Consider the following 144179-nt stretch of genomic DNA (forward strand, 5'->3'; position numbering starts at 1 on the left):
ATTGCATCAATGCACCGGCTATAGCAACAAGAGTCCTAAAATAAAGTTAATTTGCCACTTAGCTTTGGCAGCGAAAAGATCTGGCTTTACATGCTCTTCTCCTATGGGTTACCCTGAGGTCTGCTCTGCCATGCTTAACTATTCCCAGGAAACTGCCACATGCTCAGTTGGCTGTTGCTGATGGAGTCACTTAGGAAAACTCTCAGGCTTGCCCTGGGAGCCCATGCTCCAACCTGGGCACTCAGCAAGAGTGCAGCCCATTTGTGCACTAGCACACGTGAGCCTGCCTGCTCAGGAGACACCCTGAGAATGCTCACCCCAGGGGTGTCTATCAACAGGGGTCTCATTCTAGTCAACACTTTCCCATTGTTCACACCTCCCAACCCATCCCCAGGTGCAAGCAACTGGGTGGTAGAGCCTTGAGTCCAGGGAGGTTCTGCCTGCTGAATACACCACAGACCCAAACGCAGCATAAAGATAAAGAAGCAGTAATTCTTCATACACAGCAAGCTTTTGGAACCTTCATGAGGACTGAGTTCTCACCTGTTCACTATAGCCCATGTGGTAATAATGGGCGTCTATAGCAGAGTTGGTCAGCTTCAGAGTGGGTTTGGGGGAAGGAGGGGGCACAGCAATAAATAGTATGCTTACCCCCATTACTGTAGACCAATTTTCAGTCTTTTTCATCTCATGGCACTTAAACGAATTACTAAAACTCTGTGGCGCGCACACACAAAAATGTATTTTTTTGTTGATCTGACAAAATAGGTTATAATTTTGATTCATACCTGACAGCTATTGTATTGGCAGTTGTCATTTTATTTTTTTATTTGACAATCTTAAGGCAGTGGTCAGCAAACTCATTAGTCAACAGAGCCAAATATCAACGGTACAACAATTGAAATTTCTTTTGAGAGCCGAAAACCGACTTATGCCCATGGGCCACGAAGTTTCAATCCCACTGTGCGCGCCCGCACGTGGTATTTTGTGGAAGAGCCACACTCAAGGGGCCAAAGAGCCGCATGTAGCTCGCGAGCCGCAGTTTGCCGACCACTGATGTAAGGGAAGAGGTCAGTGCCCCTGTGGCACACCAATTGAAAATCATCGCTCTTGTAGTCTGTGTGTTTATTTCCCTACCAGAGGGATACAGAAATAAGAGTGTAACAAGCATTGTGTCAGAATACAGGTGTTTTAAATAGTTTCCAAACTGTTTAGGAATATTACACATTGTTCTCTAAGGAGGAATGCGAGCTGACAGAAGGTGGTCCAGTTGGTCCCTAAACTTTCACCTAATGGTCATAACCTCAATGAAGCCCTGGCTGGGCGGCTCAGCTGGTGAGAGCATGGTCCCAAGGTGCCAGGGTTGTGGGCTTGATTCCTGGTTGGGGCACATAATGAGAAACAACCAATGAAAGCATAAGGAAGTGGGACAACAAATGGATGTTGTTTCTTACCCCTCTCTAAAATGGATAAATTAAAAGGGGGAGACGGACGACACATCTGTAATACTTTCAAAATAAAGATTACAAAACAACACAAAACACAAAACCTTACGGAGATGACCTACAGCTACAGTCCTGACCCCAAGTCTAGGCAGCACCTTACCCACAGACTAACTGCTTCACAATTCTTTTCAATCAATATTTTGTAATTTATAAACACATTGCGGACCAGTAGTTTTATTGCTAGCTTTACCCAGCAGCCAGATAAGTTTCTATTGAACAAGTACAAGAAACATTTTACATAAATGTTAAAGGCATGCTTTAAAATTAAATACCCATTGCATTTTGAAGTTATTTATTACAAGAAAGTCTTTGTATCTTACTTGGCTTTCTGGATTGAGCACTTGATAAATCCTGAATGAATTGAATAGTCCACAATTAATCAGGTAAAGCACTACTTTCTTCGTCCATTTTATTGCTTTTCTAAGGATATTAAATATTGAAAGATACTGGTTGGCAAGATCAACACCTTGCATATAGTTATTATACTGCACAATGGAAACTGGCCTCTTTATTTCCTCTCCAATATGCCAATTTGTCATAGTGGACAAGAGGAAGCATCATGGATAGTTGAAATAATTCAAACTTCTCTTTTATCCTTCCAAATCAATAATAAAACGTCACCTTTTCTTCGGAAGTCTATTTCACCTCTTTTAACGTGTAGGTGCTTCATCTTGCAAACATTTTGGCAAGCCTCTATTCGAATTGTTCCACAAACTCGTTTTATTGTAGTAATAAAGTTTCTGCAATTGAAATGCTATTGTAATAGTTACCTTGGTATATATGATGCCCCAATTCCAGATACGGCCAAGTAGTGACAGAGTCATTAAATTTTTTTCCTTCACCTGTGTAAATTTCCATATTGCAAATATACCGTCTTGCTCTCACATACCATTCTTACAAGTAAACCATATTTAATAATTTTAGCTGGGTTGTAAGTTCGAAATAGAAGACGTCCCCTCCAGGGAATCATACCGTCCTCTAATGATAACTCTCGCACAGGTTCATATATTGTTTTAAATTTACTAATAAAGTGGTCCGAATACAGATGAATTTTAAATAGCTTGGATGAAGATTTGTCATTGAAATGCCAATAAGTCCAGATTTGTTCAAAACGATTTTGACTTGTCTGAGGAAATATTGGAACAGCTAGAACTGGATTTGTAGAACAATATTCTTTCCAAGTATCCTTTTGATTATGCCCCATTAGCACTATAAGCCCTAAAATTTTTTTCATATCTGTTGGAGTAACAGGAGACCACTTTATTGCTTTCGAAATTTTGTGCTTTCCCTAATTTTGGTTATAATATATGTTCGATTGGTGACAAAATAGTTCAAACAGATTGTTGTCAATTATCCAGACGGTATAACTCTAACTCCAGAATTACCTTCAGGCTTTTCCAAACTAGGTTGAAAGTCCTCTTTTGACCAATAATTATCTCGGCAACCAAGATGCAAATTACTCAAAATCGTGTGGAATTGTTCAAATTTTTAGGTTCAGAATCACTTGAAATGACAATTTTTTTTTGCCTTTTTGAAGGAATAACTATATCACTGTCAAAGCTTTCATCACTTTCACTTGGAATATCTGATAAATTGTAAGCAAACATATCCAGAATTTTATAAAAATATCAAATTGATATTTTTATTACTAATGACAAGAGACTAATCACTTTTAATTCCTTTTTTGGTTTTTAACTTCAGCAAATGCGTTTTCCATTACACCGTTTCTCTAAATGACAATGAAAAGCCGAGAATTCTTGTGATCGGCCACAAGCCTTAGAACAGAAAACACAAGAATCTTCGTGATCTGTCCGCAATGTGTTAAAATAACAATTGTAATAGTCTACCCAGAAACCGCTGCTTAATTACTTTTCAATATTGTTTGGCTCATTCGGCCTCCAGCCTCCCCTATATCCATTCAGTGACCACAGAATCTTAATCCCACCTGCGCCCAGGTATTTAACAGTTGCCCCCACCCTGCAAAAGTTAAGTTGTATTACATAGATGGGTCATCAAGAAAGGGTCTGATTTTGTGAACTGTTGTGTGTTTAACTCCTCACGAGGATCTTTTCCCCATTGATTTTTAGAGTGGAAGGGAGGAGGAAGGGGGAGGGCATTGATATGAGAGAGAGAGATGGATTGGTTGCCTCCTGTATGAGCCCTAACTAGGTATCGAATCTGCAACCCAGGTACATGGCCTTTGATGGGGAATTGAACCTATGACCCTTTGGTGCATGGGCTGATACTCTAACCACTGAACCATGCTAGCCAGGGCCAAATTCATGAACTTTTCGAGAGAACCTAAGTATTCTGTTGAAAGCTGGGCTCCTGCTGGATTAGCTGAAATACATGCTTGCTATTCCCTCAGCCCCTTGTCAGAAACAACCCCAGTGAGGGTCAGCACATCAAGTATGAACAGTGGTTTAAAACAAATCTCACCTTGACGATTGTCACTTGGTGTCACTGGAGAACGGGAAAGATGAGATCTAGGTGGGTAAAATCAAACCACCATCTACGAAGTTACTGTGATTCCTGGAAGAAAAGAAGTCGTCTTCAGAAGCGGGATTCAGTTCAAACAGGGCAGCACATCCGAGTTTTCACTATGTGGTAAAATCTTGTTTTTCCGAGAAATTAGACACCAATGTTCAGCAAGGAGGTTGGTCATCTTAAAAGTGCTCAGTCAATAAAAATCCTTTAAATTTAGGTGCTTCATTCCTGAATCAACTGTACACTCCCCCTCCACTCCTCACCAGTTACTAAGCCTGTACTCCAGCGAGCCGGCTGCTTCCTCAAGAGGCACTGCCAAGGGATCTGCCAGCGGTTTATGGCTGTGCAGGCGTGTTTGACTACAGCCCAACCCAGGACCTCTGGCCCTTGCAGACCTGCTGTGGAAGGTCCTGCCTTGCCCGGTCTACCCTCTAGGAGAGAGGAGGTGGTGCTCTCGGGCTGCAGGACCCGGGCACAGACAGCCCGGCACCCCTGTAGTCACTGATTCCGTAGGGACTCACCAGAGGGTTTTCAGAACACCTGGGCCTTTGCATGCCAGCAGCTTGAGACTTCCATGTAAGCTGTTAACCTGAAAGCACATGCCTCAGTGTCTTTTTCCATTTAGCAGGTAAGGGAATTCCATTCTCTGGTTTGCCTTTGGAGGCTCCTGACCATCCTTGTTAGGTGAGGATATGGTTTGGGGAATGAAGTGAAAAAAAGTCGTCTCCCCACCCCGCCCCCCCATTTACCTAATGTGAGGGCACAGGTACAGGTATGGAATCCGAGGATGTGGGGTAACACTTCATAACCCATCCCTGTTCCATTGCTTCCTGTTCTTAGCCAAGGTACTCACCCCAGGGTACTCTTGATCCTGGAGGAACTCAAGACACGCCAGCAATGGGATTTAAAGCAGGTTCTGAAAGACTCCTGGGGGTGTCTCCCAGAGGCCAATAAAGTAACTGCAGCTTTGGGCTTGGTTCCCAGGTGGACAGTCGGGCCTGGGTCTTTCGGATGGGGGATAGGAGGAGCATGTCCCCTGGATGGTCCTGGTTCATACTGGGAATCACTTGAAAAAGATACTAAATAAATGTGGAAACCATTATATAAATGCTTTGTCTTATTACTATTACTTTTTATATCCTAACTTTTTTGACCTTTAGCTTTTAAAACTAACCTGAATGTGCTAGATTATTCTAAGAAACTCTTTTAAGAACTTAACTTTTGCATATTCCTTTGGCTATGCCTTCTACGTTTATAACCAACCCCATTACAGGTCTACTTTGGTAAGTATGTTCAAGTCCTCACACCCTTAAGAAAACTGAGGTTTAGGCAAACAAACCTACAAAAGTCGAGCAGCAGAGCCAAACGTGCCCAGGAGGTCTTGCTACCACTTCCCCATTTTTTCTGTCCTCCGGTCAGGAAGTGAATGATGTGATGAGTCAACCGTGGGACTGACTGTGGACAAAGAACGAAGGAGTTAAGTCCTGTGCAGGCTGGAACCAAGGCCCCAATGCTGGGAGCTGATCGCCTCCTGGGGGGGGAGACGGACACAGCTGAGAACATGCCAACTTACCAGCAGGTGCTTGAAAGAGCTACAGCTTGCCAGCTGGTCTCTGGTCCTGCTGTCAGGGGATGCCCCCCCTTGCTGGGATCTTGGGAGTTTTCCCAGGAGCAGCCCGAGTTCATCTGGAACCATGGCTTCTTATATTTTAACAACTGGATCGAACCAGAATGAAGGAGCCACAGGGCTGTAACGCACCTCCAAGTCTGACACTTGCTCGCCGGCCGTACATCACTCCCAGCTCGTCTACTCACTGTGACAAGTTCCCTCTTCTCAGTTTCCCCACCTGTTTCCCAGGTCAGGTGGTCAAAGGATTAACCCTCCATCCTTACAAGTGGCAGATGGAATCAACATGTCATTGAATCTCACAGGCCACATTCATGTCACCGGAAGAAGTCACAGAAATAAAGCATCCATGTTTGAAACAAGTTACAAGAGGGCTTGAGGGCTTAAAATGCTAAGATCTAGAGAATGCAGCCTGTATCACTGGGGATATAAGTTTGCACAATCATCTCTCATTTACATGTAGAAAATAGTAAAACTGAAAACAAAACCAAATGCAACTTGTACAGAAATCCTTTAATTTTCTTTATTTCACACATTAAAAAATGAAACACACTATACAAATGGTTTTCAGAGCAGATTACACGCAGGTCCATTCAGATTCCTCTCAAAGTGTGGCCGACACTCAGTGCTGCCGAGACAGAGGCAGCTGTTAGCACGTAGCCGGTGTATTGATCTAGATGCAGTAGCATGCAGCCCTCAGCATGACGGTTCATTCCCCTCTGTTCTTAAATTAGGTTAAATGGCGTCGGTGTCCATATTTACAGACTTGAAATGTATCGATCCTGAGCAGTTCTGATGTACATCTGAGACCGGCTGATGGGAGTCTTGGTCTCAGTTAAAAAGGGAGGCCAGTGGTGCAGGCGGCTGCTAGGAACTGGTCGTCATCCTGCCCACCAGGAACACTGGCCGCGGTGGCACAGTCAGACCCTCTACAAGGGTTAAGCCAGGTAACTGTAGGTGTCCTTTTCACCATCAACTCGCTCCAAATATTCTTTCTCGATCAGAATGTCAATGCATTTCTGGGTGTTATTTAAAAAAGGAAGAGGTAGTAAAGAAAAATACATTTATTAGCAGAATAGTGACACGCACCCTCACCATGGATCCCCCACCTCTCAGCTCAGTAAGGAGCATAATCACCTCGTATATCCCTCCAGTGTGTAGCCAAGCCCTTGCCTTCCTGAATGGAGTCCCCTCAGCGTCAGCCCGGAAGCCACGCATCCCCATACCTGAACTGCGTCAGGTGCTACAGAAGCCAGTTGGGAACAAGTCATGGGATGCCCTGAACAAACGCTCCTGGGCTGGCTCTGAATGCAACCCCAGGAGCCATCCTGGGCCCCCTGGCTGTCGGGAGTCGCCTGTCAACTGTGCCATCTGCACTGGCTGTCCTTTCTATTTTAAATAACCCAGCCAGAAATGAGCCATATGTTGCTCACACAGGAGTTCCCACACAGCAACAGAGATTAACACACAACTGATGCTACACCAGAGACTGAGTCTCCCGAATGTGATGGGGACACAGGACAGTGGGAACTCCATTCTAGAGAGCTCAGTGCTGGTGTTAGCCGTGTGGATGGTGAGCCTGCGGGGCTCTGGCGGGCCAGTCACTGCCTCACTTGAACTGGTGGTGGTGGTACAACCAGCTAGCTGAGCACTTAACGTCTAACTTCTCTCTCTGCATTCCAATGGAAATGTAAAAATTAAGCCCATTTTCCTTTGTAGAAATCTGCATATGAATAACCAAGTTCCTTCTTCAGGAAACACTCAATGACCTGCTCTTAGTTCCATCTTTTCTAAACCGAATGCCTCTGTTATGCAATTCTTGTACCTTGATGACCGGGACCCGAGGCTTGAACCGTGAGGACAGCTGCGTGAGCACCTCCCCAAGCAGCTGCTGGTGCTTCAGGACCTTCCGCATCTTCATGATCCTCACGATTGCCGCCTGCAGAACAGAGGAGGGAAAACGTCAACTCAGCCTCAGTAATTAAGGACAACGAGCGAGGAAGCAGCCGAAGCTGTGTCTAGGCATGGGATGGACCCGGGCCCAACAGGTAGCACACATACTGCAGGTGAGCTGGCAGAGACGTCTGTCTACCTACCTTTGGTCTTATGAGCAATTATAATAACTTAATCCAACTATAAAATCACTTAAAAATGAGAAAATTCAGTTTTCAAGCCACAGAAGCTGCCTAACCCCTCCATTACATAGTCTCCTTCCCGCCTATTCAAACTCACCACATTTATTTGCTGGTATTTCATTGACCCCACCCAGAACCATTTATCACCCTGAAGCTACCTACAAGCCACAGCCAAGCAGACTGGACGAAGCCCCTCCCCTGGAGAGACACCACCAAGGTGCGTGCTGCCGTCACCTGGATCAGCAGTTTTCGGTCCTCTTCAATATTTTTGTGTGTGGTTTCTTGTTCCTGCTTCTGTTCGGTTTTCATTGGCACATTGATGTTAACCCTTAATTTCTTACTGTCAAGAAAATCAAGGAAACAAGCACTATTATTTGAAAAGGAAGGCAGTCCAGGTTCTTGTCTCTTTCTAACTGCTCCCCAGACAGGGGCTGAGAGGTGACCTGGCAGCTCCCACACTGAGCTCTGCAAACAAGCCCCCTAACCAAACACCGAGCGGCTCTTCTATCGGTCAGGACACCTGTACACCAGGTATTCAGTTCCTTCACCTGTTCTCCCAACTGTGTCAGGAGAAATAAAATCAGGACAACTTGGACACAAAGGTCCAAACTTCAAAATGAGCTATTTAAGGAGACTTATTTGCCAAATGAAAAACAAATCAAAAATTAAAACGAGTTAAATGGAGAAACACCTGGAATCATCAAATGCCATCAAACTCCCACCCCTGCCCATCTAGCCCCACTGAGCTCACCCCTCCCCCCCCCCATTGGTAGTGAGAGCAGTTCATGTGCTGGGGGCCAGGGGACGGCTAGGGTCTAGGACCATCTACTAAGCAGATTTCCTTACTTTTTATAACCAAGATATAATTTTATTAAGGTATCTGGCTTCAATTCCACCTCATCAACATTTGCATTTTCATCTTCTAAGACCTACAAGAAAACAGCTGTTACTACATAATCTTAGAAAAAGGCTTTTTCTAGCTTAACATTAAAAAGTGCAGAAACATACCAATAACTTCGACTTCAATAAAATCTGTAGGACTTGTGCCAAAATGTCCTGCAATTAGAGAGAAAGGGGTAACTTAAAGAGAAAATACATTTTTCTTTGCAATAAAAGCCATACATACACAAGAGTCACCCAAACTGACAAATACGCTCAGAGGGAAAAGAGATGGTGCTTTTGGAGGTTCCCTAAAGCCACTACATCCCCCAGCACCTACGTCTAAAAGTGACATCAACACCTTTTCAGCCTTGATGACCCAATGATGAAAACTGATGATTCCGTTAGACCAGTGGTCGGCCAACTCATTAGTCAAGAGAGCCAAATATCAACAGTACAACGACTGAAATTTCTTTTGAGAGCCGAAAACCGACTTCTGCGCATGGGCCACGAAGTTTCAATCGCACTGTATGTGCGTGCCCACACGTGGTATTTTGTGGAAGAGCCACACACAAGGGGCCAAAGAGCCGCATGTGGCTCGAGAGCCGCGGTTTGCCGACCACTGTGTTATACTTAACTACCAGAGACCACACACAACTGATTCCTTAATTAACCCAACAGGAACCTGTCCACTTGAATAACGGCAGCTCCTCTTGGACACTGCTGCCTGGAAGAAACACCAGAGCATTCCAGCAGGGCAGGAAGGACACTCTGTCCACGGACACAGGGCACAACCTGCTGTCCACCAGCCTCTAAGCACGTGTGGCCCCGGGGCCGTCTCCTCGACCATGAACAGTGGTTGGTTGGTCACTTCATCCTCAGCTTCATGCTTCCCTGAAACAAGATGCAGGCCAGCCGACCTGCACTGTGACTCAGACTCCTACACACCTACCCCTTCCACCAGGCATGGACAGAAAGGCCTGCCCTCGCCTCGTCTTCCTGGGCACCATCTGGTCAGAGGGCATGGGGCTAAGCTGTCAAAGTGACAGGCCTCTAAGGCTAGTCACCTGCCTGGAATCCCAGAGCAGCACCGGAACATGGCCGCTGTCGAGCAGGCGTAACAGGTTCACATCATGAGCCAAATCTGACTGAGCAACAAGTGTCCACCGTGGACAGGAGGAGAGCAGGCCCCCGCCCCCACCGCCCCGCCAGAGAGGCAGCTCCACCACTAAGCATTAGCCAAGACCCTGGCAGAGTCACCCGAAGGATGTGTCAGCCTGAAAGCAGGTACCAGGGCGCAGGTCCTCCCAAGTCTGGGGGCAACCTACCTTCCACCCTGGCTTCAGTCTCCTTCTGACGTAAGGAGAAATGAGAAAAGACTCTCACGTGCAAAGGAGCAAACCCATTTTGTCATTAGAATTTCAAGATGATTTGGACCATTCCCATTGTATGAGGCCAGACAAAAATGTAGCAAGAAAACGACAAACAAAAAACGACAAACAAGCATACCTTATGAATACAGATGCCAAAAATCTGCAAGAAAATTCCCGCACACCAAACCCAGCAGACTATAAAAGGTACTATATGCCATCACCATGCAGCATTAATCCCAAGAATGAACAGTGGTTCAACATAAGACAGTTATCTCAACAGAGCAGGAAAAGTATTTTAACAAAATCCAACCCTCTTTCATGATAAAAACACTGAACAAACTAAGAACAGAAGGGAACTCCTGCAATCTAATGAAGGGCATATAGAAAATCCCACAACGAATACTGCACTTAACAATGAAACTAACACTTTCCAGCAAAATCAGGAACAAGACAAGGATGCCATTTCTATCCAACAAGGTACTAGAAATTCTACACAGCAGTCAGGGAAGAGAAAGGGGGGAAAGGGCATCCAAATACAAAAAGGGAGAAGCACAACTACTTGCTGTTGTGGATGATGACTGTGTATTATATATATTTATTTATTTAAAAAGTATATATGTTTTTATTTATGTCATGTATTTATGTGCATGTCTGTCATGTTACACTGAGTTTAAAAGAGGTTCTATGGAAAGTAACCTCACAAGGTGGTCTGATCATAAATTCCTAACTGATCAGGTCATGGTGGGCAGTCACACTCTGGGCCGATAACTTTAGTGCAAGGTTTTGAGCCAGCCCTGTCCACTGTTCTTGTGCATCTAGGTTAACACACTTTTGAGATGCCAGAGTGATATCCTTGGAAGGGGGTATTAACCCTCAAGAGAGCACATAATCTTGACTATCCTGTAATTCAATTTTCACCTCGCTTTCTCCAATCTGGTCCTTTCCTTAATTTCGAATGCATAAAAGAAGCTGCAAAACGATTATTCTCCCAAGCATTTGAGATCTTGCTCCCCAGCTTATTATTTTTTGAGTCAATTTGGCTTGAGTCAAAATAAACATAAAAATTAAAAAAATTAGCCCTGACCGGTTTGGCTCAGTGGATAGAGCATCGGCCTGCGGACTGAAGGGTCCCAGGTTCAATTCCAGTCAAGGGCATGTACCTTGGTTGTGGGCACATCCCCACTAGGGGATGTGCAAGAGGCGGTTGATGTTCCTCTCTCATCAATGTTTCTAACTCTCTATCCCTCTCCCTTCCTCTCTGTAAAAAATCAATAAACTATATTAAAAAAGAAAACTTTTTAATTCAACTTTTAAAAAATGTGTATTAAAACCCTGGAATAAGAGCATATTTGTAGGCAAATATCTATTTCAAATTGAAGCCCGCCATGCATACCTTCCCCACAATATCTACAAGACTAAGGAGGGGAGAAAGGTAAGAATACCATTTTGATTTGAGTGCTGTCCGTCAGCTGCTGCACCGCGTAAGCGTCTTCCGTGTTGTACTGAAGCAGGATCGCCATCTGGAATGTAGATGCCTTTGAGGTCCCCCACATAAAAGAAAGAGAGGCAAATTTAAATACATGGAAAACACCCCACAAACACATCGCCTATATCTGAAGCACTTAAGAGAGTGTGTGCAATTCCACTATAATGTAATGTGTTCCTGAAAGACATCATTTTCTACCTTTTCAAACATTAAAGTGATTTTGAATTTTCTCCTAAAATGTTTTGTCCATGTAAATACACACAAATGTCCACACTCAATTATACAGATAAACACATATTCACCCATCTGGTATATACAGAAACATCAATCTTCAAATTTGTTTTTGCACAAACGCCAAGAAAAATTATCTTTTGGTACATTATTGACACAGAACATATTAAATTATATTTGATTTTTTTATCCTAAGTACTTTGCTGTGTAAAGTCTGACGTGGTTTAAAGCAAACCACGCACTCAAAGGTAGCTTTCTGGTAACCACGATAGGTTCCGCTGCCTGAAGCACTGCACTGAATGGCCGCCTGCCGCTGCTCTTCTCCCGCCAGAGCCCCAGCATTTCCCCTACATTTCCCACGGGATCCCGTCACCCTTCTCTCTCATCAGCCATAGCAACACATGGAAATCCAGGAGCAGCAAGCTTTGTCACTGAGTGCAGGCTGGGTCAGAGCCTCGGGAAGACAGCGATGCTTCGGGAGACTGACGGCTGCCAACCAGAGAGTGAGCCATGGGAGGGGTTTGGTGGTGGTTCCGCTGATGCATACATCTGTCATACCTCAAACTGTACACTTACAATGGGTGCCCTTTTTAAAAAATTGATAGTAGAGAGAATGGAACATTGATTAGCTGCCTCCTGCACACCCCGTCCTGGGGATGGAGCCCATAACCCAAGCATGTGCCTTGACTGGGAATTGAACTGGAGACCTTCTGGTGCATGGGACGACGCTCAAACAACAGTCACACCGGCCCGGGCACAATGGGTTCCTTTTATTGTATGTAAATTATCTCAACAAAGACGATATAAAAACTGTTTAAAGAATCCAAGAATAAAGAAAAATGGTGTCTTAAATAAAAATACAAGGGCAAGGAAGAACAGGGCTATTGCCATGACCTCAAGCTGCCCTGGGCCAGTGTCATGGCCAACATCATGTCCCTTGTTGAGCATCCACCTCGTCAAAGAAAGGGCATTGACACTTTAGGGACTAAAGTATGAACTCACGAGTTCTTCTATGTGTATTTGGCGATAAAGAAAACAAAATTTCAATTGTATAGTACATTACATTCAGGTTGATCGAGACCTCTGGACCTAGTGTATAGCAGATGACATACATTTTAGCTATTTTATCAGAGTGGATTACTGAGAGTTTACTGAGCAGAGTGTGGGCCTGCAATAAGCATTCTTAAGTTTCTTAACACCTAAAAACTGACCTATGAGGGTGACACACTCTCAGAGGGTAAACAAAGTTCTTAGTTGTGAGGCCCACCCTGCACTAAAGTTCAAGTAGAAAGAACCTGGACTCTTTGAGGGAAAAGACCAAAACTGGAGGTTATTATTACTCAGTGCTCAGTGCTGTCATAAGCACCGACAGTTATTATTGATGTGAAACCCCTTTGTCAAAGGAAACAAACTGCCCAGCCAGTGTGGCTCAGTGGTTGAGCGTTGACCCACAAACCAGGAGACCACAGTTTGATTCTGGTCAGAGCACATGCCTGGGTTGTGGGCTTGATCCCCAGTAGGGGATGTGCAGAATTACTTATTACTATTATAAGTAATTCTCTCTCATCACTGATGTTTCTCTCTCTCTGAAATCAATAAAAACATATTTTTTAAAAAAGGAAACAAACTATTATCACAATTAAATACAGAAAACTCCAGCTTATTGAGCTACCACCTAAACACTTGATGTGTGGCAGGCAGGAGCTGTACCAAACAATTATTAACCTTTTGCACTCGGATGTCGAGTGTGACTCGACACGGTTAGCATCGGTAGCAGCTCTTTTTATACTCTTTGAATGTATCAATAATTTGAAATATAAAAAAATCCAAATAAATGAGTTTGTATGAAAAGAAACTCCAGTTTTTTATTTTACTGCCGCGCTTTGTAAAATCTGGGGTATTTAAAAACTTAAATCCTGAGTAGAATAAAGGAATCGAGAAAAGAGCAAGTGAGTGCAGCAAAGGGTTCATACATATTTCATTTAATGTTCACACCACTTCCGAAGCAGAAGCACTTACATCCTCATTTTATGGAACGGAAAGCTGGTGAGACTCGGCATCATCAGTAACTTGTCCCTTAGCCAGAAAGAGAATCCAGCTCAGCTGACTTCTAAGACCAGGATGTTTCATTAACCTCAATTCTATTTTCCCAGAAGCTTAACTCTAGATTCTGGTGCATAAATCACTGGATTCTGATTTCTACAATTTGTCTTATCTTCATTTAGACTTAAAAACATTTCAAAATAAGAAGGTGACCTACCTGCAAAGTGTATCTGTTCTTGAAGCAGTTTGTGACCAGCTCTCCTTTGGAGAGTTGGTACAACCACGTCAGCTTCCTGCCGCTATGACGACTAGCGTAGAAAGCGGTGAATCGCTGGTAGCTACGTTCCAGCTGGAGGAAGGGACAGCATTATGTGAATACACATCTCATCATGTTTTTCAGATAAACACACTACTCAGAGTTTACAAAGTCAGTGCTTACATCAAAGTAAAATACAAATGCCATGCGTTGGACTCTTGCAAAGCACAGGAAACTAAACATTTGAAGGTACAATCAAAAGAGGTCTCTACTTTAGACAGGTGGGAATGGTCATGACGTTCGTCAGAGCCCTCACTAGGTCCCATGTGCAGAAGGGAAGGCAGGCACTCTGCTGAGTGGAACAGAGGCAGCCACAGGACTGCGTGGCACATGGCCCAGCAGGAAGGCCTTCACAGACCCACCTGCCTCAGGAAGGCTGCCCCTCCTCCTCCTCTCAGCAGTGAATGGAAGAGAGGCACTTACCTCCGACGGCAAGGCGAATGTGCAGGACTGCTGGAAGGGCCACGAGCCGGAGCTTAGCACCTGAATACTGAAGTCCACTGGGGCGGGTGGGAAACAGGAGACAACTCATTAGTCTTAGAAAATGGAAAACCCTCTTTATTAAAACAGTCAATCAAAGTCCTGCTTCAATATAAAACTCAGAATGTAATTTAAATTAAATTACTTTTTCAATTAAAATCAGTAAAAGGTGGGAAAGCCAGAAATTCTTTTCCCCTAAAGAGTGAGTTTTTTGTTTCACGCCTAACGCAGAATCAGGACATCAGAGGCCGGCTTCCTTCATCTACTTTAGTCGAGGCACAGATGGACACCCGAACGCACACAGCCACGCAGCACACAAGTAGCTGCCATCAGGCCACTGCTCAGCTAAGTCAGCAATGGAACAGCTCCTTCCCTTTGGGAGAAACCCCCATTTTTTAGAAAGACAAAACAACTCTGATGACATCAATCTAAGCTGCCACCCGCGGCTGCAGAAGACTTTATGACAGGAGCGCAGCCTGACCCAGTTCCCAACGCCCACCTGAAGCCACATGCTCTATATTAGCTTGACTTGTTAACTATATGGCCAAATCAGTTTCTTATACGAAGAAAAAAATGTTTAGAATGGATCTGAACTAAGATTAGAAAAATAATGAGCCCTGTGGCTGGTGTGGGTCAGGTGGTCGGAGCATTGTCCCAAACACCAAAGGTCACAGGTTTGTTCTCAGTCGGGGCACATGCCCAGGATGCAGGGTCAATCCCTGGTTGGGATGTGCATGGATGGCAATTGATTGGTGTTTCTCTCTCTTTCTCTCAAATCAATAAAAACATGTCCTTGGGTGAGGATTAAAAATCATCACTGTAATAATAATAACCATAAAAAATTAAACTTTGCATGGAGCCTGAGCTGGCAGGTGCCCATGGTAGAGGGGCCATGCCAGCAAGTCGAAGAGTTCTCAGCTCAGGACCTGGATGCAGCCACCAGCTCAGCTGCCCAAATTCCCTGCAAGCAATGCTCAGTACAGGCCCCTGCGAGAGGCCAGCACGCTTCCATGGCTGTTCTCTCTAATGTCGCGCAGGAGTCAGGAGTAGTACAGAGCATCTGGGAGGAACTCCTTGTTTGTCTATCCTTGAATCTTTGATAAAGGATCCACCACCCTTACTTGACAACTGCCATCCCTCTCATTTGCTATAAAGGGCACGACTTCACTCAGAGCACTGCCTGTAAAAGGAGCTTGTGAACATGCAGATACTCACAGTCCAGTGGCTCTGAATTTGTCAGGTGCTTTTTGAACTGTTCGTTTAAATCTTTGCTTACGCCAATGTCCTGAAACATCCGCTGAAGTTTAGAGGTATACTCAAACCCACATGCTTGCTGAAATAGACCCAAATAATCGTCTTGTTAATTTCTAAAGAAATAACAACGCACATAAGGGAATCTGAGAGCAATCACAGTACATGACACATGTTTCATTGTTAAACTACTACTAAAGCTTGTGCCAGTTAACTACATTTAACAGTATAAATATGCACTGGTTTGAATTAATATACCATTAAATAACAGCTATAAGCGGAACAGTTAAGTCATCATACACACGAGTATTTAAGGTCAAGAATTTGTGACTCCTTGGTAGAAGACAGAGGTGACAAGATTTGTCTATGTCGCTTAACTGCTGCTATGGAATGAACTATATCCCCCAAACTCCTATGTTGAAGCCCAACTCCTAACGTGACTGTGTCTGGAGGTGGGCCACAGGGAGACCGTGAAGGTTAGATGTGGCCACATGGGTGAACTTCCACGAGGGAAGAGCCATTCTAGGAAGACACTAGCAAGTTTACTCTCTGCCATGTGAGGACATGGTAAGAAGATGACCATCAACAAGACATGAAGAGAGCTCTTACCAGAAACAACCTTAGCCGGCCCCAACTTCCCAGCTTCCATCACTGTGAGAAATAAATCCCTGTTGTTTAAGCTACGCAGTTATGGTATTTTGTTATGAGGCCTGAGCTAAGAGAGACACCCACATAATTATAATGGCAGGTCAAAGTGAAAGAGCTCGAAGACATAACAACACTTGACAGGCCAGCAAGCCTGGAAACAAACGCAGGCTACGAGCAGAGGCTGGGAACAAAGAAAAACTTCTCAATAGCGAAGTAAAATGACGCTTGCTGTCCTGCAGATACAACCAAACCCAGAGCAAAGCCAAATACCCCATCACCCAAAGCCAACAGCAGTGTGTGCGGGCACGCCGTGCTATGCAGTCCTGATGGGCTGGTGCTTGGGCTCAGGCGGTGGGCAGAGCAGTCAAGCCAGGCAGGAACAGAAGGCCCCAAGAGCCCAGCCGGCACGGCTCAGTGTTGAGCGTCAACCTGTGAACCAGGAGGTCATGGCTCGATTCCTGTCAGGACACATGCCCGGGTTGTGTCATACACACAACATCTCTCTCATCATTGATGTTTCTCTCTCTCTCTCTCCCTTTCACCTTCCTCTCTCTGAAATCAATAAAAATATATTATTAAAAAAAAAAAAAAAAAAAGACCCAAGAGTGGGGAGGTCTGAGGAAGGACCCCCCAGACTTGTCACAACGCTGGCAGGTTCCCAGCAGTGGAGCAGCAGAACTCATCCTGTACAAATTCCTCGTTATACACTGACGAATGGCTTTGCCCAACTAATAATATTTCTGGGGAAATGACAAACTTTAGTACAGTAATGGCTTAAGAAAGAGATTGTTTCAGGAAAAGATGAAATTTACCTTTAATTTGGAGATCATGCTTGCTTCGGCATCATCACTCGCACTGTTCTGGTGCACGAGTCTTTTGGCCAGCATCTTCGCATAGAACTTCTGGAACACGTCCTTGTCCTCTATGTACTTGAAGACAACCATCTGGCAAAGCCATAGAAAGAGCATACTGAGGGCCTCCCAGCCTGATGCGTGTCAGGGCCAACACGTATACTTTATCTGGCTTGGTATCACAGCAAAATAATGATGCCCCATAGTCTTTAAATATACTCGTAGACTGAAAATACTTAAATAACATTGGTTTGGTCTGGACTTAGTACTATGTGGAATTTATAAATGTTACAATTAATGCCGCAGCCCTGGCTGGTTTGGCTCAGTGGATAGAGCATCAGCCTGTGGACTGAAGGGTCCCAGGTTCTATTCCAGTCAAGGACACATGCCCAAGTTGTGGGCTCGATCCCCAGTAGGGGGTGTGCAGGAGGCAGCCTATCGATGAGTCTCTCTCATCACTGATGTTTCTCTCAGAATTTCTCTCTCCTTTCCTCTCTGAAATCAATAAAAATATAAAATAAAATTTAAAAAGGATTAATGACACAAATTTAGGGAGCAAACCATAGATTCAAAATAAAGTAAATGATTCCCTTATTTTTCATATTTCAAATGCCCTTATATAAATAACCTTAAATCAACTGTCAGATGAATGGCCACTGAAAACGGGTATGACTATTAAGCACCTTACCACTTGATTGAGCGTATCTTCTAGTTCTGCTTCTTCTGGGTTCTTGGAACTGAAATTTATGGAAAAGGCAATGTTTTAAAACAATTCAGCAAACATTTCATCAACAAGCACCACTTAGCCAAACTATCAAACCAGAAAGTGGTTTGAACACTGAAACAATCAGCTCCCTTCAGACTGGTCCATTAAGAGGGAGGTCAACATTTCCTACTGTGGCCATTTGGTAACCTTACAGTGCAGCTCTATCATGGGAAGACAGATTGTGAAACAACCATGTAGAATATCCAGGATGAAAATCAACAGAAGAAATTTATTAAAAAGTTAATAAAACCTTCTGAATCAAGTTTTCCTGTAATATAATCTATTTAAATATAAGGAAATATTTATTTTTCTAATTGCCTCTACAACATGCTTTAACAACAACAAAAAAAGACAAAAGACATGGTTTCCTTGTAATGACCTAATAATGAAAGATAATGAAAGAGTTTAAACTACTATTAAAGTGTTATCTTCCGTTTGTAGCTATGCCTACAAAACAGATGGCTGTCCTTTAATAACTGATTTATTCATTGTATTCTACCAAGAAATATTCATCTCAAGGTGATTTCCGAGTAAATGAAAATTTTAAGGTTTTAGTACAAGAGACCTTTCTAAATAACACCCCCACAAATCATATAAGATGGTCCCTGCCACCAACAAGAGGTGCTGAAGAGCTGTTTCCAGAGAGCAGCCGGCTCAGAAACCCCACCTACTCTCTATACCGGTGATGGGCAACCTTTTGAGGTTGGTGTGTCAAACTTCGCCAAAAAACTGAGCATAACTCGGGTAGTGTGTCACTTTGAGGAAAAAACTAACTCCAAGACTCTAGTCGCAAATGTTTCATCCTCAGGAGCAGCAAATGTTTCATCCTCGGCATGCGGCCGCGTGTCATAGGTTCGCCATCACTGCCCTATACCAATGGGTCAGGGCTGCTTCTCTGTCCTGTAGCTGCTTAACTTAGCACCTACTCGACTCCATGCAACAGCACATGCTTATTAATGGAACCCTCTGCCATTCTCCTGCTTTAGTGGCCTTAATGCAGAAATCAAGAGACTTGATAAGAGCTATCATCAAAAGACAACAGATTTAAAAGACAGTATACTCTGCCCAATAAACAAAATGAGGTCCTATCAGGGTACCTCCATATTAAAAATATTGAAAATTTTAATATATCTAAAATATGAAGTCAAGCCGGAAAAGGCATTCTAATATAAAGTCCATTTTCAGTCCTGAAATGAATACACCAGAGGATCTGACTAGAGTTTGTAAGTTATACATGAGCTGTGCAATGATTAGGAGGAAACACCACCTACTCAATCTCACTGGCCATGGCATGTGTCTTTCTGATGAAGTCAGAGATCGTGATCGACCTTATCAAAGGCTTCCCATGCCCATCGGAAGACACAGTTGTTCATACAGTGAATTACGCGATTTGCTACTGCTGAGCCATCCTTACATTCCAAGAAAGATACACTATGTCCTAGAGAATTGTTCTTCAGTTCACGGATAAATTTAGTTTGCTAACATTTAACTCCAGATTCCACAACTCTAAGTGAGTTTGGTTTGCTGTCTTTTTCTTGGTATGTGGAGGTATTCTCGGTCTTTTTCATAATGGGGTTATGCAAGCTATGCAACGTTTGTTGCTGTGATGACTGGAACAGTAAAACAAGAAAGCCATTCAAGTGAAAGAAGCTGAGGAAAACTACACCAGAAACATGAAGATAGTGAGAACTTCAAAAATACAACCTAGGAGAGAACCACAGTAGATTATGTTGTCTCTGGCTCTTAATACACATACTTCAATAGCAAAAGTACTGGTTGAGAACTAAGATGGTTAAAATATAAAGAATATGGAAACACTATGGGAAAACTCACTACGTGAAGATAAAAGTTCACAGGAACCAAAGTACCACAGAACATGGAGCACCTTCTGCTTTGAAAGCAGCTGGGGGTGGGGGAGTAGGGGAAAGGGGCTACAGCCACAGGTCTCAACTGGAAATAACTTGACCAGCAGAAAAGAACAACCAGCAGATGGAAGAGAAATGGCTATTTTCTGCTGTCACTGCCCCCCTTGCCACAGTCAGTGTGACCAACCAAATGGGCCATGCAGCCTGCAAGTCTTCAAGACATTAGTTATATAAGAAAAAAAAATGACCTGGGCATGTAGCACACAGCATGGAGTATCTTTTAAGAAGACAAAGATTATTAGCTTTCAAGTATTTTCTCAAGAGGTACAAAAATTACAATTTCCTGTATGCCAAATGTGATACAAATTTTATTCCTCAGTGAAAGCTAAGACGTTAATAGGTTTGCTAAGAAAAACAGGAGTCACTGTACCTCTTCTTCAACAAGGAGTCACAGTATCGAGCCAGCAACTCGGGGGACTTACTGGACGACTGAGCCATCTTGGTGACAGCGTTGTTGTTTATGAAGCGCCCACAAGCCTGCGATCACACAAAACCCAGTTAGAGGGCACACGTTGTTGCCTCCTCCATGGAAAGCCACGTGCTGACACACCCACCTTGTCCAGGGCGGCCACGAAGCCCGCGTCATTATTGAATGCCGACATGACCAGGGCGTTGTACTTTTTATGAACATCCAGCACTGTCTGCACGTACATTTTGGGATCCTTGTGTAGGGAAACAAACAAAAGATGGTCACTGAGGATTCAATTGATATACTTCTTCAATGTTAACAAGTTAGATCAAGAAATAGTTTTGGTTCCCTTATCAAAACACATAGGGCATTTCCTTTATGGATACAGTAAAATATATTCCCCACATCTGAAATTAAATACTAATTTCAAGCTTGTATGAAAAACAGTGATTTTAAAAATTATTTGAAAAGTCAAAGGGATCAGAGAAAACATTATCAAAGGGATGGCTTTGCTTGCCACTTTTTGTTGTTAACAATTCACATTCTGGACTCTGGGCTGGGGAGAGCAATCGGTCTGTTACTGAGAAGTCAGCTGGCAGGTGGTGCTGAGGAATGCAGGCCTGGTTCAGGGCTAACGAGCCCTGGGCAAGGGGTGGGGGCCGGACATGGCAGTGAGGGCTGACTTGCTCACCAACCAAACAGAAGACTCCATGGACAAATAAAGGCAACTAGGAGGGGAAAGACCAGAGCCTGGGAGACAGGCAGGCAGCTGGGGGTCTATAGAGAAACATTACACTGGGAACAGAATGGAAAGGTCAGACACAAGATTCTGGAGCGATGCAGACAGACCCAAGTGATGATAAGAACTGAGTAGCTAATGCTGAGGGCTCGCTGCACACCAGCCAGTGCTAAACCTGCACAGTGATGGTCACAGTCACCCCGTGAGGTTGGTCCTATCTGTATTCCTGGATTAATTCAATTTACATTATTTGTAATGGGAAAAAGTGATTCGGCTTTCGAACAGCCATGTGGAACGAAGTAAGTTCAAGAAACGAGGTTCCACTGTAAAATATTCCCCCATTTTCTTATGGGCCTTTCTACTCCATCATCCAACCTCTTTCTATCTGCAAAAAAGAGCCGTTTTTCTGACTGAGAGTGATTTAAAGTTTAAAATACCAAGACAAAAACCTAACAATTTTCCCACCTCTTTCTATTCTCATCCTTTTATCCTCTGTCCATGAGCTACTTTTTACTTCAATAATTTATATTCATCTTGTGATCACAGCTTAGTCTCAGACTATAATTAATAAATCTTTAAATTGATCTCTACTTGTGCATTCTGATAAACTTCTACAAATTCCTGGTCTCAGTCATGTAACTTTGGGCTTTTATTTCTGCCCTTGCCCCATCCCACCTTGGTTATCCCCCGCGTTCTGGCTCAGACAGACGTCACCCTTTGGTATTACTCTATACGTGCTGAGCTCTAAGTTGACCACACACTGAGTGATCAGAGGTGAAAACACTAAACTTTTTTTTAAAATTGATTTCAGAGAGGAAGAGAGAAGGAAGGAGAGATAGAAACATCCATGATGATTGAGAATCATTGATTCGCTGCCTCCTGCACCCCCCCTACTTACTGGGGATCGAGCCTGCAAGCCGTGCATGTGCCCCTGACCAGAACTGAATCCAGGACGCTTCAGTCCACAGGCTAACGCTCTATCCACTGAACCAAACCAGCTAGGGCTGAAAAGTGGAACTAAGTTAGACTTGCCAGGAAAAACTGTGACTTCTCTAAGAGGAAGAATGATGTCTCAGAAGTGTGCTCAGGAAGAGGAGCACTGCACACAGGAGGTAAGAGGGTGGCTGCTGCCCTAGCTGGCTTGGCTCAGTGGATAGAGCGTTGGCCTGCGGACTGAAGGGTCCCAGGTTCTATTCTGGCCAAGAGCACATGCCTGGGTTGCGGGCTCGATCCCCAGTAGGGGGTGTGCAGGAGGCAGCCAATCAACGATTCTCTCTCATCATTGATGTTTCTCTCTCTCTCCTCCCTTCCTCTCTAAAATAAATATATATTTTAAAAAAAAAAAAAAAAAAAGGGCGGCTGCTTATCTCAACAGGGGCCGATGGTGAGACACCAGGTCAGGGGGAGTCTCTGGTCTTGAGCCAAGCAGGGGCCAGCTCAGGACTTAAAAATATATGGCAAAGATTAACCCCAAATTTAGTCTGATGTGGGTGTAAAGTCAGATTTGGACAGGCAGCGGCTCCCATAATGGGCTTGCTTGTGAAAGGGTTAAAGCAGTGGTTCTCAACCTTTCTAATGCCGCGACCCTTTAATACAGTTCCTCATGTTGTGGTGACCCCCCCCCCAACCATAAAATTATTTTCGTTGCTACTTCATAACTGTAATTTTGCTACTGTTATGAATCATAATGTAAATATCTGTGTTTTCCAATGGTCTTAGGCTCTACAGCAGCGGTTCGCCTAAGACCATCGGAAAACACAGATATTTACATGACGATTCATAACAGTAGCAAAATTACAGTTATGAAGTAGCAACGAAAGTAATTTTATGGTTGGGGGGTTGGGGGTCACCACCACATGAGGAACTGTATTAAAGGGTTGCGGCATTAGAAAGGTTGAGAACCACTGGGTTAAAGTCTTCCCCACAGATGAAAGAAAAAAGGGTTTATCCTGACTATAAATATGAAACAATGAACCTTTTCATAGCCTGATCATCCTAGACTAAAAATGAACACCTGTGTGCTTTTTCTTCTCGAGAAAATGATCATTCTCTCCACTCCATGGCAAGACAGAAAATAAACTCACCAGTTTAGCTCTATGCCTTCTGAACCGGTTACACATTAGCTTCCACTCGTTCTTTGTGTAGTAATTAGTCTGAGTTGCGTACAAAATGGCTTCTTTTACCCTCAAGCAGCTCCTTCCCTTTCTGCCTCTTCCCCTTTTCTACATCCACTGCATCCAAACTGGCAACTTCTTTAAAATCAACCCCACACAGTCTAGGGTTTTCTCACCCCAGCCTCTTCATACAAGTTAAGATTTTATGGGTGTATTTCATCTCCTGTCACCAAGGCCAAGTTAATGCCAACGTGAGGTTCCCTTGCTGATTTTAGCACTGCAGCACAGCATGAATAATCTCCCTTATTACCATCCACAGAATGGTTAAAATCAGGACTAAGTTATTTACACGGTTTACTCCGAAAGAGAAAGGGAACCTTGGATGTACAAATCTGCCAGAAGCACCCAGTCCTGCTGTTACTCTGTTATTGTAAGTTCACATAAAATCCAGCTATTTTTTAAAAATATATTTTTATTGATTTCAGAGAGGAAGGGAGAGGAAGAGATAGAAATATCGATGAGAGAGAATCATTGATCAGCTGCCTCCTGCATGCCCCCTACTGGGGATTGAGCCTGCAACCCAGGCACATGCCCTGGACCAGAATCAAACCCCGGACCCTTCAGTCGGTAGGCCAATGCTCTATCCACTGAGCCAAACCGGCCAGGACACAATTGAGCTTTTACAATGATTTCTAACTCAACTTCTCAATCCAAACCACAGAACTTTTCCCTAATGCTGATAATGGCCTAGATTCACCGCTTAGTCTTCTACTAGAAACTACGTTGGTCAGAGCTACCCAATTTTACTTTTGCCTGTGAAACTCTCCTTTTCAGGTGCTTCCTTTTATAAGCACCAGCATTCCCAAGTTCTGAAAGCAACAGCCCCAGTAGCTCCTGAGATGCCCCTCCCAAGTTGGCACCCAATTTCTCTCAAAGCTGCAAATAAACTCCTTTGTTCCCTGTCTCTGAAGCCTAGCACCCCCACTGTTAGACCAACAGCCTCCTGGACATCCAAGCGTCCACAAGCCCACATCTGCTGATGCTGGCTTACATCTCAGTCCCCAGTAAACCTGGGACACTAAATCAAGATGCGGTTTCATGTTCCCATGAAGACAGAGAGTGATGGAAACCTGTAACCTGATTTATGTTTATTCATGCAGCTCTCTGTAGGGAAGTATGACAACCCCATTGCTGTGGAATTGTGTGTTAATTAAAAATTCAATATGGAATCAAGTGTGTCACCGAGCACTCATTAGCAAGTACTTACAAGTCTGCATTATTGGGCTGTTCCTGAGCTTTATTTTGGCATTTTGCTATAAGGGATGTCATGGAAATTATAAAGCCATCCCATGATCCGATGCCATATTTACTTGTACGTGTGGCGCTGGTGACTGTCCACATTACTGGGGAAAATATCCTGTTCTGAATCCAGGAATCCATTCTTGAGCTCCAGGCCACTCTTTGTGACCACTGTGAGTCGCAGAGCTGACTGTCCTCCAGTGGCAAGGTCTTTTACTAACTGGTTTCTGGAGGTGCATCTGTGACCCGCCACTAATGAGCACCAGACTCCCCCCAAGCATTTCAAACACTACTTCACACTTAGCTTTGCTTATTTCCTATCACTTTTGCTACTCTCTAATTTATTTCACCTTTCCCGCTATCTTTTATATATTGTATACGCCGCCCTCATTCCTGCTGGGAACAATGAGGAGTATAATTAAAACCTAAGTATACTGAGACACTACTAGTATTCTGTACATGGCATTGTGTGGGGTCCTGAGGACACAAAGATGGATGAAGCCATCCCTATAGAGGACTCTTACACAGACATCAGACATATAGTGTGAATGTCACACAAATAGTCTAACATGCTATTATTTCAAAGGGGTGATAGAGAAAGGTTATATGGAAGAAATGGCAGTTAAGCTGGATTCTGAAAGATAAATAGGTATGTAACAGTTAGAAAAAAGGACGGTGTCTAAGCAGAGAGAAAAAATGGTAGGCACAGAGATTTTTTTGTTGTTTTTTTTTAAATATATTTTTTATTGATTTTTTACAGAGAGGAGAGGGATAGAGAGTTAGAAACATCGACCAGCTGCCTCCTGCACACTCCCTACTAGGGATGTGCCCGCAACCAAGGTACATGCCCTTGACCGGAATCGAACCTGGGACCCATCAGTCTGCAGGCCGACGCTCTATCCACTGAGCCAAACCAGTTAGGGCCAGAGGTTTATTTTTAAAACAGTGAGGATCCATCCGTTTAGGTGAGGGAGATGATGTGGGTAAAGAGTAATGGAGCCCTGGCCGGATGGCCTGGTTGGTTGGCGCATTGTCTCGTATACCAAAAGGATGCAGGTTCGATTCCCAGTCAGGGCACATACCTAGGCTGCAGGTTTGATCCCCAGTCACGGCATTTATGGGAGGTAACTTATTGATGCTTCTCTCTCTCTGCCTCCCTCCCTCCCTCAAATCAATAAACATATCCTCAGATGAAGAGTAAATACGTAAATAAATGAGGGTCTGAGGACAAAACTGGAGAGGAGGTGGTGGCCACATGGCAGCTGTCTCCCCTTCACCACCACCATCATCATCAATGCACACTTGTGTGGGACGCTGCAAGAGGCAGGAGCACCGTGCAGGCCACATGACAACAGGTGGTGCTAGGGGCACCGGGAGCTAACAGTTCTACTGGAACAAGAAGCTGATCAGAATGAGGCAGCTTAGAGGACAGTTTTGTTTAATATTGTAGATCTAATAGGTCATCGTAGGGAAGAGGTTGTATTTTACCTAATTTAAAACAAATGAATATGGAATAAAATTGTTAATGCATTAAGTAGCATTTTTGAAAGATTAAACTGCTCAGTGTTATGAGGAATAAACAGGAACGGGAGAGATGAAAGACCATTAGCGAGATGAAGCAATGGGCCCAGCCTGAGGTGGCAGCTTTGGGACTGGAAAGAAAATGCTCAGAGAGCAAGGAAATGCCATGTCTACACTCTGACTCCTCAGAAAGGACAGATTTGAGACAAGTCGCTACTGCGGCAGGCGATAGGCAGGCTGCCTCCTAGTTTGAGAGAATTCTGACTGGTATCCAGACTCAGTAGGAAATTATCCCATATTAGATTATTAATGTTGCCACAGGCCAAGGAGAAAGCGGGGGGGAGGGAGGAACATCCTATCCAGTTGCCACCTTTGTGCTGACAATCAGAGGAAGGAAGACTTGTATTTAAAATGAATCAGTCACCTAAATACAGCCAACTGGAAATGAGGTCATGGGGATTCGATGAGAGGCATTTCAATGGAGAATTCTTCACATGAAGGAATGCTATAAGTGCTTGTTGAATGAATGAAAGTAATGATTTCAATTTTATCTGTAACATTTGTTGGCCCTCTTAGTTGCAACACTAGCCGGCATCATGCATCTAGTTATTTTGGGAGATTATACACACACACACACACACACACACACACACACACACACACCCTCCTATATAATAAAGAGGTAATATGCAAATTGACTGTCACTCCAACACACAAGATGGCCACCCCCATGTGGTCAACGATGGCTACCACAAGATGGCCGGCAGAGCAGGGCAGTTGGGGGTGACCAGGCCGGCAGGGGAGGGCAGTTAGGGGCAATCAGGCCGGCAGGGGAGCAGTTAGGAGTTGATCAGGTTGGCAGGGGAGTGGTTAGGGGGTGATCAGGCTCGCAGGCAAAAGCAATAAGGGGCATTCAGGTGGGCAGGCAGGCGAGCAGTTGGGAGCCAGCAATCCTGGATTGTGAGAGGGGTCCCAGATTGGAGAGGGTGCAGGCTGGGTTGAGGGACACACAAACCCTCCCCCCATACATGAATTTCATGCACTGGGCTCTGTGTGTGTGTGTGTGTGTGTGTGTGTGTGTGTGTAGAGAGAGAGAGAGAGAGAGAGAGAGAGAGAGAGAGAGAGAGAGAGAGAGAGAGAGAGAGAAAGAATATATGCAAATTAGGCCGGGACACTGTAACAGGTCACGACTGGACAGGAGGAGGTTGCGCACACAGGTGAGGTCTGGAGTGGAGATGGAGACGGAGACAGAAACGGGGGGCCGGCCCCGCAGCTTCTGTGGCTGAGCACAGGCCTGGAGAGAAGACGGCGGGCCCACCTCTCGCAGCAGCAGTGCTGGTCCCTCCCGGCTCCCACAGAAGCGGCGCAGCTCCCTTGCGGCTCCTGTGGGCGCCGGCGGCTCGCTTCCGGCTCCTGTGGAAGCAGTGCGGGTCCCTCCCGCGGCTCCCGTGGAAGCAGTGGGTGGCCTACTGCGCGCAATGGGCTACTAGTATATATATAAAGAGCCCTGCCTAGGGCCAGCCATACTGGTGCTTCAATTTTTTAAAGTGAGCACCTGAAAGTGTGGGCTGTACTTTCAAGATGCCCCTAAGAGTCTGAAGAGGTGCACCCTCCTCCTCCATTTCAATGACGATTATTTTCCCACTATTGCCAAGGACTGAACACATCTATAGTGCTCTGGCCCATCTGTGCAAGCTCATACCTTCACAATCTGACTTCCAAAAGAGTTTCAATGAAGAGTAAAATGTGCTGATCTACCATGCTGCCCATTCTCTCTGTTCAGTCCAGAAGTCACACACAGGGTAACTTGCCTATGAAACAAACTCACCCACTAAAAAGTTATTTAACTGCTCCTTTGTTCAGCTCTCACCCAGTTCTAAATCGCACCTGTGACTCTCTCTCTGTGTACAAGGTTTCCAATGTAATATACCGACTTGTCCTGTAGCACCTCAGTGAGGCAGGAATAACTGCTACTAGGAGGGTCTGTAAAGCTGAGGGAACTCTTCCAAACACCTGGCACCCTGCACAATGGTGGGCGGGAGGGACCCCACTGACCTGTGTCAGCGTCATTCAGCCTAGAAACCTCTGAACCCAAAGAGGAGCCCTGATCCCAACCCAAATTCCTGGAGCCCTGAGTGGCCTGGGTGTCAGGACAGGTCCAAGAAAGAGCAGATGTTCCAGCTCCTTGAGTGACACCTCACTGAGGAGGGCGACCACGAGTTAAGTGGAGACTCCACCAAGGATTCCCCTGGGTCAGGTATTCAGGGACAGCCTTTAAGTTGTTTTAACTATGAAAAAAAAAAAAAAGCCTTAAGAATATTCTTAAGCAGATACTGAAGTTTCTAACATAAAATATTACTTGAATCACATTACCAATTTGAAACCTGTAATAATTTCAGTCTAGGCCAGTCTAACTAACAGCAAAACTGCTTTCTAAGCAAACTGATGGTGTAAATGGAATCACAGGTCTAGATCACAAACTGTTTAGCCCTTAAAAAATCATTTAAGCAGTGTATTGTATGGCATTTAATATGCTAACTAGAAATGATTCTCATATACTATTACCCAATTAGGCAAAAATTTTCAAACTTTAAAAATTATGTTCTCAAAGTCAGTCCCCACTAAAATTATCCTATATAATAAAGAGGTAATATGCAAATTGACCATCACTCCAACACACAAGATGGCCACCACCATGTGGACACAAGATGGCCGCCACAAGATGGCCAGCAGGGGAGGGCAGTTGTGGGCGATCAGGCCTGCAGGGGAGGGCAGCTGGGGATGACCAGGCCTGCAGGGGAGGGCAGTTAGGGGCAACCAGGCTGGCAGGGGAGGGCAGTTAGGGGCAATCGGGCCAGCAGGGGAGCAGTTAGGAGTCGATCAGGCTACCAGGGGAGTGTTTAGGGGGTGATCAGGCTGGCAGGCAGGCAAGTGGTTGGCAGCCAGCAGTCCTGGATTGTGAGAGGGCAGTCGGACATCCCTTGAGGGGTCCCAGATTGGAGAGGGTGCAAGCTTGGCTGAGGGACACCCCCCCCCCCCCCCCGCCGCACGAATTTCATACACCAGGCCTCTAGTGTACAATAATTATAATGATTTTTACTAATTCAAACAATCTACTGGGCTTTTTTTCAGCATCAGTGGGTTATGGGAAAAAATCATGGCTTGTGCCACAACGTATCTTCTACATTTTACCACAGATGTGATGAAAATTAATGCCTATTGAAAATTATAATTTAGCAGCTGTATTAATTCTTTCTTACAAGTATTTAAACACCTACTATGTGCCAGGCTAAGCACTGGGTACACATGCTCTTTCTTGAGATTCTTCAAGTTTGGAGCACTTTCCCATCATGTGAATGAAGGCAGCAGCATAACTCAGACCTGGAGATTGTGCCAGCACCCATGCACCAGTCAGATGGCCCTGCAAACTCATGAGTCCACTGAGATTTCAGAAATAAGAGAATAAAACAAAAATTCAGGGAGAAAAAACTTCCTTTGAAGAAAATAGAGGTACTTGCTTTCATAAAGAAAAATGTTTCTTTACTAGGGAAAAAACAACAACAACAACAACAACAACAAAACAGTTTCATGAGTCCAACAGAAAAGGTTCATAGCCCTGGCTGGTGTGGCTCAGTGGTAGAGCATCAGCACTCACACCAAAGGGTCTCGGGTTCAATTCCTGGTCAAGGATGGGGCATATGCAGGAGGCAACCAATTGATGTATCTTATATTAATGTTTCTACACCCCTCCCCATACACACACTTTCTCTAAGAAAAAAAAAAAAAATCAATGGAAAAATATCATTGGATGAGGAATAACAACAAAAAGTTCTCCTGGAAATAATACCTACAATCAATAATGTATTAAAAAAGAAATCTGACTTTTGAAAGTTAAGGCAGATGCAATACATGTTCACAATTACTTTTCACACAATTACTCTTCATGGGGAAAACCTTGTTTAGATTTTTCAATTCATGTTAATTAATGAATGACTTTTAAGTAATAAAAGTACTATTTAAAAGCTTAATTTCTAGTAAAATATAACTGCTGGTTTCTTTGTGCCGTTTCCTGCTGGCAGATGAAGTTTCCACAAATAGAAAAACAATTTTACCCAGAACCTGGACTTTTGCTTTAACTGGCTATGAAAAACTAAACATCCGATTCAAGACTCACTGACCATGTCAGCTAACTGCATCCAAATGAAAAAGAAAATAATAGTATTTGAGAATTACCAATGATTATTTCTCCTATCTAGGCCCTTACTCTGGTTTGGAAAAGACAGACATTAGAAATAATATCCCATTATTTTATGAAAACAAAAAAGCAATTTATTTTTAACCTAATTATATTCACTTAGAAAACAAGTGCCCTGAGGCCAGCCTCACATCTAATATACAACAGTTTACATGAAAAAGCACACTTGCTTCATTTATCTGAACTACTCTAATCCACATCCGAAGAAACAGACTCAGCACTGAACTCATTTCAAGGACAGTTGGCTTTTAACTTGTCTCTGTGCCCATACAACTAAGTTGAGCTTTGATTTAGTAACTGTGAAAACACCTTACATTATTGAAACAGTATGTTCATCAAGTTAGCCCCTTCTGGATCACATGTATGTATGTGCACACGTGTGTGTATATCAAGCCCTTTAACAAGGAACACTTAGTTTGCAATAAGGAATGTCAAGATGCAAGAAAAGTTTATAAAATTAAAATTGTATACAATGGTAAAAACTATAATCATCACTGCTGGGCACATGGAATTAATAACCACTTTACAACTATTTTATTCATAAAACCCCTTACATAGTCACTATCATTATTCCATTTCTTTTTAAACTGACAGGAAGATCCCCAAGATCCCAGTTAGTGCCGAGGGTGGGGGGGAACGGGACAGGACTGGGGTGTGTGTGTGTATGTTGGCATTTGCACCCGGACAGGCTGTCCTGGTCTGCACTCAATGGCCCCACTGCCACACCATTCATGTCCCAGGGCTAGGACTTCATTCTTAAACTTATACTAAAACCTGGAGATCTTTTTCACAAAACCCACTACTAAGCCAGTTCCTTCCCATTTTGTAAGTGTAAAATTAATTATTTCATAAACCTAGAAGAAGCGGTTTACATTCATTCCCCCTAGTAAGACACAGATATGACAAAGAGTGAGGCAGCAACCCCCATAATTAAAAATGGAAAAGGAAGCCCAGTTGGTGTGGCTCAGTGGTTGAGCTGTTTCCCATACACTAAGAGGTCACTGATTCAATTACTGGGCACGGCAAATCCCTAGTAGAGGGTGTGTGTGGGGCAGCCGACAGCTCAGTGATGTTTCTATCTCTCTCTTGCTTCTTCTCTCTCTAAAAAAAAAAATCAATAAAAACATACTTTTTAAAAAAAGTGGAAAAGGAGTCTTCCAAAGACAGCAGGGACATAGAAAAATTTAAAAACATATTAAAAAAAAAGCAGTATGGTAAAAAATAAACACAATAAAATCAGAGAGATGAAAAGTTATCTGATACAGACATAGCACTCTGTTCTAGAAACTTTTCTCCATTAGTTCTCCCAAACACTATTAAAGTTCACAATAGGGACAAAACTGAAGACAACATACCTGTCTCAGAAATAGACACTTCCTATGTAACATTATTACTTGAATTATAAGGTAATCTAGAAGGAATACTCTATGCACCTCCTGCGGCGGGGTAAGTGGAGGAGAAATGCTATACATTTCTGGGCCTTTCCAGGACAAACAGCCCTGTGACCCTCAACTGGAGAGCAGTTCTCAGGTCAAAGTTCCTGAAAGGCACAGCCTGTGGCCTGTGAGTGACAGAGCCTGTTCTTTCTATGAAAGAATCTTCTGTGTATAGAATGTAATAGTGAGAAGACATAAAGGGAAAAAATACATAAAGAAATGACATCCTTAATGCCTAAAAAGCGCCAGAGAAGAGTTTCTGGAGGCGTTTACTACATACGTGTTGTGAACAGTCTTTAAAAAGCCACACGAGGTTCTCTCTGGGAGTCTAGTGAACGAAGACACTGCACACACCTGCAGTTCACACGTGGAGACGCTTAGGCCCAACTGCAGTTCCGTTAAATAGTACTTACATTTAAAGCAGCTTCTCCACACTTTTCAATTGCTGCAAGACCCTGATTATGAATATGTGTCTCCAAAAGTTTTTTCAATTCTCCTAGGCCGTCCTGGATTCGAGATACAAGATTATACATGCGACCCAAATCTGAAAGAAGAAGGCACCACCTTTATGCACCGAGGCAAACTCTGCATATCCACCCCACTAAGTATGTGTTTATACTGAGATGTACAATACCCTGAAATAAGATAACCATATTTTAGACTTAATTACAATAAAATATTTTGTATTTAACATATGCATATTTAGCTAGCAGTAACAATGAAGTCATGCTTTTATAAGAGTTTTATTTCCCCCTTACCATAAGAATCCACTAACATAATAGAAAAAAAATCTTTTTGTCAGGAAACATCTGATGCTTCCTAAGCACTGAAATAAAATTTATGCCTAGCACATAATAGGCACTCACACATTTGTTGTACAAAATGAATAATTTAAGGAGATACAAATATCCATCTCAACTATATAAACAAATGAGTCACAAAAGGGCCCCAAAATTCCTCATTTATTGTATGTATGGTATATGGTTAGTTTATGACAGCCAAAGAAGAAAAATCCCAAATCCCCAAATCAATCTTTTACTGAGCTCCTAACACATCCCAGTAAAATATGGGAGGGATAAGAAAAAGGCAGAACAATCAATCACCTTTTCATCTTGAAGAATTTTCAAAAGAAAAATATTCAAGAAGAAAGTGGGGGTGATATCATTTAATGCTAAAGTTGTAGAATAAGCTATATTTCAAATTAAACATGAAAAGATGCTCTTCCCCAAGTCATACCCAAAACACTCTCCAGAGGTCCAAAGTCAATACACAAAAAGGTAGACACTCATACATTAATCTTTTAAAAACTGACTGATAGTTGTAACGCTTTAACTCTGAGTCAAGAATTCCACTTTCAAAACCACAGATCGTAATAAGCATGTACAGGTTTGGAGTTGCAGAGGCTCACCTTCATTTTTGTCGGCATCCAGCAAGTTCTGAAACTCTGTGTGGAAAATCTCCAGGTGCTTCTCGATGAGCACCTGCTCGCACTTCCTTGCTAGCTCGTCTTGAGTGCTTTCGTGAAGGTAGACCTGCACTCTCCGTTGCTCCTCGAGCAGACGGGCCTCTGCCTGGAGGAGTTAATTCAAGTGATAGGTCTGATTTCTTTTTTATTTTAAACTATTACATGGAAAACAGCAAATTAAAACTCATAAACATACTCTAATAAAATACTATCTAAAAAAAGGGGGGAGAGGTATTTTGATTTTAGGATGAATCCCAGCCATATTTAAGGGGTCACTGATATTTTCAATTTTCTCTGCAATATAACATTTCCCCTTCAAACTCCTCTTTTAATGACTTAATGAGGTTATAATGATTCATTTTCTTCCTTTTATGTGTGGCATTTCACTTTTGGGGGTAAAACCTCTATTTGACACTGAGAAACCTATAGATGCTTCCTATATGTAGAACACCAAGAACCACTACTTTTGACTGGAAGCTACTTGGAGTAGAAATGACCACATGGAAATAATTATTAGTAATAACATATATTTTTTTAAATTTTAAGAAAAACATTATGGCCAATCTCTGGCCAATCATTAAATTTATGCACCTCTGAAATCTACTGGATTATTTATGAGTCTCAATTTCTCACATTGCCCTTCAAAAAGAAAAACACACACAAAGATACAATTTAATAGAATAGCAAAATTAATCAAAGTAATAAATTTTACAATATATCATACCAAAAATATGTGTGGTGTAAGGTTTCACAGAAGAACTACTAAATTACCAAAGCAAAAAAGATATTTTAATGATAATCTGAAATTATTCAGGTGATCTGAAATAAGAGACAAAAACTATATTTTGTACTATAAGAATGTCAATACTCCCCAAATGATTTTTAAATTTGGCATAATTTTGGAGAACTCTGGAAAAATTCAACACCCAAGAGCCAAGAATACATAAAATAAAAAACAAACAAACAATTAGAACTTGCAACTGTCAAGACTTAATAACAATGAGACAACTGTTTAAACTACAGAAGTTAGATCCATGTACATTCTAAATAGTTAATTGGGAACAATAAACTTGAAAAGTATCTGTAGTATGTATCAAAGGTCAATATCCTTAATATATCCTTAATATATAATGATCTCTGAAAAAGATCATTATATCTAAATGCTCCCTATCTAAAAAATCAATGAGTATAGCCAAATAAAAACATGGGAAAGGAAAAGGAAGAAACAATTTACAAATGAAGAAATAAAAAAACTTCAAGTTTCTAATAAGAGCTAATTAGTTAAATTATAGCATATTTGGTTAATGAAATACTATTTTTCAGTAAAATAAACATAAAAATAATGCTAATATAACAGATCATTATTGAAAAAAAGAGGTTATAAAAAACCTGACAGCATTATCCCAATTTGATTTAGTATTCATATTTAGTAATAGCGTCCCAGGCTTATACGTTTGTTTTACTTATACAGTATTTCCCAAAAAGTCTATAGTTAACGTGTATTTTTTTCTGATTACAAAGTTCTTTTAAAAAACAGTAAGAGATCTTTATGTGCTTGAACTCAGAAGTTCTACATTAAGAACCTGCTGCTTCCCATCTAATGTTTCATTAAGCCGGATACATGAAGAGCTAAAGCTGATGAAATACAGGACATGTAAACCCCAAAGTGCCACTTTTTCTGTTTTAAGTTAAATCATTTCCTGGAAAAACAATCACTTTGGGCAGCAAAAATTCATCTCTTTAAAACTTTGCCTTCTCCGGCAGCAACCTTTTATCCCTTCCCAAACAGGGCTGATTTATTCTGGGGGCATAGGCTCCCCACCTCTTGGTCTACAAAGTGGAAGGATTCTATAGAGCCTTCCTGCAGCAGCCCAGAGGGAAGGGAACCGTAACTGGTACCTAAGGGGCCTCAGCAATCACTTCTTTTATACACAACTAAAGAAACCAAGGGCCTAGGTGTTATATTGTTGTAGTATTAGGTTTCAGGCAGGACATTCTTTGTTGATTTTAAGTCAAGCTCTTGATTGTCACTGTACTTGGAGGAAAATATATTAGAATACCAAGATCAAATTCAAAATGACTAAATATAACTATCCTGTCCCTAATAATTCTATTAGAATCAGTTTGCAGTAAAAACAACAACAACAAAAAGGTAAGGCAGCAATTTTCAATCCATGTGCTGTAAAATTTTAAAAACATGCAATACTTGCCCGCCGGCATAGCTCATTGGTTTGAGCGTCAACCTATGAACCAGGAGGCCACAGTTCAATTACCAGTCAGGGAACATGCCTAGGTTGCAGGCTCGACCCCAGTGGGTGTGTATGCAGGAAGCAGCCTATCAGTGATTCTTATCATTGATGTTTTTATCTCTCTCTCCCTATTCCTTCCTCTCTGAAATCAATAAAAATATATTTAAACAAACAAACCTACCAACAAACAAAAAACAACATGCAATACTTGACTATTTAGTCAAGGAGACCAACCTCTTTTCCCTTTGATTGTCAAATTTTAAAAAATGACAACAACCAACACAAAGATAACTGCCTGGTGTGAATGAGTCAAAATTATAGCTATTTTATTGTGTCAGATCAGCAAAAAATGTATTTTTTTTTTTGGCGTCCTGCAGAATCTTAATAATTAGTATACGTGTGCCATGAGATGAAAAAGGTTGAAAATCGCTGAAGATGTAATTTATTTTTAAAGTTTTTAAAAATGACATTAGAAACCTAGTCAGAGATATTTTTGTAGCTCAGATTAGTCTCAGTGACAAGACTGCAAGATACATTAAAATACTGATGTGGCGCCCTAGCCGGTTTGGCTCAGTGGATAGAAGGGTCCCAGATTCAATTCTGGTCAAGGGCACATGCCTGGGTTGCGGGCTCGATCCCCAAGAGGGGGCATGCAGGAGAAAGCCGATCAATGATTCTTTCTTATCATCACTGATGTTTCTCTCTTGCTCCCTCTCCCTTCCTCTCTGAAATAATATATATGTGTATTACACACACACACACACACACACACACACACACACACACACACACACACACACTGATGTGGCTCAGGGTTGCTCCTTCATTGAAGCCTCCTTAGAAAGAGAAGCCAAAGATCCTCCAGACCTTCCACTCATAACACAGAAAAGGGGACAGAGACCCCCAGAGTATGTGGACATGCAGTCCAATTTGGCTGCTGAAAGCAGAATACGAATTTCTCGATATTCATGCTTTATCTCAGTATTGTTCATTAGTTTTATATTCTATTTCCTGATAGCACGTTGTAATATAAACATAATTCCACCTTAAGTCACTGAATAAAATGGGCCATCTTTATCCTGTGGTATTGCACACACCCAGACATATGGAGATTTTGATCAATGCACAGGTATAGTAACAAACACATCATGCTTTGCTGTTTGCCAAATATAACGTGTATATCTGCAATAGCTTATTATTCCCATTTTACAGATGAAGAATCTGAGAAACAGAAGATTAAGGTCAATTCCCTAGTAAATGGTGGAGTGGGGATTTAAAACTAGACTTATAGCCCAGTTTTGAGATGCAAGGATATGTGTGGGTAAGAGCAGGACTGTTTGCATGGTTAATTCCAACTTTACACTCATAGATTCTATGCGTAAGGACTTCCTGAATGTGATGGAAATCATGTTTGATAAGATCCAATCGATTTGGACCAAACCTTTAACCCTCTAGAAAGAAATCCACTCTAAGAAAACCTGGAAGGCAGGCCCATACTGGGTTGAAACACCCAGGCCATTACAAATCTTTGCTCTTCACGTTGCCATTGGTTCCATGCCTAATTTTATTTTTTTAATTATATTTTTAAAATATATTTCTTTATTGATTTCAGAGAGGAAGGGAGGGAGAGATAGAAACATCAATGATGAGAGAGAATCACTGATTGGCTGCCTCCTGCACACCCCAACCGGGGATCAAGCCTGCAACCCAGGCATGTGCCCTTGGCTGGAATCGAACCTGGGACCATTCAGTCCACAGGATGATGCTCTATCCACTGAGCCAAGATGGCTAGGGCCCATGCCTAATTTTAAAAACGAACTGCCTCCCTAGCCAGTCCGGCTCAGTGGATAGCGCGTTGGCCTGCGAACTGAAGGGTCCCGGGTTCGATTCTGGTCAAGGCATGTACCTTGGTTGCAAGCCTGCTCCCTGGCCCTGGTCGGGATGTGTGTGGGAGGCAACCAGTCAATGTGCCTCTCTCACATCGATATTTCTCTCTCCGTGTCTATTACTCTCCCTCCCACTCTCTCAAAAAAAAAAATCAATGAAAGAATACCCTTGGGTAAGGATTAACAAAGGCCCTGCTTGGGGCGTGCTTATGGTCTTAAAAGCTGATTTCCTTGCACCAGGATACTACACTTCTCCTCAGGGCGGGTGCTGGTAGGACCTCAGTCCACGTCAAAGTTCATGGAAAGAACAGGGCTCACCCACTGTTGTGGATGTGCACCTTGAGTAATAAATAAATGGCCCCATTTTTAAAACATGCACCATTTTAAAAGACTCACCATAAATAGTGGAGTTCCATAAAAGATGTATTTATAAAAAATACACTGCCAAACTAAAATGAAATAACAGGCAATGCTAAGATTCAAAACAGCTTATGTTTCAAAAGTCTATTTGCAGGCAGCTGTTTGAAACTCTGGACAAGCTGGATAGGTTCCAGGTCAGCATACAAAATCTGACTTAACCCACAAATATAAACAAAGAACTATTACAATTCCAAGTACAATACTTTTGAAGAGTTCTGTTTTTGTTAGGTTGTGAGATATCAGAAATTTGTTAAGGACTTTCAATGTCAGACTTCTCAGGCCCACTTATAATCACAACCCTATAGGAAATACACTGAGAACATCACAAACTAGTGGGCAGGGCTTCATGAGGGAGCTTCTGGTCTTATTAAGGTGCCTTACTAGCTTTCTATCTCAGTTTGCAGAAAAATTGCTTCTGTAGTCCACGTGCTCTCCCAGGAAAAGAGCACCAGGGGCAAAGCACACAGCAGACACTATTGGCCTCTGATTCCCTGGAAATCTCCTTGTACATCTCGTACATATCGGTGGAGCCAACCCCTGCCCTTAAGTCAAGTCTGACTGGAACACAGCCACACCCATCTGTGTAGAAGTTGCCATGGCTGCTTTCCCACCACAGTATCAGAGCTGAACAGCTGCATGGAGACCACAAGTTGCACAAAGTCTAAAACATTTACTACGTGGCCCTTTGCAGAAAGTTCGCTAACTCTGGACCTGGGTCACTCCTCACAATGTCAATCTAAGATACCTGGATCACCCAGAAAGAGAACAAGGAACAATCACACTAGAACTTCATCAAAACCTCACTTGGTACAGAAATGGCTCATGATGCAGGCCCATTCTGACCTGCACAAGAATTGGGTTCCATGGTGTTAGGAGAGTCTCTCCTCTAACACAGATTGGAAGCCTGTGTCGCAGATTATTAGGGGATCTTTAAAAAAAATTTTTTTTATTGATTTCAGAGGGGAAGAGAGAGAAAGATAGAGATAGAAACATCAATGATGAGAGAATCATTGATCGGCTGCCTCCTGCACACCCCCTACTGGGGATTGAGTCCGCAACCCGAGCATGTGCCCTTGACTGGAATTGAACCCGGGACCCTCCCGTCCGCAGGCTGAGGCTCTATCCACTGAGCCAAACAAGCTAGGGCTAGGGGATATTTTATAAACAAAAAAGCAAAGCTTAAAGTCTGCAAATTTGAGACTATTTGTTTAAAACTTATTTTCTCTCAACCTGGTGAGACTGTGGTTCCCACTAATGTCGAGATACATTCTAGGAGAGACAGTGCAAAACATACAAGTCATATAGCTATTATGCTTCTCTCTTTAGAACAGTGAAGACAGCACTGAGTTGTGATTATTAAACTAATTTACAATAACTCCTAGACCAATCAGAAGCATTTGCACCTGCTATAGACACACAGTCACACTGCCCAGGAATTGCACATAACATATACTAAAGAGAAGAATTCCTCTGACAGCAGTAATTTTCATTGAAGGACACTTAAGGTATGGTATTGAAGCTCACCTTTTTCATGTATTCAGTAACTGGGTTCTGCTGCAAGAATTCAGTACTCTCTCTGGTATAAAATCTCTCTGTATCAGCCAAAAACTGAGACTCAAAGGATTCTTTATACACTGTTAACGTAGGGCCCTTCGCAAATGCATCATCTTCATTCAGCCCCAATTCCACTAGAAAGAAATATGAAGTATATTTCAATTACCCTATTTTTTATATTTTACAGAATATACTTAGGTGTAACATCCAGTTTAAGTTATGCTTAAAAGGTAAGTGTGAAATGGCAGGACATAAAGTCTGTTATTCACTAGTATTAAAGTACACTGTTTCCATAAAATAAAAAATGAAAAACAATACAAGACATACAAAAGGAAGTAATTCTGACCAATGGCCAGGCATGCTTCAAAGTTATCATGAAGCTTCTTTGGAAAACTTTTATATTTCCTGACAGTGTAGAAATAATAAAAATGACTAATTTTAAATTTTAAAAAATATAATGCTACCCACATTTTAAAAACAGTGTATTACTTTGCTGGTTTTTCCATCTAAATTTTCCAAGCTGATATAAATTTCTGGTTATAATTGAGCTCCATTAATGACACTGTCATATAATATATCCAGTAATTCAGCATGAGACCAGAAAAGAAAATAATTCAAATGTCTATTACATCAAATTTTCCTTAAGGTACAAGGACCAAACAATTTTATGATGGGTAATATCAAATAGAATCACACTGACTTCAAGAGAATTATAAGTACCCTTGTAAATGCTACCCATATTCTTGATAATGAAATATTTTAAAATGAATCTGTTGGAGTACTGTTATAACTGACATTTGATATGACAACATTGAATAAATTAAAGGAAAACTGTTTACCATAAGACTGTACAACTCCACTAATCAGTCTTGTATTGATGGTTTCACCATTTCTTTCCTTTTCAATCAGTTTTAAAACAGCATTGGTTACCTTCAGAAAGGACATAGGAAAAAGATGTGTAGATTACAGGCTACAGTATGTATTGTATTATTACATATCTTTTAAACATTTAAATCCATTAAACAATGTGAGATGAGAGATAATCATGAGACGTTCCAAAAGAGAGAGGAAGACAATAGTTGAGAAATGAAATCTGTAGGGGTTTCAGAAGGAAAGCAGCACACACTCAGACAAACAGTACCTGTTTGTTCAAGGGCCTGAATAGACAATCTCTCCAAGTCACCAATGCGAGCTGGATGAAAAGAAAAAGGGAAAGTGTAAAATGTCTGTACTTTCACTGTGTTTTTCTAAGACTGAAGTCACAGGAACCAGCTGGAACCCCAGGTCATACTGATCAATAGTTCTAGATTATAACTCAGTAACTCTGTCATCACGATGAAATCAGAGCCACTCTGAGTTAGCACCTCCAAGAGGCATCACAACACAGCTCTTTATTAGCACACACTTTAGAAAAAAATTGAGATTAAGGAGAACATACATATCAGTTTAAAGGGCACCTGTGGATGCAATCTATAACATTCCCTGGGCCAAATTTAAGTTTCGACCTGACAACACACTTAATGAAGATAATTTTTAAAACTTGTAAAAATGTCCACAGATGTTGTATCAGAAAGTTACTATAAAAAGGCTCCTCCCCCCAAAAAAGTTATAATTCATGCATGAATTTTAAACTGTTTGTTGAGAGAGGTATTATTCAGCTAAAATAATATTCACATTTAAAACATTGTAACGCTCATTTACACTGTTAAGAAACTCACTTAAACATATATGTTATCAGTCTTATTTTCCCCAAATACAACGAAAGATAAAACTGGGTTTATGTAAGACATCTTTCTGAATTATATAAAAATTTAATTTGTATACTGAACTTTCACTGAGTGGTACTTACACACACACACACACACACACACACACACACACACACCTGAAAGTGATATTTAAGATAAAAGTATCCTATATAATAAAGACGTAATATGCAAATGGCCATTACACCGTGAAGCGTAACGACCGACTGCGTAACAACTGGATCACGAATCAACAGGAGGGTGGGGTAGCAAGCTACAAACGGTCGGCGGAGAACTACAGGAGGGGGTAGGGCAGCAAGCTATGGGGGGGGGCGGGGGGCAGAGGGAGCTACTGGAGGGCGGGGCAGCGGGCGGAGAGCTACAGGAGGGCAGCAGCAAGCTACTGGCTACAAGCAGGTGGAGGAGAGCTACAGGAGGGGGTAGGGCAGCAAGCTATGGAGGGGCGGGGGGCAGAGGGAGCTACAGGAGGGCAGGGCAGCGGGTGGAGAGCTACAGGAGGGCAGCAGCAAGCTACTGGCTACAAGCAGGTGGCGGAGAGCTACAGGAGGGGGCAAGGCAGCAAGCTATAAGGGGGGTAGGGGGGCCAGGGGAGCTACAGGAGGGCGGGGCAGCAGCGGAGAGCTAATGGAGGGCAGCAGCAAGCTACTGGCGCACGGATTCGTGCGCAGGGCTACTAGTCCTGTCTACTAAAAAAGCAATATGCAAATTGCACCTCCACTATGCCCATAAGCCACGCCCACCAGCCAATTAGGAGCGAGTATGCAAATTAACCCCACCAAGATGGCTACGAACATGGAGCGAGCAGGAGGCTTGGGTTTCGCCGGCAATGGAGGAAGCCAAGCTTCCTGCACACCCTGGCCGGCCGTGGACTCCACTCAAGGCTACAAAGTTTCAATTACAGAAGATAAATAAATCCCAACAAAAATGGCTGCGGCCACAGAGCGAGCAGGAGGCTTGGGTTTCCCCGGTGATGGAGGAAGCCAAACTTCCTGGCCTGCCCTAGCCTCCACTCAAGGCTACAAAGTTTCAATTATAGAAGATAAATAAACCCCAGATACCAGGGCCTCCCTTTGGGTCACCGGGGGGCGTGGCTGGCCTGCAAACCACCACAGACCCCTCGCCCAGGCCGCCCCACACCCCAAGGGAACCCCTACCCTGATCCTGGACACCCTTCATGGCAAACCAGCCGGCTCCCACCCATGCACCAGGCCTCTATCCTATATAATCCTATTTAATAAAAGAGTAATATGCAAATTGACTGTCACTCCAACACACGAGATGGCTGCCCCCATGTAGTCAAAGATGGCTGCCACAAGATGGCCAGCAGGGGAGGGCAGTTGGGAGAGACCAGGCCTGCAAGGGAGGGCAGTTGTGGGCGATCAAGCCTGCAGGGGAGGGCAGTTAGGGGTGACCAGGCCGGCAGAGGAGGGAAGTTGGGGGCGACCAGGCCTACAGGGAAGGGTAGTTGGGGGGGGGACCCAGGCCTGCAGGGGAGGGCAGTTGGGGGTGATCAGGCCTGCAGGGAAGGGCAGTTGGGGGGGGACCCAGGCCTGCAGGGGAGGGCAGTTAGGGGCAATCAGGCTGGCAGGGGAGCAGTTAGGCATCAATCAGGCTGGCAGGGGAGTGGTTAGGGGGTGATCAGGCTGGCAGGCAGAAGCGGTTAGGGGCAATCAGGAAGGCAGGCAGGCGAGCAGTTGGGAGCCAGCAATCCTGGATTGTGAGAGGGATGTCCGACTGCCTGTTTAGGCCTGACCCTATTAGGATCGGGCAGTCGGACATCCCTCGAGGGGTCCCAGATTGGAGAGGTTGCAGGCTGGACTGAGGGACACACATCCCCGTGCACGAATTTCGTGCACCGGGCCTCTAGTTTTTAATAAAGCATGAACAACATGTAGTCTAGTGTTCCTCTCTGATCAGAGTAAGGCCACCAGTGGGCAGTGGGGAAAATGCAATGTGGTGGCTGAGAATTTATAGGAAAGACATACTACACCTTTAAAAATAACTTTTTCCAAGCATTTTTTCTAAATTATTAGTAAGACAGCCTTAGAGAGTAGGGAGAAAGGAAGAAGGACCAGGCAGCTAAGAAAGTAGGACCAGCATAAACCAGAGGAGACTCAGAGGAACCGACTTGGGGGAAATGCTTGCTGGATCACTTCAATATGTCAGTAACAAAATTTAATTTATTTCCGTGGTTGACTTAAAAGGAAGCCAACAACTTTTCCCCCCCCCCCATATACAGTTTATGAAACCAACAACTTCTTATAATTAAAAAGGATAAAAAGAATTATTAAGAAAAGAGTGAAACTTTTAAAACAGACTGCTGGGCCCATCTCCAGAGTTTCTAATTAAGTCTAGGCTGAGGCCTAATAATTAGCACTCCTAACAAGCTCCCAGGTAAAGTGATGCTGCAGGCTTGGGGACCACACTGTGTAAACCAGTGAGGCTAGCAAAAACTTCCTTGACTGAAGAAACATATTAATGAAGATGATTTAACAATTAAATTAGCTTCAAAATTTATTTTCACGCAGTCTTAAAAAAACAACAACCCTCAATTGTAAACTCTACAATGATCATTCCGGTATCATGCTACTGTATAAAGTGAGGGGAGAGGGATTTCACAGTCCTCTCTGGGAAGCAGTTTCCCAAACCCTGGCTGGAGTGTCAGGGAAGGTCCCTGACGGGCCTGACTCTGCCAGGACTCAGGCTTTCAGTGAAACCTGATGGCTGGTCACACAAAAGAAGGAGGAACTTTTAATGAGAAATCGCAGAAGTGTGCAGGTTGAATTTTAGAACTCTGATTTACTCACCCTTCTCCCTACTTGCCACAAACTAAGGGTCATTTATTGATAAATTAAAATAAGAGAAATTAGCCTACTATTCTGAAAATAGGTTAACATTTGCCTAGATCCCCCAACTGAAAAGATGACACATCACTAAGAAAACAGACATTTAAAAGGTGTTCTAAGCCGGTTTGGCTCAGTGGATAGAGCGTCGGCCTGCGGACTGGAAGGTCCCGGGTTCGATTCCGGTCAAGGGCATGTACATTGGTTGCGGGCACATCCCCCAGTGGGGGGTGTGCAGGAGGCAGCTGGTCGATGTCTCTCTCTCATCGATGTTTCTAGCTATCTATCCCTCTCCCTTCCTCTCTTTGAAAAATCAATAAAATATTTAAAAAAAAAAAAAAAAGGTGTTCTAAGAAGTCTTACAGAATAGATTTCATATATTCCTTTTCGTCCTTCATCACATTCACGGCGAACCCAATGTCTATTGAGGTAGGCACAAATTCCATTCAGAACTTTGCTGGAAAACCGGTAATCTTCCCACTGCTGAGTGTAGAACTTCAGTACACTCTCATCCATCAAGTCTTCTCCATCCTGAAAACAAGGGAACTACAGCTTTAAAAGTGACTACTGTGTCTCACATGATAAAAGCTAACTAAAACAAACCATTGTTTTAAAACACATTGATGGATATGGTTCTAGATGGGTTCTTTAAATTATTCTGTTTACAAAAACATGCTCATTAATTTGAATTCTCACAAGGATATGGCTCATGAGGACTAGACTAAAGAGAGGATTTTATTAGAAATTATTTCATTTCAAACTGGCCCTTTTTTCATTGTGTTAAATATATATACACACATAAAAAGAACCCTCAATTTTAGAGTATGAGAGTAATTCCTTTTTGTTAACAAACAAGAATTCACCTCAAAATCATTCTTTTGATATCTTTTGTCTGTTAGAAAATTAACATGTCCTGTTCACAATTTAGATCATGGGCCAATACCATTTATTTTTTAATTCATCTTCCTTCTTCATTAGGTTTATTTAAAAATTATAAATATTTAAAGCTTTTTGCGGTAATCTATTACATTTTTATAGTAAGTATAATTTGTTAACAAGACTTCATGAGGAAACTGTACATTAACCAAAATTATTTTTACTGAGTTATAACTTAAATCACAAATTTTTATTTGAAGAAAACTTCAGAATTTTTTCTTAGGTATTAATAACATCTACAGAGTGCTATCCCTTAACACTGAGCACGAAATGGCAGAATCACAGAGAAGTGCTGTACAGGAGAACACAAGAGGTGGAGCCAGAGGGAGGGCGCTCCTGCGTGAATGTGCACAGGAACGAAGGGCTGGGTGAGCCCAGTAACTGCTCTCAAGACTCAGGGTCCTCATGTAAAACAGCCCCACACTATATGTTCCACAGCAGTCCAACAGCCCTATGAAAACCTGATCATACTGTCATACAACCACACTTTTGTTCATTTAAATTTACATAATAAGAAATCAAATGTAAAGTTAAGCTATTCTGGATTATACTATATGACCTTTTAAAAAAGACAAAAATCCCACTGATAGCATGGCTATAAATACTTTATACAACACAAAATACGTCCTTTACTTTAATATTAAAGAATAATTCCAGTGTTCACTTTACAGCCTCGTTAATAAAAACGAGGACACAGTAGCTTCAGTAAGACATTAGAAACACAGTTTAGGAAACATGAAAAGGACACTATCTAAGTCATAACCTGTGGTCAATCGACTACAGTCTGTTAGGATGTTTAAAGTTTCCAATTAGCTTGTAAAATATATTTTAAAAAAATTTTGGAGTATGCTGAAATTTTTGCCTATTATCTGTGTAAATAAAAAAATCTTTAAAAATATATACACAGAACGCCAATTCCCAGGGTAAAGAGTAGAGATGTCTTCACTCACTCTATGTAATACGTGTAGCACCAGATGCAGGAGCCACTGGCCCATCCTGTGGCTGGATGGAAGGCATCACACTGCCTTTGCTACAGAGGATGGAGACTGGGAAAGAAAAAGGCAGAAGATGAAGGGGAAAAACTCCATCGCTGCCCAAGCGAGAGGCTCAGAGCAAGAGGAACCCACACTTGAAGGCAATGGTGTTCTAGTGAAACCCATCCTAGCCAAGGGCATAATTTCATTGTAGCTCAGAGATATACCACGTGATCGTGTGTAAAAGGCAAGATTCACATTGGAAAAATGTGGTTACTAAAGGTTGGAAAACCTCACGATCACACGTACATTCTGATTCAGAACAGCACGTTAGGTTGCAAGTACAATATAGGTCATTTGAATTCATAATTATATGCTTTAAATTAAACAGTTCATCAATTTCTAACAACCAAATCACAAAATGGTTAGCAATTTAAGGAGAGTATTACTAAGGTGTAAGGGTATCAAAAACCTAATTTAACAAATTAACAAAACACCCTCACGCAAACTCAATGATGAAAACAATGAACAAATGACAGTGAAAGATTTAGCACTGAAATTAGATTTATTATTTCACTATCTTTTTAATGTTCTATTAGAAATGCTCAGTATATATGTCAAACGTCTTACCTTAAGAAGATTTGTCAAGTAATTCTTCAAAAATTCTTTAAGTCGTTTGTATAATTCCAAGCCAACAAATTGCGCTCCCCCAGGTGTTTGCCCCTTTTTCGATTTAGAAGGAGGGACGCCAGCCCCTCGCGTTTGGTTTGACTGGTGAACACTCGTGCAGTAGTTATAAACGTGACTTGGACAAAAGTTAAGGAAATCAACATGCACCCTGGATATGAACAGTGTTCAATATGAATGTATTTTCTTATTAAATATCTCAGTGTCAGTACATTTCCAATGTAGCAACAAAGCCTATTTATTGAAAACTAGAGTGAAGAGATCCCATTATTCACATCCCAATAAAGGTAAAAGTGAACCAGCTCCATTCATAAGTTTGTCTGCAAGCCTTGCAAGCAGCCAGCCCAGAAGGAGGAGGAGGAGGGATAGTCCAGGAGGAAGGGCATCAAGAAAACACTGGACCTTCTAGATCATTTAATGAGTCTCTCTAGGAAAACTGTCACAAGTGTATGAAAAGGCAACAAGTACAAAGGAAAGGTCGCAATTATCTACTTTAATAAAAACAAAAAGGTAATGATCACAGTCTATTATAATGCTTAGCTGTATTTCCAGAAGCATACATTAAAAATATAGAAATAACCAAAACTTTATTTTAAAATTATTTATCTGTAGACTTAAACAAAGCTACATTTTGAGGGTGAAGGACAAAAAGCAGAAGAAAAGGCAGGCAAGAGACCAAATCCTCTTATTCCAACAGAAAAGTTGCAGGTGTCTGAAATAATGAACCACAACAGCAGTGGACATGCACTATTGAGAATTATGGAGATGTGTAAAAGCAACAACAAACGGAAGAAACAGCCAAAGTCTAAAACAGCTGCCTTTGGGGAGAGGCAGTGGAGAGACTGAGAATGAGGATTGGTGAGGCAGAGAAGCACTATCCTATATAATAAAAGGCTAATATGCAAATAGACCGAACTGCAGAACAACTGAACCGGTCACTATGACGTGCGCTGACCACCAGGGGGCACATGCGGTACATGGCAGGCGTCAACAGCAGGCGGCAGAGCACAGAACATGGAGGGCTTCGGCTCCGGTGGAGCAGGTGAGCGTGGGTGCCAGACCAAGGCGGAGTGCCGGTCACTGTCATTGGGCGAGCCTCTGGTGGTTACTGAAAATTCTTTGCTCCCGTGTGCCGCGGTCCCACCGGGTGCTTGCACCTGCTGCTGACGCTGGCCCCACTCATAACCGCTGCCAGCGCCTGGTGGCCGCAGGAGTGAAACTGCAAGCAAACAGGGAACTGGGGGCTGTGGCGGGAGGGCCTGGATGGGGGTGTGGAGGATGGGCTGGGACCCGCCCCTGTGCCCACCGCAGCCTCACGGCCCACAGTTCCTTTCAAGATGCACGAATTCATGCACTGGGCTCCTAGTCTATATATATAAAACCCTAAGCGACTGGTAGACTGACCAGTCGCTATGACATGTACTGACCACCAGGGGGCAGACGCTCAACGCAGGAGCTGCCCCCTCCTGGTCGTCAGTGCACTCCCACAGCAGGAGCGTTGCTCAGCTGACCGACAGGCGCCAGACGCAGAGCTCAGGCACGGCACCGGCCAGGGCTCAGGGTCCTCCCCAGCTGCCTACCTGCTGCTTCATGCACTACTACCTCCTCAGGGGCTGAAACTGGCAGTCCGACATCCCCCCGAGGGGTCCCAGACTGCGAGAGGGCTCAGGCCAGGCTGAGGTGCACCAGGCCTCTAGTTTTGTTATAACTTTTAATACTATTTTAATGTATCAGCATGTATTTTACTTGGAAAAAATTAATAGACACTGATTCAGGTAGAAAAATATCAATAAAACAGAATATTCTGATATATATATATATTTTAAATCTTTACTGGTATATTTTACGAACTTAGTATATAGAGACATTTCAAGCCAGTGGGTAAAGATAGATTATTCAGTAACATTATGGCAAGAGGAAATTTAAAAAATAAGCCATATTAAAAATACTAGTATATTATAAATAGACTAAAAAATATATACAGACTGGAACCATAAAACAAAGAAAATACACAAGAATATTTTTTTGATCTCAGTTTGGAGAAGGCCAAAGTCGTAAATCTGATAATTTGAAAGTATTTTAGTAAAAAATATCTTAAACAAAGAGTTACTATCTTTAATAAATTAAGGTAATTTAAAGCAATATAAAAAGTTAATCTCTATGGAAACATGGGCAAAATATTCCAACAGAAAATCCAAAAGCTAAAAGAAATATGTATTAGTGGCCTTCTCCCCAAATTCCTCAATCTTAGTAATAATAATAATAAAAAAAACTATGCCTTAAAACAATGAATCATTTTATTAAATGTTTCCAATGCAAAGAGAATCACAGATTATAATACACAATGAAGTTCATGACCCAATTTGGAAAAAAATCTTACTATTTCCCACTCATCTCATTCCATCCGAAACCCCCCTAATGCTTCAGGAAATGAGGTGGTACAGATTATAACTGATTATTACTATGTACTGCTCCATAATCCACTCCTCCCTCCACTGTTCCTAGGGGCAAAGATACCCATGATTTGGTGCCTATCATTCCTATGGAAGTTTTTCTATTTTACTGTGTAACTATATATGAAATTATTTTGTTTTCAAACTTTAGATTACACAAGTTGTAACATGCACATTTGCTCCTGTCATTTGCTTCTGTTAAGATGTGACAGCTCCATCTGTATGCAATATATCACAAAGTACAGATTTACAACAATTTATCCACTCTCTTGTTGTTAATGATCATTTGGTGGGTTCAATTTTTGGCATGATCCTACTTTCTTTTAAATTTGATTTGCACACTGAGGTTTCTAATCTACCTTGAGTACAACTGTACATGATAATGAGCAATGGGTCACACACAGTGTATTATATGGTCTATCCTTTCACTATTATGTATTGCTATTTTTAGACTGTCCATTTCATGAAGTTTTCAAGTAGACTGCCCAATTGTTTAGTCTTAAAAAAAAAAAAGGCTGTATTTTAAATATTTTTATAATTAATTTTGCCAGAGGCTTGTCTATTAGTCTTTTTAAAGAAGCTTGTGTGCGATTTATTAATTTTAATCACTGTATATTTCTGTTCTTTTTAATTTATTTCTTTACATTTGTTTTTTTTCTCTCTCTCTCTATAAATCCTTGCTTTGGTTGCTTAGCTTTGCAATTTCTCCACTTTGCTCTTTTTAATATAAGCTTTAAAAACTACAGATTTTTCTCCTCCATAACACTTTGGCTGCATCACCAGGGTCTGATATGTGTTTTCCTTATTATATATTATTTTTCCATTAGTTCTCTTAAGTGATTTAGAATTTTTTAGATTCAAAGGTGTACTTTTTTTTTTACCTTAAAAACCCTTAATTTCATTTTTAAATTAATCAGAGGATGCTATCTTTTTGATAGCTTCTTTGAAATGTGATGAGACTTAGAGCTAAATATGATTTTCTTTGCATGTGCTTGAAGGCAATATCCATTCTCTGACTGCTGGGACCCATCAGAGCAAGCTGGTCAGTCTGTTTTTCAAATCTTTTATACTGGCCCAGCCGGTGTGGCTCAGTGATTGGGCATTGACCTATGGTCATGGTTTGATTCCCAGTCAGGGCATATGCCTGGGGTTGCGGACTCAATCCCCAGTAGTGGGCATACAGTAGGCAGCTGATACATGATGATTCTGTCTCATTGATGTTTCTCTCTATTCCTCTCCCTTCCTCTCTCCCTCTCTCTCTCTCTCTCTCTCTCTCTCTCTCTCTCTAAAAATCAATAAAAACATATTTTTAAAAAATCTTTTATACTGATGGTAATGTCTGTTTATTAGGTACTGCATATTTTTCATTGAAATATCCCTATCTAATTATGGACTTGTCAATTTCTCTTATAATTCTCTACCACGTGTCATTTAAATTTGGAGGCCTTATTAGCAAGTACACAAATGTGAAATTACATTCCTAGTGACTTGTTCTTTTTATTAGACGTGTGTTTACTCCTAACAATAGTGCCTTAGAAAACTATCATATTTGATAGAATTCTCTTCAAATATCTATATCTTACCTCCTTACTTTCAATTTTCATGTCTTAATGTTTTGCTGTGTCTATGCTCACCACCACTGAAAAATTCACTTTAAAAAAACTGAGTCTAATAATCTCTGATAGAGAAGTTTGGTTTTAAGGTTTTATTGTTTTATATTGCTAATTGGGTTAACTTCTACCATATTTTGTGTTTTCTATTTTAATTATTTTTCTTTATGCTTGTTTTCTCCCCTTGCCCTTTCTAATGGGTCAATATTCCGTTACACTATAGTTATTTTATTATGTTGGCATTACACACTTTATTTGTATTCATGTAATGATTACATTAAAATCTGGTGTGCCTATTTTGCTTTTCATCAATTCTGATAAATTCTTGGGTTATCTTCTCTGAAGCCCCCCCGTTCCATTTTCTCTTATCTTTTCTACTACATGTATGTCGGGTATATTCAAGTCACCTTCCTTCCCTATCTCATTTTATTTCTTCAGTTATTCGCCATCACTTTCTCTCTTTGTTCAAATTTCCTAATTTTCCTGGATCTACCGTCTGATTAAGTGATTCTCTCTCAGCTGTGTCACATTTGCTGGTTACTGTTAATGATTTTATTTTACATCTGTACAATTTCCTGGTCCTTTTAAAAATCTTATTCTCCATAGTGTTTTGTTCTTGTACATTTCTGATCCTGCACATCACTAATTGTCTTTAACATACTTAGAGGCGCTTACTCTCTAAAGATCCTATTGTTGCAGTTCCTGAGGTTCCAATTCTGTTCATTCTATGTGCTGACTTGTTCCTGTGAACTCTCTCCTCTGCTTTGTAACTTTATATACTTTTAAAACTCACTTTCAGTGGTTTTCACATTAATTTCGAGCTTGAAGAAACCCTGTAACAACCTGGTAGACAAACTCAAACCCCAAACATACCTGAAGTGACCAATTCTCAAGATAGATTTTTCATACTACCCTCACATCCAGAACTCAGCTCTAACTGGTTTCCTAGTTGCCTTCCTGGAACAGTGGGTCAATAATTTTGTTTTCCAGTTCATTTCCTCACTAAAGATTTCCAAGGACACAGGGGCATTACCCCCACCAAGACTTGCCTGGGCACAAGGCTTCATCTCCTTTTCTGTGTGGCCACCATCTTCCAACCCACCTCTCATCAAAATCCTTAAAAGCTCACAAATCCACAGAGGCTCATAATTCTTACCTAGCACCCAGCTCTAGTTTGCATCCAGGGAATTTTTTTTGCTTATTTGGTCCAGCCTGACTTCTGTTTCTTGGCAACATATTAATCTGAAGCTACTAAATTAACAAAGGTTTAAAGAAAACAACAACAAACCCAATGGTAGCCCAAATGCAGGAAAATGGGAGCTTCTATCCAATGGGGGTCAGAGTGCACACAGTTACAATTTCTCTGGAATAAAATTAGAAAATATTCAAAGCCTTCCATTACATCCTTTTTGATATGGTAATTATACCTATAAGCATTCATCATAGAGAAATCTTCACTGAAGCATATACTTACCTTTGACACTATCAGAGCACTGAGCAGTTCTGCAGGCTATTAGTCCAAGACCAAGGTGCCATCAGGGTTGGTTTCTGGTGACGACTCCCTTCCTGGCTTATAGACAGCTGCCTTCTCCCTGTGTTCTCGGAGAGAAAGTTCTCTGGTGCCGCTTCCTCTTCTTATAAAGACACCAAACCTATAGGACTAGGGCCCTATCTTATGACCTCATTTAAATCTTACTTCTCTCCCCCCGCCAAAGGCCACATTTCCAAGTACTATAAAATTGGGTTTAGAGCTTCAACTTATAAATTTTGGGGGCACACAATTCAGTCCTTAACACCACATTATGATTATATTTATAAAAAATGTTCTGAACAGACTTATCTATAGACAGAAAGTAAATTAGTAGGAGGTGGGGAGAGTAAGCGTATGGCAGTTAAAAGGGTACAAAGTTTTTTTTTTTAGATATGATGAAAAATGTTCTAAAACTGAATGTAGTAATAGCGGATCAGGTCTGTGAATATAGTAAAAAACACTGAAATGTACACTTTAAATGGATAATTTTGTCGCATGTGAGTTATATCTCAATAAAACTTACTTTTAAAAAAATTAAATACAATCCCAATGATAATCCCAGTAGTTTTTAGGCTAGAAATTTACAAGCTGAAAATAAAATGTAGTAAAATGCAAAGAACCTAGAATAGTCAAAATAATCTTGGGGGGCAGGAGAGGAGAGAACAAAGCTGGAAGACTTAATAGTATCTGACTTCAAGGGTTTTCATAATGCTACAGTAATTAAGAAATGACAGCAAAAGATTCCTATGGACATGTGGGCACCCCCTACCTCCACTTGCAAAAATACTTTACAAATTAGTAATCATTCCTTTTGGATGAATAAATAATTCAATGAAACAATTCTAGAAACAGAACCACTTATATTACCAGTTATTTTAACAAAGGCACCAAAGCAACTGATTGGGGAAGTCTTTTCAACTAATGACACTGGAATAATAGGATAGCCACAGAGGGGAAAAATGAACCTTGAACCCTACCTCACACCATACACAAAATTAACTTAAGATGGATCCTAGATCTAAATGTAAAAGTGCGAACCATGAAGCTTTAGGAGGGAAACAGTGTATTTTTGTGATCTAGGCAAAGGTTTCTTATAGGTCACCTAACTACAAAAGAAAAATAAAACAAAGTAAGCTTTCTCAAAATAAAAAAAATACCTGCTCACCCAAGAACTCCAGTAAGAAAAGGAATAACAAGCCTCAGAGTGAGAGAAAATATTAGCAAGACATACCTGACAAAACTGGTATCCTAAATAAACTCCTACAACCCAATAATAAAAAGTATAGTAACCTAAAAATGGAAAAAAAAACCACACAGCAAGACTAGAATACTTTATTTAAAAAAAAAGACATACAAATAACCAACTAGCATGTAAAAAGGGACTCGACACCATTAATCACTAGGGAAACCCAAGTTAAAGATACTATCATGCGTCCACAACAACAGCTAAAACCACAGGACTGACACATCAAGTGCTGGTGAAGCTATCACACAACTCCAAATGTCACAGTAGTTTTGTTTATTATACCTAAAAATGGAAATAGCAAGTATCTATCATTAAAGAATGAATTAAAAACCTGCCACATTAATACAACAGAATATTACTCAGCAATAAAAAGGAAGACATAGTGATTTTTACAGTAGCATGGGTAAACCTCAAGAACATCCTGAATTGAAGCAGCCTTACATGAAAGGGACATACTAATATGCTACACTCTCCTTTCCATGAAGCTGCTGTGGGGAAGGCAGACTAAGCATGCAGAAACTTCTGATACCCTACACATTTCTGTTGGTAACTTAAGGCTGAGTTTCACTTATCACACCCATGGACTTAATTTTGGCAACTATTTCCAGAGCTCCCCAGTCTTGTGGCTACAATGTGGAATGGCTGCTCTCCAGGCCTACTAGATAATACTAATCCCAAAACTAATCTGCTCTCTTTACTTCAATCCATAGGTTCTGGGATCTTTCTTTATCCTTTCTACACAGAAATGTCATTACTTTGTTCCTGGTATTGTGCTTTTTTTCTTAATTATCTTGTCAATAGAAATTTAGCATGTTCAGTTATAGGAAATTATTTTATATTCTCTATAATATTATACATTTTAAGCATCTCCTCCATTTTTCTCTAGAATTCCTTCCTAACAGTCATATATTGGGTCTCTGGGTTACTTCTCCATCTTTTACTACTTTTCTTTTTAGAGTCTGAGTTACCATTTCAGATGTGAGTTTTCTTATCGTCCTGTTCCTCCTAATTTACTGCTGTATAAGGAGCTTCTCATATCTGACAATAATTTTTAAAACATTTCTTCTGTGCCCTGTTTTATCAGTGTCTTCATTTTCCCTTTTTTTCTTTTTATTCTGTCCTTCCATACATTTATTAATCCTTAGTGATAAGGTGCTAAAAACCCACTGGAAATGCCACTGGCCTGAGTGGGGATGGTGGGCCACAGTTTTGAGTGACTCTTCCATCTGGGAGCTGGCCATTGACGGCCGTATCTTCCCATGTTAATAAATGGGTTCATTTTTCAGGGTCTTCAGTTTTTCCCGAACTGTTCTGTCACCAGCATCACCACCGGTATTTTGCTATGAACTGGAGACCCATCAACTGTGAACTTTCTATCATAAGCACTGTTGATAGTTCCTATTTATGCCAATCTCTGCCAGGCCTCCTTCCCAAATTTCTAAAATTGGTCCCTAAATACAAGCAACAACTCTGCCTGGGATGTAGGCTCTTGCTGCCATGTGTTCTGTGTTTGGGAGTAGACAGAGATGATTTTGAATTTAACACTCACCTCCCAGGCACTGCCCAGTCTCACACCTCAATCTCCAGTCCAACCAGAGCCTGCAGATCCCAGCTTCTCTGGTCCTGCAGGCCCAGTAGCTGTCTTGCTAGCATCCTCCTCTTAGTACCTTCTAAACTGAGGCTTCCTATGCCCCAGTAATGAGTACCCTGCCTCCATCAGCTTTTCAACTTCCAAAAAATTGTTGCATTCTTATCTATTTATAATGTCTGTTCTCTCATTCTTTTTAAAAAAATATATTTGTATTGATTTCAGAGAGGAAGGGAGTAGGAGAGTGAGATAGAAACATCAGTGATGAGAGAATTGATCGGTTGCCTCCTGCATGCTCCACAATGGGGATCAGGCCCACAACCCAGGCATGTGCCCTGACTGGAATTGAATCATGACCTCCTGGTTCATAGGTCTACACTCCACCACTGAGCCACACTGGCCAGGCTAAAAATTATTTTACTATCATTTTAGTAATGGCACAGATGAGAAAGTCAAAACACAAATTTCAGCAGAAATTACATGAAGCCCAGTAATTTGCTCCTTTTGTGTTCCATTTCTATGGCCATTATCTTAGCTCACTTTACACATCACACTTGGATTACTCCTCCTAAAAACAAGTTACTTTCTTCCTGCCTTTGATCTCTTTCCCATTTCAATCCCATCTGGTTTCCAGATTAAGGCTCCTAAAATTTGTTTATAGGAAGTCATTAATTCTCAAGTCATATTCCATCTCTATGGACCCACGACTTAAAGTACAAATTCACCTGATTTTAAAGATTCACAACATGGTACCATCCTTTATCCAAGCCAGTTAAACTGCCCAAGTCATCTAGTTCTTACAGAGCTACTCGAGCTACCGAAGCATGTCCTCTGAAAGCGCTGCTTCTCACCTTCACCTTCCTCCCTCCAGGAAAACTCTGCGAGACTTTCCTTCTTTTATTCTTACCTATAGTCACCCTTTGAGGTCCACAAACTCTACTAGTTCATGAAACTTTCTAACCCCTGTAGCATTGAAACCTTTCTCTTTCCTCTTAGCATCTCTGCAATGTCAGCTGTCACGCTACCCATCAGATACTTCCTAACAATGAAACGAGACCATCAACATTCCTCATCACAGATATTCCATCTTGCACACGTACACTCCCTCATCTTCACTTAGCAGGTGTCTGAGATAGCTTTTAAGAATACCTAAAACGTAATAGAAAATAGAAAATATAAGCCAGAATAAATATCTACAGAACAGGGAAGTAAAATAGGATGGGAAATTCCAATATACAATTCAGAATCCTAAAATTTATGGACAAAACAAAAACAAAACACACACAAACAAAACAAACAAATAATTGACCTAACTTTGAATTATTAGAAATAAACGTATTACACATTTGGAGTGCTTTCTGCCAAAAGTAATTTTGGTTTCCACATTTCTAACAGCATGCAGGTAAGAGGACCAACCATTAAGGCAATTCCTATTTCCGACTAGAGTACAAATATTATAAATGAGCTTTTCTATTGGCTCTAGCAGAAATGCTTGTTTCTGGACCACACAACCACAGTTACAAGTGATTAGATATAAGCTGAAAATGGCATGAGGTCAGGAGACTGTTTCTGTTCACTCACAGGGATGTTTCAGACCTAGTTCTCTATCAGAATCAATGACGAGGGAACCATTTCTACAAAAAAACAAAAACCCTATAGATATATGTTTATTTATAGATACTTACAATTAGGAAGTTGTTTGGGTTAAAGATAAATTTAAACTGCATATAGCACTCATTTTTTGTACCCAAGCGAGCAGCCATAGGACGCCTGCTGCTCAGATGTAAGTAAAACATGGATGGAAAGGACATGGACCTGCACTGTGTGCCTTTTTGGATTTCCAATACAGTATTTTAAACAGGACAACTTACATAAAACCCAAAAGTTATGTTATAAAGCTCCCCAATGGATCTACTCTTCAGTTCATGCAGTTTTTTCCAGTAAACAGTTTCAACCCACAAAAGTGGTAGCTGTGTCCAACTGTGGGAGACTTCAGCCTAAGCCTGCTCCTCGTGTGAAATGCTGGCTGGGAGAAAGATACTTGCGGTTTTCTTGAAGAGGAAGTAGACACAGTTTATATACAAACTGGAGGGGAATATTTCTGAGGGAGCAGAGAACCACCTTTTACAAAAGAATGGCACTGAAGGAAGAAGCACAGCCCTCCCCCCCCCCCCCCCCCCCCCCGACAGACAGGGCTGTGCCAACACACCAGCTTCCCTTCAGTTTTGCATCAACCACACTATGTGGGGGAACGATATCAGAAAAGAAAAAGCAGATCTCAGTGAGCTGCCAGAGAAAGCACCATGACTGTTGAGTGCACGGTCTTGCAGGGAGTAATCCATGTCTAAAGGACTCTGAAATGGGCACACTCCTGAATTCCTGGTGCCCTTTCTCCAAGCTAAGAAATTCCCGGCCTCTGGCATCCAGGTACTCTGTCTGTAGGAATCGGGGCTCCTCTGTCCCTTCACAGACCATACCACCCACCATTCCAACACATGCCCAATTATGTGTTAAGTAATCATTTTTTTACTCTCTATGATGAGTATAAAAACAAAATAAACATGACCAATCATTGGGAGAAAAATAATCAATCTAAAATTACTTTTAAAGTAAAAACAAAATAGATTCGGAGGAAAGGTTAAATATAGAAGTTAGGAGGAAATAAGAAAATGAAAATCCACAAGGAGGTAAAAATAAACTAAAAATCTAAAAGGCAATAAAATAAAGGCTTCATTCAGCAGTCAATGGGTTAGTTGTTTTGTACTAGGGCAGCCAGAGTCTGGCAAACCCATGTACTTGGCTTTTAAAACTTGAGGTTATTTCAGAAGGTTCCTGGAAGCCTCTTTGGAAGCAGACACTTGGCCCTCTTGGGATCTGCCCAGGTCCCCCCACAGGCAGGCAGGAGGGTTCAGTAGGTGGCAGTCTGTGGTGAAGAGCCAAGTCTGCTCCTGCTTTGGAGATAGGCCGCACACCTCGTCACCCTGGAACTGTTCAATCACTTGCCAAGGCACACCTTTTGCATGACTGGTAGGGACAAGTCACCGTAAATAGGGTCACATCAGATGCAAAGAGGTCTCAGGCAAAGCCACACAAGCTCATCTTTCTGCAGACGTTTCCCAAACGCCTCCCCCTGCCTCGGATGCTAGGAAAAGAGAGGCCATTCCTGCTGTGGGTGTGGCCGCATACCTGACTGTGACACACAGTGGCTACTGTAATGCTGCGAAGGTCTGGATGTCTCTGTGACTCTACAGGAAGTCATTAATTCTCAAGTCATATTCCATCTCTATGGACCTACGACTTTAAAAAAAAGTACAAATTCACCTGATTTTAAAGATTCACAACAACCTGGCACCATCCTTGAGAACCTGGTGCTCATCTAAAGGGGAAAAGCGGAACCAATTTTCGACTTTTGGTTACTACCAAACTCAAACCATTTTCACTTTCTAAACGTCAATTCAATTAAGCAAAACTAAAAAGAATAGAACCATCTTCTACTGCTACTTCTTACCCAACAGAACCAAGAGTTGAAATTCCAACAATGAACTTGTAATAAGATCATTTGCAAAGACTTGCACTAGAAAGTGGCCAGAGCAGCAGGCCTATCACCAGCCAGTACAGTCTGTCGGCAAAATTATGAAAGAACTAAGTCCTCTCCAGGCTGTGGTTAGACAGAATTCGAAGGGGAATATCCTAGACAAAGCAAATCAGTTTGCATCTAACAGCATATTCCAAAAGCAAAGACTGCTTGTAACTAACTATTCAAAGTGCTCTGAATATATACACCATGAATCACACAAAAAAAAGCTGAAAGTACCATATTCATACTAATCAAAAACAAAAACTCAATTCTAGAGGCAACAATCTATACTAATAAAAGGGTAATATGCTAATTAGACCAGATGTCTTCCGGATGACCATCCACACATCCTTCCTGACAAAGCCGGGCCTGGGTGAAGCCGCCTGCTGGCGGTCCCGGTACCAGCGCCTGCAGCTGGTTGTGGCCTGGTAGACAGAAAACCTGCCTGCCCCATCGTCCTGGGCCACAGATAGCCGGAGAAGCCACCCGCCCCGTGGCCCCGTGCACCAGTACTTGCAACCCGGCTGAAGCCACCTGCCCACCGTCCCCTGCAACTGCAGCTGGCCCGGGTGAAGCCGGCCCAGGTCCCGGGTACCTGTGGCCAGCCAGAGGGAGGGAGCCTGGGTCCTGGGTGCCTGCGGCCGGCTGGAGGAGTGAATCCTGGGTCCTGGGTCCTGGGTCCTGGGTGCGGGGCCAAGGGAGAGTGGTTAGGGGCAATCAAGCCAGCAGGGGAGCAGTTAGGGGCGATCAGGCTGGCAGGCAGAAGTGGTTAGGGGCAGGTAGGCGAGCAGTTAGGAGCCAGCGGTCCTAGATTGAAGAAGATGCAGGCCGGACTGAGGACCGCCCCCCTGACCGTGCATGAATTTCGTGCACCGGGCCACTAGTCCTATATAATAAAAGGCTAATATGCAAATAGAACGAACAGCAGAACAAGCGAAAAACCAGTTGCTATGATGTGTGCTGACCACCAGGAGGCGCACGTGGCACATGGCAGGTGTCAACAGCAGGTGGCAGAGCACGAAACATGGAGGGTGTTGGCTGTGGTGGGATGGTGGAGCAGGTGAGCAGGGGTGCCAGACCAAGGCAGGGTGCCAGTCATTGTCATGGGGGCGAGCCTCTGGTGGTTACTGAAAATTCTTTGCTCCCACGCACCGTGGTCCCATGGGAGCTTGCACCTGCTGCCGGCACCTGGCGGTGGCAGAAGTGGGGTTACAGGCAGACAGGGGACCGGGGGCCATGGCAGGAGGGGCCAGGTGGGGGCATGGAGAATAGGCTGAGACCTGCCCCTGTGCCCACCACAGCCTCACGGCCCACAGTTCCTTTCAAGGTGCACGAATTTGTGCACTGGGCTCCTAGTCCTATATAATAAAAGGCTAATATGCAAATCGACCAAAATGCAGAACGACCGGTCACTATGACATGCACTCACCACTAGGGGGCAGACGCTCAATGCAGGAGCTGGCCCCTGGTAGTCAGCACGCTCCCACAGGGGGAGTGCTGCTCAGGCAGAAGTCGGGCTCACAGCTGGCAAGTGCAGCGGCGGTGGCGGGAGCCTCTTCTGCTTCTGCAGCAGCACTAAGGATATACGACTGATGGCTTAGGCCCTAAGCTGTAAGTTGGACATCCCCCAAGGGCTCCCAGACTGCGAGAGGGCGCAGGCCAGGCTGAGGTACCCCCCCAACCCCGAGTGCACAAATCTCGTGCACCAGGTCTCTAGTGCAATATAATTATGAATTTTGTGGGTTCTCAAGGATAGATACAATTTCTCAATCCTAAAAACTACTTTAAGGTAGAAACAATTTTCATTTGCTTAAGGAAAACTAACAAAAACTAATCAAGTGTTTTTTTAAATGCATGCTATATACTGAAAATCTAGAAAGCACAGATCATTTTTTAAAAAATCATAAGCCCAATACTACAAATAGCCATGTTCAATAAGGGTGGTAGATAAATTTTTTTCCCCCAAAATAGAGGGTGTGCCAGGGGTTCACAGTACACATACCACTTTATATCCTGCTTTCTCTCTTACTGCAAACATTACGTGTCAATGAATACGCAATATATTTTTAATGGTTATGTATGGTCAGTAAACACCAAATTCTTACTATTAAAGACAGAGGTGGTTCCAACTGTTTCCTATTATTATTCTGAATAGCTTGCACATACAATTTGAATACAACTATTTTTTTGGGATAAAGTTTAAAAAAAAATCACTGGACCAGGGTACATTTTTACGTCTTTACATTTCTAAATTTCTCTCCAAAAAGATACTAGCAAACTAACATTCGTACCTATCAATGGAGGTGCTTCGGCTCCCCCACTCCTGCCAATACTCCCTATAATAATTTCTTTAAAACTTTTCAACCTGACTGGTTAAAACTTTTAATTCTTCATTTCCTTAATAATTATGAGGTTGACCATTTCCCCATATGCCTACTGACAATTTGCACTTCTTTTTGTGAACCAGTTACAACCCTTATTGCCTCTTTCTGAGTATAAATACAAGCTATATGGTTATTTCCAAATGGACATAGATCATCTCTAATCTACCGTGAGAACAAAATATTCCTCTTTCTATTTGATCTGTTTTTCTGAGATTTTGAGTTTCTATAAAGGGAGGAGAATTCTGTAGCTGGAATCTTCCCTTTGGACCCCAGCTCCTTCAGAAGAACCAAGGAGTGTAAAACATGTCGACCTTAGAGTGGCAGCAGCAGCTGCAACATGAGCACACAGCTGGCAGGTGCCGAGCAGCAGTGGGACCAGCATGTCCTGGCATGTCATTCCTGTAGAGCACCTGCTGCGGCTGCCAAGGCTCAGCAGGTCGACTCTGGGTGAAGCAAGCCCCGCTCCAGGGACCACGAGTTGTGTCACAGAACAGAGGTTAAATGTGAACTGTGAATATGCTGGTATCATAACTTACTGGGAACACTGAACGTGATCCTTAGTGTACTGGGTGGGGAAAATATTTTTAAAAGAATCTTTATGGTTGAAAGTACCGCAGCTGTCCCTTTTTTTCTCCTCACTGACCTCCTCTTCCCCCGTCCCACCCCTCCTTCACCAAACTGGGGGGAAAGATTTTGAAAAAACAGGCCATTTTGAAGAAAATGGAATGAACTAATTCAGCTCACAGAACTTCAGGGAGAAAAACAGAAACTCTAAAATTTATGAGAACTTATGCAGACAGAAAGAAAAAGACTTCAACATGGAAGTTTAAATTGATTCCCAGGGAAGTTAAAATGACAGTTTGATGTGTATAATGACAGCAAAAAAAAAAAAAAGAAAGAAAGAAAAGATTTTGACCTGGAAGTGAGGGAAGGTAGACCTGGGGCCTCACAAAAAACAAAGAGAAACTTCAATCAGACAGCCTAGTGCCTAGACTAGATGAGACTGGATCTGTCGGCTATGCCATAGGGACCCCTCACCTTGCATAACATTCCCTTCCTAAGTGCCTGTTTCACTAGCAGGACCTTGGCCTGTCCTCTGAGCCAGGCACAACACAGGAAACATAATGGTGCCCACAAATTGATAAGAATTTTTTTCTATTTCAAGTTTAAAAGAAATGAAACTTAGTACTATCTAGGAGTACTGGATAGGAGAGCTCCTATACTTTACTGCAAAAAGAAAAACCCTTGTTGCATTGTAACTATATATATGCATGTGGGACATCCCAGGAAACTGGAACCACATGGAAGTGCTCAACAAGACACAGAGTTGGGAGCAAGGGCTCAAGGCTGAAACTTCAGTAAAAAGTGAAGCCTCTGTGAAGTGGCTGGAAACAAAGGAAACTGAACTAGATCCTTCTGACTGCAGATGCTTTGAGATCTTCTTTTCTTTCTCTGAATTCCCTTCTCTTTCCTTGGCCATCCTGAGTTGGAAAAAAAGAAAAACTTTTATGCTGCTTAACAGCCCATCGTCCTATTACAGCAACCATATACTCCACAGGTTCCTAAGGGCTCTAAGAATATCACTTCACATCTACAAGTAGGTTCCTTTCTCTAGAAAACATGGCAGGCCTGTCTCCAGGATAAATAAAAGTGAACGAATTAGCTTTATTAGATTGTTCTAATCTAATCTACCAGTTAGACATACGGGAAGAAAAGGGTTCCTCCATTCTTTCTCTCAACCAGTTTTCCAATCCTCTCTTGCTCAATAAGGTTCTTCACCCTTTGAAGAGTAACCCCAGAACAGTGAGGTGCAGTCTGCTCCTTCTTCCCAGGACCAAAAGTGCCTCCTAACCTGAAACATAACCTCACAATCCCATGTGTCAGATGTCACTGTAAACCAGCCTATTGGGAAGTATTTTAAAGAGCGCCACAGTTAAGTGGGTCCGTGGGAGATTGAATATACACCTAGAAGAAAATAACTTAAACAAAAACAAAACTGTTATGCAAACGGAGCTGGGATAAAACTGAAGTCATAGCAACACATAATTTCAGGAAGTACTATATATTAAAATGACTTAAATGGAAGTTAAGATGTGCTCTAGAAAAATGTGTCAGATGACTCAAAGTTCTACTTATGACAATAATACTAATACTAAAAATGCAGGTGAAAGGAGTTCAATTCTAGGATTTCAATAATCAAATTAATAAATACAAGTAGACATTCTACTGTTTCATCTGTATCCTAAAAGTTAATATATTAAGAGTTGATCAGCCTGGCTCAGTGGTTGAATGTTGACCTATGAACCAGGAGGTCACGGTTCAATTCAAGTCAGGGCACATGCCCCGGTTGCAGGCTCTATCCCCAGTGTGGGGCATGCAGGAGGCAGGAGGCAGCCGATCAACGATTTTGTATCATCATTGATGTTTTTATCTCTCTCTTCCTCTCCCTTCCTCTCTGAAATCAATAAAAAACTTTTACAAAAATAGAGTTGATCAAAACACCCTTCTTTGGAACTTCATAAGGAAAATACAGAAAACGCTTTCAGAAATGTAATTCATCCAAATGCAAATCCTGAGGCATGTAGGAGATAAAAGGCAGTTTCTATATTTAAACTACTAAGAATTTTAGTTCTGGCATCATCATTTATCAGTAGTTGTTACAACAATTAGGTGAGTTACTTGAGGTTTTGGAGACCAGGTTTCTGACACCAAGGGTTACTACATCAACCTTCCTGGGTGATTTAAGCCTTAAATAAGATGTAGGTGGTCCCTAGCACAATGCCTGACACACAGGACTCAAACTGTGGCTATGATTTCATAAATAATATCTTAAGATTTAAAGTTAGATTCTCTACTCTTAATTTATGTAACTGTTATTGTCTTAGACCAAACTGGAAGAAGGCAAAAAAAAAAAAAAAAATAGCACTCAATTTAAGAGCATTATTCCTAAAATATTTAAAATTATAGTTATCAGAACAACTACAAATTATAATTACTTGTAGAATAAAAGAATTAAATAATTGCTGCAAGCAGACGAAGTCTCTACTTTCTTAAAGAGAATTCTAAGAGCAAAACATCCTATTGGGTAAAAGACCAATCTGATCTGGTAAAAAATTACACATTAAGAAATTCCCCAGAGACAATAAAAATTCCTTGATCTCCACATTAATGCTCCCATTTTTGTTTGTTTGTTGTTGTTTTTTTTTTACAAGCCAGAAATCCCACCAAGTGCCTTGTCTCATCTCTGGAATCACATCTTCAGCTCTACTACAAAAAAACAACAACCAAACACCACACACACCAAAAACTGTCATACCCAGAAGGCCACAACCCTCTTGAGTGGAATAATATCCTCTCATTTGCAAAGATTCTATCCTGCTTAAAAGTGTTCTCTGTATTATATGATCTAGCAATCCCACTCCTACGTTATGTACCCAAGAAAAATGAAAACACAGGTGCACACAAAAACTCACACAATATTCATAACAGCCGCATTGTTCCTGACAGCCCAGAGTGGACACGACCAGATATCCCTCACTGATGAATGGAAAACAATATGCGTCATGTTCACACAATTTAGCCATTAGAACAAATGAAGCACCAACCCTGCTACAAAAAGGATGAGCCTGGAAATGTTATTATCCTGAGTGAATGAAGCCAGTCATGAAAAGCCACATCCTGTGTGATTCCATTTACATGAAGCGTCCAGAACAGGCAAATTCTTAGAGACAGAAAGTAGATCAGTAGAGGCTGGGGGAGGAAAGAATGGAGATGACTGCTAATGGGTACACAGTTTCTTTTAGGGATGATAAAATGTTCAAAATTAGAAAATGTTTATGGTAGCACAACTATGAATATACTAAACACCGCTGCATTGTACACTTTTTTAAAAGGGTGAATTTTATAGTATGTAAATGATATTCAATAAAGCTGTTATATTTTAAAAAATACTCTACAGAAGTGTATGCATATACACATAATGAGTATGTGTACACACCTATAATAAAATTTAAATTTAGAGAGAAACATATAGTTTTGTATCTATTTAAATTAATGTAAAAAATTTTAAGATTCTAAAATATTAGCAGAGTTGTGGGTATACTGGAATATCATGTAACCAAGTTTGATAATCATTGATACATATTAATGGCAAACTTAAATATCCATTACACTAGAAACTTTAAACTCCTAGAACCAGCAAATCAGTAGCAATCTGCTCTCTAGAAAGTTAGCTTATATTTCAATTTCTTTTACTTTAACAGCATCAAGAAACGACAAGTTGCCGAAACCGGTTTGGCTCAGTGGATAGAGCGTCGGCCTGCGGACTCAAGGGTCCCAGGTTCGATTCCGGTCAAGGGCATGTACCTTGGTTGCAGGCACATCCCCAGTGGGGGGTGTGCAGGAGGCAGCTGATCGATGTTTCTAACTCTATCCCTCTCTCTTCCTCTCTGAAAAAATCAATAAAATAAAAAAATAATAATAATAAATAAAGAAAATAAAAGTCCTGACATATGTACTATTATTACTAAATAATAAAAAAAAAAGAAACGACAAGTTAAATAATCTATCCCTGAATATATAATGGAGAATGGGAGCTACATCTTTTAACCCCCACCCCACATAATCTCCATAGCACACGGCACAGTCCCTTGCACACATCATGCTCTACGAAATGAATGAGTGAAATACTTTTTAAAAATACCATGTTAGTAAAAACAGAGCATAAAGTAGAACTTTTGCTCTGTGTGGTAACCCTTTAGATGGGGGTCAGCAAACTTTTCCCATACAGGGCCAGAGAGTAAATGTTGTCAGCTTTGTGGACCAGACCATTTCTGATGCAACTATCCAACACTGCTCCATCTATAGCATGAAGGCAGCCACAAGTAACATGAACCCCCCCCCCCCCCCCTCCCCGGCAGCGCTGTCCAACAAAACTTTCTGCCATGAGGGAAGTAGTCTACTATCTATCTACAGAGCACTTGAAATACAGCTACTGCACCCGGCCAGTTGAACATGAGCATCAACCCATGAACCAAGAGGTCACTGGTTTCTTTCCTGGTCACGGCACATGCCCAGGTTGTAGGCTTGATTCCCCATGGGGGGTTGTGCAGGAAGTAGCATCTCTCTCACTGATGCTTCTATTTCTCTATCCCTCTCTCTAAAATCAATAAGAACATTTTAAAAAATGCCGCTACTGCTACATAAAAACTAAATTTAAAAATATATATATTATTGATTTTTTATTATTTTTATTTTAATATATTTTATTGATTTTTTACAGAGAGGAAGGGAGAGGGATAGAGAGTCAGAAACATCAATGAGAGAGAAACATCGATCAACTGCCTCCTGCACACCCCCTATACTGGGGATGCGCCCGCAACCAAGGTACATGCCCTTGACTGGAATCGAACCTGGGACCCTTCAGTTCGCAGGCCGACGCTCTATCCACTGAGCCAAACTGGTTAGGGCAAAACTAAATTTTTAATTACATAATTTAAATGACTTGAAATATAGTATGTAAATGATATTCAATAAAGCTGTTATAGCTGTTAAAGCTGTAAAGCTTGTAGCCACTGTACTGAACAGCACAGCTTTAGACTACCAACCAGCCAATTTCACCTCTGTTCAAAAGACTTAAGAGTGAGTTAATTTTTAAAGCTAAAAATGAACTCATGATTATATCATAGGTTGAACTGGAAGAGAAAACATGTCAAATTTCTAATAATTCTCAGATCATATTAGTAAACAGGCTTCTAAGCAATGCAGGCAGCAGGATACGTGTAGAGCTCCATGTATCTGGATTTTGCCATACTCTGTCTGGTATACACCTGCTGGATTCCGGCTCTGAGGTCGTCCCAGATCTGGTCAAGGCCAATCTGCTTCAGTCCATGGGGATTCTGACTCCTGTTCGATGACATTGTGAGTAATATTCTGAAGTTGTCCAGTACAGCAATCCTTATTCAAAGTACAGCTAATCCTCCATTAGATGAAAATATACAGTATCATTCCAAATTTATTCACAGAGCTCAGAAAGGATGTCCTTTAACTGTAGAGAATGAAATCTCATCGCAGGCAAACCTGAAGAAGAAATAAAAAGAATTAATTAATTCTTTTTCAATACCCGGGGAGGTATTGAAATACTCACACACTGACAGAAATAGTCTGTAGGCATTAGCAGGCACCATGGTAATCCAGAGATTATTTATCTTTGTATGTGGAAGCACTTCTATTATATATGTGCATAGAAATATGCTTATTCTTACCAACATTCACATCATGGGGTGGCCAGAAGGAGAAGAGAGGAAACAAGAAATTGAAAACCTATTTGAAAAAATGACAAAACTTCCCCTACCTGGTGAAAGAAACAGACTTCAAAGTCCAGGAAGCGCTGAGAGTCCCAAACAATATGAACCCAAAGAGGCCCACACCAAGACACATCATAATTAAAATAAGGATTAAAACCTTTTGCACTCGGATGTCGAGTGTGACTCGACACGGTTAGCATTAGAATAAAGGAATCGAGAAAAAAGCAAGCGAGTGCAAAGGGTTAAAGACAAAGTGAGAATCTTAAAAGCAGCAAGAGAAAAGCAAGGGAGTGCCCAAAGGACTGTCAGCTAATTTCTCCAAAGAAACTATGCAGGCCAGACGGGAGTGGCAAGAAATATTCAAAGTGATGAATAGCAAGGACCTACAACTAAGATTACTCTACCCAGCAAAGCTATCATTTAGAATTGAAGGTCAGATAAAGAGCTTCACAGAGAAGAAAAAGCTAAAGAAGTTCATCACCACCAAACCAATAGTACATGAAATGTTGAAGGGTATTCTTTAGGAGGAGGAGGAGGGAGAAGAAAAAAGACAAAAAATATGAACAATAAAATGGCAATAAATATGTATCTATCAACAATTAAATCTAAAAATCAAAATAAATGAACAAGGAATCTAATTAACAAAATAAACTGATTAACAAAATAGAACCAGAGGCATGGAAACATGGAACAGATTGATGAATCTCAGAGGGAAGGGGGAGGGGAGATGAACCAAAGGCCTTATGTGCATATATGCATTACCAATGGACATAGACAATAGGGTGGTGAAAGCCTAGGGTGGGCTGAGACCCGGGCAGAGTGGGACAATGGGGGGACGAGGGGGGGGGAAGAGGGGACATCTGTAATATTCTCAACAACAAACATTTAAAAAAGAAAAGAAATATGCCCACAGAAAAAGCTGAGTAAAACTTGCATAGGGACAACTAGCATGTTGCCTTTTTTTTTGTCTTCTAAAAGTACCAAACTTCAACTATATTTCTTGACCTGTAAAACAACTAGAAAGAGAAACTCAAAGGAAAAAACAACAAAGGAAACTCCCAAAAAAGAGAAACACAAATAGCTTATAAATAGGAAAAAAAAATCACTCTCACAAGTTAGTAGAAGACAATTTGGCAAGGCTGAGCAAAATTTAAAATGTACTCTGAATTCAGAGACCTGGATTTGAAGCTCAGCCCCACACCTGCTAGGTATGAGGTCTTGGGTAACTTACTTAACTTCTCACTTCTCCAAGTCGCCATTTCCTAGTCTGCAAAGTGGGGCAAATCATTTTCCTAAATAGTTTGTGAAGTTTAAGTTAATACACATAAAACATTTATCAAACGGTAATTGCTATTATCTCTAAGTGTCCAAAGCTACTGCAAAATACACTTTATAATGTTCCAGGATCTTGGATCCACAGATAAAGGGACTTTGCTATTCAATATTATATTAAGACAGTACTTCTCAATAGTGTCTATAATATGGCACATTATAGTCATACTTTAAGGATCATCTATGTACATCACATCACAATATGGAGGTTTTTAAACCACACCGAATTATTGTAATGTCACCAGAAAATGATGTCATTGGGAGATAAATGGTATCTGGTACATTAAGAACAGGTTGTCAAACTGCCAGGGCAAGTTTGAGTTAGCCCAGCATGTAACTCAGTGCATCCCGCATTTTCAGTGGCATTACAGCTCTTCGTAAACCTGGGCATATTAGGTCATGTTTATGGATTAAGTCCGAACTACTGAAACCTAAATCATCTCTACTATTTGTCCTCTAAGCTAATGAACTTAACATTTTATGAAGGCACAATACTATTCCTGATCCTGAATATTTTTTATGTCATATATTCAAATAGGTATGTTCGAATGTGGGACAGAAAAATGCCCAACAAGAATTCCCTCAAGTTTTAAGGAAACTAACAACTCAACAAATGTTTCCTAAATATAATTTCAATCTGAGTTTCCTTTCATCTATCTTGGGAAGATCATACCAACACCCCACCTAATAGTCATTGGGGTGTTTTGGATGGGTGCTACTACCACCTGATAGCATCACATATTTAAACCTATACTCTCTTCTCTGGCACTTAATTGTCCCCTAACTGGAAATTACCACTTAAATTCTCCAGCCCAGATTTCTCTGAACTCCAGGCCTGTCTCTATCCAACTGCCTCAGTAACATCTGATGTCTCAAACCCAACAGGTCTACAGTTGAACTCAGGCTCTGGCCCCAGGATCCATTCTCCACAAAGTTGCATCTTATTAAGTGGCAACTCCATGTATCCACAAATCAGAAACCTTCACTTCCCCATGTATTCCTCACATAGCAGCTGAGTCTAAGACTGCAGATCTGATGAGATTGTTATCCTGAGAGCAATGAGGGGCAGGAGGGGGCAAAGTAGTTGGAAGCAGAGAAATCCTTACTGCAGCACCATCAGATCTTTTCTACCTCTTCACTTACCTCTTACCAAACTCCCCTCATCCCCTCGGTACAGCACAGACTCCTCCCTTTCTTGGGCACTCTGGTCTCCGCTCTCCCGCCCCGAGGATCTTTGCATTTGCTGCTGTTTCTGCCTAGAAAGTTCTTCTCCCTCTTCATCAAGTTGTTTTCCAGCTACACTTCCAGCAAGGTCAGACTCACTAGGGAGCTCCCAGCAGGTCAGATTTGCCCACTTCACAGGACTTTCCCTTCTTAACTATTATTCAAGGTCATGATTCTATGTGTCGGTCTCACTTCACTGGTAAGAAGGGTCCCAGGCATAGATGCCGTTCTCTTCCGTTTACCACAGTAACTTGAGAAACTAGTTCAGAGGCCAGTACTAAGCTCAATCAATGGTTCGCATAAATAAATGAAAGAATATGTTTTGTTTTTACAGTTGTAAAGCCATGTATTTCAAAAGAATTTACAGGTCAATTATTAAATTAGTAAGAAGAATAAGGTCCTGATACAATATAAATACACAAAAATCAATTGTATTTTCTATATAACTCACAACAGTTAGAATATATAATTAACAATAAATGTCATCTACTGTAATAACAATATAAAGTGCTCAAAGACATCTATCAAAGTATTATATAGAAGGACAGACATACCATGCTCATGAACAGGGACTAATTAATGTAGAGGTCAATTCTCTCAAAATTGATTTAACACATTTACAATTAACATGTATTGTTCTTCGTTTGTTAACTTTGAGAAACTGTGCAAACTAAGTCTAAAATGCACATTTAAGAACAAAGGCTTAAGAAAATCTAAGACATAATAAGGAAAAAGAAAATAAAAAGACTCGCCTTGCCAGATTTCAAGACTATCAAAATGACTATAGTAATTAAGGTAGTGTAGTATTGTCAGTGGCATTGTTAAATTTGCCAGCAGAATGGAGAGCAGAAATAGACTCATACAAAATAGAAGACCTGACATGTTCTAGCAATAGCATGGAAAGGTAGGGGGGGAAGAAAGGAGTTTCAATCTTTTCAGTCTAGGATAACAGGTTTACTCATACAGAAAAGAAAAAAAAAAAGCCAGAATCAACACAACAATTAATATAAAGCAGATTAAATCCTGAAATATTAAAAGACAAAAATCTATGGCAGATAGACTCTAAAATGACCCCCACTATTACACCTGGTATTCGTGATCTCATGTAATCCCTTAGGTGTAAGGACCTGTGACTTGCTTCTAACCGAAGCTGATTAGGTGTCACTTCCAATTGAGCTACTGTTAGTAGTTTCTCTACTGATTCGCTCCCATCCTGGCTTTCATGAAGTAAACTGCCATATGGAGAGGTCCATGTGGTCATGACTGAGGGTGGTCTTCAGCCAAAAGAACGAAGGCTTTTAGTCCAAGAACCCACAAAGAACTGAATCTTGCCAATAACCACAGAGCTGGGAAGCAGATGCTTCTCTAGGTGAGTGTCAGATGAGATCCTAGTGCCAGCCAGCAACCTGATGGCAGCCTTGTGAAAGACTCTGTGCACAGGACCCAGTTAACACATGGATTCATATCCATAGGAACTCTGAGATGATCAATGTGTGTTGTTTTAAGCCATTAAGTTTGTGGAGATTTTGTTATACAGCAATAGACATCTGATAAAAGTATTAAAAGGCTTAGAGGAAAATTAGAAAGGATAGTTTTAGTGCCAAGACTGGAAAAGATTCTTTAATAATATAAATAACAAAAGAAAATATAAATAACAAAAGAAAACACTGACATATTTGCTTACATTCAAATTAAGGATACCTGAGTAGCAAAATAGATTACACAAACTGTAATACAAAGATCATGAAAATAGAAGGAATGTTTTTAAAGGACTTTGAAATAATGAAATATCAGTGCCACTGAGCATCTGAACTTGCCCCAAATTCCCCTTAAGAATCTCTACAAAATTCTATCTTGTTTCTTCTACACTTTTTCCTTCACATACCAAATTTTAGACTATAAATTTATTTCTTGGTTTCAATTAGTGTTTTATGTTATCCTGGTCATCACAAATGTATACATATTTTAACACAATGTTTAAGCACACTTATGAGAGTTACAGAAATTTAGTGACCAATATTACTTACTTGGTAAATATTTAGTAGGGAACTGTAAGTACCAGGCGCTGTGGTGGGCCCTGGTCAAGTACAATCCTATATAATAAAAGCCTAATATGCTGTCTGGTCATCCATTCAACCAAAGGGTAATATGCTAATGATATGCTAAGCCTTCCAACCGCTCGCTATGATGTGCACTGACCACCAGGGGGAAGACACTCCAACTGGTAGGTTAGCTTGCTGCTGGGGTCCAGCCGATGGGGACTGAGTGAGACAAGCCGGATATGCCCTGGAGCCCTCCCACGGTCTCTCCCCGGCTGGCCAACCTCCCGCATCCCTCCCAGGCCCCGATAGTGTACTGGTGGGGTCCTTCGGCCTGGCCTGCGCCCTCTCACAATCTGGAACCCCTCGGGGGATGTCAGAGAGCCGGTTTCAGCCTGACCCCACAGGGCAGACCAAGGTACCCCACAGGCCTCTAGTAGTTTAATATTTAAGGAAGCTAATTTTTTTAAAGCCTGACATCTTTTAAAAACTAAGAACGCTGCAAATATCTGACTGTAAACTGATTGGAGTAATAAAATATAATGTAGGTGTGCCCCCAAAAGACTAGCTTATCAGTCAATGTTGAATTTTCAGAAATACACTTTACAAGCTATAAATCCTTCATCTCATAACTGGGACACCACAAAACTGTCAAGAATCTTATGCAGACTTCATGACAAGTCACAGAGGTTCTTTCTAATGTTTTTTTTTAGGAAAGGGGTAAAAATATTTTCCTAAGAAATCACATCTCATAGCCAAAAGATTTAGGCGAGCCAAAAAGCCAATAGATGTTAAAAACAAAAACTAAACAAAATATATACCCAGGAAATTAGGCAGTTTTCAAAAGTATATAGACCCTGGCATTCCAGGGTGCACGTACTGTGGTCCCAGGCACCCAATAAGGAACACTGAAGTTTTCTGACACAGAATCTGCATTATTTGCTACTTGGAAGCACAGGAAACTGAAGCACAAAATGCAACTAACCAAGTACAGGAACCAGGGGCAGATCCAGCAGTACCTTTTTACACTAGCCACTGGCCATCATTAAGCCTGAATAAATTACCTCACATGCATGCGCGCACACGCACACACAATTACACTTCACCTTCACCTCTCCCTAAGAAAGTAAGATAATGGACCAGCATACAAAAGTCAAAGTAAGCAGGTTTAATGGAGAAGAAAAGTTGTATGTTTAAGAACTTGTCTCCAAGAAAAATCTTGTTTCAAAGGGTCATGAAAGCCAACATAATCAATACTAAACAGCTTTCAAACAATTCAAACTGTGCACTAATCAAACAGTCTGTTTCTCAAGATTAACAGTATAAACTTCCTTCATCGAGTAGAAGCATGAACTACTAAGAATTCTGAAAAATATATCCTTTCTGATATCAGTAATTCAGAGTTTCATTAGCAATGAAAGGACTGTTTTAAAAGAGCATTGTTAATCTTGTACTAAACACTAATTGGACATAATCTAAACAGAACATAAAGGGAGTCTGGAAAATGCTAGCTTTAATGAAGTTAAATATTTTATTTTGTTTGCTACAAGACTTCAGAGGACTTAATCAGTGAACATATTTTATAAATTTCTGTCAAAAAACCAGTATAAAGCATCTCCCTCTTAAATTGACTTGACTGTATTTTTTCCTAAACATATCTCAGGACTGGTTTTTTAAGAAAACCCTGTTTCCAAGAAAAAACATATTAAAAGAAAAAGAAAAGATAAATCTGTACTGATCCCTAGCTCTTGGGATCAACCACACACTGTTCTGCAACTTTTGTCACTTTGTAACGAGATACTCCTCACTTCACTTAATGAAATACACCTTACTGTTTTAGTGAGCTATGTAATATCCTATTGTTCATCAAAGAGCTAAAGAGCTTCTGGGTGTTTACTTTTTAACAGCTGGAAGTCACACTGCAACAAGCAGCCACAGAAGCATTTCTTTCTTGCTGACTTGAGTGGGATGAGGAACACTTACATAAAGCTAAGATAGGAAGGACAGATTGGTAGGAGGTCTACCTCTGCACATGAGATTCTGTGGTGTTTGTAACCATTCTAGGAAGCTGGGCTGTGCAAGTTCATCTCTGACAGGCACTATTTGAATCTGGAACCAGAGTGAATCAGAGAAAATATAGAAAGATGGGCCCAAAATGAGTCCCAAGGAACACTTAGAAACTGACTTGATGAGGGGAACCCATAAAGTTTGTATTTGCAAAGTTAAAGCCCAAAACAGTGAGAGCCTTCCCCACACCTATCCTGGAGACTTGGGGAAGAAAAGGCCATGGTTGGATGGACCTAACAATGGTCACTGCCATTACTTCTTGTATGATCTTGGGTAAATCGCTTAATTCCTCTGCGAGTCAGGATTACATAAGGCAGCATAGGATTTCATAAATGCTAGGTATTACTTTCATTATCATGACGATTTCTGAAACGTAGCTTTTGGCTTTCGTTTCATGTGAGTCACTGATGACCTCAGCAAGGACAATTTCACTGTGGTTTTAAGGGTAGAAATGAAACTGAAACTGGCTGGAAGGGACCAAAATGCCTCAAGACTTATCTTTAAGAGCCTTGGCCATGAAGAAGTGAAGAAATTAGAGGGGGATCTCTGTCTCAAGAAAGAGCAAGGAATAAAGGAGAGGTGGCTGTGGTTAGAAGTGTGATTGTTGACTCGAAGTGGTGCAGGCTGGGTCAGGTCTAGGGACAGAATGGAGTTCAAGGAGCAAGAGGTCAAGGCCCTGGGAGGACTGTCCACGCTAAAGCCAAGTCCACTCAGATAATGGGTGTTGAAGTGGAGATGAAGACTCTGAGCTGGGTGTCAGAGTGTCCACTTAATTTCTGAAATATGGTGGTGAGCAGACCACAGGGAGGGAAATGAGCAGAGCCTCCAATGAGACTGTCCATGGCTGCAAACATCAGAGTGCACAGGCCCACCTTCAACCTGGAGGCTTGTGGGATATGGGAGAATATAAAGAGCCACACCTTGGCTTTAAGGAGTCTTTGAGGAAGAGCCTGGAAGTTGAAAGAATAGGACTTAAGAAAGCTCTCTAAACAACTAAGGTGGGGAAAGAAGGGATGGGGTAGGGGTTTTGATCAGAGGATGATAAGCAACTATAGGGTGCTGGTTTAGAAAATAGAGAGATGAGCCGAAACCAGTTTGGCTCAGTGGATTGAGCGTCGGTCTGCAGACTGAAAGGTCCCAGGTTCGATTCCGGTCAAGGGCATGTACCTTGGTTGCGGGCACATCCCCGGTAGGGGGTGTGCAGGAGGCAGCTGGTCGATGTTTCTCTCTCATCGATATTTCTAGCTCTCTATCCCTTTCCCTTCCTCTCTGTAAAAAATCAATAAAATATATTTTAAAAAAAGAAAAGAAAATAGAGAGATGACCATGGGATGAGACAAGGAGATTTAAGCCTCTAATGCCAGGAGGAGGATGGCCTCGGCTTTACAAGACTGGGCCGGGGATCCTTGGATAGGACTATGGGGCAAAGCATTTCTTACCACATGCCTAACCAAGTAAACTTTGTGTATCCTCCTCATGTATTACTCCCCTGACACAAAACAGAAATATAAATTCCTAAGACCTTAATGAACTTAACTACATTTCTACTGCAGGGGAGGAACACATAAATTTAAGTAATAAGAGAATTGTACCCCCTCTCCTCAATTTCACTTTAAATACTAAAAAAATCCACATACCATTTCTGCCTATTAATGCAGTCCTGATATTTATTCCCATCTCTATAAATTAAGACCAAACACGCCGAGCAAATGCTATTGCAGAAGCCAAAGCTGAGGAGTGTTAAGACCATTCAAATCAGAATTGTAACAGGCATGCAAGAAACAAGGTTTCTCAAAAAACACTATAGCTGCTTGAGTTAGGTTGATTGCTTTAAAAATATGTAAAAAAAAAAAAAAAAAGAAAAAAGATAAAAGTGTTACAATATCTTCTAAAAATAAAGTCTATATTCGAGTTAATGAAAATACAGTTAAACTTCACTGTTAAAAAATAAAACACCCTGGCCAGTGTGGCTCAGTTGGTTGGAGCATTGTCCTGTGCACGAGAAGGTGGTGGGTTCAATTCCCAATCAGGGAACATACCTAGGTTTCCAGTTAGATCCTGGTCAGGGAGCATGAGGGAGGCAGCCAATAGATGTTTCTTGCCCTCCTTCCCTCCCCCACTTCCCTTCCCCATAACAAATTTTTAAAAATTATGAAATAAACACATAAAACAAAACTAGGTTTAGCCTTTCTAGTTTAGTGACATTTTAAATCTGGTTATAATAGAAATGATCCTGGGTATCACTCAATAAAGCCATTAATTGCTTTCTGAGACTAGGTTAGAAGTATGCACACCACCAGCAAAACAAATGATTTAGACCCACACACTTTGCATATGTATGCCAGGAAACAGGCAGATACATGAATTTGTGTTACTGTTTATGAGAACGACAACAAAAATTCCAAACCTGGAAACAACTCCACGTTCCACTAGCAGAATTGACCAATAAATTGTGGGAGTGTCACAATGAACCACACACACAGAGCTTCAACTTCAGATCCATACTTCAACATGAATTGTAGATAGAGTTCTTAAGTGAAAAATGTGACAGAGGAATCAGAGTATGATACCACTTTTATACGTAAGATTTAAAAGGCAAAAAAAGTTCTTCTATGAGGGGGAAGAAGGCTAGCAATCCCCTAGATAAGATGGGAAGACATTGTAAATGACCATATAATACAGATTTGGTTAAGGCACTGGCCACCATCGTTTTCCTGTACTTATGCTTAGAAAATTCAAAACACAAAACACCGCCCTGACCAGTTTGGTTCAGTGGATGGAGCGTCGGCCTGCGGACTCAAGGGTCCCAGGTTCGATTCTGGTCGAGGGTATGTGCCTTGGTTGTGGGCACATCCCCAGTAGGGAGTGTGCAGGAGGCAGCTGATCAATGTTTCTCTCTCATTGATGTTTCTAACTCTCTATCCCTCTTCCTCTCTGTAAAAAAAAAATCAATAAACTATATTTAAAAAGCACACACACACAAAAACAAAACAAAACAACATACTTATTAGATACTAGAGGCCTGGTGCACGAAATTTGTGCAGGGGGGTGGGGTGGGGTGCGGGAGGGTGTCTCTCAGCCCAGCCTGCACCCTCTTCAATCTGGGATCCCTCTCACAATCCAGGACTGATGGCTCCCAACCACTAACCTGCCTGTCTGCCTGATTGCCCCTAACTACTTCTTCCTGCCAGCCTGATCACCCCCTAACCACTCCCCTGCCGGCCCAATTGACCCCCAACTGCCCTCCCCTGCTGGCCTGGTCGCCCCCAACTGCCCTCCCCTGCTGGCCCAGCCATCCCTAACTTCCCTCTCTTGCCAGCCTGGTCACCCCTAATTGCCCTCCCCTGCTGGCCTGGTTGCCCCCAACTGCCCTCCCCTGCAGGCCTGGTTGCCCTAACTGCCCTCCCCTGCTGGCCTGGTCACCCCAACTGCCCTCGCCTGCAGGCCTGGATGCCCCCAACTGCCCTCCCCTGCAGGCCTGGTTGCCCCTAACTGCCCTCCTCTGCCGGCCCGGTCACCCCCAACTGCCCTCCCTTGCAGATGGCTGGGATCTCTCACCTGGGTCACTAACAAGTCTCTTTACTGGTCTGTCACCAGTCTCACCCCCTCCAACCCATCCCCCACATACTGCCCAGGTTAATTTCTAAAACACAAATAGCTATTCATTCTATTAAATGAACAGACTCCATAACCACCTTATATACTCCCCCACACCCATGCCCTCCCCTAGGCAGTGTCCATCAAGTAGAACTGCTTGCTCCATGCCAGTTTACTAACTCTGTAAGGAAAGGGTATAATATTTAGTGGAGGTTAGAATGCTAGACTCTGTGACAATAGGGGCTTTAATACTTTGTCTCACTGAACACTTACTGGTACAATAACCATATTATCTGTATGGTACTATCTACTTCTTACAAATGAGGAAACTCTGGCTCAAAGATATTAAATAATTGCCCAACAACACTCTACTAATACCTGGTAGGGATTCAGACCCAGACCCAAGTATTTGGGTTCTAAAGCTGTGTTCTTTCCATCAACCACTCCCCACCACAAGCTGTTTCCACAGAAGGTGAAGGTGCGCTACCTTAAAAGGCGCTAGCTACCAAGACTTCCTCTTGAACTTGCAATTACAACAAAGACATTCCAAAGATTCAGGACATGACTATTTAATGACAGTCCAAATGACTGCAAATCAACAGGTCAATGAAGAGCCAGCAAATTGATGAACTGGAAGTTTATTTATACTTACATTCCCAAACTATTTAAAGCTTTCTACTTCATTTGAATATTCATTAATTAGTATTTGAATAATACTTATTTTTACATTTCACTTAAAAATATTTTTATTGATTTCAGAGAAGGGAGAGGAGAGAGGGAGACAGAAATATAAATGATGAGAAAGAATCATTGATTGGCTGCCTCCTGTTCACCCCCCCAGTGGGGATCAAGCCCACAACCTGGGCGTGTGCCCTGACTAGGAATCAAACCGTGACCTCCTGGTTCACAGATCAACACTCAATCACTGAGCCACATGAGTTGGGCAAATTTCATTCTTTTAATCAAGAAGGAATCTAAACTTAAAAAACCTTATATATGGAGCCCACTTGGTTGTGCTTCAATAATGAGGGTTCGTTCTATTGCACATCTACCAGGAGGATATCTGCTACCTTTGATAAACCAATAGCACTTCATTACGAAAATTCAAGGCTTGCAGAACTTATACTTACTTGTAACATTTAAATATATCATTCCATCCCTATACAAAAGAGATTATAATGAAGTTCAAACAATTACAGATGGCAAGTATAAAAAATTCCAATTAATATCTTAACAGATGGCTTTCCAGAGATAAGAGCTGAGTTTGTCTCTACTTAAAATCATTCAAAATCTTTAAATCCATGTCTATAAAGTAAGATGAGCAACAGAAACACGTGCTCAAATTGGAAATGGGTTCTGCTATTTCTCAAAGAACCAAGGCAGATTCCAAAGACCTGAATGTATCAAAATTCTTCAAAATGCTTTGTTTATACCTTTTCTCAAAGTTAATAATTTGGGATATTAAAAGACCTCCTTCAGTTAACATAAATTTATCACATGACCCATCAATTCCATTATGACATGTCTACCCTTCCAAACAAAACATATGTCCACCCAAAGACCTGTATGTGCACAGCACCATATTTATAATAGCCCAAAGTGGAACCCAAATGTCCATTAGTGGGTGAATAGATTAAAAATGTCACAAAGTCCTACAAAAGAATACTATTTGGCCCTGGCTGGTTTGGCTCAGTGGATAGAGCGTCAGCCTACGAACTGAAGGGTCCCAAGTTCGATTCCGGTCAGGGACACGTGCCCAGGTTGTGGGCTTGATCCCCAGTGGGGGTTGTGCAGGAGGCAATCGATCAATGATTCTCTCTCATCATTGATGTTTCTCTCTCTCCCTTTCTCTCTGAAATCAGTAAAAATATATTTTTTTAAAAAAATACTATTTAACAATGAAAAATAAAGTATTGCCCTGGCTGGTGGGGCTTAGTTGGTTGGTTGCAGGTTCAATTCTCAGTCTGGGCACATACCCAGGTTGCGGGTTTGATCCCTGATCGGGGCACGTACAGAAGGCAACCAATCAATGTTCTCTCTCACATGGATCTCTCTCTCTCTCTCTCTCTCCTACCCCTCTCTCTAAGAATCAATAAGCATGGCCTCGGATGAGAATTAAAAGAAAAAGAAAAATGAAGTCCACAGAGCAGGCAAACTACAGAGACAGGAAGTAGATTAGTGCTTGGCTGGAATGGAAATGCAGAGTGACTACAAACAGGCACAAGGATCTTCTGTGAGTGATGGAAATGTTCTGAAACTGAACTTTGATGGCTACAGAACTCTAACTTTACTAAAAATCACTAAATTATACATTTAATAAAACTAGCTAATTTTATTGTATGTGAATTATATATCAATAAAGCTGTTAAGAAAAAAAACAGCTTTAAAGCATGCTAGTTATAAACCTTTATGGGTCAAATTCAGGTCATTCACAGAGAGACATGTATCTCTACAAAATAACTAGGTTCTGCATACTGAGGGGGCCTTAGCACGAAAGGCTATTGTATCAAGTATTCTGCTGGCCAGAAACTTTAAAAGCTGCTATTTAAGATGTTACTGATAGAGGTGGGCTCATACTCTCCTGCAACATATATAAGCAAGTGACAATGTAATTTAGAAGATTTAGCTGAAGCTACCAGAGCTGTCAGGTGGCATATAGGATTTACTGCCATATTAAAGGTACAGACAAAAACTGCAATACAAGCTCAGAAGGTCTGAGAGAAATCATTCCAGGCCACAAAGATCAAGAAGGCTTTAGGAACATTTGTCTGAGAGCTCTGTGGAGTTGGGATGACTGGGGACTTGAGGGCAGGGAAATTAACTGGGAGGTTATTAGGGTTGAGATACAGGCTCAACTTAAATGCCCAACAATGGAAAAGAAAGGCCAGATGCTTAAAACCAAACCCAGTAGGAATTATGGTGAGTGGATGGGATATGAGTGGCATGAGTAAGAAACAAATTAAGGATGACAAGGGCTCTCTCTCAAACTTATACTTTCAAACCTCCAAGAATTTATCTCTGGGTTCCAGAATTTTAGACAGTACATTAAAAATTCAAAACAACTTAACAATTGCTGGTGGGAATGCTCAATGACACAGCAGTAATTGAGTTGTATCTAAGGACATTACAACTATCATGCTTCAACTTCCAAAATAAACCTTATTCAAGAATAATGTGCCACCGATAATTACTTACAGCAGCAATCTCATAGGAAACTTTTGTGCATGTCTCACAATTGAATGGGTGTAATCCTGAATTCAGAGTCTGCTATAAAGTTGACCTGCTATAAAGTATTCTGCCTGTGTTCATGCTTCCCACTGTCCTCAACAGGGGGATCTCATCAAGATAACATCTAACTCAGATCTTCCCAAGACGGGAGCTAAAAAAGACTATGCCCGCCCTTCCAGAGAAGAGACCACAACCAGGGAGCACTGCATGTTGGTCCACTCAGGAGGCAACACTTGGCTCCTCTACGATGCTTGGCTCCTCTAATTGTTAACTCATTTTAAATGAGAGACCTAAATACCAACTTCTCAGAGTTGTTGTAAAGATTTAAATAAGATATCACAAGTAAAAAGGCCTGGTTCTATGCTTGGTACATAACAGGAATTCTCCAAATGATAGCTCTCTTTATTCCTCTAACAAAAAATGGGGTAGTAGGAGATAATCCTTAAAGACCCATCCAATTCACCTAATTTTAGTCAGAAAATGATTAAAATCCATTAAGGCAAAGAAAATTTTCATATGTTGAACATTATTCACATAACATTTGCAAAACCTTCCTTAAAAATAAAAGTGGAGCAAACCTATACAACTCCTATAAGACAACACAAGAGAAAACCTAGATGACCTCAAGGATGACGAGGGCTTTTTAGATAAAACATGCAGGATCCATGAAAGAAATCATTGATAAAGTGGACTTCATTACAATTAGAAACTTTTGTTCTATGAAAGACAATGTGAAGAAAATAGTAAGACAAGCCACAGAGTTGGGAGAAAATATTTACAAAAGACACATTTGATAAAGGACTATTAGCCAAAATATATAAAGAACTCTTAAAACTCTGTAAGAAAACCACTCATTAAAAAAAAGGGGGGGGGGGCAAGAGGGCATAGAGGGGATAAATGGTGATGGGAAAAAAAAATATATATACATACATACATACATATATATATATATATATATATATGTATATATATATATGTATGTGTATATATATATATATTTAAAAAATGGCCGCCCTGGCCTGTGTGGTTCACAACTTAGAGCGTCAGCCCACACACCAAAGGGTCTTGGGTTCGATTCCCATCAAGGGCACCTACCTGGGTTGCAGGTTCTATCCCCAGGCCAGGCAGGGCGAGTGCAGGAGGCAACTAATTGATGTCTCTCTCACACATCAATGTTTCTCTCTCTCTCTCCCCCTCCCTTCCACTCTCTCTAAAATGGGGGGATGGGGGGAGGGGAATCCCCAGGAAAGGATTAACAACAACAACAAAATGGGCCAAAGACTTTACCAAAGAAACATTGACGGCAAATAAGCACACTGACAACACCAAATGCTGGTGAAGATGTGGAGCAATAATACCAGGTGTACCGGTTAATAATGCGGATTTTGTGATCAAAGAAAACATGGTAATTTCAAGAGAAACATCAAAAGTGCTTTATTCAGCCCTAGCTGGTTTGGCTCCGTGGATAGAGCTCTGGCCTTCGGACTGAAGGGTCCTGGGTTCAATTCTGGTCAAGGGCACATGCTTAGGTTGTGGGCTCGATCCCCATCAAGGAGCATGCAGGAGGCAGCAGATCAATGATTCTCATCATTGATGTTTCTCTTTTCTTTCTCTCTCTCTCCTTTTCCCTCTGAAATCAATAAAAATATATTATTTTTAAAAAGTGCTTTATTCAAAGTAATGTCCATCGCTAGCTACACATTTCTCCCATCTTTCAGGTAATTTGTGGATACTGTCCCCATAGAAATTTTCTTGTTTTGAGGCAAACCATTCAGAGACCAAATTTTCCACTTCTTTGTACATTTTGAAGTGCTGCTCAGAAAGTGTATGTGCCATCGATCGGAACAAGTGGTAATCTGAAGGAGCAAGGTCTGGTGAATATGGTGGGTGGGTTAATACTTCCTAGGCAAGATCTTTTAATGTGTCTTTAATTGGTTTTGAAGCGTGTGATGATGCGTTATCATGAAGCAAAATTACTTTGCCATGTCTTCTGGAACATTCTGGTCATTTCACAATAAAAGCATGGTTCAAATTGATTATTTACTGTCAGTAGCAATCAGTATTAACGGTTTCACCTGGTTTTAGCAGCTCATAATATACCACACCTTCCTGATCCCACCAAAAGCAGAGCATTGTCTTCTTTCATAAGCGATTTGGCCTTGCAGTCGATGTTGATGGTTGACCTGGATCAACCCATGAATTAGTGTCTTTGGGATTCCCAAAATTAATCCACTTTTCATCGCCAGTCACAATTCAATGCAAAAAAGACTTTCTTTCGTGCCCTTGAAGCGACATTTTACTGATGACTTTTCGGTTTTCCATTTGTCTTTCGTTCAGTTGATTCTTCCTTTAAAATCTTTCCCATTGCTTGTAAACAATCGGAAATTGTTTGCTGAGCAACGTTTAATCTTTCTGCAAGTTGTTTTTGAGTTTGACACACATCTTCATCCAATAGTGCTTGTAATTGTTGGTCATCAAACTTTTTCGGTTGACCTGGACATTCTTTGTCTTTCACATCGAAATTATCATTTTTAAAGCGTTTAAACCAGCGTTCACAAGTATCTTGAGATGGAGCATGTTCACCATAAGCTTCCCAAAGTATTCAGCAGGACTTTTCTTCAAAATAAAATAATTAAAACTTCCCGCAAATGCTCTTTTTTTGGCATGAAATTTGACATTTTTAAGCGTAAAAATATCTATGATGTTAACACCTTCAGAAAATTTGACATATGAAGTTTTGAAGCTTGCTGTCAATACAACAAAATAGCATACATATCAAATCGCATATATATCAACATAGTGTAACTCCATCTATTGAAAAAAATCCGCATTAGTAACCGTACACCTGGTAATTCTCTTCTCCTTCATTGCCGGTGGGTATGCAAAATGGTACAGCCACTTTAGAAGGCAGTTTGGCAGCTTCCTACAAAACTAAACATACTCTTACCATAAGATCCTGCAATAATTTTTTTTTTAAATTCAATTTTAATTTTGGTTAAACATTTTCTGTAAAAAATGTATTTTATTATCATTCACACAATTCAGCAATTACACTCCTTGGCATTTACCCAAATGAACTGAAAATTTATGTCCACACAAAACTGTGCACATAGCGTTTATAGCAGCTCTATTCATAACTGCTAACACTTAGAAGAAATCAAGATGTCCCTCAGTAGGTGAGTGGATAAACTGTGGTACACCCAGACCACAGAATATCACTCAGCATTAAAAATAAATGAACCTTCCATAGAGTAAACTTAAAGGCATATTACTAAGTCAAAGAAATCAATCTAAAAAGGCTACGTACTATATGATGCCAACTGTATGACATTCTGGAAAGGTCAAAACTATGGAGACAGTAAAAAGATCAATGGTTGCCAGGGGCTTAGGGGAGGGACAGATAAATATAGAGCACAGAGAATTTTCAGGGCAATGAAACTATTTCTGTAAGATAACATAATAATACCATAAATCAAAACAATTGAAAGTAGAGGCTTATTTTCTGATTTTTATATTTTGCACATGAAATACACTTATATTATTATCTAGAAAACTTGAGTGTACAAAAAGCTAGTATTGAATACCAGTATGTTTGCTTATTTTTCTTAATTAAAAATTAGACTGTTTTGCTAATTATTACTATTTGAGTAATGGATGTTTTAATAAGTGGTTTTACATTTATACCCTTTACTATAAAAAAGGAAATATATCAATAATTAAAGGTTCTCTTTAAACAGGACATTGGCTCTGGGACTTCAGATTGAAGAGAAGCAATACTTCTGACTTGTGGGTTGTGTTCTGTGGCTGGAGGGCAGAGGCCTAATTCACAATTGAATCCTCACCATCAAACAGTGCTTTGGCACACTTCAGGGGTTCCAGAAATATTGGTGAATTCACTACTCCAAATATTTGGGGGACACCTAATTCTCTGATGATACTTTAAAAACAAAACAAAAACAACCCACTCAGTCCATCAGCATATAGGAACATGTTGAAACTTGGTTAACTACATTTCATTTTATTTCTATCAGCATAGTAACAATACTGAGGAAACAGGATGGAGGGGGGATAAGATATTTACATTATGTATTAAATTTAATAAAAATATAATTATTCAAACAAGCCATAAAAACAGTAAAACATATGGCTTTAAAAATTAAGAAACAATGCTAGGACCCACCATTCTGGGGTAGGATAAGATCAAATGCATTTAAAATTTCACAGTTTAGTTCTCTCCATGTGTCTCCCACTTTCTAAAATCCAGAAGAGCTTTGAAATTAGTTCTTACACTAAATAAATACAGCTGCCTTCCACTGGAGATCAATCTTTGTCCTTCTAATTATATAATACAGAAACATGCTGTTCTAACTCATTCCCCTAAATACATGTATATTTATAGTTTTGAGAAATTTCAGATGTCATTAAGTATAGAATTTTCTTCTATAAACATTCTTAGTATTAAGAAACTATTTTCATTATCTTAGATTTGGTACTTGAACAATTAATAGAAAGGGGTCGTTTTAAAATCATAAAATCCACATACAAGCACTCAAAGCCTTAAATATTGTTTAATTCATAACTGACTCTTTAAAATATACATATATATATACGTATGTATGTATGTATATACTAGTATATATTATTTCAAAGAGGAAGGGAGGGGAGAGAGACAGAAGCATCAATGATGGAAGAGAATCATTGATCGGCTGCCTCCTGCACGCCCTACACAGGGGACTGAGCCCGAAACCTGGGCATGTACTCTGATTGGGAATGCAACTGTGACCTCCTGGTTTATAGGTTGATGCTCAAGCACTGAGCCATGCTAGCTGGGCCATAACTGATTTTTAGTTTAGTCAGCATATAAATTCTTTGTTTTAATTACCATATGACTTTCAAGTAGGGTATCAAGTATCACTAATATATATTGCTTTAAAAACTCAAAAACTTGCCCTGGCTGGTTTGGCTCAGTGGCTAGAGCGTCAGCCTGCGGACTGAAGGGTCCTGGGTTCGATTCCGGTCAAGGGCACATGCCTGGGTTTCAGGCTCAGTTCCCAGTAGGGGGCGTGCAGGAAGCAGCCAATCAATGATTCTCTCTCATCATTGATGTTTCTATCTCTCTATCCCTCTCCCTTACTCTCTGAAATCAATAAAAACATTATAAAAAAAAAAAAAAACGAAACTCAAAAACTTGCAGATGACTATGGGCACTTAATATTTAACAGGTGCTACAGATGGTTTATCCACATAAACTACTTTTAACTGCTAAGGACCAAATTTCAAGTCTCAGTTTCAGCACAATTTTATGAACACATTTTTCAATGATCTAGCTTGCATATATTTTATTACAAAGCATTTTCATTCATGTTAAAACAAGGAAAAGTGATATTAGATTTGATCCTGATTATCTACACTACGAATGTTTTTCAAATTGAGAACTGCAATCCATGTGGGGCATGACAGTAACCCAGTAAATGGCAATGGAACATTTTAAACAGTGAAACAGAAAGAATAGAGCTCACAGAACATAAGGAAAGTGTTCTTCAGTGCATCTTTGGTTTCAGTTATGTCTGTGTGTGTTTGGGGTCATTCTAAGAGCCCAAAGAAACACATTCCCAAATACAAAAACCAATTGTTTTCTTTTTCCCCCTCCAGAGATGCTAGTGATGCAGGAAACATCCTAAGGCCACTGAGGGTGGAAATCTAGGCCTTCAGCTGGGGCGGCACAATCACATGTTACATGTAGCCGGCAATTTCCGCCTCTGCTGATGAGGTACAGGCAGGAGGGCTGCTCAGAAAGTCAGCATTATCCTGCTACAAATGCTGGAACTCTCCCTTAAATGAAATTAGCTTCAACTCATAGTTCCCAAAATTCTGTTCAACTCATTTTCAACTTTCCCGCGTGTGTGATGATGTCTGTACATAGTTGGTGAGTGCTGAGCCTCAAATTAATATTTGCTAAGATTTGGAAAGCTACCACATCTCTAGGGAACAAGAAGTTATTCATCCAATCCAGGTTTTTAAGCCTTTTCATTCCACTAACACAAATTAACCCTAAGTTCAAAAACTCTGATCAGCAGTTTTTCCTACCTAATTGACCTTTCAAAGACACTTTCCATTTCACTACCAATTGGTTTTAAAAGGATATTGTGCTCCTCCCACCCTCCCACCATGCTCCCTTTCTGATCTGGAGCATTTATGTTTTGATTTGATTTGAATACAATTTATCAATTTACTCTCCCTACTGAAGGTACGTAGGGTAATGAAGTTGCGCCCTCTTTTAGGTGGATGGATAATGGTGCTAACTACTCAGGGTCACAACGAGCTTGCTGCCTGCTACCTACTGTCCTGGTGGGTCCACCTGCCAGAGATCTGCACCCATTCTGTGCTCATGTTCAGTGCTGCACTTGGTAAAAAGCATCTTGTTGCAAATATCCTTAGCAACTACTATAATAACATGAAGTACTTGCAAATTTAGTATTTTCAGACATTATATACATTGGGGAAAAGGTATGGGAGGTACAGAATAAACAATCGTGTGTTTAAACCTGGGCTCAGATCAATAAGAATCATTAGATTCAGTCTCTCAATTACATAAGTAAACCTTCTGCACTCATGAAAGTATGCCACTTGATAACCTTCAAGAGGTTTTCTGGAAGCAAGTGGGGGGGGGGGAGGCTTAAAAAAAATCTCCCCACTCTGACTCAAAACTATCTGGCCATATCTATTCAAAGGGGAAAACATGATAAAACCTGCAGCATCAGTTTCAGCTCAGAAGATGATTCTATCACATATTCCACTTCTAGCATTTTCTCGAGGTTTTTCATTGAACAGCTTCTAGTCAAGACGCATTAACTGTATCTTCTCAGGCAAGGCTTTCACACTAATGCTTCAAATCGCTTATTTTGAAAAAACTATCAAACCATATTCCCAGTTGAAAATGTAGCTAATGTTTTTATTGAGTTTTAGAGAGAGATGAAGGGAGAGGAATAGAGAAATAGAAACATCGATGAGAAAGAAACAAGAATGAGAAACATCATCAATAGGCTGTGTCCTGAACATCCCCCACTGGGGACTGAGCCCATAACCCGGGCATGTGTCCTGACCGGGAATTGAAACGGTGACCTCTTGGCACATGGGTCAACATTCAACCACTGAGTCAAACCAGAGGGCATGTAGTTAATATTTTTTAAGAGAACATCAGAATCACAAAATCCAGATTTTCCCTATAGTTTTTATCAATAACTCTGTATTAAAAAGGGACACTTCAGAGGACTTGGCTTCTAAACACAATTCAAATTTCTAAAATAAAACTTACATATCAAAACTTTGTATATAAATTAACTTCTGCGAAGTATAAATGCAATGAACTATTCAAAGCAGCACATTATAGGACTATTTTCAGATTACACACCGAGATTAGGCACTCAGACTCAGTCTACACCAGACTGTGGACAAAACAGACTAATGCTCTGCATTTTGAAAAAAAGTTACTTTTAATGTAAACACTGAATTCTTGATTCACTTTTGTCGAAAGGAGTAATCAGAATGTGTTTTAAAAATCACGTTTCAGCCCAGCCCTCGTGGCTCAGTGGCTGAGCATCGATCTATGAACCAGGAGTTTATGGTTCAATTCCTGGTCAGGGCATATGCCAGGGTTTCAGGCTCAATCCCCAGTCTGGGGCGTGCAGGAGGCAGCTGATTGATGATTTTCTCTTATCATTGATGTTTCTGTATCTCTCTCTCTCTCCCTTCTCTGAAATCAATATTTTTTTAAATCACATTTCACTACAACTACTAATGGAGCCTACTGTCCTAGTTACACACAAACATTTTCACCTATCCGCTACCATATAAAGCAATGTGGATGTTCATCTTAATGCCACATCCACACTTTCTAAAGAAACATTAGTGTAACGTGGTTTGTTGGTTATAATCTGCGATTTCTTTAATCATAGACATTTAATCAGCCTATCAAACAAAAATTTCTACAAGCCCGGCCAGTGTGACTCAGTGGTTGAGTATCAACCTGTGATCCAGGAGGTCATGGTTCGAATACCAGCTAGGGTATATGCCTGGGTTGCAGGCTCGATCCCCAGTGTGGGGCCTGCAGGAGGCAGGAAATTAATGATTCTCTCTCATCAATGATGTTTCTCTCTCCCTCTCCCTTCCTCTCTGATATCAAAAAAAATTTTTTTTTAAATTCTACATTTATCATTTGTAAGTAAAATCTTGAAGTTAACAAAATTCCCCCAAATTTGTTTGCTTTACTGAAATTTCCTTCTAATATTCCCAGATTGAAGATCCAGGACAGGCCAAACAGCCAGGACCAACACACAGCTGTAAGTGAGCCATGCAACAGGCCAGGACTGTGCACACAGCTGGACTTGCAGTACTTTCTGAGCCTAAGGGGATGAGGTAGGTTATATGGTAAAGGACCAACAAGGACTGGGAGCAGAGCTCACTCTACCAAATCATGGTGACTCAAACACCCACTGGGGACAGACTTCATAGTCACAGAAGCCACGATAAATCCTGAATACAGGTGAAATGAGGGTGTGAGGACCACATGAAGCTGGGGGCTCAGATGGAAGTCAAGGAGCCAAAATAAAACGGAAAAACCCCACAACAATATAAGCTAGAACAGAATCAAGTCAAAGAGATATCTCCCGAATGTCCATCAGCAGAAGAAAAGACAGAATTGAAGAGCAAAGTGTTCTCCATAGAAGCCAATGTAAGAGATCATTCAAGAAAAATAAGGGTAAGTTGACCCAGAAATCTGAAAAATGCTGCAGGCTATATTCCTTCCTTAAGCAGCCAAAATGCTTTAGAAAGACCTGGTTCCATTTCCCAAATGAATGTGCCCTCACATGTCATGTGAAGTGTCCACATTCTGGAAACTACTGAGCTAGAATGTAGAAGAAAGAAGGTATGGGACAGAATCTAAGAGAACCTTTAAGAGGAGAAGGAGCCCTCATCAGTTTGGGTCAATGGATAGAGCATCCACCTGCAGACGGAAGGGTCTCAGGTTCAATTCCGGCTAAGAGCACATGCCTAGGTTGCAGGCTTGACCACCCTGGAGGAGGGTGTGCAGGAGGCAGCCAATCAATGATTCTCTCTCATCACTAATGTTTCTATCTCTCTAATCCTCTCCTTTCCTCTCTGAAATCAATAAAAATATATTTAAAAAATAAGAGAAGGAAAGTCTGAATTTCAACAGACTGAAAGGCTTTTCAAATGCAGTACACTTACATATGACTCCACCAAGAAAGTGAGAATCACTCTAGCCTCATGAGTCCTGGATTAATGATGATCCATGTGCTTTAAATTTGTTTTAGATCCTTCCTGTAATAGCATTTACGGTTCAGATTTAAACAAGGAATAAAGTGAAGCAGTTATTTTCTAGACAACTAGACCTGTAACTGTACTCATTAGGATCCCACACTCCCAAAGAACACTAGTGTTTCAAGATGCTAATCAGAATCCCACCAAACACAGGGAAAATGAACAGTCATTTACTATATACATCTCTACTGCAAGTCACATAATTGCTCACATGCTATGATTCCAAAATCAGAGCTCAACAAAACAAAGTCCATTCTTTAATACAAGAGTAGGGTTTTCTTCCCTCAAAAGCTATTTATTAAATTGGGGATTACCTTATATCCATACATGTACACGCCCTATACACACATACTGTAAAATATAGGGAGATATATATGTACATTGACATATTAAAGACTCCTCAACCTAGCATCTCCTAAACTTACTTATTCACAGCTCTCCCGTCCCACTCCTATGCCTACACATCACAGAAAATAGGGCAAATAACACTCTACACATATAAGTAAAAATACTGAAAATGCAGTGGCATGTGGTGCTACAGCTGAGCTCCTTTAGCAGTGAAGGGACTCAGAAGAGGCCTCCCCAGGATGTGCCACTTTGGCATGTGGACTACTTTGAGCTGGAGGCAATGGGAACTCTGCCAGCTCATGAGAAACTTCTATCTCTCCCTTAAACAATTTAAGTTTGGGGCCTTGCCCATAATAAGAGTTATCACCAGAAATAACTTTTTATGACCTATCAATACGGCAGGGCAAACCTCCATGTAATTACTGAACATCTGCTCTTCTTATCCTGTGAATGACCCTCCTTCTCCTCTGAAGCTCAAGGTGCCTCCCTCATCCTTTGCTCAGAATGCCATACACAACTCATATTAACTTTCTGCCTCTGAACCTCTCATGCACTGGGGGTCTCCAACTCTCTCATGCATGTGGGGTTCTCATATGTAGGTATGTAATTAAATTTGGTTATTTTCTCTTGTTAATCTGTCTCATGTTGGTTTAATTAGGGCAGAGATAGAATTTCTTTCTCCCCCACATTATAAAAATAACAGTAACCAAAACAAACAATTTACAATGTCCAATGCTTCACAGGCAGTAATGCCCCCACCAAACCAAACCCAACCCAACCCAACCCGACCCAACCCGACCCCACCAGGCAGTTACCACACACATTTACAAAGGTCCCAGCTAACTCCTGGCAAAACTGCTCAACAATTTAATAAAATAAACATAGGTGCCTTAGGGGAGCCTTCCCTTTTATCAAACAGAAGACCCTCTGATTTGGGGAGTCTCCATCTAATGACTAACTAGGAAAACATCTCTGTGCCAGTGTCCACAGTGAGGCATCTGCAAGAACCAAGCTGAGTGGGGCAACTCCAAAGTCACTGTCTTGTGTCAGCCTGGCATGTGGTACATACTAAGCACTGAATACATGGTGGTATCACATGTAGATGAACCTGTAAGTAAATCGTGTACAGACCTTAAATATGTAAGCTTGAAGTCAGAGGAAACCACTCATACTTTTTCTTTTCCACCCTTCCCCAAACCAAGCATTTCCTAGTTCCCCAACATGAGCTTAGGGCTCAAGGAGGGAAAGAACCAGACCTGGAGCTCTACTCCTGGAGTTCCACTTGGAACTGACACATGTGTGGGCCGTGGCTGATTTGTCACCCCATCCACAGCAGGCCTCCATCCTACTGGGAGGGGAGCTGAAGTCTCTGGCTTTGCTCCCAGGCACACTTTACTATTTTAGTAAGCATATACTTAACCAATTCCTACATAGTAAAGGCACCCGCCCCGGCATTTGGTGACACATTTCTGTGCACCCATTTTCTCGTAATTCCAAGAGTATCCTTAATTTGTATCATTTAGAAGGCATTGCTTAAATCGATGGTAAGTAACCTTTAAATTTTCCAAGCTATAGCACAAACTGCGCCAAAAGTATTTAATTTTTTAAAGTAAATGTATTTCTTAAGCATAATGACAACAGGTTTAAACATTCCATTTTAAAGTACATCTACTATCACTAAAAGGTGTTAAGTAGCAAAAAGGGATAGGAAGTTCACAATACCACTAAGGAAAGGAAACTGAAGATGACTCATCAGCACATAATCCAGTATTACAATTTAATAAAATAAACACAGGTGCCTTTCATAAGATTAAGACAGCTTTATGGAGGGCATGGGAAGTAGTTGAGGGATTAAGATATGGGGGAAAGAATGGGAAGATTAGACCAGCAAAAGAGAAACAGACCCAGGAAATACAGTACGCAGGAAGTCAAATATTCACCTCTAGGCCAGGAAAGGGGCGGGGGGTGGGGGTGGGGGGTGGAATATACCTGGAAAGGGGTCTGCTAGTAAAGCGAACACCAAATGATCTCAGCATTAAACTAACCGGAAACAACTTGTTCCCAAGTAGGCCCACAGCTTCTACTGCCTTTTGTTTTTTTAATAAATTCACTGCATTATAAATACACGTGCACTGTACAAAACTGGAGGAAAAAAAGAACTAAAAATGACCTATAATTCCGCTGCTCAGAAATAATCACTATTAACATTTTGGTTTATTATCTTTTTTAATGCATTTATTCACACCAAAATAATTTTTTATACATTATATGTGTTGTTGTATAGCATGTTTTGTCATTTTATATTTGCTGAATACTAGTATTCACTAAATACAGTATTAGAGAAATGCAGACTTACCTAAACAATGCTGAAATAATCATCCTTACTAGCAAAAAAACTGAAAACGAATGCTCAGTAAGAGGGCATTAGTTAAACAGTGTACCTATGACAGAATATTAATTTACTTGTCATTTTTTATATTTTCTTAGACTAAATCCTTAGATTAGCTATTCCAAAGTACATGCATATTTTATAAGCTTTTGTTACATATTTCTCAGAAAAATCACACTGAATTATACTTTCTAGCAATGTATAAGTAGGCTCATTTCTCTGCACCCTCACTAGAAGCTGGATTTTTTAATGTATGCCACATTTTTAAGACAGTATCTCACTGATTTCTGGGAGGACTGCTAGTGAAGCTGAAATTTTTTTCATGTTTCCTGCTCCTTCTTTTTATAATCCATCTATAGCAAGGAAAGTAAATTTGCTCGTAAGTTACAAAATTTTTCTGGGTTTACCTTTTGCCTTTGAATTCTATTTATGGTATTTTAATCTATAGAAGTTTAGTTATTTTAAAGTAAGCAAATGAATAATTTCTTTAACAGTTCCTACTTTTGTTGTGGTGCTTTGAGAGGCTTTCTCCATTCTGGGATCATCTGTATTATCTTTGTGCTTTAAAATTGTTTTTAAATATATATTTTAAAAGCTCAAAGCGCACCACCCTGAAATTACAACCATTCTTATAACTTTAAATATGTTCACCAATGCACACACACACATTTTAAATGGCTGCATACATTTCATACAATCTGTTTTCCAAAGCATGTTCTGAGACAGGCCTTTTCAAAAACTGCAGCTTGTTAGATCTGAACAATCGTAAATGGTTTTACAAACTTCACACCCAACTTAGTAACAGTCCCAAAGTTCCAGAATTGTTCATTTCCATCCCAGGTACTCTCCTCCTTCAATGTCCACCAGTTACTAAAAGACCAAGAATAAGCTCATTCTTGGTAGTCGACCAAGTTCTGCATAATGAGCTGTCATAATTATCAATGATTAGATGTCAATCCTTAGAGCATTTTCATTTTGATCTTTTCTTCCACCTTCATATAAATACCATTCTTAGGGAGTCTGGTTAAAAGCTGGGCTCTGGAGTCCCTGTGCTTTATTGTAACTCAGGCCTGACCACCTACCAGGCCTGACCCTAACCACTCAAAGCCTTTTTCTTAACCGATGTGCTGTAAGGTGGACCAAACAATAGTATCTACACTTCATGGGCTTAGTAAAGGTTTAAAGTGGGGGGATGGTCATGAAGAAAGTAGGAGTTACATGAATGCACATGATGTGGGCAGTGGGTTAAGGCACCAGGGACAAATGAGCACCATACGGTCCCTGATCTAAAAGTGAGTCTAGTGGGAGAAATCACCAAGTCCAGTCAAAGGGTTAAGTACTGGGACAGTGACCCAGGCAGGGACTCGGGGGATCCCAGGGAAGTCTCCTAGCCTGGGATGGAATGGGATGGGATGGGATGGGATGGGATGGGATGAGGGGTAGGAGCTGAGCAGGAGTCTCCGGTGACATGCAGGGGACATGGCACTTCAGACAGAGGGGAGAGCATGAGTAAAAACAGAGGGGAGGACAGCATAGGAGCTTCTGGGAACTGGGGAAGCATAGAAGGGGACTGCTTCCTCCAAGTTTCTTCCCCAGGGGAAACATTTAAAGGACTGTCAAACTTGGGCTTCACAACTCTGCTTTTCAGACATGAATAAGATTATGCTTTATAGGACAGTTTTCCAAATGCTGTTAATGTGAAAGCTATGACATACCCAATGCTTTGAGGGCCTATAAAGAAATCTTAAACAGTGTCAATTAAAAAAAATTATCTCATTTTACAAATGCTGAAATGAACACCCAGCAAAATTAAGCTCAAACTAGACCCCACGTCTTCTCAAAGCAAAATGTTCTATGCCTAAACAAAAATAACACACAGCTTTTTTAGGAGCCAGAAAATGTGTGAATGAAAACCTTAAAAAAAAACACATTAAGTATTATAATAATTATCTTGTTTGTAGTGTGCATTAAATGTATATATTAAACAGGGAGCTTTAAGTCTTTAGTAACTTAAGGTTTTATTTAAATTTGATTTATTCTTCATTTAATGTTCATTTGTTTTGAAAAGCGAACAAAAAATACGTCTTGCTGAGAAAATACCAGATGTCAAGCAAGATAAATTTCAAATTGGTCCTTAAAAATGATACACTCTTTTCTCTAGACATCTAAGAGACAAGTTCAAAATTGGCCCCCCAAAGACATTTTATTCCAGACTCACTCAGTTGCTGAGGATTTGGGACCTATGGAGGGCTGAAACAGCAAAGAGTAAAAACACAAACACATTCCTAAGAGTTTTGGACCCTAATTCACATTTGAAGAATGGCAAACAACAACTCCTCAATTTCAAACACATCCATTTTAATTTTCCATGCTGAAAGAAAGGCACACTATGCCTGCTGGTTTTACCAGGAGTGAATTTCTGATACAAGGCCCTCAAGGACCCAAGAATGGTCGCTCCTGTAAGAGATGTAAGAGATGTCACATAGGACTCTGGTACCACTGGGTTTGCATCACCTCTCCAATAGGAAAGGGCTTCTGCCACCACCGACTTCATTTTAAAGGCAAGGCTGCAATACTTAACTGCTGGAAAGACCCAAATTTTGTTGTGAAAAAAATAAATAAAATCCACACCTTAAAGTTAGTTTTAAGGGGGAAAAACAAGTTAAAGTTTCACAGCTTGTTTCCTTGGCATTTTCCTGGATTGCCATAGCTAAAGAAAACCTGGGCATTTGTCTTTTGGGGCCCTGCATTAGATATGGAGTGCTATAATAATAATCACAATAAAGCTTGCATTCTTATCCAGCCTGTTTCTGCAGCCAAAATTAGAAGTGGTCAAACACTAGGTCAGATTATTCCAGGAGATTTATTCATTCAAAAAGACAACTGAGGTACCCACGACCAAGGTGGGGGTGCGAAATAAATAAAGACTATTCCCTCCCTTCAAAGAATTCATAGTCTGAAATGCATGGGAAACGAGGATGTACTGAAGATCAAGATGAAGTTAATTATCTCTGGAAGATAACAATCAGTAAGAGGCAATGGAGCTTAAGGAGCTGTAATAGCTAAGCAAACTGCAGAACCAGCTCAGGCATTCATTTGCCCTTTGGCTCTCTTGATGACATATTTGGAATGGGGGCCATGCCTTGCAAGGACCTGAGCTTGTGGCAGGTAGATTTCATAAAATGGTGGGGGGGAAACCCCACACACAACCCTAGGATATAGAAAGTCCCTCCACCTTTGGCAAAATAGTTTTTAAAAGATGACACCAATGAGAAGAAATAGTTGGACATTCTAAGAGAACAATTCAGCCACCCCTCTAAGGTAATGAGCACTCTCCTGAAACCTCCAAAAATGGGCATAATACAGTTAAAGCGAGCCAGCCTTCTGCTTGCACGCCTCGAAATTTGAAATGCGAAGCAACTATGTCCAATCACCACGAGAAGCCACAAACAGCAAAATATTTTTCAAGTACAGTATTTTTCTAATAACCAATAACTTTTTAAACACAAATAAAATTCTCCTATCCAACTGTTTTCTTAAGAAAAATAATCTTACCCCTAACCTTACGCAACCCACAAACTCTCCAGGATTTCAGAAAATCAGCTAGACAGGTTGGTTACAAAATAGTGTAAAACTGAAAACTGCACGCCATCTGCGGAGTGTTAAGATAAATGTTCAGATTCTAGGAGCTTCGAGTAAAAGTGACTTTAGTTCCCCCTTCTGTCACCCTGATAAACATCGTTCAAAAACTGGGTGACCACCGACTCCACTCCCAACTTGGGCGGTTTCAATGCCAACACAGGAAGGGCCATTGCACAGAGCAAATGAACACCCGAGTAAGTTGGTGCGATTCCGTATTTGCACACTAACCCCAACTACGAACTAAAAGCGACAGCGGCCCTCCAATCGGAGGAGAGAATCCTATTTTTGGCAGAGGGCTCGCTCCAGAGGAAAGCCCCCGACTCTGGAGCTTCGTCTCGAGGAATGCCCACAAAGCTTCGCCCTCTCTAAACCACCACCACGGCCGCCGCACGCAACGTCCCCAGGTGGCCGGGGCCCCGGGGCCGCGCGCGGTTACCTGCGGGGTCAGCGCGCGCTCCCGCGGGGCGCAGGGTCGGGGGCGCGCCGAGGCCGCGGCGCAGGCCCGGCCCGACTGGCGGGCGCCGGGGGCTCTGGCCGGTCCCGCCGCCGCACTTGCATCCCTACCGCTTCCCCGGCCTGCTCCCCCGAGGGAGCCGAGCCAGAGAGCGACTGTTACCCAATAATAGCGCCCCGCACCGTCGCCACAATGCCGGCGGGTAACCGGAAAGCAGGGCGGCCGGCGCCCCGCACTCGCTGGAGAGCACGAGTCGGGGAGGAGCGGTCCCGAGGGGCGCGGGGGAAGGGCACGAGGCCGGGCACCCCGCGGGGGTCGCCGCACGAGGGGTGGGAGGCGAGGCGCGCACGGCCGAACGGCCTCAGCTCCGCCGCCCCAGCCCGGTCGCCACCAGGCCTCCCGCCTCGGCGCGATGAATCGGGCTTTTTCCCGGTGCGTGGTCCAGGCCCGGCCGCCCCGAGCCCGTGCCCGCGGGGACTCGGGGCGCCCCCGCTCGCGCCCCGGCGCCCCCGCCCACGAGCCCCCGGCCCCGCCGCCATTCCGCCCGGCCGCGGCTCGGAGCTCAGGCCTCGCCCGGCGCCTGGGCTGGGCCGCCGCGGGCCCCGTCACTGCGACACCGCGGCTCCGGGCCTGGCCTGCGCCGCCTCCCCTCGGCCCGGGCGCCGTCCCACTCACCCGCATTTCCCTGATGCCGAAAGGGCTCCGGCGACGTCTCCGCCTGGTCCCTGGGCCTGGGCCCCGGTTAAATCCCCGTCCCGCCAAGGTCTGGCTGCGTCCCTCCGCCGCCGGGGCCGCCCCGCCTGGAGCTGCGTGCGACACGGCCCCCGCCTCCTCCTCCTCCTCCCCTGCCCGCCCGCCCGCCGGCCCTCCTCCCGCCGCCGCCGCCGCCGCCTGCACCACGCAACCTCCGCCCTCTCGCCTTCCCTCCGCCGCTCCCCGCCCTCCCGGCTCACCGGCTCCGGCCACCGTCGGGAGAGGCGCGTGGGGGAGGGTCGGGACGCACCGCCGGCGGCGTCCGGGGCGGGAGGGGTGGGGGGAAACGGCCGCCATCGCCCCACCGGCCCGAGCGCGGGGTGGGGGGTCCGGAAACCGCCCGCCGCCGCCGCGGCCCCCGCCCGGGGTCCCCCGCCGCCTGCCTGGTTCCTACCTGAAGACCGGGCCCCAAGCCCCGCGCCGTCCCGGGCGGGCGCTCCGGATCCTCCGGGTTTTACAGCCGCCCTCGCCTCCGGGCCGCCTCCAAAGACCCGGCTTCCCGCCACTTCGGACCCAGCGAGGAGGGGTCACCTTTTTCGGTTGGGGCAGAAAGAGCCCCAAAGCAGTTAAGGACGGGGGTCTTACAGCTCCTGCCCCGCTACCGCCTGCGCCGCCCTGGAACACGACTGCACCCAGTCACCGGGCCTCCGGGATCGGGACCGTGACCCAGCAGCGAGCCGGGCTGGCGGACGGTCAGGGGTGGGCGAGGGCTCGGGAAGCCAGCCGCAGGCCTCCGAGGCCCCGCTCACCTGCAGGCCTTGGCCATCAGCACCTGGCAGCCCGAGCCTGCCTGAGCCTCTTTCTCTCCTGAAAATCGGTTCGAAAATAAAACTATGCTAGGCTTCCCGCTTCCAACTTTAACCAACTTTTTTTTTTTTTTTGCAAATGTTAACACGGAATCACCTTATCTTTGTAAAGGGAAATCAGGAATAGAATTTAAGGACTTACATATATGGATGGTATGAGGTGTGACTTAAAACGATTGTTTTCAGGTGTAGGCTGAAGTAGTTAATTGCATTCATTTGAAATTAACTGTTAAATTGGGGTACTGGAAACTAAATTACAAATTTTTGGCAGCACAAATAGCAAAACTGGCTTGCTATGGTGACAGTCTGGTGGAAGCATGGGTTTGGAGGGACTCCCGCTTTAAGGCCATGGTTCATTCACAACATGCCAGAGAGCCAGCTAATTTCATGAACAAGCAAGGAAGGATTTCAAATGATCCTATCTGGGCAAAAGACGTGATGAAAGTAACTTCCTGTTTTGCTCCAGACTTAAACAGTACAGAGATTCTAGGACCACCTTGGGTTGGAAATCCTAGGCCCTAGGCCCTGAGCCCATACTGTTTCCTGAGCCACGTGGGTTTCTCTTAGAAGGCTTGTCCCACAGTAGAGGCGGTCCTCTTATATTTGTGTATACTTGTCACCAAAGTATGTAATCTGGGTCTGTGCATTTAACATTCTTGATTTATACCCTATACATCTAAATAACCTAGTAAAAAAAAATTAGATGTATTTTACAACTTTACTGTGGGCACATGGTAAGATTAAAGGTAAAAATGGAAGGCCTGCCCTGGGGCCAGTCTGCTCAGTGGTTAGAATGCAGGCCCTTGGACCAAAGGGTCTCAGGGTTTGTTTTGTTTTGTTTTTGTTTTTAAATCATGGTATCAGCAAGTCTGAATTGCTCTAGAGTGAAATACATTTCCTTGCCTTTCCCAGCTTCTAGAGGCCACCCATATTCCTTGGCACTTGGCCCCTTTCTGACCCTTCTTTTTTTAAAAAAAAAAATATTCTTATTGATTTCAGAGAGTGAGGGAGAGAGAGAGAGAAACATCAATGATGAGAGAGAATCATTGACTAGCTGCCTCCCGAACTCTCCCTACTGAGGATCAAGCCCAAAACCTGGGCATGTGCCCTTGACCAGAATCGAACCCGGGACCTTTCAGTCCGCAGGCCAATGCTCTATCCACTGAGCCAAACTGGCTAGAGCAGGCCTCAGGTTTGATTCCTGGTCAAGGGCATGTATCTGGGTTGCAGGGATTTAAAAATATATTTTTTAAAATTGATTTCAGAGATAAAAGAAAAAAAGAACAAAAAAAAAAGAAAAAGAAAAAAAAATTGATTTCAGAGAGGAAGGGAGAGGGAGATCGAAACATCAATGATGAGAAAGAATCATCGATCAGCTGCCACCTACATGCCCCACACTAGGGATCAAGCCTACAACCCAGGCATGTGCCCTGACCAGGAATCGAACCCTGACCTCCTGATTCATAGGTTGATGCTCAACCGTCTCCACTCAAGTCGATGCCACTGAATGACACCGGCTAGGCCGGGATGCAGGTTAGACTCCCGGCCCTGGTTGGGCGTGTGTGGGAGGCAACCAATGGATGTGTCTCTCAAATCAATGTTTCTCTCTCTGTGTCCCTCCACCCTCTCCCATCCTTCTACTCGCTCTAAAAAATTAATGGGAGAAAATCCTCAGGTGAGGAGTAACAAAACAAAAGTGTAAGGCCTGTCCCTGTGGACAATGGCTTTTTTTTAATATCCTCATTTCTTCTCCTTTCCTCAGACAACTTATCCCTGTCTTCTCCAATCTGATCCTTCAATATGGCATCCTGGTCCGTGACTTCCCACAGTTCACACAAGACACAAGTTGGTCAACTTTCCCTTTACTGTTTGTTTCTCCCACCCGCTATTTTTTTTTTTCTTAATGGAACTATTTAGACCACCTGTGCCACCATCTCCTGACTATTCCATTGCCTTTTACATCCACTTCACAACCAGGTTGCTTCCACTCTGGGTAAGTAACCTTGCCTCCAACTTAACAGATCAAGGCCATCTACTCCAAAATGATCTTCCTCCATCTCTCTCTGCCATCTCAGCAAAATTGATGTCCCTCTTTCAGTTGACCAAAAGTTTGGAGGGATAATTAACCTGATAGATAACAGAATCAAAGTACGAAATAGTCTCCAACTAGAGTATCAGGTCAAAACCAATGGAATAAAATATAACTCTACAAGCCCAAAACAATATGGTGAAGTTCAACAAGCCTAGCTTTAGAGTTAGGCAGATCGTAGTTTATATTCTGACTCAAACTATTCTTTTGCTCCAGTTAAATCAAATGTTAGATGGGGATAAAAAGATCTACGTTAGCCCTGGTTGGTGTGGCTCAGTTGGTTGGGTGTCGTCCTGTGCACCAAAAGGTTGCTGGTTCAATTCCTGGTTAGGGCACAAGCCTGGGTTGCAGGCTTGATCCCCGGTAGGGGGAGTGCAAGAGGCATGTTCTCACATGGATGTTTCTCTCTCTCTCTCTCCTCCCCCTTCCTCCCTCTCCAAAAATAAATAAACTATATAAAAAATCTACCTCATAAGGGAAGGGCATTTCCTTTATAGTTCCAGCATAATTTCTCACTGTTAATTCCCTTTCCTGTCTCCATAAAGTGGAGGTCCCTGGCCTTCCCTACTGCTGTTGAGAACACTAACATTTTCTAATTCATATGGGCCTGAAAACTCAAAATCCTGATAGAGATAGTCCCCATCCTAGAGAAATCCTTTGTTTTATTTTGGTCAGTCTGTGAGGGCAGTCATTGCCACCTCACATCCACTTCCCAGTGAGAAAACCTGAGACTCAGGGATGTTAGACAATTTGCTTCAGATCACTCAAGCTTGGTCATTGGCACAACCTGACTCCCCAGTCAGCATATATTCACGACCTTACTATAATGTTTTCCCACACCTATATTGTTTCTTTAACCTTCTTAATGGTTTTCCTGACTCTGATCTCTATCCTTCCAGTCTGTGCAATGACTGAATACAGATGGTTCTTTCCAAACTGAGACCTTAGTATCTATGTCCTTTCAAGCTTTCCAGTAGCTCCCCATTGTTTACAGGGTTCAGCCCAAACTCTAACCTGACACCTAAGGTTTACCATAATCTTGAGCTAACTTACTTTTCCAAATTTATTTCCAGGCACTTCACCAAAACAACTCTCAGCTTCATCCAGCCCTGTTGGGCCTATGATTGGCCCACAAATACTGGCCTGGGATCACCATTTATGAATGTTTGCTGCCATTGGTTCCCTTAACAGAAATAGTTCCCTCCTCCTTTCCTGCATCTGCAAATGAAACTCACTTTTCTAAGATCCAGCTCATGACACTCCCCCTTCCCCACTCTGCTCCCCAGGAACCCTACTTTGCACCTTCAACCCAGGCTTTTATGATCTCTCCCTGACGGCTAACTTCTCACATGTGCCTTTAAACCTGGTGATCTGGGCCGCGGGTTAGACACTATTTCCTAAAGTTCACCGGCCCCTCAGCATTGTGCCTGAAGAATGCTGGAGAGTGTTCAAACATATTTGTTTACTAATCAAATGAAAGGGTACTATGACACTTGACTAGCCATATGAGCTATTATTTCTAAGGCATGAGTTAGGAACTAGTCATCTAATGCAAAGTAAATTAACTTCATGGGATAGTTCCCAAACCTGTCTTCGCTTAAAATCACCTGGGGACTTGACTACTAATTCTAGGGCCCATTCCAGATCAACTGAGTCAAAATTGGGTGGGGAAGGGTAGGGAAGGAATTTGCAACTGCCAGAGTTTATATTCTGGTTTCACTACTTATTTTCTGGGTAACTTTGAGTTACTTAACCTCTCTGTGCCTCAGTTTCTTCATCTATAAAATGAGGGTGGTAATAGTATCTCATACTATTATGTAATTTAAATACTTAATAAACATTACCTATGAAAATGATGATGATGGTAATGATTATATAATTACCCAGGCCAGTCTGAGTTTGTCAACCACTGATTTAATGAACTACTCCTTCTTCTGTTAGAGTTCCAAATGTTGACCTTAAAAGTTCTGGTATTAACATTATGACATACCAGAGGCCCGGTGCGTGAAATTCGTGCACTCAGGAGGGGTCCCTCAGCCCAGCCTGCACCCTCTCTCAGTCCAGGAGCCCTCGAGCGATGTCCAACTGCTGAGGAAGTGGGAGAGGCTCCTGTCACCGCCGCTGCACTCACCAGCCGTGAGCCTGGCTTCTAGCTGAGCAGTGCTCCCCCTATGGGAGTGCACTGACCACCAGGAGGAAGTTCATGTGTTAAGCATCTGCCCCCTGGTGGTCAGTGAGCATCATAGCGACTAGTCGTTCCACCGACAGGCCGAAACCAGCTCTCCAACATCCCCCAAGAGGTCCCAGATTGCGAGAGGGCGCAGGCCAGGCTGAGGGACCCCACCGGTGCACGATCAGGGCCAAGGAGGGATGTGGAAGGTTGGCCAGCCGGGGAGGGACTGAGGGAGGGCTCCAGGGCATGTCTGGCCCGTCTCACTCAGTCCCGATCAACAGAACCCCAGCAGCAAGCTAACCTACCAGTCGGAGCATCTTCCCCTTGGTGGTCAGTGCATGTCATAGCGAGCAGTTGGGCAGCCTTAGCATATCATTAGCACATTACGTTTTGATTGGCTGAATTGCCGAGCGGACGACCACACACTTAGCATATTAGGCTTTTATTATATAGGATTATAATGTCTTATTTGTTTTTGAAATAATGTATATTAAAGAAGAGTAAAAAGATTTTCAATTAAATTTGTTTATCTAATCCAAATCATGAAATATACATTACCTGTGGTTTTTGAAAAACGGGTTCCTCTTAGAAAAATAACTACACATATGTTATAATTTAACCAGCTTAGAGTTCAAAGGTTACAGAAAAGAGATGAAACAATATCATGATTTCTTCCACTTAGGGCAATGAATCATCAATCTTTTTGAAGAAGCAGGTTTTTAAACCCTCTATTTTAGTTCATTAGAAAAAAAAATTCATAGCTCATCTTGGTCCATTAAATGTCAAACAACATTTTAATGATGTTAAATGTAACTAGGTAAAAAATAGGAAGCAGAAATTTGCTTACCAAAATCACAAACTAAGTATGTCTGAATGGGAAAGACAGAATGGGTAGCCCCACCTTCTGAACTTTTGACTTATAAATGGCCTATACCAATGGTCGGCAAACTCATTAGTCAACAGAGCCAAATATCAACAGTACAACGATTGAAATTTCTTTTGAGAGCCAAATTTTTTAAACTTAAACTTCTTCTAACGCCACTTCTTCAAAATAGACTCGCCCAGGCCGTGGTATTTTGCGGAAGAGCCACGCTCAAGGGGCCAAAGAGCTGCATGTGGCTCGCCAGCCGCAGTTTGCCGACCACGGGCCTATACAAACAGATACACCAAGGCCTTGTTTTTATTGGTTGAATTATACTAAAGATTCCTAGTATTTTCTGTTTCTTTCAATTTATCTTTATTGTTGAATTTATTACAGATGTCCCCCTTTTCCCCAACATTCACCCACTCCTCCCCACTCCTGCCCCCTCTCCAGGCCTTCACCACACTATTGTCTGTGTCCATGGGTTATACATATGTGCATATAAGTTCTTTGGTTAATCTCTTTCCGCCTCCTTGCTCCCCTTCCCTCTGAAAATTGTCAGTCTGTTGCATGCTTCTATGTCTCTAGATCTATTTTATTTGTCAGTTTATTTTGTTCACTAGATTCCACATATAAATGAGATCATGTGATATTTGTCTTTCTCTGACTGGCTTATTTTGCTTAGCATAATAGTCTCCAGGTCCCTCCATGTTGTATCAAAGGGTAAGGGATCCTACTTTTTTACAGCTGCATAGTATTCCATTGTGTAAATGTACAGCCCTTTTTAATTTTTATTTATTTTTTTGTTAATCCTTACCCAAGAATATTTTTTCACCATTGATTTTAGAGAGAGTGGAAGGGAGGGAGAGAGAAACATTGATGTGATAGAGACACATCTATTGGTTGCCTCCTGCACGCGCCCAGACCGGGGCCGGGGGTTGAGCCTATAACAGAGGTACATGCCCTTGAATAGAATCAAACCCAGGACCTTTTAGTCTGTGGGCCAACACTCTGACTACTGATCCAGACCAGCTAGGGCCCACGCCTTTTTTATCCACTCACCTACTGATGGGTACTTGGGCTGTTTCCAGATCTTCACTAATGTAAATGATGCTGCTATGTATGTAGGGGTGCATATATTCTTTCTGATTGGTGTTTCAGGCTTCTTAGGATTGTTCCTGGAAGTGGGATCACTGGGTCAAATGGCAATTACTTTCTTTTGTTGTTGTTGTTGTAAATCCTCACCCAAGGATACTTTTCCATTGATTTTTAGAGAAAGTGGAAGAGAGAGGGAAAGACAGAGAGAAATATCGATGTGAGAGAAACACATCAATTGGTTGGCTCCTACAGGAGCCCCGACCAGGGCCCCGGCCAGGGAGGAGCCTGCAACCGAGGTACATGCCATTGACCGGAATCGAACACAGGACCCTTCGGTTCACGGGCCAACACTCTATCCATTGAGCCAGACCGGCTAGGGTGGCAGTTCCATTTTTAATTTTTTGTTTTCCATAGTGGTTGTACCAGTCCGCATTCCCACCAGCAGTGTACTAGGTTTCCTTTTCTCCATATTCTGCCAGTACTTGTTGTTTGTTGATTTATTGATAGCCATTCTGGCATGTGTGAGGTGGTACCTCATTGTCATTTTAATTTGTATCTCTCTAATGATAGTGACATTGAGCATCTTTTCATATTTCTCTTGGTCATTTGTATGTCTCTCTGCAGAAGTGTCTATTTAGGAGTTCCCATTAAAAAAAACATTATATATAGAGAGATTTCAGAGAAGAAGGGAGAAGGAGAGAGAGATAGAAACATCAATGATGAGAGAGAATCATTGATCAGCTTCCTCTTGCACACCCCACACTGGGGATCAAGCCCACAACCCAGGCATGTACCCTGACCAGGAATTGAACTGTGACACATACTGGTTCATAGGTCAACATTCAACCACTGAGCCATGCCATCCTGGCCTCTGCCCATTTTTTAATTAGATTATTTGTCTTCCTTTTGTTGACTTGTATCATTACTTTATATGTTTTGGAAATTAACCCCTTATCAGATGTATCATTGGTAAATATGTTCTCCCATACTGTGGATTCCCTTTTCATTTTGATGCTGGTTTCTTTTGCTGTGCAGAAGCTTTTTCTTTTAATGCTGTCCCATTTGTTTATTTTTTTCCTTTGTTTATCTTGCCCTAGGCAATGTACCAGTGAAAATCCTGCTACATGAGATGTCTGATATTTTGCTGCCTATGTTTTCTTAAGATGAAAGTGAAGGGATAGAAAAAATTTCCATGCAAATGGAAATGAAAAAAAAAGAAAGCTGGTGTAGTAATACTCATATTTGACAAAATAGACTTCAAATGAAGAGCATAACAAGAGACAATGAAGGCCACTACATAACACTAAAGGGGTCAATACAACAAGAGGATATAACCCTGGTAAACATATGCATCCAATATACAAGCACCCAAATATATAAAAATACTTCTAGAGGACTTTAAGGGAGAGATAGACAGCAATACAATCATTATAGGGGTCTTTAACACTCCACTGACATCACTGTATAGATCCTCTAAACAAAAAAATCAACAAGGAAACTGTAATCCTAAACAACACACTAGATCAGATGGAATTAATTGACATTTATAGAATATTCCACCCCAAAGTTAGATTCTTCTCAAGTACACATGGGTCATTCTCAAAGATAGGCCGCATGTTATGACACAAACTAAATCTCTACAAGTTCAAGGAGATTGAAATCATATTAAGCATCTTCTCGGATCACAACGGCATGAAACTAGAAATCAACTACAATAAAGATACTCAAATACATGGAGGCTAAATAGATGTTATTAAACAATTAATGGGTTACCATTGAGATCAAGGAAGAAATAAAAAATTTCCTGGAAATAAATGAAAATGAACATACAACAACCCCTAATCTATGGGACACAACAAAAGCAGTTATGAGGGGAAAGTTCATAGCACTACAGGCCTACCTCAAAACACAAGAAAAATTTCTAATAAATTATTTAACCCTACAACTTAAAGAATTAGAAAGAGAACAATAAGCAAAGCCCAGAGTAAGTAGAAGGAAGGAAATAATAAAGATTGGAGTAGAAATAAATGACATAGAAACTAAAAAAATAATAAAAAAGATCAATGTAACCAAGAGCTAGTTCTTTGAAAAGATAAACAAGATTGATGAATCTTTGGCCAGACTCATCAAGGAACAAAAAGAGAGGACCCAAATAAATAAAATCAGAAAGAAAGAGGTGAAGTAATAACTAACACCACAGAAATACAAGAATTGTAAGCAAATACTATGAACAACTATATGCCAACAAGCTGGACAACCTGGACAAAATAGACAAATTCCTAGGAAAATACATCTTCCAAAACTAAATCAGGAAGAATCAGAAAACCTGAAGAGGCCAATAACAACTGGTGAAATTGAAGCAGTAATAAAAAAAACAAAACAAAAAACACAAAAAACTCCCAGCAAACAAAAGCCCAGGTCTGGATGGCTTCACAGGTGAGTTTTACCAAACAAAGAAGAAATAATGCCTATCCTCCTCAAACTATTCCAAAAAACCCAAGAGGAAGGAACCCTTTCAACCCTTCCCTCTTTTTATGAGGCCAGCATTACCCTAATTCCAAAACCAGATAAAGACACTACAAAGAAAGAGAATTACAGGCCAATATCCCTGATGAACATAGATGATAAAATCCTCAACAAAATATTAGCAAATCGGATCCAGCAATACATAAAAAGATCATACACCATGACTAAGTGGGATTTATTCCAGGGATGCAAGGCTGGTACAATATTTGCAAATCAATAAATGTGATACATCACATACACAATTTAAAGACAAAAACCACATGATTATATTAATAGACACAGAAAAAGCATTTGGCAAAATCCAACACCCAGTTTTGATAAAAACTCTTAGCAAAGTGATAATAGAGGGATCATACCTCAACATAACAAAGGCTATATATGACAAACCTATAGTCAACATCATACTCAATGGGCTAAAACTAAAACCATTTCCCCTAAGAGCAAGAACAAGACAGGGATGCCCACTTTCACCACTTTTATTCAACACTAGAGGCCCCGTGCACGAAATTCGTGCAAGAGTAGGCCTTCCTTCCCCCAGCTGCCAGCACCGGTTTCCCTCTGGCACCTGGGACCCAGGCTTCCCTCACAGCCCTGTCTTTGTCCAGAAGGTCGTCTGGAAGGGCATTTGGTCTAATTAGCATATTATGCTTTTATTATTATAGAAAGTACTGGAAGTCCTAGCCACAGCCATCAGACAAGAAGAAAAATTAAAAGGCATCCAAATTGGAAAGGAAGAAGAAAACTGTTATTATTCACAGATGACATGATATTGTACATAGAAAACCCTAAAGACTCCATCAAAAAACCACTAGATTTAATAAATGAATTCGGCAATGTAGCAGTATACAAAATTAACACTCAGAAATCGATGCCAATTTTATACACAATAATGAACTCTCAGAAAGAGAAATTTTTTTTAAAAAAAGCAATCCCATTTACCATTGCAACAACAAAAAAAATAAGATACTTAGAAATAAACTTAACCAAGGAGGTAAAAGACCTATATTCAGAAAACTACAGAATGTTGAAAAAAGAGATAAAGGAAGACATAAACAAGTGGAAGAATATACCGTGTTCATGATTGATGGAATTAACATCATTAAAATGTCCATACTACACAAAGCAATCCATAGATTCAATGCAATCCTTATTAAAATACCAATGGCATATTTCACAGAGCTAAAACAAATACTCCAAAAGTTCATACAGAACCATCAAAGACCCTGAATAACTGCAGCAATCTTGAGAAAGAAGAACAAAGTTGGAGGGATCACAATACCAGATTATCAAGCTGTACTACTAAGTCACTGTAATGAAAACTGCCTGGCTCTGGCACAAGAACAGGCATATAGATCAATGGAATAGAACAGAGAACCCATAAATGGACCCAGGCATATATTTCAAATAATATTTGACAAAGGAGGAGGCAAGAGCATACAATGGAGTAAAGAGAATTTTTTCAATAAATGGTGTTGGGAAAATTGGACAGGTATGCCAGGGCTGACCAGCAACCCTTGAACAACTGATAAACAGATTGCTCCAACACAGTTTGACACAGTTTGACTGTGGGGGAGAGGGCTAAGGGATGGCCTGACTGACAGCAGCCAAGCAGCCTCTAATGCCTGCCTTGTTAGGCCTTTATTGGAATTTTTATCTTTAGATACAATCAGTAGGGTGAGTAATCTTGGGAGGACACATGTTTACATTGTCTTCTAGGCAAAGGCATCCAGGGATTAAGCATAAGGATTCCAGTAAACACCCAGAGGTCTGCATATATACAGGCTTGTTTGGAAAGATCAAGGAATAATTAGGGGCGCTGTCTTCGCCCCCCTAAATCTCCCTTAAGTCAGAATTCCAATAAACAGGGCAGGTGGCATTCCACACACTTCCCTTTTATCAGAATGTCCTCCTTACAACTTTCCAACCAAGTCTCTTATGCTCCCCAACACAGGTGCATGCAAAAAAATGAAACTAGACTATCAACTTACACAAGAGTAAACTCAAAATGTATAAAAGACTTAAACGTGAGTTGTGAAACCTAGTATTTCCTCTTAAAAACCCAAATAGCTCTGGGAGAAAAACAGGGCTTGAGAGTTATTCACACATCAGCATTCGCTCATCAGGATGCCTGCTTTCTAACACAAACCAGTAACACTCAAAGAACGGAAAGCTGGGAAGAAACACTGAGCGCCCCAGGGCAGGCTGGTGGCCTTGGGTCAGAGGCTCTTGGGAGCAGAGCAGTCAGCAAAAGAAGGGAACGAGGAAAGGAAATTTAAAAATGGAATCTGTCCAACTTCAGATTTTGCACATTGAGAAGTAGGTGGCCTCTTGATTTGGGGGCCCATATGACAGAAAATACTATCGTAAGATTTTCCTGAAGTAAGGTTTTGAGGTCTGACCTGGAGGACCTGAACACCATGGTAACATTCTATTATGCTGGACCACATGAAATTACAACTCATTTTTTTTTTTAATTTCTTTATTGATTAAGGTGTCACATATTTGTCCTCATCCCCCCGTTCCCATCCCACCCCTCTCCCCACGCATGCCCCAACCCCCTGTTGAACTTAACCGTTGGATAGGCTTATATGCATGCATACAGGTCCTTTGGTTGAACTCTCCCCCTCCCCCCCACCCTCCCCCCACCCTCCCCTATCCTCCCTCTGAGGCCCAATAGTCCGATCGATGCCTCCTTGCTTCTGGTTCTGTTCTTGTTCCTCAGTCTATGTTGTTCATCATTTCCCCTAGATGAGCGAGATCATATGTCACTAGATATATACTTATAAGAACTGAATGTGAGACGAGCAATAATAGTTATGTTGACAGGCAAATGAATCAGTCTATAGCGAGCTTCCCCCTGGACCAACAGTTCTTTTGAGACCCAATTTCAATGTCCAGCAGTTCCTTATGTGTACATGTCAGCACTGACCCCTCAGCTCTGGATGGTGGACAAATGGTGGTAACGGAGGTCCGACTCCCTCTGGTTTGGTCTCGGCCGGACCCAGGGGCATGGCGTCACCCGGACTAAGGGGCACGTGGCCTCACCCTTACCCAAGGGGCGCGTGGTCTCACCCGGGCCTGGGACCCAGCCTCACCCAGATGGATCCAGGGGCACACGGCCTCACCCGGACCCAGGATCTGACTTCACCCGTACCCAGGGACGCGTGGCCTCTCCCAGACCCAGGGGCACGTGGCCTCACCCGGGCTTAGGTGCACAAGGCCTCACCTGGATCCAGGGACACATGGTCTCACCCGGACCCAGGGATGCTTGGCCTCTCCCAGACCCAGGGGAACATGGCCTCACCCGGGCCTAGGTGCACGAGGTCTCACCCGTATCCGGGGACACATGGTCTCACCCGGACCCAGGGGCGCTTGGCCTCTCCCAGACCCAGGGGCACGTGGCCTCACCCGGGCCTAGGTGCACGAGGCCTCACCCGGATCCAGGGACACATGGTCTCACCCGGACCCAGGGGCGCGTGGCCTCTCCCAGACCCAGTGGTGCGTGGCCTCTCCCAGACCCAGGGGCACGTGGCCTCACCTGGACCTAGGTGCACGAGGCCTCACCCGGACCCAGGGATGCTTAGCCTCTCCCAGACCCAGGGCCACTTGGGCTCACCCGGGCCTAGGTGCACGAGGCCTCACCCAGATCCAGGGACACATGGTCTCACCTGGACCCAGGGACGCTTGGCCTCTCCCAGACCCAGGGGCATGTGGCCTCACCCGGGCCTAGGTGTACGAGGCCTCACCCAGATCCAGGGACACATGGTCTCACCCGGACCCAGGGACGCTTGGCCTCTCCCAGACCCAGGGGCACGTGGCCTCACCCGGGCCTAGGTGCGCGAGGCCTCACCCGGATCCAGGGACACATGGTATCGCCCGGACCCAGGGGTGCGTGGCCTCTCCCAGACCCAGGGGCACGTGGCCTCACCTGGACCTAGGTGCACGAGGCCTCACCCGGATCCAGGGACCCATGGTCTCACCCGGACCCAGGGATGCTTGGCCTCTCCCAGACCCAGGGGAACGTGGCCTCACCCGGGCCTAGGTGCACGAGGTCTCACCCGTATCCGGGGACACATGGTCTCACCCGGACCCAGGGGCGCGTGGCCTCTCCCAGACCCAGGGGCACGTGGCCTCACCCGGGCCTAGGTGCACGAGGCCTCACCCGGATCCAGGGACACATGGTCTCACCCGGACCCAGGGGCGCTTGGCCTCTCCCAGACCCAGTGGTGCGTGGCCTCTCCCAGACCCAGGGGCACGTGGCCTCACCTGGACCTAGGTGCACGAGGCCTCACCCGGACCCAGGGGCGCTTGGCCTCTCCCAGGCCCAGGGGCACGTGGCCTCACCCGGGCCTAGGTGCACGAGGCCTCACCCAGATCCAGGGACACATGGTCTCACCCGGACCCAGGGGCGCTTGGCCTCTCCCAGACCCAGGGGCACGTGGCCTCACCCGGGCCTAGGTGTACGAGGCCTCACCCAGATCCAGGGACACATGGTCTCACCCGGACCCAGGGATGCTTGGCCTCTCCCAGACCCAGGGGCACGTGGCCTCACCCGGGCCTAGGTGCGCGAGGCCTCACCCGGATCCAGGGACACATGGTCTCGCCCGGACCCAGTGGTGCGTGGCCTCTCCCAGACCCAGGGGCACGTGGCCTCACCTGGACCTAGGTGCACGAGGCCTCACCCGGATCCAGGGACCCATGGTCTCACCCAGACCTAGGGGCGCTTGGCCTCTCCCAGGCCCAGGGGCACGTGGCCTCACCCGGGCCTAGGTTCACGAGGCCTCACCCGGATCCAGGGACACATGGTCTCACCCGGACCCAGGGACGCTTACAACTCATTTTCAAATGATTCAACCTGGCCTGTATGACAAAATTATTCAGAGTCCCAGAAAACTGTCCTAAAATCCCTTTTTCCAGGAAGCTTCTATGACCTCCCCCACCCGTCACAGCCCACACCACATGTGAATTAGTGCCCTTCTTTTACACCGTGCACTCATTCTTCGGAAAGGGTTTATCAGTACTGCATCCTAACGTTCCCTTCTGTGTCTCCCACTCCCTCACAGACTGTGAGCTCTCCAATGCAGAGGCTGTGTCTTCTATTACTATTTCTACGGTATTTCTCACAACACCCGGCCCATGGTACACTGAAGGAACAGTTGGAACCCAACTCACATATTAGTTGGGATTGTTTTTACCATGAAACCCCGTCATGCTACTTCCCTGCTCAAAGATCTTTAATAATTCCCTGTTTCCTACCAAAAGAATGACAAATACTTCATTGCTAATTCTGAAAAACCCTCTACGCGTAGGCTTCCATAGGTCCATTCATACTTGTCTCCCTCTGGTTTCTTATACAGTAAGTTCTTGCTTAACATTGTGCATAAGTTCTTGGAAATTGCAACTTTGAGCGAAGCCACATACAACGAAACCAATTTTACTGTAGGCTAACAAGAGTTAAGTTTCTGCGGCATATTTCTGGTCACAAAAACATCACCAACTTCTACATAAAGACCCCAAACACTTCTAATATTAAACACTGAAATAAATGTGAGTTATACACACATTTAAGAAAGAGTAATAAAAACAAGATAATTTTTTTTCACCTCACTTATTCCAGTTCAGGGTCAAGGGTGGCTGGAGCCTGTCTTGGCAGCTCAGGGCACAGGCAGGACCCAACTCTGGACAGGATGCCCTTGCATCACAGAGTCACTCACACCCACCCACACTCCTCAGATGGGGAAAATGTAGACACGCCAATCACCTCGTCAGAACATCTCTGGGATGTGGGAGAAACCTGGATCTCTCGGAGAAAACCCACAGATGTGGGGAGATGTACAAACTCCACACACAGTGGCCCCAACTGGGAATTCATTTCTTCCCCTCATCAATATTATAATAAAATGACCTCGAATGAAATGATGTTATTCAAAGACCTGCTGTACATACGCAGCTAGATCCCAACTGGACTCCTGTGAATGCCTTAAAGGGCTCCACATTTCCTCATCCAGCCACACCTTCCACATCAATTGCTCTTCCCCAAACACTGCTTTCCCAATGCAATCCATCCCTCGTGGCCCAACTTGAACTCAATCTCTTTAGGGAAACCTTTCCTGCTCCTCTGTCTGATGTAAGTTCCACCCCTCCACTCACACCCATCTGCTGGCTAAACAGCCTCTTGCTTTAGGGAAGGTCATCATAATTCTAGTTGGGCCTTCAACTGATTATCTGAGGCCTACCCACATCATGGAGGACAACCTGCTTTACTCAAAGTCCACTGACTTAAGTGTTAATATCGTTCAGAAAATACTCTCACAGAAACATCCAGAATAATAGTTGACCAAATATTGAGCACTGTGGCCCAAGTTGACACATAAAATCAACATTTGCAGCCCTAGCCAATTTGGCTCAGTGGATAGAGCGTCAGCCTGTGGACCAAAGGGTCCTGGGTTCAATTCTGGTCAAGGGCACATGCCAGGGTTGCAGGCTTGATCCCTAGTATGGAGCGTGCAGGAGGCAGCCGATCAATGATTCACTATCATCATTGATGTTTCTATCTCTCTCCCCCTCTTTCTTCCTCTCTGAAATCAATAAAAATATCTTTTAAAAAATTAACATTTTCAAACACTGAGCAGGATACCCTGATCGTAGCAAATAGTACTTTACTTCTTTTAAAAATAGCTTACACTCATTGCCTCAGTTTCTTACCACCTAGGAACTCCTCAGCCCATTTTTCCTGACCTATTAAGTTCAACAATTTCTCTTCTGCATTTGGTATTCTTTCTGCCTTCCCTTCTTCCTGAAACTAGTCATCCTTTGGCTCCCAAACTCCTACACCGTCATGGTTCTTCTAACCTATCTGATACCTTTTTCTTCATCTGGCTCTCTTCTACCCACCACTTAAATGTTCTTGGAAATCTTTTTTTGATACATTCTCTTTTGTACAGTCTTATTATTTCTATCACTTCAATTGTCAACTATATCAAATTATCACCTCTAACTCAATCCAGTGAATCAGCTAAGTTTTGCGGTACCCGATGTTTATACAATTTGGAGCATGGGTGTTCTTGAAGAAAATTTCTATACTAGGATGACTACCAATAACTTAACTATGCAGAGAAACCACAGAGACATATCCCATTAATACCACACTACACTGCATTTCTAACTCAGCTTCCCCCCATTTCTAACAGGTTCCCCCAAATCCGTGGGACACTCCAATGCCACTGGATCCGACGGGAAGGTGAGTGAAGGGAAATTGGGGTGGAAAGAGGTAACAGCCATTGTCTTTATCAATCATGGCTGCAACAATCTACTTTTTAAAAATTTTAACAAACACTATGATGACATGAATCTATAGGTAGGGCACTGCCATGGGCTTAGAAGGGCTGCCTCATGGGAGCAGCTCTGAAGCTAAAGCTTCACAATCTTCAAGAGTATCTACCTCCATCTCTGTCTTCAGCCTCTACCCCTCCCACAATCCAGATCTGATTTCTACCAGTTTGTAGACCCCTCCACATGAATGTCCTTCGTTTTTCAAATCATTTGGCCTCAAACAAAGCCCACTGTTCTTTCTTCTCCAAGTGACCCGTCCCATATCTTGTCCTTCGTTTTCTGTCTCTGATATTGGCAGCTCCATCCACCCAATCATTCAGGTTAGACGCCTTGTGTATTTTTCATCCTCTCTTCCAAATCCATCTGTTCATGAAGCCCTATCCAAGGCCTCCCTGGACTAGCTTCCCCTTGGACTGCTGCAATGGCCTCCTGGCTGGTCTCCCGGCCTCCAGCCTCTCCTCTAACTCATCCTCACACAGCCAGTGAGTTATCTTTCTAAAACACATAATAACTGCCTCAAGAAGCAAGACAGCATGGGCTCTGGAGCTAGAGGTCGTAGGTTTAAATCTTGGCTCCACCAAAAATGAGGCCTTGCACAAGTTATTTCATGGGTCTATGCCTCAATCTCTTCACCTGTTATATGGGAATAGTACACCCTTTACAGGTTGGCTTTAAGAAAGGAGTTAGAACACTTCAAGGTGTTGGATATTTGACACGTAGAAAGCACTTAGTATGTTACCAGCATTGCATAGCTCTCCTATGGAAAACTTTCAATGGATTCACATTCCATAGGAAGACATTTAATAATCTTCACAGCATGACCTCCATCTCCCTTCCCAGTTTCCATTCTCAGACTTTATGTTGTAACCACATTTGACATCTAGGTGGATCTCCCTGGATTGGGGACTCCTGGTCATGTCCTTTGTTGGGAATGTCCTTTCATTTTTCTTTCCCTGAAGAAATCTGAATCATTTACCAGCTCCCTGATCCCATTCATCTTCTCTATGAAATTGCTTCAGCCTCTTCTCTACCTTCTCAGTGTCCTGATGTTTTTGCACGAACTTGGCCAAATGCTCTGAGAAATTCCCTCTCACCCTGAAGTTTTTTTCTTGATTGCCAAAAAATAGGGTTTAATTTTTTGAGCCATTCTTCCTATATTCTTGTATGTAATGTAATATGTATAAAGTATATCTTGGATTATCCCAAGTTTTTATTGGCATACATTGGAGAGGACATTCTAGTCATGAATAATGAAGTGTATTTTCCAGGTCATACTACATTTGTGCCAAGGAAAACTTTATAACCCTTCAACACCTTTTGTTTATATGATATATTTGAAAGAACAGCTATAGTATTCAGATAATGTGAACAGAGAATTTAAGAAATTTCAATGACCTTTGAGCCTGTTTTTTTGTGGGGTTTTTTTTTTTTTGGTCTGTAAGGTCAGTTGCTTTTTGACTCAATATTCACTTTGGGATAAAAAAGAAAAAGAAAAGATGCAAAAGGAGCCTGCATGGCTGTAGTTCTCGATGCACAGATAATAACCCCAAAAGATATCACACTACCGTTTTTAAGGAGGAAATGACATTACTCTCCTCCCATTAAGTTTTTCTGTGGAATGGCAAGTGAAGAGCCCTCTTTTGGATTTGCATAATTTTCCTGACTATTTTTTAAGAACATGTATTTAATTTAGACTTGGAACCTGGGTAGGGAGCACCTGGCTAGCTCTCCTGGCAAGAGTTCAGAAACCAAGCTCTCATTGGACAGTGAGAGCTACATTTTATTTTTGCTGATAATGTCCCAGAAACTTAGGTCAATGTCAACAACCACTGCTTCAGCTCAACGGTGACAAGGCCATTGGTAGGATTTTGACTTTCCTATGGATGCCATCGGCGTTCAAGTGTGCTTCTGTGAGCTTCAGCTGTTACGGGGGAAATACCATGATGGGAACAGGAATTATCTACCCGCCCTAAATAACCTTGTAGGGGAGCAAGAGATACAAGACAGGTAGGAAATCAGCAACTAAATGTCCAAAGTAAACAATCTTTCCTCCCATTTGGAAGCCAGACCACGTTTTCCACTCTTCTGTCCATGATACTTTTCTTTTTCCCTACCTCCTTCCTTCCAAAACTCTAACCTTCTACTCCAGGATTAGAACTAGGTTAATATCCAGCAATCCAGTTCCCTAGTTGTTGGAAGATTCCTGACTTAATTGCCTTTAAATTAGGAAATGCTATATGGATAGTGCAAAAGGACTTATATTCTGAACATACCAACAAGGCCGCTTGGAATAAAATTTTCTTTGTACCCCAGACACTTTCATTTTCCTGTAGGTGAGTAGATTTCAAGAATGGAGGTAAAACTCTGATGGCCAAAATAAAGTGATTTAAAAAAAAAAAAAATCCTCGCATATCTACAATTTTGAAAAATAGAGTAAAGCATTTACCATTTGCACCCTAGCCAGTTTGGCTCAGTGCATAGAGCGTTGGCCCTAGGACTGAAGGGTCCCGGTTTCGATTCCAGTCAAGGGCATGTACTAGCACATCTGTTGCAGGCTAGATCTGGGCCCAGGTCGGGGCACATGTGGGAGGCAACCAAGTGTGGGAGGCAACCAATCCTTGTGTCTTGTATATCCCTTTCTGTCTCTCCCCCTCTCTTCCACTCTCTCTAAAGATCAATGAGAAAATATCCAAAGGTGAGGATTTAAAAACAGAAAAAAAAAAAAAGGATTTACCACTTGCTAACTGACCTATTTTCCCCCCTGCAGCTGAAAGGCTACACTTGGTTAGACACAGGAAGTGGGCGTGGCTCTTACCTTGCCCAGAGCAGGACCAATCCCGCAGGAAGTGCTCCAGGTGAGCTTTTTTCAGTGCTGCCCTCAGTCTGAAAGTGTGGGAAGAAGCCACAAAGACACTCCCATGGGGACAAAAGGCAGACAGGTATTGCAGCCTATTCCTAAGACAGCGGGCAGAAGAGAGGCAGCACCGCCCCTCCCCTCCCCCTCCCCCCCCCCCCCCGCCCCCTCTCCAAGGCAGATGGGCATCTGGCATGATGGCCCCTGGTCAAATGATCCCATTCCTCCGGATGCCCAGAGTTCACACCTGCAAGGGTTCTCGGTACCTCTTACCATACTTAACATTTTCTAGTTGTAAGCTATTTGGGAGCAGGGCTGCGCCCGCCTGCACTGCGCTCAGTTGCACAATTTGTCCTCAGCCCACCTTTCCAGGCTCACTCCCTCCCCTCTCCTCCCATCCACCGAAATCTGCACTGGGCTACTCGTTGTATAAACATTCTTGCACTTTCCTGTCTTGGAGCTTTTGCTCATTCTGCCGTGGATGTTCTTACTCTTGGGGCCAAATGTTGCAATCCTACTTGTCTTTCAAATCCCAGTTCAGTTATCACCTCTCCGACTTCCCAGATTCCCTTGGCTGAAATGAATCACTTTCTTCTTTGCATTCTCATAGTATTTTGCTTGGGCCTCAACAACAGGCATGATTCTTGTTGCCTGTATTTCTGCTGCACTAGATTCTAGGCTACTTTTTATCCTCTTAATCTGGTCTTCCGCAGAGCAAAGGTTTTCATTACCATTGTTAACGAAAAAACCATTGAAACCTGTAAAGAATTTTAGTGAGTTTATTTGAGCCAAAATGTCGACATATGCCGGGAAGCAGAACCTCAATGAATTGAGATAATGCTCCTGAGAATGCAGGGTTACATCTATATTTATACCTTGAAATCAAAGAAAAGGGACGTAGGTGAGTTACATGAAATCCATTGGTGACAGATTAGGGAGGTGGGACAAAGCATAGCGGGGAAACCTCTGGGATTGGGTGAAAAGTTAAATGATGGACATGTGCTTCTCTTACAGAGATAGATACAGGATACTTTAACGTAATTAACAGTTGACAATTAACTTGATAACAATAACAATGAAGGAATGTCCCAGTGCCATTTGTTGTGCCCTGAGGGGTCCGGGGTAAAAAGGAAGTTACAAGTTACCCAGACATCTCACAGACATCTCACAGATATGTTATCTTAGAGGCAAAAAGGCAAATGGGCTCAGGAAAGAAGATCTAAGTTGATCTTTGTCAGGGAAGATATCGGACTAGGACATGACTACCCACTATAACCTGTTTGTAGTTAAATATTTAATTTTCAAACCATCCTTTGTGGTTATTTCAGGTCTCTGAGTTTGCAAGACGGCCACGTAGGCCTCCCCTGAGCTTGTCAGGTTAGCATGTGGCTCCTTCCGTTCACACCATGATGTACAATTTATCTTCTTTTCCTCTTATGCATCATACTTTTGGTGTTAAGAATCCTCACCTAGCCCTAGGTCCTGGAAATTTTCTCCTATGTTTTTTCTAAACTTAAAAAAAAAATCCTCACCCAAGGATATGTTTATTGATTTTTTAGAAAGAGAGGAAGGAAGAGAGAAAAAACATAGGTGTGAGAAACATTGATCAGTTGCCTCTGCAGGCGTCCTGACCTGGGATCAAACCTGCAACCTAGGTATGTACCCTGACCAGGAATCGAACCCACAACTGTTCAGTATGGGACAACCAATTGAGTCGCCCAGCCAGGGCGATACAGATTCTTAATGACATCGTTTAACACCAAAATCTAGCCTTGTCTGAAGCTATGCTATCAGACTTTTCAGTTACTTTTCAATTACAATATACTAGAGGCTCAGTGCATGAAATTCGTGCATGGGTAGGGTCCCTAGCAGCTGCCAGCTGCCTGCTGCCACTGGCCTGGGTCAAACTTCCAGTTGAACTCCCGGTTGGGGGGACAATTTACACATTAGGCTTTTATTATATAGGATAATTTCCCCCCTATTTTTAGCCTGGGTCAGTTTGAACTGACTTTCTTCTTTTTTTTAAATCCTCACCTGAGGATATTTTTCCATTGATTTTTAGAGAGAGTGGAAGAGAGAGGGGAAAACGGAGAGAAATATCCATGTGAAAGAAACACATTGATTGGTTGCTCCTGCAGGAGCCCCGACCAGGACCCAGGGCAGGGAGGAGCCTGCAACTGAGGTACGTGCCCTTGACTGGAATCGAACCCGGGACCCTTCAGTCCACAGGCCGACGCTTTATTCACTGAGTCAAACCAGTTAGGGCATGAACTGACTTTCTATTACTTTAAATGAAGGAGCAATTTTTCACAATAAAGATAAATTTAAAAATCATGTTATAGTTGTTACTGAGGACTCATTTGCATGATGAGAATAACAAAGCCACGTGTGGTGATGGGCTGGTGCTTGGAGTGAATGCCGTCCCCTCTAAGAGATTTTCCTGGCAGAGCGCAATTCAAATTCCTGCGTTTGCAAAATTGCTAAATTGATAGACCTTTCTGATTGCCCTTGGGTGGATCAGCTCCGTGTCCTATTTCTTGGGTTAGAAGTCAAGGATTTGTTTTCTAGTCCAGATTTTTCTACAATTTCGGATAAAACACCTCACTTTCCTGGGCCTCCGTTTTCTTTTCCAGAGACTGAGGAGCTGAGGCTAAGTGATTTTAATAGTAGCTTTCATTATCCTAGATTCTATCATTCTGCACTAAGCAATTATATTACTTAGTGTTTGTTCTCTAATTCTCAAACATTTTCTCATCTAATAAAAACAAAATATTTGGATAAATTGTCACATTTCTAGAAAGGCTTGTATTTTCACTTTTTTTTTTTTAACCAAACAGAGAGACTGGTAAAGCGAATAGGTGACAGCAGGAATGAAGAAGCTGGAGCAGAATGAGACCAGGGAGAGGTTTACTGTGGGGAAGGCAGATTTTGTATCGTTCAGGCTTCAGCTTCTACGTCTGGCATCACCAGCCTGGGATCCCAGGTGCTAATTAAATTAATAAAACGGCATTTTGTGCAAACATGTGCTCCACACCTGCTGTGTTACCAGGCACAGGTTTCTTGCCTGTTGCGATGGATGGGTTTTACCACTTAACGATGAAGGCAAAAAAATTAAAAATAACAGCAAGAGGGAAACGTCCAATTGTAGCCAATATGTTCCTAACCACCAACTCCCCCCGCCCCCTGCCCGCCCTGCCCAAATGCCTATTCATTTGTGATGACATGTTAGGAAAGCACTCAATTTTGCTTTTGACGTTGCAATTACTTAGGGCTTCACAACTTTGTTTAATAATTATTATAATTATGAGAAATAACATCCTGTCCTCATCCAATTAAGGATGAGGATGATAAAGTAAGAAATTATAGCTTGTAAAACTAAAGTTTTAAATACAAACAAGGATCACATCCGCTCTCCATAGGATGTCCTTGCTGAGCAGTCTGGAGGTCACTTTTTTCTTTGACTTGATGCAAAAGCATGTGTTTTTGTTCAAGGAAGATACATTAAAAAATATCTTTTTAGCTTAGCAATGTTTTTTTTTGAAATTTCTTTATTGATTAAGGTATCACATATTTGTCCTCATCCCCCCATTCTAGCTTAGCAATGTTTTATGTTAAAAACAGACATGCCTTGCCCTGGCAGGTCTGGCTCAGTGGAGAGAGCGTTGGCCTGCGGAATGGGGGATCCCAGGTTAGATTCCGGTCAGAGGCACATGCCCGGGTTGTGGGCTCGATCCCCAGTAGGGGGTGGGCAGGAGGCAGCCAATCCATGATTCTCTGTCATCATTGATGTTTCTCTCCCTCTCCCTTCCTCTCTGAAATAAACGGACATGCCTAATATATTAGGATTAGATTTAGTGGTAAGAGACAAAAAACACAGACTAAGAATTTATTTCTCTCTTGTCTGGAAATCTGGGCTGAGTGTCCATGGCATCAGGACCAGGCCCTCCCCACTCCACTGCACGACTGTGCGTGGCCTCTGAGCTCAGCTTATCTCATGGCCCAAGGTGAAGTGGTGCCCAACTTCCACGTATGTCTTACCGGCCACAGGGAGGTGGAGAAATGAAGTCTCTTTTCCAGGCAGCAGCGTGCCTAGCTTAACATTGCGTGTTCTATTATTATAGGATAGGGTTGGCAAACTTTCTGTAAACAGCCAGATTTATATTTTTTACATTTATATGAGCCACGTGGCCTCTGTCCCAACTGCTTCACTCCGCTGTTGCAGTGTGAAAGCAGCCACAGACAATAGATAGATGAATGTTTGTGGCTGTGTTCCAATAAAACTTTATTTACAAGAACCAGTGGCAGTCTGGATTAGGTCCACAAACTGAGCCCTGGTACAGGGAGTGGGTAAAACAGATACTGGGGATAACGAGTTTTTTCCTAGACCTGGTAATAGACATATTAGCAATGTTAACTTGGGTAAGTTCCTACTGCACCTCCCTTTTCAGTATAGTTAGTGGCAAACCAAATTGCCAATAATTAATTAAAATCAGCAAAATGATGTAGCAGAGAGCAAATTTATTTAAGGCTTTCTTTGAAAGACTACTCAGTGGGTTTTGATGATGCTGACTGGTCTTTTCCTAGGCAAGAACTCCTGTCTTATTTCCCACCTTGGTAAGAGAACGGTTGTTTTCACAACTCACTGCGTGGAGATGCAAGAGTCCATGAAAATGAAGGTGGAGGAGACACTGAGAAAATAATTATGGCTTTCCCCCTCTTCCTGGCAGAGTGAGACAAGCCTGAGCGCCTTCATTTAATTAGATCTCACTTTAAGACCTTTTCTTTCTTCGGTGGACAGTGGAGAAGAGGCACAGGATGGCAGGAGGCAGCGCTCACTTGAGCTACATAAACCCTGTAGCAACTTGATCAAAAGTCATTCTGGTAATTAGTTTCATTTATCATTCACTTTTACTTATTATTTCATTAGTTTTACTTATCTTTTCCCCCAAATTCAAAGATAGCACATGGATTTGTGGGAGGCAGTTAGACAGGTCTGAGTAGAGCAGGGATGAAGGGTCAGGAACAGAAAGAAGGTCACCAGGGCGCAGAGCCCTGAATGCCTAACAAGGAAGAAAACAAGGACCTTGCCCCGAGGGTAACCATTCCTCCCCTAGCATATCGCCGGTCATGCGGTTTAGATTCCCTGACCTTTTATATTGCTGGTCATGTGGTTCGGACCCTCCCCTAACCTCTTCTCCTCTGGCATGTTGCTAGTCATGGGGGTCATACCCCCTTAGAGGTGAAACGAACAAGGGGCCCTTAAGTATTAAGCCCCCTCGACAATGAGGTTCTGACCTGCACAGAATACATCTAGGCCTCAGTTATGTTTCAGCTCTAAGCCCAGAAAAGCAGCAAAACCAGACAAGTGACACCATGGCCATGGCTGACCTCCTGCCCTGGCTCCAGCCAATCAGTGGAGACCATGACCCAAAAGGACATACCTGGAAAGCTGATGAATATTTTATTGAGATCCTCCCTTAAAAGCCCTACACTTAAAAGCCCACACCTTTCTCCTCCCCTTTCCCTTCCCCCGAGGCACATTACCTTTACCTTCCTCTCTCCTAAGCTCCAAAGGCCTTTCTTTGACCTCTGTAACTTGTTTCCTGAGCCTATTCCTTCTACAGCTCACTCCTTCTATCTCTGTGACTTTCAAAATAAACTTTCTCTTATAGTTTGAGTCTTGGCTCTGAATTCTTTCTCAGCCAGAACTCAAGTACTGAGGTTGAACCGAGGTCCTGTCTGACTCCACCAGTCTAACACCTGGTGCCATTTTCAGAGCTGCCAATAGTTTAGAAAGTCAAATCCTACCTAATAAAAGAGTAATATGCAAATTGACCATCACTCCAACACACAAGATGGCTGCCCCCATGTGGTCAAAGATGGCCGCCCCATGTGGACACAAGATGGCCACCACAAGATGGCCATCAGGGGAGGGCAGTTGGGAGGGACCAGGTCTGCAAGGGAGGGCAGTTGTGGGCGATCAGGCCAGCAGGGGAGGGCAGTTGGGAGGGACCAGGTCTGCAGGGGAGGGCAGTTAGGGGTGACCAGGCTGGCAGAGGAGGGAAGTTGGGAGTGACCAGGCCTGCAGAGAAGGGCAGTTGTGGGGGACCCAGGCCTGCAGGGGAGGGCAGTTAGGGGTGACCAGGCCTGCAAGGGAGGGCAGCTAGGGGCAAACAGGCTGGCAGGGGAGCAGTTAGGCATCAATCAGGCTGGCATGGGAGTGGTTAGGGTTTGATCAGGCTGGCAGGCAGAAGTGGTTAGGGGCAATCAGGAAGGCAGGCAGGTGAGCAGTTGGGAGCCAACAGTCCTGGATTGTGAAAGGGATGTCCGACTGCCCGTTTAGGCCCGATCCCAGTAGGATTGGGCCTAAGCGGGCAGTCGGACATTCCTTGAACGGTCCCAGATTGGAGAGGGTGCAGGCTGGGCTGAGGGACACCCCCCCCCCCCCCCGTGCATGAGTTTTGTGCACCAGGCCTCTAGTATAAATATATAAATACAGAACTGAGTCTTCCATAATCCACCCCATCCAGTCCCTCCTCGACGTTTTTGTATGCACACTCTAACAATAGGACAGTGTGCCAGGAATGCCAGGTTACAGTAATTTCGGTTGCTACCAGAACTCTTAAAGTGAGGTAAACTATTCTGTAATATTTTCCATTTAAGATTTCATTAGTAGAGGGAGAGTAAGCCTCAAGATCTTCTTTTTTCATAGTACTGACTACTGCTAATCTACTGTTAGCATCTCCCAAAGTCCTAATTCTATATTAGTGACACATGCCCCTTTTGAATCTCCTTTGTTTATCCTAAGGAAAGATATTTAAAAAGAACACTCTAAAATGAAAGAAACTCTCTTTTTACTTCCTAAAACCAACAAAGGCTACTACATATTGCAAGTCATTGTAGCAAAAGCGTTAGAAGGAAAGGACCATTTAAAGTGAAATCTGTCATTAATTTACTACTTGCCTGAATATCATAAATAATTTTAAGTAGAAAGGGTTGTCAAATGTGATTAAAGTCATTATTTCATGTTACATAGCCCATAGGCTTTTCTAATGTAAAAATCTTTCCATAAAAAGAAGAACTAAGGTTTCTTCAAGGTTAAGGGTCTCTGGAGCCAATTCCATAAAGATGTATTATGGTAGAGATGATGGAGTGTGTAGAAGTCATCTGAGAAGATCTTACAAGATTTCTCAAGGTGAAGTTTCTGAACAAGGACCGATTATATATTATTTTAAGAAGATTTGCTGGGTGTTCAGTTTCCAAAATGAATTGCAATATAGTCTGCTGCCTAAAAACCTGACAAGTGTGTTGAGAAAATGATAGCCTAGACATCATCTAACTTATTCAGCAAATATTTATTGAGCACAGTCTATATACCAGATACTCTTCTAGTTCTTGGGATCTAGCAGTGAACCAAATGAAGTCTCTTCTCCCAGACTTCACAATCTAGTGTGGATGCAAGCTTATATAATAAAAGCATAATATGCTAAGTGTCTGACCGATAGGTTGACCGATCGACCAGTTGCTATGACATGCACTGACCACCAGGGGGGTGGATGCTCCAACTGGTAGGTTAGCTTGCTGCTGGGGTCTGGCTGATAGGGACTGGGTGAGAGGGCTGAGCGGAGCTTGACGGGGGACCTCAAGGTATGCCCCCCACTCCAGTGCTGGGCTGGGGGACCTCAGGCTGCTCCCCTCACCCTAGGCTGGGGGACCTCAGGCCATGCCCCCCACCCAGCAGGGCTTGATGGGGGCTGGGGGACCTGAAGCTGTGCCCCCCACCTGGCGGGGCTTGACAGGGGATCTCAGGCTGCATCCCCCACCTGGTGGGGCTTGATGGGGGAGCTCAAGGCACACCCCCCACCCTGGCCCAGGCTGGGGGACCTCAGGTCATGCCCCCCACCCCAGTGCCGGGCCAGGGGACCTGAGGCTGTGCCCCCCGCCTGGCGGAGCTTGACAAGGATGGGACCAGCTGGGTCTGGATCTAGCCCAAGTCAGTGGGGGGGCGGGGGGGGGGGGGGAGGGGCGGGCAGCCGGGTCTGGGTCTCACGCGATTTTGAGGCGCACGTGGGTGGGCGGGGACTTGACTCTGGGTCCCCTGGTGCATCCCAGACTCTGACAGGAGGAAGATTTTCATATACATTTTACTAATTTTCTTTCATCTCTGACACTTCTATTATAGAGAAAGGGCAAATAGCAATATTAAAATATTTCCTCCAATTAATCCCCTTTTAATGTACACGAATTCTGTGCACCAGGCCACTAGTAATAATAATAAAACAATAAATGTAAAAGATAGCAGAGCTCATGACCTGCAGCAAGAAACATAAAAAAATTTAATGATTGGGCTCTTGCAGCTCGGCCACCGATATACCATCCAGACTGAGGAAGACCTGAAAACTTAGGGGCCACGTGAGCCATGGCCACAGCCACATCAGCAAACACAAGAAGCATCCGGGGGCCGTGGTAATGCTGGTGGCTTGCATCATCACAGGATCAACTTCGACAAATATCACCCAGTTACTTTGGGAAAGTTGGTGTGAGGCATCACCACCTAAAGGGGAACCAGAGCTTCTGCCCAACTGTCAACCTTGATAAACTGTGGACCCTGGTGAGCAGACACGGGGAAATGCTGCCAAGAGCAAGACTGGAGCTGCTCCTATCACTGAGGTGGTGCGATCGGCTACTACAACGTTCTGGGGAAGGGAGAGCTCCCAAAGCAGCCTGTCACTGTGAAGGCCAAGGTCTCCAGCAGAAGAGCCGAGGAGATGAAGGGTGTTGGTGGGGCCTGTGTCCTGGTAGCTTGAAGCTACATGGAGGGAAGTTCATTAAAATGTCCACAAGTAAAAAAAAAAAAAATTAATGATTGGTCCAGTGGCAAGTTTTACAGACAAGAGGATGAGGAAATCTTAGATTTGGGAGGAGAGAGCCTGTCTTTCTAGAGGATGTTTAAGCTGAGACTTGAACCACGTAGGTAAGGGTTTGAGGTGGAGGGAAGGAAGGAGTGTTCCCAGCCAGATCACGCAGGACCTGTGAGCCGTGTTCCGAAATTTGAAATTTGTTTTATGACCAATGGAAAGTTACTATGAATTTTGAGTAGGGAAGTGACCTGGTCAAATCTTGTTTCATAAGATCCTTTTGATGGTGTTTGCGGGGAGGACTAGCTCCTATACAGGAAAGAACATCAGCATGAGCCCGGGAAGAGACAGCATGATATGGCTGGCTCTGGACAGAGAGAGTGAGGACTATGATGACAGCCAATACCTGTCTTGTGCCAAATCCTCTTTCAAGTGCTTGCATGCACCATCTCATTGAATCCTCATAACATCCCCATGAAGAAGGTCCATTATTACTCCCCCACATTTTATAAATGAAAAAACTATAGCGAGCCTAAGTTACTTGTATCACCAAATGGTAGATCTGGGATTTGAACCCACTTCATCTAGCAAGGAGTTTAACTGCTTCCCTACATTTTTCTCTCAAGAGGTAGGCTGATTTCAGGAATGTTGAAAGACTGGACTTGAAAGCATTCAGTAATTAAATTTGGGAGTTGTGAGGGAGGAGGAATTGAGGATGATGACTGGGTGGATGGCATTGCCTTACACTGGGATGGCATTTCCTTTCACTGTGAGGAAAAGGAAGGTGTTTTTGGGGGTGGGGAGGGCAAAGATAAGGAGTCTAGTTTTTCTTTTAAAAAATATATATTTTTATTGATTTCAGAGAGGAAGGGAGGAGGAGAGATAGAAACATCAATGATGAGAGAGAATCATTGATCGGCTGCCTCCTGCATGTCCCCTACTGTGGATCAAGCCTGCAACCCAGGCATGTGCCCTGACTAGGAATGGAACCATGACCTCCTGGTTCATAGGTTGACACTCAACCACTGAGCCACACTGGCTGGTCTGGCAGTCTAGTTTTAAACATGCTGAGTTGGAGATGTCCAATTGCATTATGGATCTAGTACTCAGGTCCAGGTCTGCATTGGCAAATACACATTTGGGAGTCCTCAACCTAGATTGCAATGGGAGTCAAGGGAGTAGATAAAATTGCCCACTGATAGTATTTAGGGTGACCAGAGAAGATAGCCTAGCAACCCCAAAGGGTGTTAGGAATGGACACAGGAGCAGTAGCTTGACAAAGAGACTGTCAGGATGTGGCTAGATAAGTCTGAGAAAAATCAGAGGAATGTGTTATCACAGAAATCCAGAGGATGCTTCCAGAAGATGAAGGCTGCTGAACAGGATCAATGCTGTCTAGTAGGGATAAGACTGACATACTCGATTGAACTTAACAGCAATGAGGTCACTGGTGAGGTCAATTGTCATTGATCAGAGGCAATAGCCAGACTGTAGTGGGAAATGAAGATAGTGAGTATAGAGAACAGGAAAAGGGAGAAGTAAGAGGGTTGTGGGAAGAGGACATGGGAAAAGGGGCTGGGGAAGTGTTTGATTTTAAATACAGGAACAAACTGTGTGCATCTACTCACGTACTGATGACAAGAAAATAGTTCAGAAGAAGTGAAAGTGGGAACAGAGAAGGGACAAAGCAAAGACTGAGTTGAGAGGACGTGAAATTCAGCACACAGGTATAGGGATTGACATGAGATGTAGGTGCACACATAGGTTTAGTGGTGGGGGTTTAAGGACTTTGAGAAATTCATTTCAGTAAGATTGAGTGTACAGGGGAGATGTAGTGAGGTCAGAAGTTGGAGGGAAGTAGAAAAATTGTCAAATAACTAGAGTGGAGACTGAGAAAGTGAGGCAGAGAAGAATTTATAAGTGGCTGACAGCATCGAGGGCCCAGTAGTCTGGTCACCATGAATTTATGGTGGCACCAATCTGTGAAGTCGTCTGAGATTCTCAAGCAGAGCTCAGCAGCCCAGGTGTGCAAATAACTCAGAAGTCTTGGCTTGAGCCAAGTTGAGGTTTTTCCAGGTTGTTGGGAGAGTGGACAATGGAGACCATGGAACAAGAGAGTTGAGGATCTCCAAGAGATTGGCTGAAGGGGCAGGTCATGGAATGTCAGTTGGATGGGGAAAACAGGGAGAGAGGGGGGCAGATTCTGACTCTCCCATTGACTGTTACTTTGGGTAAATTGCCACATATATCCAGGTTTCAGGTTTTCCCCCCACTTATAAGTGAGGGTGTTGGTTCATTTGGTTAGCATCTCCTCCACTCCTGCAATTCTGTGGTTCAATTTTGCAAAACTGCAAGCACTCTCTGACCATGAGAGACACTGCCAACTCCTTCTAGTCACTGGGGGCAAACAACCTTCTCTATGCCAGAGAAGCAAATTCCATTAATGTTGCCAGACCGCTGATGCAACTCTTTCATTTTCTCATGAAAACATGAAAAATGTTCAGGGCCCTTCCCATAAATCAAGAATAATTGTTTCATTGTCATTGGCATCCAACCCTGCTTGCTGTACATGTCTCAATCTGTACTTGATTCAGTTCAGTTCAACTTAAAAACATACATCCTGAGTGTCGACTTCGCATAAATCACTGAGACAGCAATTGCAGGGGATACAAAGGTAAGAAAACTACATGCATGCCCTGTTGTAGTCTAGCAGGAAGGGTAAGATCAGTACAGAAATAAGTGAGTTGGGGGTATAAGTCTTAGTATTCAACTCAGGAAAGAAAGAACATTTTTTTTCTATATTTCTCTTTAACAACTCAATTTCTGTTTTTAGTTTATTTTTACCAGGTTGGAATAAGCTCAGTGGGGGTCCCCACCATTTTTTGGGTCATGACTAATTCTCAAAGCTTACATAATTCTAGGGCATCCGGAGGGAGTGCCTTTATGGTCCTCAGTATCATCTGTCAGTTCTATTTGCCCACACATCCACAGCCCCTGTGGTTCTGCATTACCAGTTCATGCAGGCAGCCATGGGATATGCTCATTTGCTCTGCATGGTCCTTTAGGACTTTATAATTGTCTTGCTACTTCTAGACCTTTCTGGATTGCATGGTCATCAGTGTGCCTCTTCCCAGCATGCTTAAAAATACTGCTATGGTCTGAATACTTGGTTCCCCCCAAATTCATCACCTACCCTCCAAGGTGATGATGACATTAGGAGGTAGGACCTCTGGGAAGTGATTAGGTCATGAGGGTGGAGGCCTAATGAATAGGATTAGTGCCCTTGTAGAGAAGACCCCATAGAGCTCCCTCACCCCTTGCACCATGTGATGACATAGTGTACTAGTAAAGACCTTATCTGTGAACCAGGAAGTTGAGCCTTCACCAGACATCAAATGTGCTGGCACTTTGATCTTGGACTTCCAGCCGCCAGAACTGTGAGCGATAAATTTCTGTTATTTAGAAGCCATCCAGTCTATGTTTTTTGTTTGTTTGTTTTGTTGTTATAGCAACACTCTGTAACATAATCTTCTTTATGGGGTCTTACTACCTGTAGAACAGGGTTCTAGATAGGGCACAGAATAAAATGCCTCGTCCCTTGAGGACCCATGGACACGTGATTCCCCACACTTGCCCTCCATCTTTCCCTCTTACTTCTGGCCCTGAGAATTCTCTGATCTGGGAAGACTGGGCAAGTGGGGGTGGGTGGGGAGTTCTACTACCATAAATAATGTTTACTTCCAAATCTTTTATTTATACTGGGACCCATTTTTGTTACATTAGGAAACTTCTTTTCCTCTCCCTTTCTGCTCCATCACATCCCACTAAGGCCATGAAAACAGAATTGATTAGCTGCTTGAATGCAGAGACGAGCAAGGGGACAAAGAAATGTGGGGAAACTGAGGACACTTTCATACGAGGCAGAAATGAGTGTGTTACATGAACAAGCATAGTGCAGAGATACTTGCTGGCACATGAAAGGAACACTAACTTTAGAAAGAAAAACAATGGGTTTACTAAAAGGATTCTGGTTAACTCACTGAATAGGAAAAAAATAAAAGAAGCTTAACCTATGTTTTGAGAATGACAGGGACCAGAACAGTGGTGGCAGTGGCAAGAGGAGGAACTCAAGTACCATTAAGCATGCTGGGATCAAAGGACACAGCTCCAACCACCTCTGTCTGATGTGCTTCCACCCAGGAGTAAGTCCCCTGGAGACAGAACTGATTGGCTGAGCTTGGGTCACATAATCACATATGTGGCCAGGAGTTCTCTGTCTGGAAGTTCTGCCAGGCCTAGTGGAATGGTAGAGAAGGCACTATCCTCAGACAACAGGGACCTAAAGAATGTAGGGACAGGGGTGGACAAAGCATCTGATGCCCACTCAAGAGGAGTGGGAGAGCACATCTCTTTAAGAAAACATAAAAGCCTAGAGCATTTGTGAAGGACTTGGAAGGATGAGAACAGTTCTGAGATAAGAAATGGCCATAGGAATGAGCAATGGTCCTGAGACAGGAAATGTGAGACTCTTTCAAAATTATCTGAGAATAGTTTTGCTGGAGCTTACTTATAATGTGGGTCAGGGTGAGAGACAAGGCTGATAGGGCTGAAAATGTCAATTTGGAGCCATATAATGAATCTGAATGAGGAATTGTTACGGGCTGAATTGTTTTCCCCCCCAAATTCACATATTGAAGACGTACCTCCTAATAGCTCAGAATGGGATTATATTTGGAGATAGGACCTTTAAAGAGGTAATTAAGTTAAAAAGAGGTAATTTATGTTAGGCCTTAATCTAATAGGGCTGGTGTCCTTATAAGAAGATATTAGGACACAGACATGCACAGAGGGAGGACTATGTGAGGACACAGGGGGAAGATGGCTGTCTACACGCCAAGAAGAGAGGCCTCAGAAGAAGCCAACTCTGCCAGCACTTTGATCTTAGATTTAAGTTATGGCAGCCCTAGCAAAATAATATAGGATTTCCCCCTTATTTTGGAAGCCATGGGTACCTATGGAAACTTCTTAAAGAGTAGAATTACAGTCCGGCCAGCTTGACTCATTGGTTGAACGTCGACCTATGAACCAGGAGGTCACGGTTCAATTCCTGGTCAGGGTACATGCCTGGGTTGCAGGAGGCAGCTGATCAATGATTTTCTATCATCATTGATGTTTCTATCTCTCTCTCCCTCTCCCTTCTTCTCTGAAATCAGCAAAATATATTTTTAAAAATAGAAGGATGTTATTAGACTTTAGTCTCAGGAAATTGGGCCTAGCAGAGGTATGTAAATGGGGAAATAGGTAGAGTCTGGAGGCTGGGAGCCGAGGAACAGAGGAGAATGCCTCTAATTTGCTTGCATGAGCCAGGGAACATTTCATTGAGGAGGCAACAATGATGACTGGAGGTTTGCAAAGCAGATTGAGGGTAGACAGGCTTTCTAGGCAAAGGGCACAGCCTGTGCAAAACTCAAAGGCATGTTTAGGATGTGATGGATGAAAAATCAAATGTGGCAAGTTCCTTAGGAGAGCTACAAGCAAAGTGCTCTGTGATTCTCATTTACATCACCTTTCTGTTGTAAAACGAGTCATGGCAGGGGAATGCCGTGGGCACACCAGACATCCAGGTAGCTGGGACTTGCCTTCCGTTCTCTATACACATTATTGGATTTCTAGAAAGAAACTATTTATGTCACCCAGGCTTTGGGAGTCCAGTAGCCTCTACACATTATCTGAAAGTATTTATTTCACTTCTGGCATTTAGAGTCAGGAGACCAGATACTTTAAAATAAGCATTATTTGTTTCCACAATCCATAGAAAAATTACCTTATATTATTGTGAATTAGTGATTCTTTATCATTCGGTGGTAGGGTTATGTTTCGAATGGGAATTTAATGGTGAGATCCATGATCTACTGACACTGAATTTTGTCATCCAGGTAACTATTTATTGAATACTTACAATACACATAAGACACGATATGGGTTTGTAAAGAAATGAGAATGCTTTTTACATTTGGCTCATAGAAATCGATATTGCTACATTAATTCACAATGAAAAAGAAAAATACCAAAGGAAAGGTCTAGTTCCTTTCTTAGCAGAGATATGCAGAAGGACAGTATAATGGTCCAAGGGAAGAGTCTTGGCTCATACCCTGAGGCATCCCAGGTGAGGGCCTGGGGCCTCCCACAAGTGAAGGTCTCAGGCTAGAGGCCAGCCCACATGTTTTCTGCTTCATTTATATATGGTTCCTAGGAACTATATGATAAATATATGTGAATTTTCAGCCAATTAAAAAAACACACTTTTTTTAAGTCCTCACCTGAGAATATTTTTTCCATTGATTTTTAGAGAGAGTGGAAGGGAGGGAGGAGGGAGGGAAGGAGGGAGGGGGAGAGAGAGAGAGAAAGAGAGAGAGAGAGAGAGAGAGAGAGAGAAAGATCGATGTGAGAGAGACACATTGGTTGGTTGCCTCCTTCATGTGCCTGTCTGCCTGCCTGCCTCCTGGGGCTGGGTATCAAACCTGCAACCGAGGTACATGCCATTGACCAGGAATTGATCCCATGACCCTCCCATCCTAGGGTTGACACTGTAACCACTGAGCCAAACTGGCCAGGACTCAGCCAATTTTTGGTAAGAGACTGTGTTTCAGAGCATTTCATCTATGGAATTTAATTTAAATAGTATCAGACATTTACAAATAAAAATAATTATGTACTAAGTTGAGTGTAAAATCTATTTAATTAATTCACTATCATAGTTTAAAAATGAACTTGAACTCTTGTGAATGTCAGCGGCCAATGCCAGGGTGACCATCACAGCCCAGTTTTGCACTCAAAGTCCCACTTCCCAGGGCTCCAAACCATGAGATAATTCTGCCCATCAGAACTCAGGGGTGCCCAGCTCAGGTTCAGTTCCACACACTGAGTCCTGTTCCTATACCAGCTCTCAGGACACAGAATCTGCCTGGAGCAGAGAGCTTCATATGGCATATCGATTGCTCAAACAAGTGAATGACCAGGACTGTGGCAAGTGATCAAATATGAAGGTGGTATCAACCACAAATCTGACAGCAAGTGGTAGAAAATATGAGAAAGGCAGAAAATGTGTACAGGAGGAGGGAGTTGTAAAAAGATTAGAGGAGGAACTTTGGAAAGTTGGGCTGAGTCGACATCCTCCTTGAGAAATAATTATCAAGAACTGTTGCCCTAGCAGGTTTCTCAGTGGCTAGAGCTTGGTCCGTGGACTGAAGGATCGCGGGTTTTAGTCAAGGGCACGCACCTTGGTTGCAAGCTTGATCCCGGCCTTAGTCCAGGAGGAACCAATCAATGTTTCTCTCTCACATGGATGTTTCTCTTTGTCTCTTCCCCTCCCTCCACTCTCTCTAAAAATCAATGGAGGCCAGCTGGCGTGGCTCAGTGGTTGGGCATGAACCTATGAACCTATGGACCAGAGGTCATGGTTTGATTCCTAGTCAGGGCACATGCCCGGGTTGCAGGCTCAATCCCCAGTGTGGGGAGTGCAGGAGGAAGCCAATCAATGATTCTGTCTCATCATTGATGTTTTTATCTCTCTCTCTCCCTCTCCCTTCCTCTCTGAAATCAACAAAAATATATTTTTAAAAAAATCAATGGAAAAATATCCTTGGGTGAGGATTAAACAAACAAACAAACAAACAAACAAACAAAAGGACTGTGTTTCTCTCTATTTACCTAAGTTAAGGGAAAATCCCAGTTAAAAATCCTCATGCACAGCATTTTAATCTTTTCTAAAAAGAATGTACTATATTCTTTTATGACTTTTATTCACCATTTTTAATGAAAAATTTCAAATATGCAGAAAGATTCTAAGAATTTCACTGTGAACATCCAGATACCCGCTGCCTAGACTGCAATGAACATTTCTGGTTTTTAAAAAATCATATCTTTTGCCTCCCCATCCATCTATCCATCTTATTTTTTCTCATGCATTTATAAGAAATTGCTGAATTTCTTACCTCTAAAGACTTAAACACACATTATCATTAACTAGAGTTTAGCATTTTTTGTTTTTTCTCTAGTTAAAATTTGCACCCAATGAAATGCATATATCTATTTTTCCATGAGTTTTGACAAATGTACACACTTGTATGTAACTCAAACTCTATCAAGACATAGAGTATTATCATCATGAACTCACAGCATTGTTTTCGATGGTTTAGTTTAGCACTGGATGGTGATATCAGTATAGCTCAGAATACCCAATGCCCCTACTCCTTCATGCATCTTTAAAAAAGAATTCTCACGTTTTTATTGATTTTTTTTTAGAGAGATAGGGAGACAAGAAGAGAAAAAGAGAGAGAGAGAGAGAGAGAGAGAGAGAGAGAGAGAGAGAGAGAGAGGAGAGAGAGAGACAGAAACATTAATCGGTTGCCTCCCACACAACCCTGACTGGGGATGGAACCTGCAACCTAGGTATGTGCCCTGACTGGGAATTGAACTTGGGACCTTTTGGTGTATGGAATAATGCTCCAACTAGCTGAGCCACTAGGCTAGGGCTTTCTCTATTTTCTTCTTCCTAATATCCTGATTATCTTCCTCTACCTTTTTTCTTTCTTTCTTTCTTTTTTTTTTTTTTAAAAATAAGTCCCTTGTTCACTCTCCTCTTGTCTCTCCTGATAGGACATAATGTTTTATTACCATTTTCTCAGTGTCCTAAAAATTCTTCCAGAGCATAGGGTTGACGAGAAAGCCCCAATTCTCCATTGGAGACGTGCTCCTTCTCAGCAGGGAAGTAACTATACCTCTCTGGGCTCCTGGCTCAGCTATTGCTTGTTCAGATGCTTGGAAGAGGTGACTGCAGCCCCCTTTCCAGACCTACCATTCTGTGAATCTCTGCCTTCGTTTTGAATACACAAATCTGGCAGAGAGCCAAAAGCAAAGGAGAGAAGATGAGGGTGTTAGGGTAGGAGAGGGAAATAGAGAAAAGCAAGTAAATGCCTTTCCTGCTTATTGGCCAGAAAAATAGTGGTATGTTTTCTGGGACCAGGTCAGTTCTGTTCCATGGCTAATTTTTTTGCTTACTCTTGGTTTTGTCTTTTTCTTTTTGCTTACACCTGGTTTAGTCTTTTTCTCTATTGCTGTATGCCCCCTATCTTCTCTCTTCCCTACTCATATATATTAGTTCTGTGCTCTAGAGATGCTCATTGTACTAATTTTTATTATATAATTAGAGTTAGGGTACTAATGTTAAGAAATTTAGGTCTAAGACCTGAAGAGACACCTGAAGAGACACCATGTTAGCCCTTATGGGGGAGTTCCTTTTGAGCACACAGGGCTGGGCCTTTAACATCCTCTTCATGCTATACAGACCATGTGACCTGAATTTTATTCTACAGTCTCAATTCCAAAAATTTTATCTGGCTACTCTTATGTGTACTCCCATATTTATCAGGACACATATCCCAATATTTGGCCCAGAAAATGTGGTCTCTGGGCATTTTGATTGATACCATTTTCATTAAAATAATATTTTTTTTATTGATTTCAGAGAGGAAAAGAGAGGGAGAGAGAGAGATAGAAACATCAACGATGAGAAAGAATCATTGATTGAACAGTGATCTCCTGGTTTAAAGATCGACACTCAACCACCAAGCCATGCGGGTGGGCATCAGTGTGTGCTCTTTGTGGTATTGGCTATGCTACAAGAATTAGCATATAATTAGCATGTATGTCATTTCAAAAATGAAGTTTCTACCTCCAGTACTGGATTTACAGAGAGGTTACATGAAGGGAGAAACTACTAAAATAAAGAAGAAATAAATACTAGAAAAAAGAGATAGTTTACAATGAAAGAGTGGGGAAAAAAGGGGCAATTGTGAATAGAATATAAAGAGGGAAAAATGCTTTCTGTACAAAGAAAAGAGATAGCCTTTAAAAGACAACCTTTTATTTTTTTTCCTTTTTATGTTTTTTTTGAATGACTATATTTCTTTCTTTCTTTTTTAAATGCTCACCCGAGGATATGTTTTTATTGATTTTAGAGAGAGAGAAAGGGAGAAGGCAAGAGAGAGAGAAACATTGATCTGTTGCCTCCTGTACGCACCGGGGATCGAACTTAAAACTTGGGTATGTGCTCTGACTGGGAATTGAACCTGTGACCTTTCAGTGTATGGGATGCTGCTCCAACCAACTGAGCCACACCAACCAGGGCTATGCTCTTCTTTTTCTTTCTTCTTCTTCTTCTTTAAAAAATATTCTGGGTGAATTCCATTCAAAATTGCTTTGCCCTAAACCAGAAAATTTCAGAGTAAAACATAAATCTTGGGCCATAGCGCCCCCTGGCATACCTAACTGCAACCACAGCATGGTCTTCAGATCGTTAATGCATTTTGATGTACTCAAAAACATACTCATATTTCCCAATAAACACAAATTAATTATAGTTTAAAAGGAGCAGAGTTAGCCTTTCATTTCAAGCTCTGAGCAATCATAGCAGTGGTTACTTTTGTGTTTCTAATATACCAATTAAACTCATTGAATTCCAGCTAATTAAATTAGTTAACTCAAAGATAAGGGAATTATAATATACACCGAGGATGTCATAGGCTCTAGCTTTTAAATAATTATCTCTGTGAGATTGGAGCTCTTCAGTTTCCAGTGTTATGCACGTAGACTGAATCTTGGGAGTCACTTGCAGGAAAAGAAAAAGACATTTAGATAGTTTAGGGCTCTCAGTCCTCCTCAGAGCCTGGGTTCTGAGCACATGACTCTGAGACCCAGGAGCATGCCCCTGTGGGAACTGAACGACATACATGCTTCGAACAGAGGCCCAGCCCCAGCAGAGAGCTACGCTCTACCCCTGTTATCGTCATCTAAAACCGTCTCTTGTGAGAGAGGAAAAGACTCCACACTCCAGGGAGATGGAGAAGCCAACTTGATGTCTAACTCCTAAGAAGAAAGGCTTCAGAAGGCGGAGCAAGAAAACAGACATTTTCACCCTGTAAACTGAGGTAATTATAAAGTTTGAGATGAGGAAGAAGATCAAATAAATGAGGTCAGGATCCAACCCCCAGAGCTTGGACTTGGGTATGAGGAGAGGAAGGGAAGGAGGAAAGGTTATCTGGTGAGAACCCAAACAAGCAAGGCTGGTGGGCTGTGGTGCAGGTATGCCGCTGCAGAGGTGGACTGAGAAGGTCTTAAAGAAGCTGGAAACATCTGCCTATGTGGCCTTTCAACTCAAGCTTGGGTGCAGAGATGACCACTCCCCCACCATATTCCACCATCATTAGCCCACTTCCTTGCTAAACCCTGAGAATGTCTACCCAGACATCTAGCTGAAAGGGGAATCTTTTAATTCATTTAAAAAAGAGAAGTCTTCAATATTTAAAAGACTGACAGGTACAAGTCAGTGACACTTATGACATGGGCTTCCCCCTCGAGAACAGGTGGCCCGCTGTGCAGGGTAGTGTCCTGTGGCCGAAAGCAATTCCCAATGAGGGGCACAGCTATAAGCCTTCAGCAGCTGGTCTTTCCAGCAGCTGGAGGACAGGTGCATGGGCTCTGAAAAGGTAATCTGGTTGACCACCATAGTATCCATTACAGTCCACCCCTTGAGCTGGTTGGCTCCGTTTACTTCTTATGGCAAGTATGTCCTATCTGGGAACAGTTCCTCTAGAATTCTGGTCAGTCTGGTTTCCTGGAGAACTTATAAGGAAAGAGTTAGTAAGATGAACTACAGCCCCTGATATTAGAGTTGATCTCAAGGCTGTTTAACTGGTACTCACCATCTCCTTCCTCTGCTATCCATTCTAGATTTCTCTCTCCCTGGACTAGAATCTAGTGGTTTGTCAGGTGAGTGATTCTGTAAACCACTGGTTACCTTGCTCTTCTTAGGCTGTGTCTACCATACTTGCCCATTTATCTTTAAAACTTAGCATGGAGCACTAAGAGATGTCAACTAAGAGATGGATCACCTGAGTGTCAAACATATAGTACATATGTGTAGCAGCAGACTGGCCAACTGACCAACCTACCTCCCTACCTCGCTCCCTCCCTCCCTCCTACTGAGGCAACTTTCCCTACCAATATGGTAATTCCTTTCCCTGCCAATATGGTAATTCCTTTCCTTGTCTGCTGGTTTCTTGACACAAGGATTCCAAAGTGATGGACAGCAGCCACAGATGGCTCAGTGTTCAGTTGGCTTCTTCTTGTATCCTTAGGTAGAAGTGTTACCTCCTCTGGGAACAAGGACCACTAGAATTACAATGCTTAAAGTTGTAGGGCAGGAAGCACAAATTCCCCGAGTGATGGGGTAATGGTAAGTGGGGCCACTCTGACTTCTACCCCTTGGTCCCTAGAACCAGTGTTCTACCTTTTGAGAACATTGCAACATACAATGGTTGTTGATTTAGGGTACACATCATAGAGGATGATCTCCATCCTTGTAGGGTATCATTTCTGAGCTGGTGCCCCACGCACATCTTTAAGAGGCCACCCCACTGCTCTGCTAAGCCAGGGGCTTCTTGGTGGTGTGGTACATGACAGTGTCAGTGGACCTCATGGTCATGAGCCCATTTCTATGCCTCCTTTGTTATAAAGTGGTCCCTTGGTTCACTTTGTTCTGAGAGATTTTATTTCCGTGGATAGAACCATATAAATCCTTGAATAGTAGGCCCCGAGGCCCTGAAGCCTGGAAAGGAATATCCATACCTGGAATTCATGTCATCCTAGGCGAGATAAATTTCGGTGTTTCCTGCGGTGGAAGGGGTCTAATGTAGTCAACCTGCTACTAAGTGGCCTCTTCAAAGGACAGTGTTACATTCAGGCTGGCAGTTTGGACATGTAGCGATGGCAGGAATGAAATGAGCCTTGCTGAATGGGGCACAAGCATATGTGGGACAGGTTCCTTTACTGTCAGACAGGGTTTGCCATAGTGAGGAGACCAAATGGAGGCATAATTTTTGGGAGACTCATCCAGGTTGTTTGGTGCGTCAGTATTTTGTTCCTTTTTGTTGTAGTCAGTCTTTAAATATATCTCATAGTTTATCTATCATCTGTCATAGTGTATCTGTCATCTGTCATAGTTTATCTGTCATCTGTTGATTCCATGTTTTTAGTTATAAACAATTGTATACAAGTACTTTTGTGGGGATGAGCCTTGAGAATCTGTATTTTTAATGAGTATCCCTAGGTGAGTCTCAGGCATATCCAAGTTTGATAATTTGTCTGCTAAGATGAATCCTGACTTTTTTGATGAGGCAACTGATGAAGATGTAGCCCAAGATGCTAGTTCTGACTCAGTAGCCCAGACTGCAATTTAACTAACTTGCAGATTGTTGCTGAGACTGAGTGTTTATCTTGAAACCAGAAGCTGGGAGTTAGGTGCTAGATCTGACTCTGAGTTTCCTGGTGATTAGGACAAAAGCAGTTATATTCTGGTATAGAATTCTTATTGTTCTAGAATAAAAAACAACTATACCAGTGTCTTGGGAAAAGCAAAGCAGGTACCAGCCCTTAACTCTAAAGAAATTTCCCCCCTGACTGATGTGGTGGATAAGTCCTTGGCAGTATCCTACAGATTTTGAGCCTACAGCTTTTAAGTCAGTAAGACCTGAGTTTGAGTTGCAACTTAAATTGCTTTTACTAGCTGGGTTGCCTCCAGCAAGTTATTTTTCCTGAAGCCTAACCACTTAGGGCTCAATTTCCATCGTAAGTCATCAATTTCCATTGTAAATCGTCACAACTCTCCTTGTAGGATGTCTTCATAGTTGATAAATTTCAGAGGTTACGATAAAGAAATAGTTATCTGAAACATGGTAGTGTGGTTTTTATTGTTATGCTAGGACAGCATTTAACCAGCCTGTCTAAGCATTACCTGACTCTCGGCAAATGTAACTTTAACTTACTATTTACTAATAAATAGGGCCCAGGAATTTTAAACAACAGTTAGAAGTAAATATGTAAGAAACTAATGAACTAAAAATCATTACTGTCCAAGAACGAAGCAAATGATTTTTGCTCACCAGAGAAAATAACCCTCAAAATGTTTTATATCTAACTTAATTTTATTCTAGTCTCCTTTTTATTAATAGACTATATGGACATCTATTTTTTGTATTTGCCTTGGAACCACCATGTCATCCTCATGAATGAGCTAAATTAAACATTGACATATGCTCTCTATGCATATTTTTGTTTTTTAGCATTTTGAGAATTGTTAGGACTATAGGACAATATGATCCTTTTAATGGCCATTGTAAGCTTCCTGACCCATGAGAACAACGACCAGAAAAAAAAAGAAAAGAAAACCTTGCTGGACACCAGGAATCAGACCATACAAGGAACTGAAACTGTTCTGAAGACACTACGCTACATTCCATCCCCACCGACTCAGCCCCCAGACCCACTGGTGACAAGAGCCATTGACTGCATATAAGGATGAAACTCCAGCTCCTGGGTGCTGCCATCATTGACTCAGTGTCCCCTTGGCTCGCTGCTGCGCAGCCCTTCTCTTTGGGTATCCCATCCCCTTTCCCTAAGTAAATTCAATTTTTCTTTATCCACGGAGATGGCCGTTTAGCTTGCCCTCGCACTGTCCATACTAGCCTTTCAAGAATTATACTTTTGCCCTGGCCGGTGTGGCTCAGTGGATAGAGCGCCGGCCTGCGGACCTATGGGTCCCGGGGTCGATTCCAGTCATGGGCACATGACCGGGTTGTGGGCTCGATCCCCAGTGTGGGGCGTGCAGGAGGCAGCCAATCCATGATTCTCTCTCATCATGGATGTTTTTATCTCTCTCTCCCTCTCCCTTCCTCTCTGAAATCAACAGAGATATATTAAAAAAAAAATACTTTTGACTGTATTCAAAACCAAACCATGCTACCATCTTCGTTCCTCGTGGCTAGGTCATGTGTTTTGGGCCTCCATTAGTTTGTCTTCTGTTGAGTTTTCTTCAAATTCTCTATCAAGGACAGAAGTTCTCCTGCAGATTTCTTCATCACTCCTTCAGTCCTCAACTTAGACTTCATCTCCTTTGGAAACCTTGCACCATCCTTCTATCTTGTCTTATAGCTCTGTAATTCCCCTTGCAATGTACTCATCACACTGTATTGAAGTTGCTTATTAATGTGTCTTACCTCGTTTTCTGTGATTTCCTTGGAAGCATGGACTATATTTTAACTGACCCTCTTCCCCCGACACACACACGTTTTTAGCACAGTGCCTGGCTGTAGGTACTCAACAAATATTTTAAATGGATAAATTATGGGAAGAGTAATATATTGATCTTTGTATTTCAAGGGGGCTACAGTTTAGTCAAATATAATTTACTATTCTAACAACAGTGATGCCAATCTTTCACTTGTGTATTTCTTGTATATCTTCCTTTTGGGGGTTGTGGTAATGGTGGCACATGCTTATGCATAACCAAGTCTCCATCTTATATTCATTGCTTTTGGTTCCTTCTCTAATATTTTCAGAGTATGGCTCCTTTAAGACCAGTAGGAGCCTGCTTGTAGAGGAAGAGGTCCAGATACTACACAGAATGTCTGTGCAGATCTAGCCATAGCTACTTCACATGTGTTTTCGTCTCCTTTGACTTATCTATTCATTTATCCCTGTCTGATTTGTTCTTAGATTTGCCCCCAAAACTTGGGTTTTGGTTTGTCTCTGTTTGAACTTGGTGTCTCTGGCTATTGACTCAAAGTCTGACCTCCACCCATCCCCAATTCTGTTTTCCTGCTCTGTCCCAGGCATTGGCATCTCCAAGGACCTGACCTCAGCTCAACCTGCTTTTGGCCTTGTTTCTCCTGCCTGACGCCGACAACTGGAAGAAATCCTGCCCTTCTGCAAGGAGAGAGATGGAGCCGAGTGTGGTTTACCTGAAATAAAGCTTGCATTATGGGAGGGAACAGACAGGTACAGAGTGATTTAGGAGGGAGAATTTGAACTTAGCATAGGCATTGTTTTCATGATAACTTTCTCCTGTTTTTGCTTTTGTTATGAAATATGTGTTTTACCAATATGGAATGGAATATTCCAGAAGAAAAAAAAACCCCCCAAAAAACCCAGTCGTCTGTCAGTAATTAAAGTCAAACTCGGCTGTAATTTTAGTTTTTTTTTTTTCCAACTTCCTGCACAAAAAGGGGAAAACTATAGTTTGGAAAAAATTTAGACCTAGCCTGCCTAATGGTACTGCTGATCAACATTTTGTTAACACTCTATGTTCTTTCCATATATTATTCTGTAATATTGTGACAAATACCTTATAAACATATTTTCAGAAATTGCAGAAGCTCTGGGCGATTCGAAAATGGCCATTTTTAAACTGTTAAAGTTAATTATTAGCTTTGATTATAATCATAGTATTTGATTAGCATGATACTTAGCCCAGACGTCTCTTAAGAAGCAAGTTTCCAGAAAATGCATTTCGCAAAACGAAATCAGCTAACTGCACAGGAAAGCCTCTTCAGGCTAGTTTATAATTTCTTAAAGTGGCTCTTTTCAAATATATATATATATATATATATATATATATATATATATATATATATATATATACTAGAGGCCCGGTGCACAAAATTCGGGCACGGGGGGGGGGGGGGGTGGTGTGTGTGTGTGTGTGTGTGTGTGTGTGTGTGTGTGTGTCCGTCCCTCAGCCCAGCCTGCACACTCTCCAATCTGGGATCCCTCTCACAATCCAGGACTGCTGGCTCCCAACTGCTCGCCTGCCTGCCTTCCTGATTGCCCCTAACTGCTTCTGCCTGCCAGCCTGATCACCCCCTAACCACTCCCCTGCCAGCCTGATTGATGCCTAACTGCTCCCCTACCAGCCTGTCTGCCCCTAACTGCCCTCCTCTGCAGGCCTTGGTCCCTCCCAACTGCCGTTCCCTGTAGGCCCGGGCACCCCCAACTTCCCTCCCCTGCCGGTCTGGTCACCCCTAACTGCCCTCCCCTGCAGGCTGGATTGCCCCCAACTGCCCTCCCTTTCAGGCCTGGTCCCTCCCAACTGCCCTCCCCTGCTGGCCTGATCGCCCACAACTGCCCTCCCTTGCAGACCTGGTCCCTCCCAACTGCCCTCCCCTGCTGGCCATCTTGTGGCAGCCATCTTGTGTCCATATGGGGGCAGCCATCTTATGTGTTGGAGTGATGGTCAATCTGCATATTACTCTTTTATTAGATAGGAGAGAGGCCTGGTGCATGGGTGGGGGCCGGCTGGTTTGCCCTGAAGGGTGTCCCAGATTAGGGTGGGGGTTCCCTTGGGGCGTGGGGCGGCCTGGGCGAAGGGCCTGTGGTGGTTTGCAGGCCAGCCATGCCCCCTGGCGACCAAAGCGGAGGCCCTGGTAGCTGGGATTTATTTATCTTCTATAATTGAAACTTTGTAGCCTTGAGTGGAGGCCTGGGATGGCCAGAGTGTGGAAAGCTTGGCTTCCTCCATTGCTGGGGAAACCCAAGCCTCCTGCTCTCTGTGGCCGCAGCCATCTTGGTTGGGTTAATTTGCATACTCACTCCTGATTGGCTGGTGGGCATGGCTTGAGGGTATAGCAAAGTGATGGTTAATTTGCATATTACTCTTTTATTAGATAGGATATATATATATATATATATATATATATATATACACTAGAGGACTGGTGCATGAAATTCGTGCACGGAGGGGGGTGTCCCTCAGCCCAGCCTGAACCCTCTCCAATCTGGGACCCTTCGAGGGATGTCCGACTGCCCGTTTAGGCCTAAATGGGAGTCGGACATCCCTCTCACAATCCAGGACTGCTGGCTCCCAACTGCTCGCCTTCCTGCCTTCCTGATTGCCCCTAACTGCTTCTGCCTGCCAGCCTGATCACCCCCTAACTACTCCCCTGCCAGCCTGATTGATGCCTAACTGCTCCCCTGCCATCCTGTTTGCCCCTAACTGCCATTCCCTGCAGGCCCAGTCACCCC

General features: G+C 42.5%; 1 protein-coding gene and 2 pseudogenes across 3 annotated transcripts; 2 read left to right on the top strand and 1 right to left on the bottom strand.

Moving 5' to 3' along the window:
• Positions 1–6113: 6113 nt before the first annotated feature.
• CUL1 (cullin 1) lies at positions 6114–97730 on the bottom strand. 3 transcript variants are annotated; one of them, XM_008153939.3, is made up of 22 exons: positions 97588–97730; positions 66724–67023; positions 46500–46674; positions 44323–44490; positions 40492–40542; positions 40190–40280; positions 39321–39484; positions 33185–33347; positions 32190–32320; positions 20558–20665; positions 20374–20480; positions 18001–18049; positions 17274–17405; positions 15778–15895; positions 14506–14582; positions 13984–14115; positions 11449–11541; positions 8763–8810; positions 8601–8683; positions 7989–8094; positions 7445–7558; positions 6114–6638 (listed from the first exon to the last, which is right to left on the bottom strand). In XM_008153939.3, the coding sequence occupies exons 2-22, from the start codon at positions 66861–66863 to the stop codon at positions 6558–6560; spliced, it is 2331 nt and encodes a 776-aa protein (XP_008152161.1). In that variant the 5' UTR covers positions 66864–67023; positions 97588–97730; the 3' UTR covers positions 6114–6557. The 3 variants fall into 3 exon arrangements, with proteins under 3 accessions (XP_008152161.1, XP_054582560.1, XP_027984769.1); XM_054726585.1 differs by lacking the exons at positions 46500–46674; positions 66724–67023 and having other exon boundaries at positions 97588–97728; XM_028128968.2 differs by lacking the exons at positions 46500–46674; positions 66724–67023; positions 97588–97730 and adding an exon at positions 45846–45905.
• LOC114227228 (U6atac minor spliceosomal RNA) lies at positions 76518–76627 on the top strand (annotated as a pseudogene).
• A 19872-nt stretch (positions 97731–117602) lies between the features above and the next one.
• On the top strand, positions 117603–126239 carry LOC114227194 (60S ribosomal protein L27a-like; annotated as a pseudogene).
• Positions 126240–144179: the final 17940 nt, after the last annotated feature.

This window comes from Eptesicus fuscus, chromosome 14 (assembly GCF_027574615.1).
Source record: "Eptesicus fuscus isolate TK198812 chromosome 14, DD_ASM_mEF_20220401, whole genome shotgun sequence".
Classification (NCBI taxonomy): Eukaryota; Metazoa; Chordata; class Mammalia; order Chiroptera; family Vespertilionidae; genus Eptesicus; species Eptesicus fuscus.

Excerpts from the sequence above, each read along its gene's own strand:
- CUL1 (XM_008153939.3), bottom strand. The coding sequence starts at position 66,863 with ATGTCATCGAACAGGAGTCAGAATCCCCATGGACTGAAGCAGATTGGC. Across the intron at positions 8,095-8,600 it reads TTATATCTTGGTTATAAAAA|TAAGAAATTAAGGGTTAACA; the intron begins GTAAGGAAATCT and ends TTTTCTTGACAG. Across the intron at positions 6,639-7,444 it reads CTCGGGTCCCGGTCATCAAG|AAATGCATTGACATTCTGAT; the intron begins GTACAAGAATTG and ends AATAACACCCAG.